Consider the following 142,500-nt stretch of genomic DNA (forward strand, 5'->3'; position numbering starts at 1 on the left):
CTTAAACTTGCGCCTTTTTTCAATGCTGAACTGAATGTTTTTTGAGAAGTCAGAAATTGTGTCATAATGTATTTTTCCCCAAACATCCTTTCTTAATATGAATTAATCCAAGAAGTAATCATCTAGTTTTTCAAAAATAATCTGTAATCTGTTTACAATATTTTTTGGTGGTAACGTTGCTGAATACGGTTTCAGTTCGATTTTTGGGTCTCAGATTACATGTAGTCAGTTACTCCCTAACCTTGTACTATACACACACACACACGCACGCACACACACACACACACACACACACACGCACACACGCATGCACGCACACGCGCACGCACGCGCATGCACGCACGCACACACGCACGCACACACACGCACGCACACACACACACACACACACACACACACCACACACACACACACACACACACACACACACACACACACACACACACGCACAAGCACACGCACACGCACACACACACACCATAGCCAGAGGCACTAACTAGCTGCTAATATAAACCCTCCTTGATCACATCCACGGCAGGAAATGAAGGTTCAGAAGCCTGCTGATTGATCTGTATACTAACTGGGTTAGAGGTTTTAGCAGTGGTGGAAAAGGTATGCAGATGTCATACTTGAGTAAAAGTAAAGATAACTTAATAGAAAATGACACAAGTCAACATGAAAGTCACGTAGTACAAAAATGACTTCAGTAAAAGTCCAAAAGTTTTTGGTTTTAAATATGCTGAAGTATCAAAGTACAAGTACAAATCATTTTACATTCCTTATATTAAGCAAACCAGATGGCGCAACCTTCTTGTTTTTTAATTTACGGATAGCCAGGGGCACCCTCCAACACTCAGACATCCATTACAAACCAAACATGTGTGTTTAGTGAGTCCGCCAGATCAGAGGAAGTAGGGATGACTAAGGGATGTTCTCTTGATAAATGTGCTGTCCTGCCTTGCAATCAAAATGTAACAATTATTTTGGGATGTCAGGGAAAATGTAAGGAGAAAAAAGTTGACTTATGTCTTTAGGAACTCAGTGAAGTGAAAGTAAAAGTTGTCAAAAGTATAAAGAGTACAGATACCCCCAAAAATAGTACTTTCAAGTATTTTTACTTAAGTAGTACTTTCAAGTATTTTTACTTAAGTACTACTTTCAAGTATTTTTACTTAAGTACTTTACACCACTGGGTTTTAGTCGGACAGAGAGACATACAGAGATCACAGAGGGACTGATGGAGCAGGATAAGGTTTAATGGTGGACATCGCAGTAGGACTGATGGAGCAGGATATTAGTTTAATGGTGGACATCGCAGAGGGACTGATGGAGCAGGATATTAGCTTAATGGTGGACATCGCAGAGGGACTGATGAAGCAGGATATTAGCTTAATGGTGGACATCGCAGAGGGACTGATGAAGCAGGATATTAGCTTAATGGTGGACATCGCAGAGGGACTGATGGAGCAGGATATTAGTTTCATGGTGGACATCGCAGTAGGACTGATGGAGCAGGATATTAGTTTAATGGTGGACATCGCAGAGGGACTGATGGAGCAGGATATTAGCTTAATGGTGGACATCGCAGAGGGACTGATGAAGCAGGATATTAGCTTAATGGTGGACATCGCAGTAGGACTGATGGAGCAGGATATTAGTTTAATGGTGGACATCGCAGAGGGACTGATGGAGCAGGATATTAGCTTAATGGTGGACATCGCAGTAGGACTGATGGAGCAGGATATTAGTTTAATGGTGGACATCGCAGTAGGACTGATGGAGCAGGATATTAGTTTAATGGTGGACATCGCAGAGGGACTGATGAAGCAGGATATTAGCTTAATGGTGGACATCGCAGTAGGACTGATGAAGCAGGATATTAGTTTAATGGTGGACATCGCAGTAGGACTGATGGAGCAGGATATTAGTTTAATGGTGGACATCGCAGAGGGACTGATGGAGCAGGATAAGGTTTAATGGTGGACATCGCAGAGGGACTGATGAAGCAGGATATTAGCTTAATGGTGGACATCGCAGAGGGACTGATGAAGCAGGATATTAGCTTAATGGTGGACATTGCAGAGGGACTGATGGAGCAGGATATTAGTTTAATTGTGGACATCGCAGTAGGACTGATGGAGCATGATATTAGTTTCATGGTGGACATCGCAGAGGGACTGATGGAGCAGGATATTAGCTTAATGGTGGACATCGCAGAGGGACTGATGGAGCAGGATATTAGCTTAATGGTGGACATCGCAGAGGGACTGATGAAGCAGGATATTAGCTTAATGGTGGACATCGCAGAGGGACTGATGGAGCAGGATATTAGTTTAATGGTGAACATCGCAGAGGGACTGATGGAGCAGGATATTAGTTTAATGGTGAACATCGCAGAGGGACTGATGGAGCAGGATATTAGTTTAATGGTGGACATCGCAGTAGGACTGATGGAGCAGGATATTAGTTTAATGGTGGACATCGCAGTAGGACTGATGGAGCAGGATATTAGTTTAATGGTGGACATCACAGTGATTTCGTCTTCTCTGGGTTTTATTGTGACTGGTGTGTTTGCTGTACGTGTCAAAAAATAAAGTCTCGTTTTCTTAGCCGTTTCTCGAGGCTGTTTGCCTTTACACCTAGGACTGCCCGAGGACAGACGATTTCCTCTGGGATCTCTCGTAGCCAAGTATAATTTTGCATGTACTGGGCAAATACATTCTAAGTGGTACTTTATGGTGTGGACTTCAGAACTGAACATAGACCTGGGTGGCGCAGCGGTCTAAGGCATTGCATCGCAATGCTAGAGGCGTCACTACAGACCAGGGTTCAATTCTGGGCTGTATCACAACCGGCCGTGATCGGGAGTCCCATAGGGCGGCGCATAATTTGCCCAGGGTCGTTAGGGTTAGGGGAGGGTTTGGCCGGTGTAGGCCGTCATTGTAAACAAGACTGATGAAGACTGTTCTTAACTGACTTGCCTAGAAGAGAGCGATGGAGAAATGACTACTTCTACTAGACTAGCAAACCACGTAGAATGAAGCATTGACTTAACAGATGTAGGATCTTAATTCGATCACACAATTGTTGCTGAGAATTTTCCAGGAAATACAGATGAGCTTCATAATTGACATAAATTCACTGAAAACCCACACTAACATACAGAGTACTGGTTATATAAGAGTACTGGTTATATAAGAGTACTGGTTATATTAACAGTGTTGGTTATATTAACAGTGCTGGTTATATTAACAGTATTGGTTATATAAGAGTACTGGTTATATAAGAGTACTGGTTATATAAGAGTACTGGTTATATTAAGAGTACTGGTTATATTAAGAGTACTGGCTATATTAAGAGTATTGGTTATATTAAGAGTACTGGTTATATTAACAGTATTGGTTATATAAGAGTATTGGTTATATAAGAGTACTGGTTATATTAACAGTGCTGGTTATATTAACAGTACTGGTTATATAAGAGTACTGGTTATATTAACAGTGCTGGTTATATTAACAGTACTGGTTATATAAGAGTACTGGTTATATAAGAGTACTGGTTATATTAAGAGTATTGGTTATATTAAGAGTATTGCACGTTTCATGTAGCCTACTTCCGGCCAGCTTATAGCCTCACCACTGATCAAGCTACATTATGGACTAAATGTTTCCGCAGGATTATTTACATCAAATGAAGATCCTACATCTGATTGCATTCTAAGAGGTGCTATAGAGTGGACATTGGAACACATCCCTTGTCAATGGATTACCTCTACATTCCAACAGCTGTGAATAATGTGGAGTGATGGATGGAGAGAGGGATGGCGAGAGGGATGGAGAGAGGGATGGAGAGCGGGATGGAGTGATGGATGGAGAGAGGGATGGCGAGAGGGATGGAGTGATGGATGGAGAGAGGGATGGCGAGAGGGATGGAGAGAGGGATGCAGAGAGGGATGGAGAGAGGGATGGAGAGAGGGATGGAGAGAGGGATGGAGAGAGGGATGGAGAGAGGAATGGCGAGAGGGATGGAGAGAGGGATGGAGAGAGGGATGGAGAGAGGAATGGTGAGAGGGATGGAGAGAGGGATGGAGAGAGGGATGGAGAGAGGGTGGAGAGAGGGATGGAGAGAGGATGGAGAGAGGGATGGAGTGATGGATGGAGAGAGGGATGGCGAGAGGGATGGAGAGAGGGATGGAGAGAGGAATGGTGAGAGGGATGGAGAGAGGGATGGAGAGAGGGATGGAGAGAGGAATGGCGAGAGGGATGGAGAGAGGGATGAGAGAGGGATGGAGAGAGGAATGGTGAGAGGGATGGAGAGAGGGATGGAGAGAGGGATGGAGAGAGGGTGGAGAGAGGGATGGAGAGAGGGTGGAGAGAGGGATGGAGAGAGGGATGGAGAGAGGATGGAGAGAGGGATGGAGTGATGGATGGAGAGAGGGATGGCGAGAGGGATGGAGAGAGGGATGGAGAGAGGGATGGCGAGAGGGATGGAGAGAGGGATGGAGAGAGGGATGGAGAGAGGGATGGAGAGAGGGATGGAGAGAAATTACTTCTCCACTTTCCAGCCCAATCCTCTTTTAAAGGAGGGATAAACTCTTTGTTTCTTCACACCAAATTAGCATGACAATTTCCCTGGCTGAGAGGATTTTGGGCTGGTTGGACCTCCTACGGGGCTCTTCTTTCCTGTGTTACTCAGAGCAAGAACAGTTAAAGCAGGAATCCACCATGACAAAGGAGTTTAGTAAGCTGGTGACATTGAAAACAATGCAGAATGATCTCCATACATACAGAAGACTCGATACATACAAAATGGTAGGAGTTCTTAGTGGTGCTTTTAGTGTTATAAATTCAGCATTTTCATAGGTTACTATATGTTGAGAGTCGTGACGTAGGCTAATCTCACATGGAACAACTGTTTATCACTCATGACAGACAAAGGGGAACTTTCCATGTGAAGGTTCAGTTCTAGAACAAGGGGCTTTACAGTGAGCCTAATCACTGTCTGTAACAGACTCCCTGTTCTGTACCTTATTAACAGACCATCTGTACCTTAACAGACTCACTGTTCTGTACCTTAACAGACTCACTATTCTATACCTTAACAGACTCACTGTTCTACACCTTAGTAGACTCACTGTTCTGTACCTTATTAACAGACTCCCTGTTCTGTACCTTAACAGACTCACTGTTCTGTACCTTATTAACAGACTCACTGTTCTACACCTTAACAGACTCACTGTTCTGTACCTTATTAACAGACTCACTGTTCTACACCTTAACAGACTCACTGTTCTCTACCTTAATAGACTCACTATTCTGTACCTTATTAACATACTCACTGTTCTGTACCTTAACAGGCTCACTGTTCTGTACCTTAACAGACTCAATGTTCTGTACCTTAACAGACTCACTTTTCTGTACCTTAACAGACTCACTGTTCTGTACCTTAATAGACTAACTGTTCTGTACCTTAACAGACTCACTGTTCTGTACCTTATTAACAGACTCACTGTTCTGTACCTTAACAGACTCACTGTTCTGTACCTTAACAGACTCACTGTTCTGTACCTTAACAGACTCACTGTTCTGTACCTTAACAGACTCACTATTCTATACCTTATTAACAGACTCACTGTTCTGTCCCTTAACAGACTCACTGTTCTGTACAGTAACAGACTCACTGTTCTCTACCTTAATAGACTCACTATTCTGTACCTTATTAACAGACTCAATGTTCTGTACCTTAATAGACTCACTGTTCTGTAACTTAATAGACTCACTGTTCTGTACCTTAACAGACTCACTGTTCTGTACCTTATTAACAGACTCACTGTTCTGTACCTTAACAGACTCACTGTTCTGTACCTTATTAACAGACTCAATGTTCTGTACCTTATTAACAGACTCACTGTACTGTACCTTATTAACAGACTCACTATTCTATACAGTAACAGACTCACTGTTCTGTACCTTATTAACAGACTCACTGTTCTGTACCTTATTAACAGACTCAATGTTCTGTACCTTATTAACAGACTCACTGTTCTGTACCTTATTAACAGACTCAATGTTCTGTACCTTATTAACAGACTCACTGTTCTGTACCTTATTAACAGACTCAATGTTCTGTACCTTATTAACAGACTCACTGTTCTGTACCTTATTAACAGACTCACTGTTCTATACAGTAACAGACTCACTGTAAATTGTTTCATGATGTGGTTCGGTTGACCGTTTTTTTTGCAAAGGCAGTTCCAGTTTGGGGCCTTAATTGATAGCAGAGTCATTGGCAGACACTCTGCCTAGTTCTGAATCCAAACACAATGGTATCTGCTGCTCTCCATATACCAAAGACTGAGACTGGGAGCTGGGCCTTATTCTTTAATGCATACCGTAGCAAAACCTTTTACAACGGAAAACTTTTTTTTTCTCCTTTATTGGACAAGTCCAGGTTGTCCCTTTGTTGTTTCAGTGCTTTTTATTCCGTTTGGTGCCTAATGAGCATGACCCTGCACTGTGCCAAGCAGCAAGACTGAGAGCTGGTGACAGGTTTCCATTCAGCATAGTATGGTGTTTTGCTGCTGAATACAAAAAGGTGAACAGTAGAGCGTTGACGGGTTTATGACCGCTGTATCTATTAGGGTTTTAAAATGACATGGTTTATGACATTTACGCGGTCGTTGAAAGGTTTCAGCAGATCAACAGTTGCTAACGAACTGAGCACAGTAGTGTTACATATGTATCATAAAATATAAAAGTGTTGTGTGGTATTGGACCATAAAGGCATATTCTTCTTCGCCAACGCCCAGCCACTGTAAGGCCTGCAGTATGACCTTCCTCAAAGCCTGCAGTATGACCTTCCTCAAAGCCTGCAGTAGTGGAACAGACAGAGACATGCTCTATGAAAACTCAGATAGATACAAGGTATGAAAGGAACGTTAGTATCCACTCACGAACAACTCCCCCTCCTCCAACCTTCTCTAGTATCCACTCACGAACAACTCCCCCTCCTCCAACCTTCTCTAGTATCCACTCACGAACAACTCCCCCTCCTCCAACCTTCTCTAGTATCCACTCACAAAGGCATCAGACATTATGCACAGTTTCCCTTTCTGTTTCACTCAAAGCCCAAAATTAGGGGGAAAGAATTGGCCAACTTTAAATGAAGGGAAACCCCACCGAGCAATCACACCTCCTCCAAGGGCTTGCTGGTCTCAGAGCTCTGGGGTCTCCAAAGACCCCTGGAACTCCCAGGGGCTGAAAGAGGGGGTCACTGACCTTTGATGTGGTGTGGGATCGAGGGGTGTGTGTGTGTTGGGGGGGGTCAGTCCAGAGCCTTAACGCCCCTGACCGATCACAAAGCACTAAGCTGGTCAGTGGTCGTGGGACTGGGATTGAGTGAGTCCAGCACTCAGACACACACACACACACGGACACACACACACACACAGACACACACACACACACACGGACACACACACACACAGACACACACACACGGACACACACACACACACACACACGGACACACACACACACACACACACACACAGACACACACACACACACACACAGACACACACACACACACACGGACACACACACACACCGGTGGAATGTTTGGGTGCAAGCATTTCAAATTCCTCTCCATTCTGCTCCTCTCATCTTATCTGGCTCCCAAACCAATGTTACTGACAGATGTTACAGACAGATGATACAGACAGATGATACAGACAGATGTTACTAACAGATGTTACTAACAGATGATGACCCTGATGTCCTTGCTGTGTCTGAATCCTGGCTCAGGAAGGCCACCAAAAATTCAGAGATTTCCATACCCAACTATAACATCTTCCGTCAAGATAGAACTGCCAAAGGGGGAGGAGTTGCAGTTTACTGCAGAGATGGCCTGCAAAGTAATGTCATACTTTCCAGGTCCATACCCAAACAGTTCGAACTACTAATTTTGAAAATTACTCTCTCCAGAAATAAGTCTCTCACGGTTGCCGCCTGCTACCGACCCCCCTCAGCTCCCAGCTGTGCCCTGGACACCATTTGTGAATTGATCGCCCCCCATCTAGCTTCAGAGTTTGTTCTGTTAGGTGACCTAAACTGGGATATGCTTAACACCCCGCCAGTCCTACAATCTAAGCTAGATGCCCTCAATCTCACACAAATCATCAAGGAACCCACCAGGTACAACCCTAACTCTGTAAACAAGGGCACCCTCATAGACGTCATCCTGACCAACTGGCCCTCCAAATACACCTCCGCTGTCTTCAACCAGGATCTCAGCGATCACTGCCTCATTGCCTGTATCCGCTACGGAGCCGCAGTCAAACGACCACCCCTCATCACTGTCAAACGCTCCCTAAAACACTTCTGTGAGCAGGCCTTTCTAATCGACCTGGCCCGGGTATCCTGGAAGGACATTGACCTCATCCCGTCAGTTGAGGATGCCTGGTCATTCTTTAAAAGTAACTTCCTCACCATTTTAGATAAGCATGCTCCGTTCAAAAAATGCAGAACTAAGAACAGATACAGCCCTTGGTTCACCCCAGACCTGACTGCCCTCGACCAGCACAAAAACATCCTGTGGCGGACTGCAATAGCATCGAATAGTCCCCGTGATATGCAACTGTTCAGGGAAGTCCGGAACCAATACACGCAGTCAGTCAGGAAAGCTAAGGCCAGCTTCTTCAGGCAGAAGTTTGCATCCTGTAGCTCCAACTCCAAAAAGTTCTGGGACACTGTGAAGTCCATGGAGAACAAGAGCACCTCCTCCCAGCTGCCCACTGCACTGAGGCTAGGTAACACGGTCACCACTGATAAATCCATGATTATCGAAAACTTCAATAAGCATTTCTCAACGGCTGGCCATGCCTTCCGCCTGGCTACTTCAACCTCGGCCAACAGCTCCGCCCCCCCCGCAGCTCCTCGCCCAAGCCTCTCCAGGTTCTCCTTTACCCAAATCCAGATAGCAGATGTTCTGAAAGAGCTGCAAAACCTGGACCCGTACAAATCAGCTGGGCTTGACAATCTGGACCCTCTATTTCTGAAACTATCTGCCACCATTGTCGCAACCCCTATTACCAGCCTGTTCAACCTCTCTTTCATCTCGTCTGAGATCCCCAAGGATTGGAAAGCTGCCGCAGTCATCCCCCTCTTCAAAGGGGGAGACACCCTGGACCCAAACTGTTACAGACCTATATCCATCCTGCCCTGCCTATCTAAGGTCTTCGAAAGCCAAGTCAACAAACAGGTCACTGACCATCTCGAATCCCACCGTACCTTCTCCGCTGTGCAATCTGGTTTCCGAGCCGGTCATGGGTGCACCTCAGCCACACTCAAGGTACTAAACGACATCATAACCGCCATCGATAAAAGACAGTACTGTGCAGCCGTCTTCATCGACCTCGCCAAGGCTTTCGACTCTGTCAATCACCATATTCTTATCGGCAGACTCAGTAGCCTCGGTTTTTCGGATGACTGCCTTGCCTGGTTCACCAATTACTTTGCAGACAGAGTTCAGTGTGTCAAATCGGAGGGCATGCTGTCCGGTCCTCTGGCAGTCTCTATGGGGGTGCCACAGGGTTCAATTCTCGGGCCGACTCTTTTCTCTGTGTATATCAATGATGTTGCTCTTGCTGCGGGCGATTCCCTGATCCACCTCTACGCAGACGACACCATTCTATATACTTTCGGCCCGTCTTTGGACACTGTGCTATCTAACCTCCAAACAAGCTTCAATGCCATACAACACTCCTTCCGTGGCCTCCAACTGCTCTTAAACGCTAGTAAAACCAAAATACATGCTTTTCAACCGGTCGCTGCCTGCACCTGCATGCCCGACTAGCATCACCACCCTGGATGGTTCCGACCTAGAATATGTGGACGTCTATAAGTACCTAGGTGTCTGGCTAGACTGCAAACTCTCCTTCCAGACTCATATCAAACATCTCCAATCGAAAATCAAATCAAGAGTCGGCTTTCTATTCCGCAACAAAGCCTCCTTCACTCAAGCCGCCAAGCTTACCCTAGTAAAACTGACTATCCTACCGATCCTCGACTTCGGCGATGTCATCTACAAAATGGCTTCCAACACTCTACTCAGCAAACTGGATGCAGTCTATCACAGTGCCATCCGTTTTGTCACTAAAGCACCTTATACTACCCACCACTGCGACTTGTATGCTCTAGTCGGCTGGCCCTCGCTACATATTCGTCGCCAGACCCACTGGCTCCAGGTCATCTACAAGTCTATGCTAGGTAAAGCTCCGCCTTATCTCAGCTCACTGGTCACGATGGCAACACCCATCCGTAGCACGCGCTCCAGCAGGTGTATCTCACTGATCATCCCTAAAGCCAACACCTCATTTGGCCGCCTTTCGTTCCAGTACTCTGCTGCCTGTGACTGGAACGAATTGCAAAAATCGCTGAAGTTGGAGACTTTTATCTCCCTCACCAACTTCAAACATCAGCTATCTGAGCAGCTAACCGATCGCTGCAGCTGTACATAGTCTATTGGTAAATAGCCCACCCTTTTCACCTACCTCATCCCCGTACTGTTTCTATTTATTTACTTTTCTGCTCTTCTGCACACCAATATCTCTACCTGTACATGACCATCTGATCTTTTATCACTCCAGTGTTAATCTGCAAAATTGTAATTATTTGCCTACCTCCTCATGCCTTTTGCACACATTGTATATAGACCCCCCCTTCGTTTTCTACTGTGTTATTGACTTGTTAATTGTTTACTCCATGTGTAACTCTTTGTTGTATGCTCACACTGCTATGCTTTATCTTGGCCAGGTCGCAGTTGCAAATGAGAACTTGTTCTCAACTAGCCTACCTGGTTAAATAAAGGTGAAATAAAAAATATAAAAAATAAAATGATACAGACAGATGTTACTAACAGATGACACAGACAGATGTTACTAACAGATGATACTGACAGATGTTACTAACAGATGACACAGACAGATGTTACTAACAGATGATACTGACAGATGTTACTAACAGATGATACTGACAGGAGGCAAAGTAGATTAGAGTCATATTGATGGCTCATATGACATTAGATTACATACCTTTGTTGGCTCCGGATCAAATGGGATTGAATGGGCCATGCCTTTCCTCATACACAGACAGACGCAGACACACACAAACGAGCAAGCACGCATGCACACACACACACGCCCGCACGCATGCACGCACGCACACACACACACACACACACACACACACACACACACACACACACACACACACACATACACACACACACACACACACACACTAACACAAACGCACACACACACACGCACGCACGCACACACACACACACACACACACACACACACACACACACACTAACACAAACGCACACACACACACGCACGCACGCACACACACACACACACACACTAACACACACACACGCACACACACACACACACGCACGCACACACACACACACACACACACACACACACACACACACACACACACACACACACACTAACACAAACACACACACACACTAACACAAACACACCTTCTCAGTCCCTCAAGCCTTTATATTACATCAGTCATTCAGTGAGTCAGCCCCTGTAGCTCTCCACTAATTGTTATTTATTTTGCTCTCCAGACTCATCAATTCATCTACATACCAAAGCAGCATGACATATCAACCATTCAAGTCACAGGCCATTCACATACAACCAATCAGAGCATTCCGCCCAGGGTTGGTTGGTATCAGTATCTACGCCCATTCACACACAGGTGACACAGCCCCATACGTGGTGTACAGCCATGAATCGGGACGAAAACAGGTCTTGTCCGTGACGTCATCTCATCTTTATTTCTGACCGTGGTCACAAATACTGTGCCAGATATCTCACCACCTCTTCGGTTCTGACTTGTGGTCTGATATCCAAAATGGAAACCTAAATGTCTTCAATCTATTAGATGTCTCTTTCTCCATAGGGATATACAGAACATAGATTGAGGAAACAAATTTCTACCAGGCTTTCTGACTCCTGAGTGCACTATTTTTGACCAGGGCCCTTAGCAGTGAACTATATATATAGTGAACAGGGTGCACTATTTTTGACCAGGGCCCTTAGCAGTGAACTATATACAGTATACTGTATATAGGGAATAGGGTGCCATTTAAGATGCAGTCCAGGTTAGCTAAAGGAACAAGCTGACCTATCAGGAGGCTGGTAGCTGTTAACATTCCAACAGGCAGGAAATTCTACTTCCTGAACCAGTTCGTTCAATGATCCAAACAATGAGCATCCCTGTGGTTTTTAACAGGACCTCATAAGTAAACCTTACTGTGTGTGTGTGTGTGTGTGCGTGCGTGTGTGTGTGTGTGCGTGCTTGCGCACGTGTTCAGGTTTCCTCTTGTGTACCACAATACCATATTAGCCTGCTGAGTTACAGCCTCACAATACCTTGGGAAACAAAACACACGTATTCAGTTCTCAGACAAGGGTTCTCGTCATGCGAGCGTTGTTCACCAAACCACCTCTCGGCTACAGTGGCGTGATATCCTTACATAACCTCTCTCAGTTGACTTAGACTCTCCTGAATCCTCATTATGTTCATAATGTCAAACGAATTCCTGCAGAAATATCATCATTTTAAATGCCATTCATGTGATGTCACCCCTCTGTCATTGTCCTACAGGCTTTGGTCTTTGTTCTAGTTTCCAGATTAAACTCGTCATGATGGGTGATTCTGTGCATAGAAATACACTCCGTTCTATTTCTACCCTTATACCTGCTGTTCCCTCCCATCTATTCTACATACTGCTTCTGTTTTGGAGGTGGATATTCAGCCTGGGGCCCAAAGGTTAACATAGGGCATAGGGATTGAAACTGGTTAAGGTTAGGGTTAATGACTGAACACTAAGTTAGGGTTAGGGTTAATGACTGAACACTAAGTTAGGGTTAATGACTGAATACTAAGTTAGAGTTAATGACTGAATACTAAGTTGGAGTTAAGGTTATAGTTAATGACTGAACACTAAGTTAGGGTTAATGACTGAATACTAAGTTGGAGTTAAGGTTATAGTTAATGACTGAACACTAAGTTAGGTTTAGGGTTAATGACTGAACACTAAGTTAGAGTTAGAGTTAATGACTGAATACTAAGTTAGGGCTAGGGTTAATGACTGAACACTAAATTAGGGCTAGGGTTAATGACTGAACACTAAGTTAAGGTTAGAGTTAATGACTGAACACTAAGTTAGGGTTAATGACTGAATACTAAGTTAGAGTTAATGACTGAATACTAAGTTGGAGTTAAGGTTATAGTTAATGACTGAACACTAAGTTAGGGTTAATGACTGAATACTAAGTTGGAGTTAAGGTTATAGTTAATGACTGAACACTAAGTTAGGGTTAGAGTTAATGACTGAACACTAAGTTAGAGTTAGAGTTAATGACTGAATACTAAGTTAAGGTTAGGTTTAGAGTTAATGACTGAACACTAAGTTAGAGTTAGAGTTAATGACTGAACACTAAGTTAGGGCTAGGGTTAATGACTGAACACTAAATTAGAGTTAGAGTTAATGACTGAACACTAAGTTAGGGTTGGGGTTAGGGTTAATGACTGAACACTAAGTTAGGGTTAGGGTTAATGACTGAACACTAAGTTAGGGTTAGAGTTAATGACTGAATACTAAGTTAGGGTTAGGGTTAATGACTGAATATTAAGTTAGGGTGAATGACTGAACACTAAGTTAGGGTTAGAGTTAATGACTGAATACTATGTTAGGGTTAGGGTTAATGACTGAATACTAAGTTAGGGTTAGAATTAATGACTGAATACTAAGTTAGGGTTAGAGTTCATGACTGAACACTAAGTTAGGGTTAGAGTTAATGACTGAACACTAAGTTAAGGTTAGGGTTTGGTTTAGGGTTAGGGTTAATTACTGAACACTAAGTTAGGGTTAATGACTGAACACTAAGTTAGAGTTAGAGTTAATGACTGAACACTAAGTTAGGGTTGGGGTTAGGGTTAATGACTGAACACTAAGTTAGGGTTAGGGTTAATGACTGAACACTAAGTTAGGGTTAGAGTTAATGACTGAATACTAAGTTAGGGTTAGGGTTAATGACTGAATACTAAGTTAGGGTTAGAGTTCATGACTGAACACTAAGTTAGTGTTAGAGTTAATGACTGAACACTAAGTTAAGGTTAGGGTTTGGTTTAGGGTTAATTACTGAACACTAAGTTAGGGTTAATGACTGAACACTAAGTTAGGGTTATAGTTAATGACTGAAAACTAAGTTAAGGTTAAGGTTAGGGTTAGAGTTAATGACTGAATACTAAGTTAGGGTTAGGGTTAATGACTGAACACTAAGTTAGGGTTAGAGTTAATGACTGAACACTAAGTTAGAGTTAATGACTGAATACTAAGTTAGAGTTAATGACTGAATACTAAGTTGGAGTTAAGGTTATAGTTAATGACTGAACACTAAGTTAGGGTTAATGACTGAATACTAAGTTGGAGTTAAGGTTATAGTTAATGACTGAACACTAAGTTAGGGTTAGAGTTAATGACTGAACACTAAGTTAGAGTTAGAGTTAATGACTGAATACTAAGTTAAGGTTAGGTTTAGAGTTAATGACTGAACACTAAGTTAGAGTTAGAGTTAATGACTGAACACTAAGTTAGGGCTAGGGTTAATGACTGAACACTAAATTAGAGTTAGAGTTAATGACTGAACACTAAGTTAGGGTTGGGGTTAGGGTTAATGACTGAACACTAAGTTAGGGTTAGGGTTAATGACTGAACACTAAGTTAGGGTTAGAGTTAATGACTGAATACTAAGTTAGGGTTAGGGTTAATGACTGAATATTAAGTTAGGGTGAATGACTGAACACTAAGTTAGGGTTAGAGTTAATGACTGAATACTATGTTAGGGTTAGGGTTAATGACTGAATACTAAGTTAGGGTTAGAATTAATGACTGAATACTAAGTTAGGGTTAGAGTTCATGACTGAACACTAAGTTAGGGTTAGAGTTAATGACTGAACACTAAGTTAAGGTTAGGGTTTGGTTTAGGGTTAGGGTTAATTACTGAACACTAAGTTAGGGTTAATGACTGAACACTAAGTTAGAGTTAGAGTTAATGACTGAACACTAAGTTAGGGTTGGGGTTAGGGTTAATGACTGAACACTAAGTTAGGGTTAGGGTTAATGACTGAACACTAAGTTAGGGTTAGAGTTAATGACTGAATACTAAGTTAGGGTTAGGGTTAATGACTGAATACTAAGTTAGGGTTAGAGTTCATGACTGAACACTAAGTTAGTGTTAGAGTTAATGACTGAACACTAAGTTAAGGTTAGGGTTTGGTTTAGGGTTAATTACTGAACACTAAGTTAGGGTTAATGACTGAACACTAAGTTAGGGTTATAGTTAATGACTGAAAACTAAGTTAAGGTTAAGGTTAGGGTTAGAGTTAATGACTGAATACTAAGTTAGGGTTAGGGTTAATGACTGAACACTAAGTTAGGGTTAGAGTTAATGACTGAACACTAAGTTAGAGTTAGAGTTAATGACTGAATACTAAGTTAGGTTTAGGGTTAATGACTGAACACTAAGTTAGGGTTAGAGTTAATGACTGAACACTAAGTTAGGGTTAATGACTGAACACTAAGTTAGGGTTAGAGTTAATGACTGGACACTAAGTTAAGGTTAGAGTTAATGACTGAATACTAAGTTAGGGTTTGGGTTAGAGTTAATGACTGAACACTAAGTTAGGGTTAGAGTTAATGACTGAACACTAAGTTAGGGTTAATGACTGAACACTAAGTTAGGGTTAGGGTTAATGACTGAATACTAAGTTAGGGTTAATGACTGAACACTAAGTTAGGTTTAGGGTTAATGACTGAACACTAAGTTAGGGTTAGGGTTAATGACTGAATACTAAGTTAGGGTTAGAGTTAATGACTGAATACTAAGTTAGGGTTAGAGTTAATGACTGAATACTAAGTTAGGGTTAATGACTGAACACTAAGTTAGGGTTAGTGTTAGAGTTAATGACTGAACACTAAGTTAGGGTTAGAGTTAATGACTGAACACTAAGTTAGGGTTAGAGTTAATGACTGAACACTAAGTTAGGGTTAGAGTTAATGACTGAACACTAAGTTAGGGTTAGGGTTAATGACTGAACACTAAGTTAGGGTTAGAGTTAATGACTGAATACTAAGTTAGGGTTAGAGTTAATGACTGAATACTAAGTTAGGGTTAATGACTGAACACTAAGTTAGGGTTAGTGTTAGAGTTAATGACTGAACACTAAGTTAGGGTTAGAGTTAATGACTGAATACTAAGTTAGGGTTTGGGTTAGAGTTAATGACTGAACACTAAGTTAGGGTTAGAGTTAATGACTGAATACTAAGTTAGGGTTAATGACTGAACACTAAGTTAGGGTTAGAGTTAATGACTGAACACTAAGTTAGGGTTAGGGTTAATGACTGAATACTAAGTTAGGGTTAGGGTTAATGACTGAATACTAAGTTAGGGTTAATGACTGAACACTAAGTTAGGGTTAGGGTTAATGACTGAATACTAAGTTAGGGTTAGGGTTAATGACTGAATACTAAGTTAGGGTTTGGGTTAGAGTTAATGACTGAATACTAAGTTAGGGTTAATGACTGAACACTAAGTTAGGGTTAATGACTGAACACTAAGTTAGGGTTAATGACTGAACACTAAGTTAGGGTTAATGACTGAACACTAAGTTAGGGTTAATGACTGAATACTAAGTTAGGGTTAGAGTTAATGACTGAATACTAAGTTAGGGTTAATGACTGAACACTAAGTTAAGATTAGGGTTAATGACTGAATACTAAGTTAGGGTTAGGGCAAATGACTGAACACTAAGTTAGAGTTAGGGTTAATGACTGAACACTAAGTTAAGGTTAGGAGGGCATCCAAAAGCATTCAGAATCTGCTGGCTGTATTGACAGCCTTGTATTTCTGCATGAGTCACACACGTGATCCATGAGGTAAAATAACTGAGCTCTAGAACAGGTAGTCAAGTCTGGAATGATGCAGCAGTTCCTGACTCTGTTTCATATTCGCAGTTGCTTTACTCTGTTCCTGCAAAGAAGGGTGGAGTGTGTGTGTGTGTGTGTGTGTGTGTGTGTGTCCATGCGTGTCTTAGCCTAACCTACAATTAAACTGGCATGTCTACCTCTTCCTGACATCTTTAGTATGTTGTGTTGTGTTATAGGAATGTGATGTTAGCGCCCATCTTCCTCCTGTCACCGTGGATTCATCCCAAAGGGCACCCTATTCCCTACATAGTGGACCACTTTTGACCAAGGCATCTGGCAGGTTACCAATTGGGACGAAACCAGCGAGTTTTAGACAGGTGAGAAACCTCAGAATGGTCTCCTTCCGTAAGCTTAACGCATAAAAACCTTTTGTGTGTTCACATGAGATTATAAAGCATTCCAACGAAAACATTTGTGAAATGATTTGAGGCCATTGGTATTTCATTTGTTTATGACTAGTAGGACTGCACCCAGAAGAAGCATTCAATAGATCATACTCACAACAGGTTAAACAACAGACGTAAGACAATGGAAAATATAATCCTACCGTGTGAAATATTGTTCCAGATACATTTACAGTAGAAGAGAAAATAAACTCTTATGTTTATTAGATATTAGCATTTCACATTATGATTTTTTAAACATATATATACATACAGTGCCTTGCGAAAGTTTAAAAAGTTTGAAATATCCAATAAATGTCGTTCCACTTCATGATTGTGTCCCACTTGTTGTTGATTCTTCACAAAAAAAAACTGTTTTATATCTTTATGTTTGAAGCCTGAAATGTGGCAAAATGTCGCAAAGTTCAAGGGGGCCGAATACCCAAGGGGGCCGAATACCCAAGGGGGCCGAATACCCAAGGGGGCCGAATACCCAACTTTTTTGTGGGGTGATGGTTGCGATGTGTTGTGTGATGGTTGCGATGTGTTGTGTGATGGTTGCGATGTGTTGGGTGATGGTTGCGATGTGTTGTGTGATGGTTGCGATGTGTTGTGTGATGTTGCGATGTGTTGTGTGATGGTTCGGATGTGTTGGGTGATGGTTGCGATGTGTTGTGTGATGGTTGCGATGTGTTGTGTGATGGTTCGGATGTGTTGTGTGATTGTTCGGATGTGTTGTGTGATGGTTGCGATGTGTTGTGTGATGGTTGCGATGTGTTGTGTGATGGTTGCGATGTGTTGTGTGATGGTTGCGATGTGTTGTGTGATGGTTGCGATGTGTTGTGTGATGGTTGTGATGTGTTGTGTGATGGTTGCAACCTACATGTACGTATTTGTGAGATGTGGAAGTGTGACATGGATTGAGATGCATCTACAGAAAAAAATTATTGGGTAGGGTGACTGGGTTATTGGGTAGGGTGACTGGGTTATTGGGTAGGGTGACTGGGTTATTGGGTAGGGTGACTGGGTTATTGGGTAGGGTGACTGGGTTATTGGGTAGGGTGACTGGGTTATTGGGTAGGGTGACTGGGTTATTGGGTAGGGTGACTGGGTTATTGGGTAGGGTGACTGGGTTATTGGGTAGGGTGACTGGGTTATTGGGTAGGGTGACTGGGTTATTGGGTAGGGTGACTGGGTTATTGGGTAGGGTAACTAACTGGGTTATTGGGTAGGGTGACTGGGTTATTGGGTAGGGTGACTGGGTTATTGGGTAGGGTGACTGGGTTATTGGGTAGGGTGACTGGGTTATTGGGTAGGGTAACTAACTGGGTTAGTGGGTAGGGTGACTGGGTTATTGGGTAGGGTAACTGGGTTAGTGGGTAGGGTAACTAACTGAGTTAGTGGGTAGGGTAACTGGGTTAGTGGGTAGGATAACTGGGTTATTGGGTAGGGTAACTAACTGGGTTAGTGGGTAGGTAACTAACTGGGTTAGTGGGTAGGGTAACTGGGTTAGTGGGTAGGGTAACTAACTGGGTTAGTGGGTAGGGTGACTGGGTTATTGGGTAGGGTAACTGGGTTATTGGGTAGGGTAACTAACTGGGTTAGTGGGTAGGTAACTAACTGGGTTAGTGGGTAGGGTAACTGGGTTAGTGGGTAGGGTAACTAACTGGGTTAGTGGGTAGGGTGACTGGGTTATTGGGTAGGGTAACTGGGTTAGTGGGTAGGGTAACTAACTGAGTTAGTGGGTAGGGTGACTGGGTTATTGGGTAGGGTAACTGGCTTAGTGGGTAGGTAACTAACTGGGTTAGTGGGTAGGGTAACTGGGTTAGTGGGTAGGGTAACTAACTGGGTTAGTGGGTAGGGTAACTGGGTTATTGGGTAGGGTAACTAACTGGGTTAGTGGGTAGGGTAACTGGGTTAGTGGGTAGGGTAACTAACTGGGTTAGTGGGTAGGTAACTAACTGGGTTAGTGGGTAGGATAACTGGGTTATTGGGTAGGGTAACTAACTGGCTTAGTGGGTAGGCTGAGATTGAGTGTCTTCAGACTTTTTGACAAGATGCAGACTGTTAGAATCTAGATTCAGGCTCATGGATTTCAATATTAAGCCATGTCAACTGCATATCAACGTGAACCCTGCCCGTAGTAGGAACGTGCTGGAGAGGGGTGTGATCACAGAAATACCAAGCTGAAACACACTGCAACACAGAGACAGTGAAACAGGACAGTGAAACAGACCAAAGCATTAGGCTCCCCAGTTAAAGATGCCCTGTGCAGTACATTTCAGGCTGAACCATTCTCCCTTGGTCACAATTTGTATTCCTAATACTTTTAACACTCAGCCTTTAGAATGATTACGATGTTATGGATACAGTAGGACATCAGAGAGTTTTTCTTTTCTCTTTTTGTGTACTTTAATAACAAGACGTGTCTTTATTATGGTGAGGTCTTAAAACATCTCATAGCCTTTATGTTCTAGAGACAGTGAGCCAACCACTGAACTGGAGAGCAACCTGCACACTGAAGACTATGGCAGCGTCTGAAATGGAGCCCTCTGCCCTATATAGTGCACTACTATAGACCAGAGCCCTATTCCCTATATAGTGGTACTACTATAGACCAGAGCCCTATTCCCTATATAGTGCACTACTATAGACCAGAGCCCTATTCCCTATATAGTGGTACTACTATAGACCAGAGCCCTATTCCCTATATAGTGCGCAACTTTTGACATAGAGCTCTGGTCAATAGTAGTGCGCTATATAGGGAATAGGGCTCTGGTCTATAGTAGTACCACTATATAGGGAATAGGGCTCTGGTCTATAGTAGTGCACTATATAGGGAATAGGGCTCTGGTCTATAGTAGTACCACTATATAGGGAATAGGGCTCTGGTCTATAGTAGTGCACTATATAGGGAATAGGGCTCTGGTCTATAGTAGTGCACTATATAGGGAATAGGGCTCTGGTCTATAGTAGTACCACTATATAGGGAATAGGGCTCTGGTCAATAGTAGTGCACTATATAGGGAATAGGGTGCCATTTGTTGCTTAGCTAAACCTACAATATCTCTTCAGGGTCTCCATTTTATTTGGCAAGCCTCCAGTTAAATGAAAAGCAGAGGCAGCTCCTCTTCTACCATGTCTACAAGGAATGGGGATACTCCCAGATCAGAGGCAGCTCCTCTTCTACCATGTCTACAAGGAATGGGGATACTCCCAGGTCAGAGGCATCTCCTCTTCTACCATGTCTACAAGGAATGGGGATACTCCCAGATCAGAGGAAGCTCCTCTTCTACCATGTCTACAAGGAATGGGGATACTCCCAGATCAGAGGCATCTCCTCTTCTACCATGTCTACAAGGAATGGGGATACTCCCCGATCAGAGGAAGCTCCTCTTCTACCATGTCTACAAGGAATGGGGATACTCCCAGATCAGAGGCAGCTCCTCTTCTACCATGTCTACAAGGAATGGGGATACTCCCAGATCAGAGGAAGCTCCTCTTCTACCATGTCTACAAGGATTGGGGATACTCCCAGATCAGAGGAAGCTCCTCTTCTACCATGTCTACAAGGAATGGGGATACTCCCAGATCAGAGGCAGCTCCTCTTCTACCATGTCTACAAGGAATGGGGATACTCCCAGATCAGAGGAAGCTCCTCTTCTACCATGTCTACAAGGAATGGGGATACTCCCAGATCAGAGGCAGCTCCTCTTCTACCATGTCTACAAGGAATGGGGATACTCCCAGATCAGAGGCAGCTCCTCTTCTACCATGTCTACAAGGAATGGGGATACTCCCAGATCAGAGGCAGCTCCTCTTCTACCATGTCTACAAGGAATGGGGATACTCCCAGATCAGAGGCAGCTCCTCTTCTACCATGTCTACAAGGAATGGGGATACTCCCAGATCAGAGGCAGCTCCTCTTCTACCATGTCTACAAGGAATGGGGATACTCCCAGATCAGAGGCAGCTCCTCTTCTACCATGTCTACAAGGAATGGGGATACTCCCAGATCAGAGGCAGCTCCTCTTCTACCATGTCTACAAGGAATGGGGATACTCCCAGATCAGAGGCAGCTCCTCTTCTACCATGTCTACAAGGAATGGGGATACTCCCAGATCAGAGGCATACATGTGCAAACAATTATTCAATCTCGAAGCAGTAAAATCACACACAAAAAAAATACCATAGAAAAAGGCAACAAAGTGACATAATTTTGTTACAGAATACATGCAGCAAAAATAAAAAACACAATAAGTTAAAAAATCATCCAGTTCAAACAATAGAATGAGTCCCTGCGTAAGGTAAATACCCCTTCCCTTATAAAGGAGAAAGAACATGTTCAGTACATTTCTCCTACATGACCTGCCAGGGATTGTGAGGTTCTTCTCTGCTTCTACTTTCCTCCTCTTTTACTGGTCTTGTCCCACAGTTGCATGTCAGTAACAACACAGTCGATTTCTGATCTCTCCACTGCCACATGTGCATTTTTGGCATGTCTCTAACCATGAGTCCTTATGGGTTATTTTGAAGTCCAAAAAACAACTGGAATTCACTTACATTTTAGCAGACGCCCTTATGCAGAGAAACTTACAGGAGCAATCAGTACCTTGCTCAAGGGCACGTCAACAGATTTTTCACCTAGTCTACCTACCTCACTTGTGAGAATCCACGTGACATCGGCTGCATTTACAGTCAGCCCAATTCTTATTCTCTTTCCATTCATTGGTATTTTGACCAAATCAGATCAGCTCTTTTGACAATAATTGCACTAAAGACCAGAATTGTGTAAACACTGTCTAAGTGGCTTGATTGCTCCAAATACACTAGGCCCACAACATATTAGGAATGATTGAGTTATTAAATAGTCTTTAAAGTCAAATAAGGAAACACAAATGAAGGAATATAAAGTAGAGATATATTATATTCATCCTTCATGTAAACACCACAGGTTTCTTTACTCCAATAAGATAGTCCACCTGCATGCAGTCCTTCATGTTAAACGGTAAAGCTTTCTTGCCCTCCTCACATTGAATATCTGGCACCTTCACAGTCTTTAATCGAATAGATAATCCAGTATAGCGACGAGGCCTAGAGAGACAAGAGAAAATAAAGGTCAGGCAAATCAAAGTGTTTTTTTTTTATAGAGTAAAGGTCATCATTTCGTTTAATTATACTTCTTCAACATAACAGTTGTAGGTGAGTTCACCTATTCACATTCCTAGCCTTCTCATTGTTTCCAAGAGGTGAGTCAATGTAAGACCAGAGGCAAACAAACCATCTACTAACCATCTATATGTCTGATTTAATTATTGTGAGAGCTTGATTAAACAGTATTCACACATAAATCACACAATGTGAGCTTGATTAAACAATACTCACACTGTATAAGAGCTTGATTAAACAATACTTACACCTAAATCACACCGTATGAGAGCTTGATTAAACAATATTCCCACCTAAATAACACCTACAGTATCTACAGTATGTTTTGCTTCCACATAGAAGGTTAAAGCAAGGATAATTAGAGAATAACAAAGGACAAGATTGAAGTCAAAAAACCTTTTCAAATTCAGGGTGTTTAATAGTCAGGGTTGTACAGGGTTGCAGGTGTGATTGCAGGATACAGTGAGAATCTTTGACTTTGAGCTCCAACATGCAGGACTAAGTGAAGTCTTAAGCTGGTGATGGAGAGACTACAGAGAGAATGAAAATGAAGATAAAAAGAACTTCAATCTGTAGTGCTGAAGATCTGCGTTGTAGCGCGATTGACATTTAAAGGCAATGTTCCTGCGACAGCGGAAAATAGCATTCTCCGTAAATGCTGCATATGTCTGCTCAATCGGAATTTACCTTCAAATTTCAATCGCACTATAACGCTGAACATCAACGCTACGGATTGAATCCAACTCTACAAAGGAAAGAAAAGGGAGAGAGAAAGAGTGAGAGAGAAAGAGTGAGAGAGAGAGATAAAGAGGGAGAGAGAGAGAAATAAGGAGGGAGAGAGAGAGAGAGAGATAAAGAGGGAGAGAGAGAGAGAGAGATAAAGAGAGAGAGAGAGATAAAGAGGGAGAGAGAGAGAGATAAGGAGGGAGAGAGAGAGAGATAAGGAGGGAGAGAGAGAGATAAAGAGGGAGAGAGAGAGATAAGGAGGGAGAGAGAGAGAGATAAGGAGGGAGAGAGAGAGAGAGAGATAAAGAGGGAGAGAGAGAGATAAGGAGGGAGAGAGAGAGAGAGAGATAAAGAGGGAGAGAGAGAGATAAAGAGGGAGAGAGAGAGATAAAGAGGGAGAGAGAGAGATAAAGAGGGAGAGAGAGATATAAAGAGGGAGAGAGAGAGAGATAAAGAGGGAGAGAGAGAGATAAAGAGGGAGAGAGAGAGAGATAAAGAGGGAGAGAGAGATATAAAGAGGGAGAGAGAGAGATAAAGAGAGAGAGATAAAGAGGGAGAGAGAGACTTTCCCTCACCACTCCACCGCTCCAACATTTACTGCCTTAGCTACCTAGGTGGGCAACATTCCACAGGCTGCACATTGCACATCATGTTGCTATGGAGTTCCCTATGAAAAAACCTGGAAAAAGGTATGGAGCACTTATGGACTTCCCACGGATGGACTCAGCTTAACAGATCTGGTTGAATGGGAGAAATATCTCCTGTAAGTTTCTCTGGATAAGGGCGTCTGCGAAAATGTACGTGAATTCCACTTGTTTTTGGACTTCAAAATAACCCATAAGGACTCATGGTTAGAGACATGCCAAAAATGCACATGTGGCAGTGGATATATCTGTTATTCTCTTCCTATTGATCATATTTTTGAACGACCTCTTGGGTATGTTATGAAATAAAATGTTGGTTCCTGTGAACTTTACTTTAAAACAGATTTAATGTCGGCAGTGGTTGATAGTGTCTAGAGTTGTATTACAACACATACCATTTACTGGAAGTAGGTTTCTTGGAAGGGAGACTTTTCATTAAACCACCTCCATCTTCCATTGTGGGAAAGGCCAGGGACAACAGTCATTAACCTGTAAGAGTGTAAGCCCTGTCTGAGCTGGGGCAAGGGGGGAGTGGACGACCTACTAAGATATATGTCATTGTTTTAAAAAAAGATGGGGGGGGTGAATAGTTATGCGCGCTCAAGTTCTGTTTTTTTTGTCTTGTTTCTTGTTTGTGTCACTATAAAAAATATTTTGCATCTTCAAAGTGGTAAGTATGTTGAGTAAATCAAATGATACAAACCCCCAAATAATCCATTTTAATTACAGGTTGTAAGACAACAAAATAGGAAAAATGCCAAGGGGGGTGAATACTTTCGCAAATCACTGTATGTGTTCATGAGAGTCTCACTTTTACACAGAGGGGTCATAATTAGTGTGTAGCCCAAACTGTTCAGACGCTACAGACAGAAGTTGGCAAATCGACTGTACTGACTTCAGACGAGTCCCAAGACGGTTGTGGAGGTCATAGAGAAAAACAGATATCTCTAGCTTAAACTAGATTAGGGCTCCCGAGTGGTGCAGCGGTTTAAGGCACTGCATCTCAGTGCATGAGGCGTCACTACAGTCCCTGGTTCGAATTCAGGCTGTATCACATCCGGCCATGATTGGGAGTTCCATAGGGCGGCACACAATTGGTCCAGGTTTGGCCGGGGTAGGCAGTCATTGTAAATAAGAATTTGTTCTTAACTGGATTACCTAGTTAAATTTAAAAAAATAGATAATAATTCAACTAACTGATTTTAATGCGGATTTTTTAAATATGTTAATTAGATTTCCATGGGGGCGTGGACATCGACCTTAGGGGGTCAGCCAATGACCACTGACAAGCATTCCAGGCCTGCGCTGCCTACCACCACCATGTCCCTTTATCCCAATTCTAATCAAACAGGTTGGACAATAGAGAGCTGTATGGTAAGAGAAAGAGAGAGAGAAAGAGAGAGAAGCATTCCTTAGAAGACAAAGACCACCACTCCACTCCCCTCTGCTTTCTATCAGACCAGAGCTATGACCCTCCCCCTCCACACACACCACAGTGCAAGCCCATGGGTTTCAGCCCACCCAGGCCTTTCAAACAGACATCAGGCTTCTACTTCAATAAACAATGTGGGCCACCACCATAGACTTCCCATCTAAACTTCTCTACCTAGTCCCACTGTACTGACCTAGCACAAATCACTGCCTCCACACGTCCCTCCCACTCTACCTGCTCTTCCCACTCATAACAACATCTGGGTAGACTAATGTTCCTGGGTCGACTCTTATAACAACATCTGGGTAAACAAATTTTCCTGGGGTCTACTCTCAAAACAACATCTGGGTAGACTAATGTTCCTGGGTCTACTCTCATAACAATATCTGGGTAGGCTAATGCTCCTGGGTCTACTCTCATAACAACATCTGGGTAGGCTAATGTTCCTGGGTCGACTCTCATAACATCTGAGTAGACTAATGTTCCTGGGTCGACTCTCATAACATCTGGGTAGACTAATGTTCCTGGGTCTACTCTCATAACAACATCTGGGTAGGCTAATGTTCCTGGGTCGACTCTCATAACATCTGAGTAGGCTAATAATACTGGGTCTACTCTCATAACAACATCTGGGTAGGCTAATGCTCCTGGGTCTACTCTCATAACAACATCTGGGTAGACTAATGTTCCTGGGTCGACTCTCATAACATCTGAGTAGACTAATGTTCCTGGGTCGACTCTCATAACATCTGGGTAGACTAATGTTCCTGGGTCTACTCTCATAACAACATCTGGGTAGACTAATGTTCCTGGGTCTACTCTCATAACAACATCTGGGTAGACTAATATTCCTGGGTCTACTCTCATAACAACATCTGGGTAGACTAATGTTCCTGGGTCTACTCTCATAACAACATCTGGGTAGACTAATGTTCCTGGGTCTACTCTCATAACAACATCTGGGTAGACTAATATTCCTGGGTCTACTCTCATAACAACATCTGGGTAGACTAATGTTCCTGGGTCTACTCTCATAACAACATCTGGGTAGACTAATATTCCTGGGTCTACTCTCATAACAACATCTGGGTAGACTAATGTTCCTGGGTCTACTCTCATAACAACATCTGGGTAGACTAATGTTCCTGGGTCGACTCTCATAACATCTGAGTAGACTAATAATACTGGGTCTACTCTCATAACAACATCTGGGTAGGCTAATGCTCCTGGGTCTACTCTCATAACAACATCTGGGTAGACTAATGTTCCTGGGTCGACTCTCATAACATCTGAGTAGACTAATGTTCCTGGGTCGACTCTCATAACATCTGGGTAGACTAATGTTCCTGGGTCTACTCTCATAACAACATCTGGGTAGACTAATGTTCCTGGGTCTACTCTCATAACAACATCTGGGTAGACTAATATTCCTGGGTCTACTCTCATAACAACATCTGGGTAGACTAATGTTCCTGGGTCTACTCTCATAACAACATCTGGGTAGACTAATGTTCCTGGGTCTACTCTCATAACAACATCTGGGTAGACTAATATTCCTGGGTCTACTCTCATAACAACATCTGGGTAGACTAATGTTCCTGGGTCTACTCTCATAACAACATCTGGGTAGACTAATATTCCTGGGTCTACTCTCATAACAACATCTGGGTAGACTAATGTTCCTGGGTCTACTCTCATAACAACATCTGGGTAGACTAATGTTCCTGGGTCGACTCTCATAACATCTGAGTAGACTAATGTTCCTGGGTCGACTCTCATAACATCTGGGTAGACTAATGTTCCTGGGTCTACTCTCATAACAACATCTGGGTAGACTAATGTTCCTGGGTCTACTCTCATAACAACATCTGGGTAGACTAATATTCCTGGGTCTACTCTCATAACAACATCTGGGTAGACTAATGTTCCTGGGTCTACTCTCATAACAACATCTGGGTAGACTAATGTTCCTGGGTCTACTCTCATAACAACATCTGGGTAGACTAATGTTCCTGGGTCTACTCTCATAACAACATCTGGGTAGACTAATGTTCCTGGGTCGACTCTCATGGCTGCAGTCTATCAACCTATTAGGAGACACCTCTGTATTCCTGCATTATCATCTAATATTATAATAATATAGGAATGAAAGGGAATTGGTTGTTTTTAAATGCGCCCAATTACTTATTAGTAGTTATTAATTTATTCATATTTGAATAGTGGATGACTATTTAGCTCTGTGCTATGATTTAGAAAGATATATGAGTTGTGAGGCAGGAGGACTGCTGTGGTGTTTCTGGCTGAATATCAGTCATCATTCCAATATTGTACTTGTCTGAGACAAACAGACAACCGGACAAACGGACAACCGTTACCGTGGAGCCAAGAATATTTATCATCCATCATTCCACTCACCGTGAGGCCGATACTCGACATTGTGTCTGAGTCCAGTCCTCAGTCTGGGAGGTGTTTCCAGGTGGAGACGAATGCTGTGGGGATGAGTGAGTAGGGTACGGTAGTGATGCTGTTCCACGCGTCCAGTGTTGGATCGTAACAGTCCAGAGTCTTACACCGCTGAGTGCCAAAGTAGCCTCCCACCACGTACAGTTTGTTACCTGATGCCACTGCCTGGCAGCTCATCCTCTTGGCTGTCACATCTGCTACTTTAGTCCATTGGTAACTGTCGCTGTTGAACTTATAGGCAGAGCACGCCGAGAACTCTGTGTCGCCGCCCATCACAAAGATCTGGTTGTTGAGGACGGCGGCGGCCGTGTATCGCCAGGGCTGTGGGCAGGAGGCAGGGACAGACCACCTATTCTCCTGCGGGTCGTAGAGCTGCACCTTGGGTAATTTGTCGTGGGTGACGCTGGTTCCTCCAAAGGCGAAGAGTTTGAGTTTGACACTGACCACCGCCGCGTTGCTCACGCCCTCCCTCAGCGGCGCCACCATGCACCACTTGTTGGAAACCGGGTCGTACTTCTCGACCTGTTTGAGTGACCCAGAGGGCGAGGCGGGGAGACAGCCTGTACCCGCTGTGTGTCCTCCAACCACGTAGAGGCAGTTTTTGAGCTCGGCTGATCCGTGGCCGAAGCGGGCGATGATCATAGGCGCCGCCTTGGACCATTCCTCGCGGGACGTATCGTAGACCCACACGTCTTTGGACACACCGTTCTCTGAGCCCCTCCCGCCGGTTACGTAGACCTTACAGCTGATGGCGCAAGCGCTGAACTCCTTCCTGGGGCTGGGGATGTCGGCCTTGGGTATGATCTCCTTGGCCTTCTGGTCTACCAGGTACAGCTTGTCACACATGAAGGTCTGTCCTCCCAAGAGGAACAGGGCGTGGCTGGTCTTCCTGGGCCTTGCCAGGGGGCTGTTGACCACACCATCGTTCTGGAGGATCCTGAGTTTATAGCGTATGGCCTCGTCCACCAGCTCCTTGCTCTTCGTCTGGGCATTGATTAGCTCCTCTGTGGACACGTTCTCCATGAGGAAGATGGTGGGGAGGAGGGCCAGGCGGACCGTCCTCAGCAGCTCGGGGAGGTGGCAGTGCCTCCTCTCCAGGTCATAGTTGACCCAGTTGAGGGCGGCCTCGTAGACCAGCCTCTCGTCCTCCGTCTCTAACTCTTCATGGGACAGCAGCGTCACCACCATGTCCTTGGGCAGCTGAAGGAAGTCCTCCGTCTTGCAGATGGTGGGGAAGTTGCTGAGGCACATTCCCCAGGAGAGCTCGGACAGCTTGGTGCACTGGTGGGCGTCGGACAGCAGCAGCATGCCCAGGCAATTGGACGTAGCCAAGTTCCGCTCCAGAAACTCAGCGCAGGCGTCCCGGATGTCCTGGAACTCCAGCATGTCTCCGGCCTCCAGGAGGGACTCTGCATTCTCCTCGTTGATCACCACCCGGGAGGTGTAGGCATAGTCTAGTAAGAGCTCCAGGACCTCTGGGTGGATTGAGTCCCTGAAGTCCACCTCGCTGGCCTGGCTCTCCCGGAGACCTCCGCTGAACATGGCCTGGAACAAAGAGAGTGGGACACCAAGAGTTAGCTTGTTAGCAGTAGCATTGTTAGCATTGGTATGGCGGCAAACGTGTCATATTTTCCTATTGGAGATGATCACAGTGATAGATAATCATGTTGCAAGGAGATTTGTACAGATGTAGTATCTTAACTTGATCATTCTGTTGTCGACGCAGGAAATTCAAATGAGACTTGTGAATAACATACATTCACTGAAAAGCCTTTCTTTCACTAGAGCTCACACCTAAACTATAGCCTACTGTAGCCTATCAAAACTAATTTCCTGTTAGAAATTACCACTTATTTGTTTTATTCATTATATCCTCCTCCTGCAGGATTATTTTACTCCTGCGATGAAATTGGTCAAATTAAGATCCTACATCTGTACATCAGCCAGTCAGCAGTCGTCTGCAAAATCACCTGCAACGTTGAACAAGCCCAGTGTCTTTACCTGGAAGTAGCGACTGCATGCAGCCAGCACAGCACGGTGGCAGGGGAAGGAGCGTCTCCCAGCGTGGAGGAGGACATCAGTGAAGAGCTGCTGCTGCCGGAGCGCGTTGAGGTGCGTAAGGACGCTGTCCGCGTACGATGACTTGTGAAACAGGAAGATGTTCATGGACGCTGAGCTGAGGCAGGATTTGCGGTTCTCATGCGTGCAGACGGACATTTTCATTGGATCCTTCGAGATGAGGGAGGGAGAAGAAGAAAGAGTCAAACATAAATGAGACTGATATCTAGTCCTTAACGACAATACTAAAAGCTGCATGAACTATCTGCACTGAAATGCCTCTATACTGTTATTTTAATCTTTGTTGCACAACTCTAATCTTGAGTGCTTAGACAGATTAAATGTTATTACCTGCTTTTAACACAGAAGACCAATAGCTCATGGTCAGTGGTTCACAACCTTTCTTGGTTACTGTACCAGCAAGTAGGTTTTTCTCTGCCCAGACTACCCTTGAAGCACCCCCCTCATGTGCATTTTACCAGTCGCATAACCCTATGGTCTTGTAAGCATTCTCAAATAGGGAAGGGGATAGATACCTAGTCAGTTGCACAACTGAATGCATTCAACCATTTAACATTTAGCATTTAACCCCTCTGAACCAGAGAGGTGCAGGAGAACAGTTGTTGTTGGGCAATAACTGCCTTGCTCAAGGGCAGAAGGGAGACATTTTTTTTCCCACCTTGCCTGTGCAGTGATTCAAACCAGCAACTTTATGGTTACTAGCACAAGAGCTTTAACAGCTAGGCTACTCGTGAATAGGCGAAGTACCCCCAGGGATGCTAGTACTGCTGGTTGAGAACCACTGCAGTAGGCTAAATGCACTCACACACAATGGAAAATCTTTATTGTCAGCTCCTGTCTTGAATGCATTAGTAAGCCTTCTCTGCCAGAGACAATGGCATCTTGACTTTGAGTGATGTCATACAAGCCAAACTCCTGACGTTTTTTTCTCAAAAAAACATACAGCCTTCCTAAATTACAAACAGCTGTGTGCCTCTGAGGCAACTCCAACTCCCCAGCTCTGTCTGTTAGCTGTTGACTGTATCCCAATGCCTTTATTGTTTTCAGACTTGATTTTGTGCTGAATTACTCCAAAATAGCTTTATAAGCAATATTAGTGGAATCAACATGTGAAGAACAAACTAGCTGTAGGGAGAGGACAAGGTTTCAGCCAAACTCTTAAAGCCATTAACAAGCAGCTAAGACTTATTTTCAATGACAGATTGATTAGAATACAAATACCCTGGGGATAGATAACTAGACAATGCATCTTCTGTATTTGCCAGTTACCACATTATGGAGAGAACTGTAATCAGCCTAATATTCACATTACTAGGACCACGGAAGTTACTAGGCTATATCAGTGTAATCCATATGCTTTCCAGGCAATGGTATGGTCTCATACAAGTTGAAGCTCAAGGCTGTTTTGACCACAGAGATCCTATGAATCAGCTCTATATGTAATGCTATGGTGTTGACAACACTGATATTAATACGATGTAGGTCTTTTAAAAAGTTATTACAACTGTTATTAAAGTGTTATTACGTGTAATCGTCTCTGAATCTCCAGTCGCAGCCTTAATGTAGCTGTGGTATGAAAGACGTGGTGTGGGAAAATATTATCCTCACACAACAACACTGAACTGTAGTAATTCGCCCTCAAAACTGGAGTGCTTTGAAATGTACAGTATATCCACAATATTACAACAACAACCAAATGAAATGCATCACACCAACAAGTGGTTGTAGCCCCCTGAATTTCTAACCATAATATCTTGTTTTCACAACAATACTGATCACTGCAGATCTTCAGATGATAATAGTAGATGAACATTTACCTCTGACTGACTAAGAGCATGACACTCCGGTCCAGTGAGAACCACGATGCTCTCGAGACCGATATTTTCCTCTCCTCTTGAAAAAGATAGAAAGTTGCACTGCTTTACACTCCAAAAAAAGCGTAATCTGACGCTTCCCTACTGTAGTCTCGATGCGCGATCTCGTTCATTGAAACGAATGAGATATTAGTTTTCTTCTGTTATAATACACATTATGAGATCTGAAAGGCAAGTTAAGAGGAATGTCGCCAGTCTTGTATTAGAATGTCTTTCGCTTTGACTCAGCGAGAGGTAAGAGCTCTGGAAAGAAAGGAGATGGTTTTAAAGCGTGATGTGGGAGGGGCAATGTTCAAGAAAGAGGGTGACGTATGCAAACTAGTAGTGCTTTTTAAATGTGGTCCCTCACTAACCCGTCCTTCCTTGCTGATCCTGAAGAGTTACAGGGTGTGCAGTCTTTGGTTCCACATCTATGCTCTAAAACACCTGATTAAAATAACCATGAAGACTTTAATTAGCTGAGTCAGCTGTTTTAGTGCTGGGTTAGAACAAGGCCTGCATGGAATAGTTTTCCAAGACAAAAGGTTGTTGCAAAGATAAAAGGCTTTGAAATAATTCACCACACATTATCTAGCTATACGACAAAAAGTATTCTAATTTACCTTAAAATACCAATTGCTGTACTGATGCCCACCATTGACACACCATTGCTGCTATGCCTACTCGTTGACTGTAGGCATAGCTTTCCGCTGTTTTGTTCAAGCACATCCATTAAAAAGTGAATAGCACCACCTGTTGTTGGAAAGTAGTCTCAATCCCGGTTTTCATTCTGTCAAGCAGTAATAAGAGATCCTTCCTGCGTCCACAGAAAACCTCTGGCAACACTTAATAATATAGTTGATGAATAATCGTTAATACAATATTTATAAATGATTAATAAATAGGTATTTCATTATTTGTGAAGATTTATAAACATGTTTAATGTCTTATTCATTTATATTTTGAGGCTATATTGAAACGTTTATCCAAGCCTCTCATGTCTTCGTATTTATGGGAATGAAAACCCTCCATGACTCGTATTCTAAACCTGTCCTTCCTTGCTGACTCTCCTTGGGTTTTCTGAAAGGGACATTAAATAAAATGTATTATTATTATTTATTGAAATTATAGCATTTTAGCATTTCAATAGTTATGTGGCAACGCAGGCATCACCAGTCTGTAAATTAATTGTCATAATTACTCTCCCAACAAAACCATTTTTGGCAAAGTCTCAAACAATACACCCCTTGATATATCTCACCTCATAACTCTTCATAAAAGATTATTATTATTCAACAACAATTTAATTGAAAACTCCTGTCTGATTCACGCAGATTGTGCCTTAAATGACACCCTATTCCAGCTACTAAATTCAGTCCCGGGACGAGTTTTTCTTGAGCGGATGGTCAGGGGGCCAGAACATAATTACACATCATTTGTAGACTGCAAATGTAGACTGCACGCCCAATTTTTCGGTTTTTGATTTGTTAAAAAAGTTTAAAATATCCAATAAATGTCGTTCCACTTCATGATTGTGTCCCACTTGCTGTTGATTCTTCACAAAAAAATACAGTTTTATATCTTTATGTTTGAAGCCTGAAATGTGGCAAAAGGTCGCAAAGTTCAAGGGGGCCGAATACTTTCGCAAGGCACTGTATATACGATCATATATATTTCATATTTATATACGTGGGAATACATTGGAACATATTTTTGTTTTTAGTATTTTATATCCAACCATTAAAAAAATATATATATATATATATATATTTTGTAATCTTTTTTTTTTTTTTGTGTAACTTGGAGGGCCACCAGTTGGGGAAACCTGCCCTATTCCCTACATTGGGGTGGCAGGTAGCCTAGTGGTTAGAGTGTTGGATTAGTAACCAGAAGGTTGTAAGGTCAAATCCCTAAGCTGACAAGGTAAAAAATATGTCATTCTGCCCCTGAACAAGGCAGTTAACCCACTGTTCCTAGGCCATCATTGAAAATAAGAATTTGTTCCTAACTGACTTGCCTAGTTTAATAAAAGAAAAGGTAAAATCCCCTCAAAAATAGTGTACTACTTTCAACCAGAGCCCTATAAGCCCTGGACACAGTGCAAGAGTACCATTTAACATTATGTTCTGATCAGTGAAGCATCCCTCTTTTGATGTGGCAACAGAGTATGTATTGTGGTGAGTATTTCTTTGCTCCCTTGGTTTTTAAAGCAAAATGTTGTTCCACTTATAGCAGATGCTTTTATCCAAAGTGAAGTACAGAGCAGGGTGCAGTGAGTGTGCATACATTATTTACATGTGATCCCTGCTGGAATTGAACCAACAACTCTTGAAAGAAGTGTTATGCAACAAACTCCACTTATGAGGGAACGTTGTTTTTTTTAAACTTCCTATTTCATTGTGAAGATGTATCCACTGCTCCTACAGTTGAGCAGCAAAGCACCTTTCCTGAGGGTTAAGGAGTAAAGGTGTATTAAGACTGCCCAAATGTGCCTAATTTGTTTATTAATAACTTTTCATATTCAAAACTGTGCACTCTCCTCAAACAATAGCATGGTATTCTTTCACTATAAAAGCTACTGTAAATTGGACAGTGCCGTTAGATTAACAAGAATTTAAGCCTTCTGCCAAAATATCAGATATGTCTACGTCCTGGGAAATGTTCTTGTTACTAACAACCTCGTGCTAATCACATTAGCCTACGTTAGCTCACCAATCCTGAAGAAGTTTTAATTCTGCAGAAATCTACCCTAAAGCAGTTTCCACACCCATCGGATGTAGGGACCATAATATGGTAGCCATATCTAGGAAAATCAAAGTTACAAAGGCTGGGCCTAATATAGTGTACAGTATAAGAGGTCATACAAGAGGTTTTGTAGTGATTCCTATGTTGAAGATATAAATAATATTTGTTGGTCCGTGGTGTGTAATGAGGAGCAACCATACGCTGCACTTGACACATTTCTGAAATTGCTTATTCCAGCTACTAATAAACACGCACCCATTAACACAATGACAATAAAAACAGTTAAATCCCTTTGGATTGGTGAGGAATTGAACAATTATATGGTTGAGAGGGATGAGGCCAAAGGAATGTTGGGCAATATTGGGCAAAAAGGTTCCGTCCTTCATTGAATCAGATGGCTCATTCATCACAAAACCCACTGATATTGCCAACTACTTTAATGTTTTTTTTTATGGCAAGGTTAGCAAAATTAGGCAGAACAACAATAAACTCTGAACCTACACATCCATTCATAACTCACCAAATTATGAAAGACAAGCATTATAATTTTGAATTCCGTAAAGTGAGTTTTGAAGAGGTGAAAAAAAAGTATTGTTGTCTAACAACAATGACAAGCCGCCTAGCTCTGAGAAAATGAATGGAAAAATATTGAGGATGATAGCGGACTATATTGCCACTCCTATTTGCCATCTCTTCAGTCTAAGCCTACAGGAAAGTGTGTGCCCTCAGGCCTGGAGGGAAGCAAAAGTCATGCCGCTACCCAAGATTAGCAAAGTACCCTTTACTGGCTCAAACTGCCAACCAATCAGCCTGCTACCATCCCTTAGTAAACATTTAGACAAAATTGTGTTTGACCAGATACAATGCTATTTCACAGTAAACAAATGAACATCTGACTTGCAGATATGGGATATACACATTTTTAAATAAATTATAATCATAGTGTATTTATTGTCCTATCACGATGGAACGGTCTTCAACCCTATACCCTAGACACCCACCTGAGTGACCCATACACTAAGGAGAAGTCCTTATCTGTTTTTATGGGCCAACTGTAAGTCGTCTTTACTCGCCAAATCAGAAAATGTAATGTGATCAGAGACTTACTAGAGCAACACCGCCCCCTCAAGGTTCTGAGCCTGCTTGGCAGGGTCTGACTGCACAGAGATGCTTGGGAATATGGTCACAATGGGGGGCCAGCGTGTGTGTGTTTCAGGGGAAGGGGGTGTAACTGATCTCCGTCACCTAGGACTTGACCATGGTTAATCAAATCTCCCATTTTTTGCCAGATTTTGCTCAATTTTGCAGGCCTTCTCAAACAGCTGTAACTGTATATGCATGAGTAAATCATGTCCTTTCTTGAGTAGGGCTCTGGGATGGAACAACTGTTGAGCAACTGAGTTTATGGTTGTTTGTGGGGGAAAGTGTTTGTGTGCGTATGTGTGTATGTATTGAATTTAATTGCTGCTAGGAGTACAACTGTTGCTAGGGAGTACAACTGTTGCTAGGGAGTAAAGATGTTAGGGACAATATAGGATGAATCACAATAATTGTTTGCAAAAATAATAATTGCTTGCCAAAAACATCATTTTTGTAATGACAATCATGGTTAGAGGTAACAATCCTGCCTACATTTTCACGAATATTATTTGTTAATTAGGGAAATTAAAATAAGCAGGATTTTTAATATATATTTATTTTTTAATACCTATATGTAATACAAATCGAGGTGAGGGCAATGGAAATGCTTTTGGCGGTTGATCTACTTATGTTCTGTGGGTGGCACTGTGTGCTCTTTTCAAAGGATGGGTCCCGGTCTCTTGGGGGCCCTGGGATACGGGGGGACAGGGTGGTCTGCTGGTCACTGGGTTGACAAACCAAATTGGGATGGGGAGAGGTTTTAGTGGGTGGAATACTGGGGTACAATTGGAGGTTTACTTAGTACCAATGCAAATATCATGGTACAGCTATATGGACACTCAGTCACTATTGTACTTTTTAATGGTGAGTTTACAAACATATGTTATGATAAATAGATTTGAAGCTTGTATCTCATTATTGTAAATGGTGAAATAAATATAGCCAGTTATAATTGTAATGGCTTAGCAGATAATAAGAAAAGACGATCAGTATTGACCTGGCTAAAAGAGAAGGAATATCTATTGTTAGCAGGAAACTGATTCAACAAAAGTTGTGTGGAAAAAGGACTGGGGGGGGGTAAATATATTTCTCCCATGGGCAAATAAACTCAAAAGGGGTGATGATATTGATTAACAGTAGTTTTGATCCGAATGTGCAAATTGTCCAGGCAGATCCTCAAGGTAGATGGATGATTTTAAATATGTTATTGGACCATAAACTGATATGGCTCATTAAAAATAATGATGATCGGCGCTTCTTTAAAGATATATATAATAATTTATCAACCTTACAAGCAATACAAGACTCACTTATTTGTCACGCCCTGGTCGAAGTATTTTGTGTTTATCTTCATTTATTTGGTCAGGCCAGGGTGTGGCATGGGGTTTTTGTATTGTGGTGTGTTTTGTCTTGGGGTTTTGTGTTGGTATTGGGATTGTAGCTTAGTGGGGTATCTAGCAAAGTCTATGGCTGTCTGGAGTGGTTCTCAATCAGAGGCAGGTGTTTATCGTTGTCTCTGATTGGGAACCATATTTAGGCAGCAATATTCTTTGAGTGTTTCGTGGGTGATTGTCCTTACTGTCCTTGTTCCTGTCGCTGTGTTAGTTTACACAAGTATAGGCTGTTTCGGTTTTCATTACGTTCTTTGTTGTGTTTGTAATTGATTCGTGTTTTACGTTTGTTTATTAAACATGGATCGCAATCTACACGCCGCATTTTGGTCCGACTCTCCTTCACCACAAGAGAACCGTTACAAGATTATAATATATAATACGGGTTTAATACCTCTATGGACCGTAAAGGACATCACACCACAAACTATCACCCTGATGCACTTAAGGAAACCACGAATGTCATGGATATATTGGAACTGTCACACCCTGATCTGTTTCACCTGTCTTTGTGCTGGTCTCCACCCCCCTCCAGGTGTCGACAGGCCTGCCCTTGACCTGTCGTTTTGCCTGCCCCCTGTTCTAGCAACAAACCTCTGTTACTTCAATACTGTCTGCATCTGGGTCTTCTCCTGAAACGTGATAGGAACTAATGAATGTATGGCGGCTTAAATATCCTGACCTAGTGATATATACATGACGGAGGCTCAATACAGCTAGTCTTCTGATTACTTTCTTATGTCATTCTCGCTGGCACCAAAAGTTTAAAAAGTGTTGATAGGGGACAGAATGCAGTCAGACCATCACATAATTGGCATATATATTAGTCTCACAGAATTTCCACGTGGGCGCATATATTGGAAATTGAATCAAAGCCGATTGGAGGATAACTTGTTTATAACTAGGACAGAAGAATTTATAACTGACTTTTCTGACAAAACTTAGGTACAGCAGATCCCTGTATTGTATGGGACACTTTTAAATGTGCCTTTAGAGGCCATGCAATTCAGTACTAATCTCTAAAGCAAAAGCAATTTAGATCAAAAGAGTCCATATTAAGAAAGGGAATGGAAGGACAGATAGATAGATAGATAGATAGATCGCAATAGAAACTGTGCCATAGAGGTTCAGAATAAGTTACAGGAAAAACAAAAGAAATGGAGGAACTTATTCAAGAAAGATCAAGTGTAATATATAATCAGATAAAGCAAACAGGATGGAATATGGGGGAAAATGCACCAAATCCTATTTTAATCTTCAACATAGAAATGCTACCTTTTTTTTTTTTACTGAAACTTGATGCAAATGACTGAGTCACTCGTGATTCACCAAACATTATGTTGAAAGAGGAAGTAAAGTACTTCATATGTTTTCATTTCAGTCTCCTCCATCTCCACTAACCAAAGCTAATTGTTTAGATTTATTTTCTATCAACAATGTCAAATGAACAGCTGTACAGATAGAACTCGTGTGAAGACCAAAATACAGAGGAGGAACTTCTTGATGCAATTAAATCCTTTAAGTCTGGGAAAACTCCAGGGCTGGATGACATACCAGTAGAGGTACAGCAAACAATTAAATCCTTTAAGTCTGGGAAAACTCCAGGGCTGGATGACATACCAGTAGAGGTACAGCAAACAATTAAATCCTTTAAGTCTGGGAAAACTCCAGGGCTGGATGACATACCAGTAGAGGTACAGCAAACAATTAAATCCTTTAAGTCTGGGAAAACTCCAGGGCTGGATGACATACCAGTAGAGGTACAGCAAACAATTAAAGCCTTTAAGTCTGGGAAAACTCCAGGGCTGGATGACATACCAGTAGAGGTACAGCAAACCTTTTTCATATACTCAGAGGACCGTTATTAGCATGTTTTCACCACTCCTATATAAACTGTAGATTATCGGACACTCAACAGTAGTTATGTTTAATAGTTGTGTGGTTGTTGTCAGTAGTTGTGTGGTTCAGTAGTTGTGTGGTCAGTAGTTGTGTGGTTGTTTTAAGTGTCTAAACTACAGTTGTTGCACGTCAAAACTGAAAGAAATGTGATGAGAAGTGATCAGGTGAAATATTAAGTGATTGAACAGAGACTGCTTTTCTCTATCCAGCCAGAGCAGCAGTATCAAAGTACAGCCACCCTTCTCTTTACAGACAGACAAACCAGCCAGTTGAGTTATTTAGAGCACGTGTCACGAACCAGAGAAGGAGGACGAAGCTAGTGATCATTAGAAGTCTTCTCTGTATCATTCCAGGTCGTCCAAACCAGGGTAGCATTAAAAAAAAAATTGGGCTCGCTGTTCGGTCCAAAACAGATTCACAAATCATGGGAATTTATTGCCCATGAAGAAGTTGTCTCCCTCTGAGGCATGTGTCGCTAGGCAACAGTTGCCTTGGCAACCTGGCTCCCTCATTGGCTAAAGCCAGTGTGAGACACATGCTAACAAACACTTGTGCCATGGAAGTAAATACTGCACATTGACCCACAAAAAGTATTTGCTAGATTCCTGATAGTGTGTTAGACAAAGCAAGGAAAGTGAACTTCAAAACGTGATCTAGTTTTATTGGAATTTGTTGGTAAGTATTGTATCTGATAGCCTCTGACATGACTTACTGCATCGATAAAGAAAGCAGTCGACAGATTGCTAAAACAGCTTTCCCATTGATTACTTATTGGAAGTGATGTCATAATGGGGCCTTTAGAATGCTGAAAAAAAGCCCATGAAAGTGAATGAAGATTGACAAAAAAAGACCAAAAAGCTAAGCTTAATAGTTTAAAACATATAAAAGATATTTAAAAAAAAAATTAAAGTTATGTAAGAGACTCAATCCACACATTTGTAAATTTGAACAGCATTTCTAGATTAAATGATGTAAGAGGAGTAGCATTCCAAATAATAACAATAAGAAGTATGTTGAATATTTAAAAGTGGGGACTCTTGCTTTGCAAGCCCCATTAATTATGAAAGTTGTTTTTTGTTGTTGGAGCACGTGCTCCCTGAAAGGTCTGTACATGGCCTTGTAACACAGCCAGAAAGGAAACATAAAAATAGGTTAAAACAGTGAAAATCTTTATTTTCTACCAAAGATCATAACAAATCACATTGTCAGAGGAGAAGTTACATAAGTCCATTCCACATATTGCAAGGAGAGGTTTGTCATAAAATACAACATTGCTAAATGAAAATGTTTGTGAGCAAGACAGGCTACTGCTGGCTATAGCTGGCTTGTGCCTTTGTGGGGCACTGAGGCATAACAAAAGCGTTGAAAGTCTGAAACAAGATATATCATATTATTATAATAACACAGACAAACGAAAACTCATAGTTTCTATCTATTTTCACATCTCTCACAGTTTAACATCATAGCTCAGTTTATAGATTTTATTATAAACTTTATTACAAACTTTGAAACTTTATTAAACTCTTTTTTAAAAACTTTTTAAACTCTTCTGTATGACCATATTTTTACTGTTTAAATTTTACTTACTGTATATCAAAACCTTAATGATAAACGTTAACATACAAGATGTGAGGATATACATACATGTATTGGTATATAAAATTATATCGCGTTAAATCCTTTTGATAGGGGGCAGCATTTTCACTTTTGGATGAATAGCGTGCCCAAACTGAACTGCCTCCTACTCTGTCCCAGATCCTAATATATGCATAATATTAATAGTATTGGATAGAAAACACTCTGAAGTTTCTAAAATTGTTTGACTGATGTCTGTGAGTATAACAGAACTCATATGGCAGGCAAAAACCTGAGAAAAAATCCAAACCGGAAGTGAGAAATCGATTTTCAAAAACAGTGCCTATAGAAATCACATTGAGATATGGGTGAGGTTTCACTTCCTAGGGCTTCCACTAGATGTCACCGTCTTTAGAAACGGGTTTGAGGATCCTACTATAAAGGAATGGTCTGGCAGAGAGCCTCGGTCTCATGACGTGCGCTCCCGACAGAGTTTGCTCCAATGCTTTTCTTCAGACAATGAAATTCTCCAGTTGGAACCTTATTGATGATTTATGTTAAAAACATCCTAAAGATTGATTGCATACATCATTTGACTTGTTTCTACGGACTGTAACGGAACTTTGAGTTTGGTCTGGAGGAAGTGCTCACGCTTCATGAAGATGGATAACTGGGCTGAACACACAAACAACAAGTGGCTAAATTATGGGCTTTATGGAACTTTATGGAACAAATCAGTCATTTATTGTTGAACTGGGATTCCTGGGAAACTGCCTTCTGATGAAGATCAAAGGTAAGTGAATATTTAGTGTTTTTTTCTAGCTTCTGTTGACGCCATAATGGCGGCTATTTCTTTGGCTGGATTGGGCTCTGAGTGATGTTCTCAGATTATGCTTTTTCCGTAAAGTTTTTAAAAAATCTGACACAGCGGTTGCATAGAGGATAAGTCTATCTTTAATTCTGTGAATAACACTTGCATCTTTTATCTATGTTTATTATGAGTATTTCTGCATAATCACCGGATGTTTTGGAATCAAAACATTACTGCACGTAAGGCGCCAATGTAAACTGAGATTTTTGGATATAAATATGCACATTATCGAAGAAAACATACATGTATTGTATAACATGAAGTCCTATGAGTGTCATCTGATGAAGAGCATCAAAGGTTAGTGATTAATTTGATCTATATTTCTGCTTTTTGTGACTCCTATCTTTGGCTGGAAAAATTTCTGTTTTTTTGACATGGCTATGAGCTAACATAATCATATGTTGTGCTTTCACTGTAAATCATTTTTGAAATCGGACACCATGGGTGTGGGATAAACAAGATGTTTATCTTTCATTTGCTGTATTGGACTTGTTATTGTGTGAAAGTGACATATTTCCCCAAAAAATATTTTTGAATTTCGCGCGTTGCCTTTTCAGAGGAATGTTGTCGTGGGTAAAGGTTAATACAGGAAACACATCCTTTTCAAATGACAAACTGAAATGGTTTGAACCTCGTCGGCTCAGTGAGGTAATATTTTAGTGCGTATTTAGTAGTTTTTTTACACTAAATATGTTCAAAGTGTACCAAATTGTTCAATACACACAAAATGTAACACAATGACACAAAGTGTTGACATTAGATATTTCAAATGAAGAATTGTGCTAAATAAAATGTGATTTTATATCCTGAGTTCTGTTGAAAACATTTGTATAGATGGGTAAAAATGTAAGCATTCCAAATTTCCACAAGAACTGTTACTGACGTGTAGAAAAAAAATGTAAATAAACATAGTTTGCTTAAAAAACTATGAATAATCTTTTCTAACAAAGGGGAGCTGTTATATTGTTTCTGTGCATGTCTGAGCCATGTCCTTTCGATTGACGTTTAAAAAAATATGTTTTCATATGTATCTGCACTATTGTAGATATCAATATTTCATATTTTCTAAAATATTCCAGATTGAGCATGGAGCCTGGTGGCCCAAAATATTTTCTTGATGACGATTAGTGCTGGTGTGTCCCAATGTAACTACATTTGTTTTTAAAAATATATATATTTATTTACAGGCTTCTTGATTCTTATTCGAGGAGACACCGTTTGGCATAAATGTTGTTTTAGCAGATCATGGGATGCAGTATTTTGAGTGAATAAATGTTGTTTTAGACGATTGTGTCCAAACCAAAGCTGAAACGCATTGTGTTACCAGCCATTAAGGTCAACAAAAAACTGTTCACAGACTTGTGGTTAAATGCAAAATATATATACAATATGAAAAGATATCAAATAAACTATATTGACTTTCAGAAAAATTACATAAAAATTTTAAGTGATGTATGTTTTTTTTCTAATTTCCTATTTATAGAAACGTACAAATAGATAGAAGAAAACAATCTGGTCTAATATGAAATCTTCACTAAATAGATGCATTTTTTAAAACTGAACCAAAAAAACGTTCTCCACAGTCTAAGTTCTGCTGCGGCGCATGGATCTGCGAACAGGTGTTGGTTCCATGCTTTTTCTCTTCCGGAGGTTTCTCTTTTCCACAGGGCTCTCTTCCTGCCCTTCATCTGATGAAAGCATGCCCACCTCAGGCTCGACCTTCTCAGGTGTAACTATTTTGCTGCGTTTTGTGGATGTACGCTGCTGTGGTGTGGGTGTGGCTATGGGCGTGGCAGTTAACCTCACTCTCAGAACTCTTGATACCACAGGCTGCTTCTCCGTCTCCTTGACAACAGCAACCTCAGGCACCGGGACCCCTTCCTCCTCTTTTTTCTCCTCCTCTACTACGCTCGCCTCTTCTGCCACTACATTATCCTCCCCTTCTTCCACTGTGGGTTCATTTCCTGTTTCCTCCTCCTCTGCATCCTGTTCCTTATAATCTACAGAAGACTTGCTTCGTAAGGACTTTCGTTTGGGTGTGGCTGCTGTGACTGTCTTTGTCCTGCTCCTCATTGCTCTAGTTTCCACAACTGGAGGAACTTCCACAACTTCCTCAAGGCTCTCTGCTACCTCTTCCTCTTGGCTTGTTGTTGTTGTGGCCTCTCCCTCAACAGCTTTGTTCTGTAATTTGTCTTCTACTTCCTCTGTCATTTCATCTGTTTTCTCTACCTCTTCCACCGCCAGAGTTTCTCCCTCCTCGTCCTCTGAAGCTTTACCAGATACTTCATCTTGAGTAGCAGAAGTTACTCTTGTCTTATCAGTATTTTTTCCCACATTGGTGGTGTCTCCTTCTTCCTTCTCTACTGCTTGATCTGTTTCTTCATCAGCTACCTTTTCTTCTTCTGTTTCAGCAGTGTTCTTTACTTCTTCCTTCCGCTCTGTTTGCTCTGCCACCTCCTCTGGCTGCTGTGCGATGGCTTCTGCCTCTTTCGTCTCTGAAGCAGCACTCTCTGCTGGCTCTTCCACCTTTTCTTCTTCCTCCTCCATCTTATTCTCCTCAACCACCATTTTCTCCTCCACTGCCTTTTCCTCCTCTACATTTTCCTCCTCATTTTCCTCTTCTTCAGGTTCTTTGCGGGCTCGTTTGGATTTGCGTCTTGGTGTGGCAGGGGCAGATCTCCTTCCTCTCCACAGAACATTGGCTTCCACTAATGGTGCCTCATCTTCCTCAGCTGCCAGCTCCTTTTCCTCCACAGCTTCCGGCACATGCTCAGCCACCTCCTCTACTTTTTCTTCCTCCTTCTTCTCATTTTCCTCAGCTTGCTTGCCTTTTGGTGTGAACCTACGTTTTGGAGGATTAACAGGAGTGCTTTTTTTCCCTCGCCTTAGGACCCTTATTTCTACAACAGGAGTCTCTGCTTCTTCCTCAGGTTGTGAGGTCTTCTCTTCCTCAACTGGCTTTTCGACTGCAACACTTTTCATCACTGTTGCCACCTCCTCCACTTTTTCAGCCTCCTCTACCACAGCCCCCGCAGTTGTTGCTTCTTCTACCTTTTTTCCTCCCTCAGTTGTTGCTTCTTCCACCTTTTCTTCTTCCTCAGTTCTTGCTTCTTCCACAGCTTTTGTTTCCTTTTCAACCTTTTCTTCTGCCTCCAGTTCATTCACTTCCTCCACCTTTTCTTCCTCCACACTCTTCACTGTTGCAGCCGCAGCTTCCTCCACCTTTTCTTCATCCACACTCTCCACTGTTGCAGCCGCATCGTCTACCTTTTCCTCTTCATTCTCCTCTTTCTCTTCGTCAGGTTCTATGCGGGCTCGTTTGGATTTGCATCTAGGTGTGGCAGGAGCAAGGACAGATTTCCTTCCTTTCCTCGTAACTCTGGTTTCCACTACTGGTGCTTCTTCATCCTCTGGCTCCTCCATGCTTTCCTCTTCCTGGACTTGTTTGCCTCTTTTTGTGGACTTAAGTTTTGGAGGAGAAACTGGAACACTTTTTCTTCCTCTCCTCAGAACTCTTGTTTCTACAACTGGAGCCTCCTCTTCTACCTCAGGTAGTGAGGTCTTCTCTTCTTCCTCAGCAGGTTCCTCAACTGGATTTTCTACCACTTCATCTGCAACACTTTCCACTGCTGTTACCACCTCCACTTTTTCTGCCTCTTCAACAACCTCTGCTAGTTTTTCTACAGCCATTTCAACAATTGTTTCCTTTTCTGCATTCATCTCTTTCTTCTCTTCCTCAACTTTCTCCTCTTCCTCAGTTGTTTCTTCTTCCACCTTTTCTTCCTCTATGCTTTTTAATTCCTCTTCCACCTTTTCTTCTGCAACATTATCCTGTTCAACTGGTTCAGTTTCAGCTGCAGCTTTAGCTTCTTGAACCTTCTCTTTTAACACAATCTGCAGTTCCTTCTCGTCCTCCACATTTTCGTCATCCACAATTTCTCCTTCCTCCTCAACTGCTTTTACTTCCTCCACCTTTTCTTCTGCAACACTCTCCTCTTCCACTGGTGCTGTTTCAGCTGCAGCTTCCTTTTCCTCCTCCATAGCTTTTTCTTCCTCCACCTTTTCCTCCATCGCTTCTGGTGCAGGTTCAGCAACTGCCTCCACATCCTCCTCAGGATGCTTGCTGACTCGTGTGGATTTGCGTCTAGATGAAGCAGGGGCAGTTGTAGGGGCAGATCTCCTTCCTCTCCTGAGAACTCTGGCTTCAACTATGGGTGCCTCTTCTTCCTCCTCAGCTGCCTCTTCCTCCTCCAGCTTCTCGTCTTTCTCAGGCTGTTGACCTTTTCCTCTCAACTTGCGTTTTGGGGGAGAAACTGAAACACTTTTTCTTCCTCTCCTCAGAACTCTTACTTCCACAACTGGAGCTTGTTCTTCCTCATCTACCTCTTCTTCCTCAGGGGGTGAGGTCTTCTCTTCTTCCTCAGGGGGTGAGGTCTTCTCTTCTTCCTCAGGGGGTGGGGTCTTCTCTTCTTCCTCAGGGGGTGAGGTCTTCTCTTCTTCCTCAGCAGGTTCCTCAACTGGCTTTAATAGCACTTCATCTGCAACACTTTCAACTGCTGTTGACTCCTCCACTTGTTCTGCCTCTTCACCTACATCTGCTAGTTTTTCTACACCCATTTCAACCATTTCTTCCTCTTCTGCTTCCACCTCTTTCTTATCTTCCTCAACTCTTTCCTCTTCCTCAGTTGTTGATTTTTCCACCTTTTCTTCCTCTGTGGGTTTTGCTTCTTCCTCCACTTTTTCTTCTGCAACTCTCTCCTCTTCTACTGGTGCAGTTTCAGCTTCAGCTTTCTTGTCCTCTTCAACCTTTTCCTCTTTTTCAGGTATTTTGCCTTCCACCTTTTCTTCCACAGTAGCAGTTCTCTCTTCCTGAGTCGTTTGTCCCTCCACCACCTTTTGTTCAGCAACACTCTCCTCTTCCAACGGTGCAGTTTCAGCTTCTGCTTCGTCCACTGCTTTTTCTTCCTCCAATTTGTCCTCCACAGCATCCTGAACAGGTGCAACCACCTCTGCCATCTTTTGCTCATTTACCAATTCTGCCTCCACAGCATCCTGAACAGGTGCAACCACCTCTGCCATCTTTTGCTCATTTACCAATTCTGCCTCCACCTCCTCATCCTTCTCCTCAGGCTGTTTGCGGGATCGTGTGGATTTGCGTCCGTGTGTGGCAGGGACAGGAGCAGAACATCTTCCTCTGCCTCCTCTCCTCAGAGCTTTGGTTTCCACTACTGGTTCCTTTTCTTCCACAGCTGGGTCTTTCTCCTCCGCTTGCTTGTCTCTTCTTGTGGACTTGCGCTTTGGAGTCGGAGTAGCTGGAATACTTTTTCTTCCTCTCCTCAAAACTCTTGTTTCTACAACTGGAGCATCCTCTTCCTCCTCTACTGGAGCATCCTCTTCCTCCTCTACTGGAGCATCCTCTTCCTCCTCTACTGGAGCATCCTCTTCCTCCTCTACTGGAGCATCCTCTTCCTCCTCTACTGGAGCATCCTCTTCCTCCTCTACTGGAGCATCCTCTTCCTCCTCGGGTGGTGAAGTCTTCTTCTCTTCCTCAACTGGCTTTGCTTCCTCTTTCTCCTCCACTTTTTCTGCCTCTTCTATCCCAGAAACTTCTTCAGCTAGTTTTTCTACAGCTAGTTCAATAACTGTTTCCTCTTTCTTCTCTTCCACTTTTTCCTCTTCCTTTTTCTCCTCTGTGGTTGCTACTTCCTCCGCCATCTTTTCATCCACACCAATAGTTTCAGCTGCAGCTTCCTCAATATTTTCTTGTTCCACTCTCTCTGCTTCCTTCTCTTCCTCCACTTTTTCCTCAGTTGTTGCTTCTTCATCCACATTTACTTCTGCAACACTCTCCTCCTCCACTTTTGCAGCTTCAGCTTCCTCTTCCTTCTCTTCCTCTACCTTTCCATCTTCCTCAGTTATGGCTTCCACTGCCACTCTTTCTTTCTCAACACTCTCCACTGTTGCAGCTTCCTCCACCATGTCCTCTTCATCCATTAGTGTGGCTTTCTCCTCTGCCCTTACCTGCTCCACTGGTTTACCTTCCTCTTTTTTATCCACAGATTTCCGAACAGATTCAGCCAACTCCTCCTCTTCAGGTTCTTTAGTGGCATGTGGGGATTTGCGTCTAGGTGTGGCAGAAGCAGATTTCCTTCCTCTCCTCAGAACTCTGGCTTCCCCTACGGGAGCCCGTTCTTCGTCTTCCTCAGCTGCCTCTTTTTCCTCTGGCTCCTCCACATTCTCCTCTTCCTCATGCTGTTTGCCTCTTCTTTTGGACTTGCGTTTTGGAGTCGGAGTAAATGGAACACTTTTTCTTCCTCTCCTCAAGACTCTTGTTTCTACAACTGGAGCCTCCTCTTCATCCTCAGGTGGCGAGATCTCCACTTCCACAGCAGGTTCCTCAACTTCGTCTTCATCAGTTCCTGCCACATCCTTTGGAGCCTCCTCCTTCACCTCCTCTATCTCTGAGGCCACATTTTCAATCCCCACTTGTGGTTGCAAGATTTGTTTCAAGTCCACCAGCACTGCAGTGTCTTTCTGAAGCTTGAGTGTCTGTGTTGTCATAGTTTCTGTAATCTCCTTTTCTTCCTCTACCTTTTCCTCTTCCTGAATTGTTTCTCCCTCCACCACCTTTTCTTCTGCAACACTCTCCTCTTCCACTGGTACAGTTTCAGCTGCAGCTTCAGTTTCCGCTTCCTTCTCTTCCTCCACCTTTCCCTCCTCCTCAGTTCTTAGTTCCTCTGCCGCCCTTTCTTCCCCCACACTCTCCACTGTTGCAGCTGCTGCTTCATCCACTACTTCCAAAGCTTCCTGAATGGGTTCAGCCACCGCCTCCATCTTTTCCTCCTCTACCTTTTCTACCTCCAACTCTTCTTCCTTCTTCTCCTCTTCCTCAGGTTTTATGCAGGCGTGTGTGGATTTGCATGTGGGCGTGGCAGAAGGAGGGGCAAGAGCAGAAAATCTGCCTCCGTTATCGCTCTTCAGAACTATGGTTTCCACTACTGGTGCATCTTCCTCCTCAGCTGGCTCTTCCTCCGCATCTTTCTCTTCTTCAGGTTGTTTGCCTTTTCGTGTGGACTTGCGTTTTGGAGGCGTTACTGGAATGCTTTTTCTTCCTCTCCTCAGGACTCTTGTTTCTACCACTGGAGTCTCTTCTCCATCCTCAGGTAGTGAGGTCTTCCCTTCCTCAGCAGGTTCCTCAACAGGCTTTATCACTTCATCCACAACACTTCCCACTGCTGTTACCAACTCCACGTTTTCTGCCTTTTCAACTGCCTCTGCTAGTTTCTCTACAGCCGTTTCCTTTTCTGCTTCAACCTCTTTCTTCTCTTCCTCAACATCTTCCTTTTCCTCAGTTGTTGCTTCCTCCTCCACATTTTCATTCACTGGTGCAGTTTCTGCTGCAGCTTCCTTAACATCTTCATTTTCCTCAGTTGTTGCTTCAGCCTCCACATTTTCTTTCACTGGTGCAGTTTCTGCTGCAGCTTCCTCAACGTCTTCTTCCACTATTTCCGTTTCCTTCTCTTCCCCAACCTTTTCCTCTTCCAGAGTTGTTCCTTCTCCCTCCACTGCTTTCACTTCATCCACCTTTTCTTCTGCAACACTCGCCTCTTCCACTATCTCCACTTTCTTCTCTTCCTCCATCTTTTCCTCCATCGCTTCTGGTGCAGGTTCAACCGTTGCCTCCACATCTTCCTCTTCCTCAGTTTGTTGGCAGGCTCTTGTGGATTTGCGTCCGTGTGTGGCAGGGGCAGGAGCAGAACATCTTCCTCTGCCTCCTCTCCTCAGAACTCTGGCAATCACTACAGGTTCCTTTTCTTCCACAGCTGGGTCTTTCTCCTCCGCTTGTTTGTCTCTTCTTGTGTACTTGCGCTTCGCAGTCGGAGTAGCTGGAATACTTTTTCTTCCTCTCCTCAAAACTCTTGTTTCTACAACTGGAGCATCCTCTTCCTCCTCTACTGGAGCATCCTCTTCCTCCTCTACTGGAGCATCCTCTTCCTCCTCGAGTGAAGTCTTCTCTTCCTCAACTGGCTTTGCTCCCTCTTTCTCCTCCACTTTATCTACCTCTTCTATCCCAGAAACTTCCTCAGCTAGTTTTTCTACAGCTAGTTCAATAACCGTTTCCTCTTTCTTCTCTTCCACTTTCTCCTCTTCCTCCTCTGTGGTTGTTGCTTCCTCCTCCATATTTTCTTCCACACTAATAGTTTCTGCTGCAGCTTCCTCAATATTTTCTTCTTCCACTCTCTCCGCTTCCTGCTCTTCCTCGTCCTTAGCTGTTGCTTCTTCATCCACATTTTCTTTTGCGACACTCTCCTCCTCCACTGTTGCAGTTTCAGGTGGAGCTCCAGCTTCCTCTTCCTTCTCTTCCTCTACCTTTCCAACTTCCTCAGTTATGGCTTCTACTGCCACCCTTTCTTCCTCCACACTCTCCACTGTTGCAGCTTCCTCCACCATGTCCTCTTCAGCCATTAGTGTGGCTTTCTCCTCTGCCCTTACCTCCTCCACTGGTTTTACTTTCTCCTTTTCTTCCACAGCTTCCCGAACAGATTCAGCCACCTCCTCCTCTTTAGGTGCTTTAGTGGCATGTGTGGATTGGCGTCTAGGTGTGGCAGGAGCAGAAGCCGATTTCCTTCCTCTCCTCAGAACTCTGGCTTCCACTACTGGTGCTTCTTCTTCTGCTGGCTCCTCCACATTCTCCTCTTCCTCATGCTGTTTGCCTCTTCTTTTGGACTTGCGTTTTGGAGTCGGAGTAAATGGAACACTTTTTCTTCCTCTACTCAGGACTCTAGGTTCTACAACCGGAGCCTCCTCTTCATCCTCAGGTGGCGAGATCTCCACTTCCACAGCAGGTTCTTCAACTATTGGCTGCTCCTCTTCCACTGTCTCCTCAGCCTCAACAGGTTTTGTGATACGAGTGGATCTTGGTCTGCCTGTTTCTTCGTTGTTCTCTCCTTTGTCTTCATTGGTTCCTGCCACCTCCTTTGGAGCCTCCTCCTCCACCTCCTCTATCTCTGAGGCCACATTTTCTACCTCCACTTGTGGTTGCAAGGTTTTCTTCAGGTCCACCAGCAACACAGTGTCTTTCTGAAGGTTGAGTGTCTGTTTTGCAACAGTCTCTCCAATCTCCTCTCCAAGCTCAGCCTCTACTGCTGTGTCCGCCGTGGCTGTCTGAACAACATCCTGTCAATTATTGAAAAAAGAAAAGAGTGTGTCACTTAAGACTCTTTACTCCTGGACACTTGAAAAACAAAGATGAATAGTTTACCAATAGTATGAATCACATACATTAGGGTTGTGACAAATGAGCAATTTTGTTTTTACGTTTAAGATCCATGTGTATTCACAAAACAGATGGTCTACATCGCGCTTTCCGTGGATAGATTACATTTGTGACCCGATTCAGTATGTCGCAAGTCACGACTTCACAGGAGAGCTGTTTGAAAGTGATTTTTATTTTATTCATATCAAAATGTGTTTTTTAGGAGAAATTCCTTCTCGAACATGTGAACTTCCATGTGCCTTAATATCAAACTTGTATGCCATCTGTAAGTACAAATAAAATCATTAAATTATGAGCCTAGTTGGCCACAGAAAAAGGGAGCAACCTTCCGGCTAGCCATGATTGGCTGAGATAATGAGTGGGCTGGCCATGCTGAGAGATGAGTTGGGATTGGTCTACCATATAGCAAGCATCTGTCTATTGGAGCTGGTCAGTATGTTTAGGTACTCATGTTGAACACAGCTTTAAAAAAAACTGCATAAGTTAAAGTGTACTGTTAGCTAACTAACGTTAGCTGGATGGCTCACTAGCTAACGTTGTGTGTATGCTCTTCACTTTCTGGAGGACCTAGTTTTGAAATCAGTGGAATTTGAGTATGATAGCTAAGGAGATTAAGAAAACACCAGTCTGGATTACATCGTCAAACTAAGGCAACCATGTATGGCATCAGACAGGAGACGTGTCCAACCATGATGTATACTGGTAAGATTACACGTTTCTAATTTTGACAGAAAGTGGCTTCATTTCAAGTGTACTGTTAGCTAGCTAAAGTTAGCTGGCTGGGTCGCTAGCTAACGTTGTGTGTATGATCTTATTATTTGTATCTCAGACACATTTGCTTGACTAGTTATAGCCATATAACCTGGTTGGTTAGCTACTTGCAGATTCATGCAGGGTATGAGTTGTGATTATGGTCCATTGTTTAACTAGCTAGCTAGCTACATGTCTTTAAACAAGAGACAACTGAACACTGGAACAAAATAATAATCGTGAAGAAACGAAACAGTCCCGTGTGGCGACAAACACTGACACGGAAGACAAACACCCACAATCCAAAACTGAAACCCAGGCTACCTAAGTATGATTCTCAATCAGGGACAGCAATTGACAGCTGCCTCTGATTGAGAACCATACTAGGCCAAACTCAAAAACCAACATAGAAAAACCAACAGACTGCCCACCCAACTCATGCCCTGACCATACTAAAACAAAGATAAAATAACAGAACGTGACAAATTTTAACGATTCAGTAGGTTCTTCCTATAAAAGTTGTCGTACTGCAGCACACCTTGTGGGGTGCCGCAGAATTCTATGGCGCGTTATTTAAGTGTCAGCCATTGTTGCCATTAATGCTAGTTAGTGCTAGTTTGACCACCAAAGGGCATCTTTGAGAAGCATTTAACTTTTTTTTAATATTGGCTGGTCGAGAGAATTTAAAACATTTTTTTTGTAAGAAAATAGTATACGGGATTGATTTTAAGAAGTGTAGCTTAATTCATTTGATTAATATTATGATGTTTCTATTCCAAGAAAAACAAAACCCCCATAGTATCCGCTAAGAAAATATGGCACTGTACAACGTGACCGGTCGGGAGTAGGCTACTGTACTAAGAGCAAAATAATCCTAACATTTACACACCCTCATTTTTTAATTTTACCTTTATTTAACTAGGCAAGTCAGTTATTTTCAATGATGGCCTAGGAACAGTGGGTTAACTGCCTTGTTCAGGGGTAGAATGACAGATTTGTATTTTGTCAGTTCGGGGATTTGAACTTGCAACCTACCGGTTACTAATCCAACGCTCTAACCACTAGGCTACCCTGTAGTCTATCCAATACCCAAACGGAGATTCCGTGGAAATAAAATCAATACCAGTCCACATTTTTACCTCGGTGCTGAAACAGTTGACCACATTCCCATAGTAATTCGTTATGAATCCATAACGAAATAAACATCTGCATTACAATTATAATGCAGGGTTAATAATACATTTATATATTTGTAGGGGTTGATGCATTTTTTTGTTGGGGCAAATCTGGTTTTAGAGTACTTAAAACAGTGCATTTGGTGGACTCACTAAGATGGACTCACTGATGGTTGAAGATGATGAGCGATCGGCAAAGGCAATCAACATCACTCTAATCACAGTCAGAAGACAGTTGAAGACCGGTCGGGAGTAGGCCTAGGCTACTATCAACTGCGAGTGAAGAGCAAAATAAAAACCAAACCAAATAAAAATCTGATTGATTTATCAAGACCAGTCCCCATTCAGTGATATTTATTCCCCATTGTCCTGCTGATAGTTGAAATAAACATCTGCATTTTGAAAGAGTATTTTTACCATTATTTTATTGAGGAAAGCATAAATACTGTACAGTATGTGCTTTATCTGACATTTTGCAGTTGCATGAGGTTTGGAGATATAAATGTAGAGTACTTAATAATGTACATTGCAAGTTGGGGGGGGTTTCACACCTACAGTAGCCGAGCTATTAGACTATTCTTTGTAAAGGTTGAAGAGTCTATTGTCCTGCTAATAGCCCATTCGAGAAATGTTGTTTGCAGAATTCACAGCCTGCTACGTTTGTTTTCTCTACCTATTTTTACCATAAGCCTACCGCACCGAAACCATAAGCCCACCGCCCGCCCCTGTGCGGCGTCTCATGGGTCTCCCGGTCGCGGCTGGCACGGTATCGAACCAACATCTGTAGCAACGCAGTTTGCACTGCGATGCAGTGTCTTAGAACGCTGCGCCGCTCGGGAGGCCCCATCCACAAAGATTTTAATGCTGATTAATTGCCTTGGATAAAGTATCAAAATACTAAAATACTACCAACAGGACTCTTAAAGAATTTAATTTAAATGTTCATTAGATTTTTTGATCACAGAAACATTGAGAAAATATGGAAAAATAATGAAATGTTAATTATATATCATCTGCCAGAGAGTAGCCACAATCGGCCCGAGCCCCAAGTGATACATTTGTGCCAGATAACTCGGCCCGAGCCCAATCATCATCAAGAGACAAGCTGGACCCTTTGTCAGAGGGGTGTTTTTGGAACCACATCATGTCTACTGTCCTGCTAATAGCCCTTGTGAAAACATGTTTTCCAGAGCCGACAGAGAAGTTCCTTACTCCCCCCCCCCCTTCACTGCCTCTTCCATTCATTCCCATAGTAATTTATTATGGTTTGCATTGGAAATGAGGGCATAAACTGGGTATAGACGCCAGCAAAGTAAGTAGACCTTTACGTGAAGGTTAAATAAAAACAAGACCTACAACACTTTTAACAGCACATTACTCACCACTAGTGAGACTCATGTCGCCTACGGTAGGCCTACAGTATATCTAAAAAAGATTTGTTTCATCTCTACACGTAGGTGTCCTTATTTGAACCCGATCGAACTTGTTGCAACTAAAATGTAGTTGAAATAATCATCTGCACGTTTGCCTGGCATGGATTGTGACTCCATTTCGTTCCTCACCCTCTTCAACTCTGCCAATGCCGCCTGACTTTCCAATGAAGTGGCTCTTCGCCAATAATTACATTTAGAGGATTGGAGGATTCTAAATTAATATCTAAGGGGCATTTTTTGTTATGGAAAATCTGATCTCTGAGAATATCTAAGAGGCTTTTATATAATTATAATGCAGAGTTAATAATAATAATAAATCGCTTTGTTTAAAAAAAAAATAATGATATTGGAGATGATTTAATTTCAAATAACCGAAAGTGAGCGATTGTAATCTGAATAAAGGGAAAAAATACATTTTGGAACATGTGGTGAGTCATTCTTACTCATTTACTGTAAATAAAGCCAGTTTGTTATTGAGAATGATTTATTTATTTATGTGTTTTTAAAGGGAGAGAAACCAAAAGTCCACCGTGCCATTTTTTTTTTTAAATTGTCAATCCACATGTCAAGTGATATTCCCCCATTGTATAACACAAGTTCTCGCTTAACTCCAGGACCACCAACAGTTTTTGTTGTTCTTGCCTGATGAGAGACTCTCAGACTGAAAACGCATCCATTAATTGCCAGAGTTTAGACTACCGATACATCAGCATTCTAACTCCCCCTTGTGATAGTGTGATGCAATGACAGAATGCCACCATCTACCAGAAACAGTCGCAGCATAAAACTCGTAACTTTTAAAGGAAGAACCGCTGTACCTGTTCCCTGACACCCAAAAGTACTTGTTACAGTTTGAATGCTGGACTGGAAATGGTCCAATTCACACACATATCAACAGAACATCCCTGGTCATCCCTACTGCCTCTGATCTGGCAGACTCACTAAGCACAAATGCTTAATTTGTAAATGATGTGTGAGTGTTGCGTTAGGTATTTGTTTTAATTGAAATGTTCACTTCATGATGATGTCATTCATGATGATGATGATCGGGACAAGTTAGTTGTTGTTTTGTGATAACTGCACTGTGATTCAAATTTTGTGAGGAAAAATATTATATTGTTTATCGGTTAGGGATTTTGTCTTATTAACTAAGGAAACCCAATTTCGTTGAAATGTTTGAATGTTTAAACGTTCACACCCATAGTATACATACCTCAGCTAACTCCTCTTTGTCGGATTCAGCAACAGCAGCATCTTCTTCTTTATTCTGTTGCTGATGCTCTGCCACTGCCTTCTCTTTAGGAGTCTCCCCCTCGATCCTATACCACATTGAAAAGAGACTTTTACCCTCACCAACTTTAAACATCTGCTATCTGAGCAGCTAACCAATCGCTGCAGCTGTACATAGTCGATCTGTAAATAGCCCACCCAATTTACCTACCTCATCCCCATACTGTTTTTATTTATTTACTTTTCTGTTCTTTTGCACACCAATATCTCTACTTGCACATGATCATCTGATCATTTATCACTCCAGTGTTAATCTGCTAAATTGTAATTATTCACCTACATCCTCATGCCTTTTGCACACAATGTATATAGACTCTTTTTTTCTACTGTGTTATTGACTTGTTAATTGTTTACTCCATGTGTAACTCTGTGTTATTGTCTGTTCACACTGCTATGCTTTATCTTGGCCAGGTCGCAGTTGTAAATGAGGACTTGTTCTCAACTAGCCTACCTGGTTAAATAAAGGTGAAATCAAATAAAAAAATACAAATATATATCCTCAATCCTAAACCACCCAGACATGCCAAAGTGAATTACCTTAAATTAGACAATAGCTATTTAACTGAAATAGCTATGAACACAAAAAAAGCAATATTCCCATTCTCTGTTACCTGATGACTTTCTCTGATTTGTGTTCCTCAGGCTGCTTCTCTGACTCCTCGACAACAGCAACCTCAGCCACAGGGAACCCTTCTTCCTCCTCTACTACGCTCACCTCTTCTGCCACTACATTATCCTCCCCTTCTTCCACTGTGGGTTCATTTCCTGTTTCTTCCTCCTCTGCATCTTGTTCCTTATAATCCACAGAGGACTTGCTTCGTAAGGACTTTCGTTTGGGTGTGGCTGCTGTGACTGTTTTTGTCCTGCTCCTCTTAGCTCTAGTTTCCACAACTGGAGGAACTTCCACAACCTCCTCAAAGCTTTCTGCTTCCACTTCCTCTTCCTCTTGGCTTGTTGTTGTTGTTGTAGCCTTCTCTTCCTCAACAGCATTTTCCTGGACTTCGTCGTCTACTTCCTCCTCTGTTGTTTCATCTGGTTTTTCTTCCTCTTCCGCCTCAACAACAGTTGGTGTGGATTTGCGTCTAGGTGTGGCAGGGGCAGGAGGAGAGGCAGATGTCCTTTCTCTCCTCAGAACTTTGGCTTCCACTACTGGTGCCAGTTCTTCTTCCTCACCTGCCTCTTCCTCTTCAGGTGGTGAGATCTTCTCCTTTTCCTCAGCAGGTTTCTCAACTGCTGGCTGCTCCTCGTTCACCATCTCCTCCTCAGCCTCAACAGGTTTTGTGAGATGAGTGGATCTTGGGCGTCCTCTTCTTTTCTTTTCCTCCTTAGAGGGTTCTTTGGCTGTTTCTTCTTCGGCTTCATCGGTTCCTGACACCTTCTTTGGAGCCTCCTCCTCGATCTCTGAGGCCACAGTTTGTTTCAAGTCCACCAGCACTGCAGTGTCTTTCTGAAGCTTGAGTGTCTGTGTTGTCATAGTTTCTGTAATCTCCTTTTCTTCCTCTACCTTTTCCTCTTCCTGAATTGTTTCTCCCTCCACCACCTTTTCTTCTGCAACACTCTCCTCTTCCACTGGTACAGTTTCAGCTGCAGCTTCAGTTTCCGCTTCCTTCTCTTCCTCCACCATTCCCTCCTCCTCAGTTCTTGCTTCCTCTGCCCCCTTTTCTTCCCCCACACTCTCCACTGTTGCAGCTGCTGCTTCATCCACTGCTTTCTCTACCTTTTCTTCCCAAGCTTCCTGAACAGGTTTAGCCAACTCCCCTTCCTTCTCCTCCTCTTCCTCGGGTTCTTTGCAGCCTTGTGTGGATTTGTGTCTGGGATGAGCAAGAGCAGAAAATCTGCCTCCCTCGCTCAGAACTATGGTTTCCACTACCGGAGCATCATCATCTTCCTCAGCTGGCTCTTCCTTCCCCTCCTTCTCTTCTTTAGGTTGTTTGCCTCTCTGTGTGTACTTGCGTGTCAGAGTCAGTGTAGCTGGAACACTTTTTCTTCCTCTCCTGAGGACTCTTGTTTCTACCACTGGAGCCTTTTCTTCCACAGCTGGCTCTTTGTCTTCCTCCTCTTCCTCATGCTGTTTGTCTCTTCTTGTGTACTTGCGTTTTGGGGTCGGGGTAGCTGGAACACTTATTCTTCCTCTCCTCAGGACTCTTGTTTCTACCACTGGACCTGCATCTTCCTCGTCAGGTGGTGAGATCTTCTCCTTTCCCTCAGCAGGTTTCTCAACCGCTGGCTGCTCCTCTTTCACTGTCTCCTCCTCAACAGGTTTTGTGAGATGAGTGGATCTTGGTCGTCCTCTTCTTTTCTTTTCCTCCTTAGAGGGTTCTTTGGCTGTTTCTTTTTCGACTTCATCGGTTCCTGACACCTTCTTTGGAGCCTCTTCTTCCACCTCTATCTCCGGTGCCACATTTTCTACCTCCACTTGCAAGGTTTTCTTCAGGTCCACTAGTACCACAATGGCCTTCTGAAGCTTAAGTGTCTGTGTTGTAACAGTCTCTCCAATCTCCTCTCTAACCTCAGGCTCTACTGCTGTGTCCTCTGTGGCTGTGTGAACAACATCCTGTCAATTATTGAAAAAAGAAAAGTGTGTCACTTAAGACTCCTTACTCCTGGACACTTGTTTACGAATCGTATGAATCGTATTTGTACCTCAGCCAACTCCTTTTTGTCGGATTCAGCAACAACGTCTTTATTCTGATGCTCTGCCACTGGCTTCTCTTTGGGAGTCTCCACCTCTGCTTCAATATCCTCAATCCTAAACATCACAGACATGCCAAAGTGAAAGACCTTAGTTTAGGCAATAGTTACAATACCTTCAGAAAGTATTCACACCCCATGACTTTTCCAACATTTTGATGTGTTAGACTCTATTTAAATTTGGTAACACTAACCTAACTGACTGTCACACCCTGATCCGTTTCACCTGTCTTTGTGATTGTCTTCACACCCCTCCAGGTTTCTCCCATCTTCTCCATTATCCCCTGTGTATTCATACCTGTGTTCTCTGTTTGTCTGTTGCCAGTTCTTCTTGTTTGTCAACCCAATCAATGTTTTTGTGTCAGCTCTTGCTTTTCCCCAGTCTCTCTTTTCTCGTCCTCCTGGTTTTTGACCATTGCCTGTCCTGACCCTGTACCCGCCCACTCTGCCTGCCCTGACCCTGAGCCTGCCTGCCGTCCTGTATCTTTGACCCACCTCTGGATTACCGACCGTTGCCTGACCTGACCCTGAGCCTGCCTGCCGTCCTGTATCTTTGCCCCACCTCTGGATTACCGACCGCTGCCTGACCTGACCTTGAGCCTGCCTGCCGTCCTGTATCTTTGCCCCACTACTCTGGATTACCGACCGCTGCCTGACCTGACCTTGAGCCTGCCTGCCGTCCTGTATCTTTGCCCCACTACTCTGGATTACCGACCGCTGCCTGACCTGACCTTGAGCCTGCCTGCCGTCCTGTATCTTTGCCCCACCTCTGGATTACCGACCGCTGCCTGCCCTGACCCTGAGCCTGCCTGCCATCCTGTATCTTTGCCCCACTACTCTGGATTACCGACCGCTGCCTGCCCTGACCCTGAGCCTGCCTGCCATCCTGTATCTTTGCCCCACTACTCTGGATTACCGACCGCTGCCTGACCTGACCTTGAGCCTGCCTGCCGTCCTGTATCTTTGCCCCACTACTCTGGATTACCGACCGCTGCCTGACCTGACCTTGAGCCTGCCTGCCGTCCTGTATCTTTGCCCCACCTCTGGATTACCGACCGCTGCCTGCCCTGACCCTGAGCCTGCCTGCCATCCTGTATCTTTGCCCCACTACTCTGGATTACCGACCGCTGCCTGACCTGACCTTGAGCCTGCCTGCCGTCCTGTATCTTTGCCCCACTACTCTGGATTACCGACCGCTGCCTGACCTGACCTTGAGCCTGCCTGCCGTCCTGTATCTTTGCCCCACTACTCTGGATTACCGACCGCTGCCTGACCTGACCTTGAGCCTGCCTGCCGTCCTGTATCTTTGCCCCACTACTCTGGATTACCGACCGCTGCCTGACCTGACCTTGAGCCTGCCTGCCGTCCTGTATCTTTGCCCCACTACTCTGGATTACCGACCGCTGCCTGACCTGACCCTGAGCCTGCCTGCCGTCCTGTATCTTTGCCCCACTACTCTGGATTACCGACCGCTGCCTGACCTGACCCTGAGCCTGCCTGCCGTCCTGTATCTTTGCCCCACTACTCTGGATTACCGACCGCTGCCTGACCTGACCCTGAGCCTGCCTGCCGTCCTGTTCCTTTGCCCGTGTTGCTGTAATAAACATTGTTACTTCGACACGGTCTGCCTCTGGGTCTTACCTTGATTCCTGATACTGACAGAGTGAAAAGAAGAAAGCAGGTACAGAATAAAAAATATTCTGTTTGCAACAAGGCACTAAAGTAACACTTAAAATAATGTGGCAAAGCAATTCACTTTTTGTCTTCAACACAAAGTGTTGTGTTTGGGGCAAATCAAATACAACATATTACTACCACTCTGCATATTTTCAAGCATAGTGGTGGCTGAATCATGTTATGGGTATAGTTATAATTGTTAAAGAACTGGGGAGTTTTTCAGGCAAAAAAAAATGAATGGGGCTAAGCACAGGCAAAATCCTAGAGGAAAACCTGGTTTAGTCTACTTTCCACCATATATTGGGAAATTAATTCACCTTTCAGCAGGACAATAACCTAAAACACAAGGCCAAATCTACAATGGAGTTGCTTACTAAGAAAAAAAGTGTATGTTCTTGAGTGGCCGAGTTACAGTTTTGACTTAAATCTGCTTGAAAATATATGGCAAGAATTGAAAATGGTTGTCTAGCAATGATCAATAACCAATTTGACAAAGCTTGAAGAATTTTTAAAACCACAATGGGCAAATATTGTACATCCAGGTGTGCAAACTTCTCAGAGACTTACCCAGAAAAAGACTCACAGCTGTCATCACTGCCAAAGGTGATTCCAACATGTATTGACTCAGGGGTGTAAATACTTATATAAATGAGATATTTCTGTATTTCACTTTCAATAAATGTGCTAAAATATCTAAAAACATGTATTCACTTTGTCATTATAGGGTATTATGTGTAGATGGGTGAATATATACATTTAATCCATTTTGAACACAGGCCGTAACATAAGAACATGTGGAACAAGTCAGCAGGTACGAATACTTTCTGAAACCACTGCAATTAACTTTTCATATGTTGTACTGTATTCCATAAACACTTGAAACAAATCAATATTCCCATTCTCTGTTACCTGATGACTTTCTCTGATTTGTGTTCCTCAGGCTGCTTCTCCGTCTCCTCAACAACAGCAACCTCAGCCACAGGGAACCCTTCTTCCTCCTCTACTACGCTCACCTCTTCTGCCACTACATTATCCTCCCCTTCTTCCACTGTGGATTCATTTCCTGTTTCCTCCTCCTCTGCATCTTGTTCCTTATAATCCACAGACGACTTGCTTCGTAAGGACTTTCGTTTGGGTGTGGCTGCTGTGAGTGTTTTTGTCCTGCTCCTCTTAGCTCTAGTTTCCACAACTGGAGGAACTTCCACAACCTCCTCAAAGCTTTCCACTTCCTCTTCCTCTTGGCTTGTTGTTGTAGCCTTCTCTTCCTCAACAGCTTTTTCCTGGACTTTGTCGTCTACTTCCTCCTCTGTCATTTCATCCGTTTTTTCTGCCTCTTCCGCTTCAACAACAGTTGGGGTGGATTTGCATTTAGGTGTGGCATGGGCAGGAGGAGGGGCAGATCTCCTTCCTCTTCTCAGAACTTTGGCTTCCACTACAGCTGCCTCTACTTCTTCCTCAGCCACCTCTTCCTCATTCTCCTCTTCCACAGGTTGTTTGACTCTTCTTGTGTACTTGCGTTTTGGAGTCGGGGTAGCTGGTACACTTTTTATTCCTCTCCGAAGGACTCTTGTTTCTACCACTGGAGCTACCACTTCCTTTTCAGGTGGTGAGATCTTCTCCTTTACCTCAGCAGGTTTCTCAACTGCTGGCTGCTCCTCATTCACTGTCTTCTCCTTTACCTCAGCAGGTTTCTCAACTGCTGGCTGCTCTTCTTTCACTGTCTTCTCCTTTACCTCAGCAGGTTTCTCAACTGCTGGCTGCTCCTCGTTCACTGTCTTCTCCTTTACCTCAGCAGGTTTCTCAACTGCTGGCTGCTCCTCGTTCACTGTCTTCTCCTTTACCTCAACAGGTTTTGTGAGGCTTCTTTTCTTTTCCTCCTTAGAGGGTTCTTCGGCTGTTTCTTCATCGGTTTCTGCCACCTCCTTTGGAGCCTCCTCCTCCTCCACCTCTATCTCTGAGGCCACATTTTCTACCTCCACTTGTGGTTGCAAGGTTTCTTTCAGGTCCACCAGCAACACAGCGGCTTTCTGAATCTGAAGTGTCCGTCTTGTAACAGTCTCTCCAATCTCCTCTCCAAGCTCAGGCTCTACTGCTGTGTCCTCCATGGCCGTGTCAATGACATCCTGTCAAAAACATTTTTAAAAGAGAGTGTGTCACTTAAGACTCCTTACTCCTGGACACTTGAAAAACAAAGACGAATTGTATTTGTACCTCAGCCAACTCCTCTTTGTCAGATTCAGCAACAACGTCTTTATTCTCTTGCTGATGCTCTGCCACTGGCTTCTCTTTGGGAGTCTCCCCCTCTGCTTCAATATCCTCAATCCTAAACAACACAGACATGCCAAAGTGAGTTGCCTTCATTTAGGCAATATCTATTTAACTGTTCATGTGTTTTACTGTATTCCATGAACATTTGAAACCAAGCAATATTCACATTCTCTGCTACCTGAGGACTTTCTCTGATTTGCTTTCCTCTAAGATCTTCTTGCGTTTGAGGCCGCTGCTCCTTCCTCTGGTTGTAACCGGCATTTCTTCATTCTCTGAAAACATTCACCACAAATTGGCAATTAGGAAGAGAAGTCTATTGTTAGATTTTGTATGTTATCGCGAAGATCCAGAAAATGAATCAACCAATACTTGCCTTTTGGCACCCTGACCAGTGTAACTTCCTCCTATGAACAGAGAAATGTGATTGTAGACCATGTGTTAAGAGTGAATAAGGTATCATTTTATGAAAGAAAAACATAATTCCATTGTACACATTGATGTAGTGGTACAACAAAATATATATGTGGGTTACCTCGGATCGCCGGACGCAGGGGAAAATGTATACTCCCTATAACTTTCAATGCACTTTTTCCCCAAAAGGTGGGTAAACTGTCTTGTAAAAAAAAAACTGGGTAAACTGAGTTTACCATGCGTTTACCTTCCACTACACTAATTGATTGTACATAAGTAAATAATACAATACAAAAACTTTTTTTTTTTGTCGTCCCATCTCGAGATTTAATTACCGAAATTTGGTTGCTTCATCAGAAACAACAACTGTATTATCTCTCAATGCTTTTTGATAGACTAGTATAGACATATCTATTGTCTGTCTTGGAACATATGAGTATTGGTTCCAATTTCATTAGTATGATTAGAATTCTATATATGCCAATCCCTCAGCCATGGTTATAACAAACTATATCTGCTCTGCTCTGTTCAGAACCACTGGAAGCAGCAGAGAAGGCGATCCAATTTCACCTTTGCTATTCTTATTATCCCCATGCCCAGGCAATTCCTCAATCAAAGGAAATAACACCAATGTACAGATCACTTCATCTCATTATACGCAGACAATATTTGACTATATCTCTACTGGTGCAGGATGCTATACGGTAATTGACTATATCTCTACTGGTGCAGGGTGCTATACCATATTTTACTATATCTCTACTAGTGCAGGGTGCTACACCGTATTTGACTATATGCCAGTGTTGAGGTATAGAACTGTTGTTTTTACTCTACCTTCTATAACGGTATTTGAATGTTTGGTTTGTTAAATGTGATACACAACTATGACGCGTATAATGTCATGTTTTTATACTTTACTCCATTTGCTACTTGAGTCTTCTCTCTCCCTCTTGCTGCTGCATGCCTACTACAAACCACAGCAAGCCCTGCCTCCTGTCACTCAAGGGGAGAGAAGTTGTTCGACCACAGAGTCACGAGTACCTTCTTGCCGTTCACTCTGCATGGTCAGATGGATGCAACGATGCTGTCACGCCTGCTCCCACTCTTCCCCCCCAGCGCTCAAGGGCACCAGGCTGCCCTGCATTACACACTCCTGCCACCATCATTACGCACACCTGCCTTCCCTCGTCATGCCCATCAGCAAATTATTGGACTCACCTGGACTCAATCACCTGTTTATTACCTCCCCTATATGTGTCAGTTCCCCAGCTCTGTTCTCCACTGCTGTACTGATTGTCTTACGTCTGTGTTTGACCCAGTTATGACGCTGTTCCTGTTTTCATGTCTGTTCCGATTAAACGTTGACTCCCTGTACCTGCTTCTCTTCTCCAGCGTCATTCCTTACAGATGCCAGATTTTCTTTCTTTTCGTTGTCCTGTCAAACAACAATGTATTCTATGTGCTTCTATAGAATTAGAACAATCATTCTATTTTCATGATTCCAACAGTAAAATACTGTGATATATGATCTGTCCATATCGCCCAGCCCTAATCTCTTTCTTCAAATCAATTGAATCCGACCTCAGTAGATGGAGTAATATCCCAGTTTCTTTAACCGGCAGAATATCTATTGTCAAAATGAATATATTGCCACGACTGAATTTCTGTAGTTCAATGCTTCCCATTGCTCCCCCTTCTGGCTATTGGGATAAAATTCATAGTGCGGTTTAACAAATGTACATGACAAGGTAAACGATCCCGGATAAAATGAACAAATTTACAAAGAGGGAAAGATGTACAGTAGGAGGACTATCGTCCACCAAACTTTTAATTGTATTTCCAGTCACACTTTTGGATCCCCCCCCAATGGTCCTTTACCAATATCATGGACAATAACTATTTGAGAGCATTCCAAGATTTGAAAGATACACATTACCAGGCAACTTATTTCCTTCTATATTTACAACTTAGGTCAGCTATGTTGTCTCTTTGGAAACCCAACTACCAAACCATCCAAAGATGGGCTTTACAAATAAACCCTCTGGACTGATCACTATAATATATAAACAACTTTTGTATTTGCTCATATTCTGAGATAGCCATTAAAACAATATGGTCAACATATCTAATTGAATCTGAATAACCCTTCAACTGGAACAGAATCTGGAAAACATGACCTTGGCATCCCGTAATCCAAACCATCAACATTTACATTTTAAATTTGCTCACAGGCTGTAATTAACACCAAGGAAATGTTTTATGATGAAATTGGCCCCAACTCCCACTGGTCACTGTGTCCCCTACATCAGGTAGGCACATTCATTCATATGATGAGATAGTACACTGCAGTTAAATGCTTCTGGGGCAAAGGTACAAAATTCATTTAGAAATGCATTGATTTGGGCCTCCCGAGTGGCGCAGCGATCTAAGGCACTGCATTGCAGTGCTTGAGGCGTCACTACAGACTGGGGTTTGATCCCTGGTCTGTAGTGAGCAGTTCATGATCCTAGGGTAGCAACACATACATTATGTGATTTCAATCTGGCTTTCTCCTTTCTGTTTTGTTTTATTCCTTTCAATCCAACTTAAAAAAAAAAAAAGCATTTTCATGAATTTCTGCACTTCATGCACTTTTGTTATCATTTCCACACTGTGCTACACAGGGCTGCATGATATAGGCAAGCACATAGGTAATTGTGAACTGTTGGAATCATGGAAATAGAGTGATTATTCTAATTCTATAGTGGAATATAGTGGGCAGCACCTTGAATACATTGTTGTTTGACATGACAATGAATGAATTAGCCAATTATTGACATGGTAGGAACCAAATTGTTGGTCTGTGTTTCCACATGACCGTAATTAGATGTTGCTTTACATGTTTTCTTACCTCATGTAGCTAGCTAACATTTTCATGCTTTGCCTATTTCTCTTTGACTTAGAAGACACCGTTGTATAAACAAAATGCTTATCTATGCCTACACCAGCGTTGGTACAAGGCTGTATTAGATAGCTGTGTTTGCTCTGACTCTAAGTACATTTAGCAAGCCAGCTAATTAGCATTAGGCTAACAATATTTATTTTAGACACAACTTGCAAATAAAAGACAAACTAGCAGTAAAAAAAACTAAGTAATAGTGTAATTATAGAACACATGTCACCAACATCTTGCTGCATATATCCGACCATGCATACTGACTACGCTGCAGAGTGAACTGCAAGGAGGTGCTTGTGACTCCATGGTTGAGCAACTGTTCTCTCCTTGAGTGACAGGGGGCAGGGCTTGGTGTGGGAAGTGGCGTGCAGCAGGAGAAGAGGGAGAAAGACGACTCAAGTAGCAAAACGGAGTAAACTATAAAAACTGACATTACACATGCTGTAGTTGCATATCACATTTAACAAACTAAACATTGAAATAACATTATAGGAGTTCAAATGAAAACCCAAAATGCTCCGTGCATCAATACCGATATAAAGTAAAACGGTATACCGCCCATCCCTACTTATTTACTTTAAATCTATTGTTAGATTTATAAAACATACCACAATTTCAACGGTGTACTCCATGGCTTCCTGTTCCTGTAAGTGTGAAGTCACTTCCTCCATAACCACTTCGTTTTCAACCACGTCACGGTTCACTACAGAGTGCTCCGTAAAAGACAGGTTCTTGGATAAGGCTGAGGGAAGAAAATCCATTGTTTTGTTGAGAATTGTCTATGTTTAAGGCATATAATGAGGAGTCAATCTAGCCACCTAAATACAGAAATCAAGACACTTAGGGGACGTCCATTTGAAATCTGTGATAAACGTACTGCTCATGGCCATGGCCTGGATCTTGTTGGCTATGTTGGTCCTCTGGCTGGGTCCTCCAACACTCTCCACTTCCCACAGTAGGTCTCTGTGGGCTGGGTACAGGCTCAGATACTTCCCACACACTGGAGAACAATACAGAGCAGTTGTTAGGAAAGTGGACTTGTATTGTAGGCTGATGGCCGCAAGTTAGGGAAGTCTGGGATGTTAGGGAAGTCTGGGAAGTCTGGGAAGTTAGGGAAGTCTGGGACGTTAGGGAAGTCTGGGACGTTAGGGAAGTCTGGGACGTTAGGGACGTTAGGGAAGTCTGGGACGTTAGGGACGTTAGGGAAGTCTGGGACGTTAGGGACGTTAGGGAAGTCTGAGACGTTAGGGAAGTCTGGGAAGTTAGGGAAGTCTGGGACGTTAGGGAAGTCTGGGACGTTAGGGAAGTCTGGGACGTTAGGGACGTTAGGGAAGTCTGGGACGTTAGGGAAGTCTGGGACGTTAGGGAAGTCTGGGAAGTTAGGGAAGTCTGGGACGTTTTGAGATCTCTCAAAAACCCTTGTATTTCTCTGTGTGAACAACTAGTAGAAAAGGTTGATGATTACCTCTGTACATAGCTTTTGAAAGGGGGTATCTCAACCCAAGGTATTCCTCTTTGAAACTGTCAACAAAGTTCTCCAGCATCTGAAGACCCAGACCGTTGCCACGGTGACACTTCCTGACGAATATGGAATCCATGACAGGAATGTGATAGCATTGGGTTAAGAAGGAACTGCACAAGCTGCCTATAGGGAAAACAAATGGAGATGACATGTCAAGATAGCCAGACATACAGTATGTATAGAAGTACAGACAGCATTCATACAGTCAGTGGTATTGTTACAGTTATCCTGTGTGTGTACTTCTTTTCTCTCCTTACCCCCTCCTCACAGGTGGCAATCATCATTCCCTAATCAGTCACCAATCAGTCGCTAATCAGAAGACACACCTCCTATTTCATTACCCTATCACATTCCCTTTCCCTTAGTTTAAAAACCCCTGTCAGTTGTTTTCTCTAAAGCCCAACCTCTCTGTCATGCAATTGCTCTGTAAATTTCACTTTTCTTTTAGCACCTGCATATCACTTTGTCACCACCTGTGAGTATTGTTATGTTGTTTTGGTGTTTGTTTGATGGTGGGAAAAGTGGGAACCAAGACAAGTTGAACATGGGGATACACTACCTGTAGGACTACTTTGTCTAAGAAAACTAGGTAGAACTGGGCGGACCACCCACTATTTTTGGTTAGTTAGCTGTAGGCTAGTCTAGCTTAAGGGTGTTTTTGGATATTTTGTTTGTTTCCTTGGGTCCAGCTCTGCACCTTCCTGCCCCCCCCCCCCCCCTTACCACGTGTTTTCAAATAATTAAGTTGTCTGTGGGGCTTTTGTTCTCGCTGTTACTTTGTCACTATTACACTTGCATGAGTTATGTTACAGGTCTCGTTACCATTCCCCCCCCCCCCCCCTCCTAGACTGCTGGGCCAAAGGGATTCATAACGGGTATAGTGTTTTTTTTAGGGGGTTGGGCCCTTTTAATTAAATTGTCAGCCATCAAAGGTTGTACTGACAGATGTAACCTATTGAATATCATTCTAGAATAGGTCTATGCATAAAATGCATCTTCCAATTGCAACCGCTTTCTATTCCCACACTGATTGCCAAGTTAGGCATTCCTCATTTCAAAATAGGCTGTCATCACTGTCAATTGTGAATGCTAATTCTTCATGTTTTACCGGTGAAAATTATTCACTTTTCTTGTAGGCCTATGTAGTTTCAATCAAAACAGGCCACACAGGCCTGACTAGTGTTGCACGCTATTGAGGTTTGGCCACATGAGAGTTACGTGGTTCTGTTATTGAAAATAGGCCAACTAATGAATCATTGATCTTGTGAGATATTGATTTGGCTTTGAACTTTACTAAAGGAGCACCATTGTGCGAAGTGGTATCTTCGATTTGTAATAATACTGAAGTTATGAGTATGACTAAATGTAGGCAGCAGATCTTGTTGAGGGTTATTTTAAGCGATTTGTGCGCCCTTTAAATGGTGGTTAAAGGACAACACCATTAACCAAGTGTCCTGTCCCAGAATGCAGTGTGGGTCACATTGTTCTGGGTTCCACTGCACAAGAGGTGGTCCATGGAGTTTTATAAACATCAAGGCAGACACATGGTGAATTTGGATCCTAGATCTCGTTGGTGTGATAAGGTTCATGCAGGGAATCAGTTTGTCTGCATACGCTATAGAGTGGGGTACGTTTCTGTAAGCCAAGCACTCGGAGAGTAAGGCAAGTGATCTAAGTCCATAACAAATTGTTTTTGAAGACAGACATTCTAGCATAGATATTTACAGTATTTAGTAGGCCATTCTATCGTTTTGATTGAATTTGAGTGGTAATGAAATGTAATTTATTTAGAATTTGATCAGAGCGCATTTTCCAGAAATATCTCTACCAGCTCCATGTATGTAGCGCCGTTCCCGCGGCAATAGCAGCACTACAGCCCTGCATGCAGTACGTACGTATCCAGTGTTCACTTCTCATAGATATTTCTATGTATAACACAGATAATGCTTAACTCACAACGAACACACACAATGCTTCTACACCTGCATTGCTTGCCGTTTGGGGTTTTAGGCTGGGTTTCTGTACAGCACTTTGAGATATCAGCTGATGTACGAAGGGCTATATAAATAAAATTGATTTGATCTTCAGTATCTGAAAAATGTATTATTAACGGTCAACCATAGTTATGGTGCTGTTAAATAAACTAACTAACCTCAGTGCCACCATGTAATATCGCATAAGTGATGAGGATTCTAGCCTAAGATGGGTGTCATGCATCACCCAAAAAGGTGCTACTTAGTGGAGGATGGTTTGTTACTCACAACAATAAAAGCTGTTTCGTACCTGGAGGTTTGACTGAGTAGAAGCCGACAGCCTGTCCGTCTTTCCAAAGGATCTTGGCGTAGTCGTTCTCTCCGTGGCAGAGGAAAGGTAGTTCGCCTGAACTAAGCTCCTTGGCTCTGTACACCACACGGTTCAAAACGTACAGAACTATCCGCTCCCCGATGGTCTCCACCTGAAGATAAACACAACCATGTCAGCACCACTAAGTGTCTCTTAATTCACTGACTCATACTGTCACATTCTCCAATAAGATATGATCAAATAAACTCACAATTTTATTTGAGTTATCTTGGATGCATCTTATTTTCAAACTTTTTAACTTTTATAATTGTGTAACTTTTACAACAATAGTGAAAACTGATGCACGTGCTATTTTGTATATCTCTACAAGGGTTGTCTAATTCCAACAAACAACAGTTATTTTGTTTTCAAAGGAGAGGCAACTAATCATACCTCCACAGCTCCATCTTTGGCAGAGTTTGCTGTTTTTAAGATATTCTCCAGTGACCACCATTGATCCAACAGGTACAGCCCCACCGCTAAGAGAAAATACACAAACAGTAGATAAATACAACATATCAACTATATATAAACTCCTTTTAAACGTTTGGGGAGGCAGGTAGCCTAGTGGTTAGAGCGTTGGGCCTGTAACCGAAAGGTTGCTAGTTCAAATCCCGGAGCTAACAAGCTAAAAATCTGTTCTGCCCCTAGGCTGTCAAAGAAAATAAGAATTTGTTCTTAACTGACTTGCCTAGTTAAATAAATATATATAGAATAGATATTTATTCAATTTGGTAAATAGTTAGGTCCACAATTATTTCCACCCTTGATAAAGATGTGTGTAAATTGTAAAAATTGAGAAGAAAAAAAATCATTCTTTGTCCTAACGCAATTGCTCAGAAAAAGAGCTTTGTTTCAACAAGTTCATTGGCACCACTGTTTTCAATACCTCACCTTGCAAGGAGCCTTATTCTAAAATGTTTTGAGGTTGGAGAACACATTGGGAGGGATCTTATACCTTGATATCCTTTGTCTGTGCTTATGGACTGCCCTCTTCAATTCAAACCACAGGTTTTCAATGAGGTTCAAGTCCGGAGACTGAGATGGCCAAATGTTGATTTTTGTGGTCAATTAACCATTTATTTGTGGATTTTGATGTGTTGCTTAGGATTATTGTATTGCTGGACGATCCACTTGCTGCCAAGTTTCAGCCTCCTGGCAGAGCCAACCAGGTTTTTGGATAAAATGTCCTGGTACTGGGTAAAGTTCAACAAGGGCCCCAGGACCAGTGGAAGCCCCATAACATCAAAGATCCACCACCATATTAAACGGTAGGTATGGGGGGGGGGGTTTATTTTCTGCCTACGCATCCTTCTTTCAACATGAAACCCATCACTGGTGTGCATTACCAAAGAGCTCTATTTTCATGTCATCTGACCATAGCGATGGTTCCAATCCCATTGCCATTTAGCAAACACCCAAGGCGTTTACATTTTGTTGCATGATAGCACTATTTTCCTATTTGGCCACACACACCAGTGGTGGGTTTGGCGTTGAAAGAAGAATGTGATAAGCATAATGTGTTTACCTACTGTTTAATATGGTGGTGGATCTTTGCTGTTATGGGGCTATTTTACTCTATCTATTGCTGTTATGGGGATATTTTACTCAGTATCTATTGCTGTTATGGGGATATTTTACTCAGTATCTATTGCTGTTATGGGGATATTTTACTCAGTATCTATTGCTGTTATGGGGATATTTTACTCAGTATCTATTGCTGTTATGGGGATATTTTACCCAGTATCTATTGCTGTTATGGGGATATTTTACCCAGTATCTATTGCTGTTATGGGGATATTTTACTCAGTATTTTTGCTCATTTGTCAAGGGTGCCAATAATTTGGGATGTGTGTATATATATCATGTTGTTCCTGAAGACACACAACATAGATTGGGTCATTACACAATTATTTGTTAGGAGAGAAGATTTGAACAAACCATGTTTCAAACTAAACTAGCCCAGTTTAACCATGAGCATTTTGTGTCAACACCAGCAACACTTTCCCCATAAAACAGTGTGAGTAATTCAGTCACCTGTAAACTGGTCCTGTTGGGAGAACAGGGCGAGGACTTTCTGTCTCATGTTGTCTCCATATAGAGGAACGAAACCCACATTGGAAAGACCAATGGGCACCTGGGAGAGGACATGAGCACAAGGTCAAAGTTCAACCATTAGCTTATAGTATCAACGTGACAGAATATTTCAAATTACATGAATTATATCATATTATATTTGCCAGACCAAAGAGAAACTCTTGTCCCTGAATGTCTACAGCTGGTTTCCCCTGGTTTCAAGACAACATACCCTTCTGTTGAATCTGACAATTAACCTGGATGGTTGTACAGTCTCAAATAAAACTGAAGGATCTCGGCGTTACTCTGGATCCTGATCTCTCTTTTCACGAACATATCAAGACTGTTTCAAGGACAGCTTTTTTTTCCATCTACGTAACATTGCAAAAATCTGAAACTTTCTGTCCAAAAATGATGCAGAATCTAAATACGGCTGCTAGAATCTTGACTAGAACCCAAAAAATTGATCATATTACTCCAATGCTAGCCTCCCTACACTGGCTTCCTGTTAAGGCAAGGGCTGACTAAGGTTTTACTGCTAACCTACAAAGCATTAAATGGGCTTGCTCCTACCCATCTCTCTGATTTGGTCCTGCCGTACTTACCTACACAAGAAGCAGGCCTCTTTTATTGTTCCTAGAATTTCTAAGCAAACAGCTGGAGGCAGGGCTTTCTCCTATAGAGCTACATTTGTATAGAATGGTCTGCCTACCCATGTGAGAGATGCAGACTCGGTCTCAACCTTTAAGTTATTATTGAAGACTCATCACTTCAGTAGGTCATATGATTGAGTGGAGTCGGGCCCAGGAGTGTGAAGGTGAACAGAAAGGCACTGGAGTGACAAACCGCCCTTGCCGTCTCTTCCTGGCCGGTTCCCCTACACTGGGGTTCTCTGCCTCTGACCCTATTATGGGGGCTGAGTCACTGGCTTACTGGTGCTCTTCCATGCCGTCCCTAGGAGGGGTGCATCACTTAAGTGGGTTGAGTCACTAACGTGATCTTCCTGTCCGGGTTGGTGCCCCCCTTGGGTTCGTGCTGTGGGGGAGATCTTCGTGGGCTATACTCAGCCTTGTCTCAGAAGTAAGTTGGTGTTTTGAAGATATCCCTCTGGTGGTGTGGGAGCTGTGCCTTGGCAAAGTGGGTGGGGTTATATCCTGCCTGGTTGGCCCTGTCCGAGGGTATCGTCGGAAGGGGCCACAGTGTCCCCCGACCCCTCCTGTCTCAGCCTCCAGTATTTATGCTGCAATAGTTTGTCTTGGGGGCTAGGGTCAGTCTGTTATATTTGGAGTATTTCTCCTGTCTTATCAAGTGTCCTTTGTGAATTTTAGTATGCTCCCTCTATCTGTCTCTTTCTCTCTCTCTGAGGACCTGAGCCCTAGGACCACGCCTCAGGACTACCTGGCCTGATGACTCCTTGTTGTCCCCAATCCACCTGGTCGTGCTGCTGCTCCAGTTTCAACTGTTCGGCCTGCGGCTATGGAATCCTGACCTGTTCCCCGGACGTGCTACCTGTCCCAGACCTGTTGTTTTCGACTCTCTCTCTACTGCACCTGCTGTCTGATCAGCTAAGAAAAGTCAACTGACATTTACTCCTGAGGTGCTGACCTATTGCTCCCTCTACAACCACTGTGATTATTATTATTTAACCCTGCTGGTCATCTATGCACGTTATCTATGTATGTTATAATCTCCACCCGGCACAGCCAGATGAGGACTGGCCCCCCTTCAGAGCCTGGTTCCTCTTCCTAGGTTCCTCTTCCTAGGTTCCTGCCTTTCTAGGGAGTTTTTCCTAGCCACTGTGTTTTTAGATCTGCATTGCTTGCTATTTGGGGTTTTAAGCTGGGTTTCTGTTTAGAACTTTGTGACATGGGCTGATGTGAAAAAAAAGGCTTTATAAATACATTTGATTCGATGTTGTGCAGCACTGGATCCAAGCTTCTCACCCACAGCTCATTACTTTGTTGTGGCTATGGAATTGTTAGCTAGCTAACTTTAACTGTAACACATGGCAAACACTGCACAGTTATTTTATCTGTTTCATCTGGTTTAGTTACCTGTGTTAGAGTGTGACAGAGTGAGGATAGAAGCTGTTCTTCAGTCTTTATCTCAAGGCCATCAGACTGCTTAACAGCCATCACTAACTCAGAGGCTGCTGCCTACATGGAGACCCAATCACTGGCCACTTTAACAAATGGGTCACTTTAAACAATGCCACTTTAATAATGTTTACATATCTTACATTATTCTTATCATATGTATATACTGTATTTTATACCATCTACTGCACCTTGCCTATGCCGCTCGGCCATCGCTCATCCATATATTAATATGTACATATTCTCATTCACCCTTTAGATATATGTGTATACGGTAGTTGTTGGGGAATTGTTAGCTCACTTGTGAGATATTACTGCTGTGTCGGAACCAGAAGCACAAGCATTTCGCTACACTCGCATTAACATCTGCTAACCATGTCTGTGACCAATCAAATTTGACTTGATTTGATATTTACCAGTGTGGCAGAGTGAGGGTCTATTTACCTGTGTGTTGTTTGCGAGGGTGAGGTGTTGGGGTGAGTCAAGGGGGCTGTGGAGAAGGCTGTTCATGTAGTCCTGGGCTGATCTCTCCAGGATCTCTTGGCTCACGCTGACCAGGCCGTCCACAGGGAACTCCATCCCTACAGGAACACAGAGCCCTCCGTTCACAGACAAGCAGTGTGTAGACACATATTTTTGTCCTTTTATATAATCCTACATTTCACATGTGACGTGTCGTTGTCATGGGACTGGGGGACTTTGAAAAAGGCAGTGACACAGGCATGATGCTTATTTTGGGAGTACACTAGTTCAACTGTTTGGAACTGAGCAATAAGCCCTTTTCACATATGCAAGTTGCAGATTGACATGCAGCTCTAATGGTATCAGGCAGTACAGAGAATCATTGACATGACCTGCCTCCATCCCTGCAGACATAAACTGTGTGCCAGTGTGCAAAACATGCTCTTTCCATGACATAGCCTGACCAGATGAGTCCAAGTGAAAGCTATGATCCCTTATTGATGTCACTTGTTAAATCCACTTCAAATTAGTGTAGATAAAGGGGAGGAGACAGGTTAAAGAAGGATTTTTTGCAACACTGCTGGGTTAAAGAAGGAACTGCAACGCTGCTGGGTTTTTCAAGCTCAACAGTTTCCCTGTGTGTATCGAATGGTCCACAACCTAAAGGACATCCAGTCAACTTGACACAACTGTGGGAAGCTTTCGACACCTTGTAGTCCCCAAAGCACACGCATCCCTGGGTCGCTCCTCTTTTCAGTTCGCTGCAGCTAGCGACTGGAACGAGCTGCAACAAACACTCAAACTGGACAGTTTTATCTCAATCTCTCCATTCAAAGACTCAATCATGGACACTTACTGACAGTTGTGGCTGCTTTGTGTGATGTATTGTTGTCTGTGCACAATAATGTTTGTACCATGTTGTGCTGCTACCCTGTAGTTGTCATGTTATGTTGCTACCCTGTTGTGCTGCTACCCTGTTATGCTGCTACCCTGTTGTCATGTTGTGCTGCTACCATGTTGTGCTGCTACCCTGTTGTGCTGCTACCCTGTTGTGCTGCTACCCTGTAGTTGTCATGTTATGCTACCATGCTGTGTTGTTATGTGTTGCTGCCTTGCTATGTTGTCTTAGGTCTCTCTTTATGTAGTGTTATCTCTCTTGTCGTGATGTGTGTTTTGTCATATATATATATTTTTTTTATCCCAGCCCCCGTGGTGGCCTTTTGGTAGGCCGTCATTGTAAATAATTATTTGTTCTTAACTGACTTGCCAAGTTAAATAAAGGTTACATTTAAAAAATTAAAAAATAGTCCATGCCCCGACAAATTGAGGCTGTTCTGAAAAATGGAGTGCAACTAAATATTAGGAAATAGTTCCTAATGTTTTGTACACTTAAAGACAACAGAGCAGTGGTTCTAAAAACAATATCTCCCAAAGTGCAAGAGAATCAAGTAGGCCTTCGGTGGATGAGCTGATGAAGCTCCAACAAGCTGATCGTTTAATTCTTACTACTTGTTGACTAGCAGTTCGCAGACAAGACTGTGACAGATCTTCAGAAAGTGACTGCAGATTTGGGCCTTTCACAACAAAAGGAATGCAGTCATCTGTGTATCTTCTAACATTTGTATTATAACATTCTATTTTGTAATTAAATGATGTGCTGTTATCTTTTTTATTTTATTACATTAGTCTATTGAAGTCTATAATAATTACATTAGTCTATTGAAGTCTATTATAATAATTATATTAGTCTATTGAAGTCTATTATAATAATTATATTAGTCTAATGAATTTCTCATGACCATCTGAACAGCCCAAAGTAGATTACGTTATTAGGACAATAGCATTTTGGAACAAAGAAAACATATCTCTACCACCAGCCTTGGTCATTCAGTTTGTATATTGTATATACAGTACATTCAAACAATAGTCTAGACTAGCGTGGTTTCATCTACGCAGGGAAGTAGCGGATTACTCTTCTACTGAGCTGTCATTGTCATCGAATCTAATCCACTTGTCACAACAAATACCAATAATCCTGCTTTGATCTTTCATGCTTACGTGTGTGTCCAACTAACGGGTGGTCAAGGTCATTTCAGCTTCATATAGACAACAGAAGAGGAAGTAAATAGACAGTAGATACTAGAGTCACATTGACTTGGACTTGAGTCTGACTCAAGTCACACATTTGATGATTTGAGACTAGATATAAAATAACTTGAGACTTGACATGGACTTGAGACTGATGACTTTAACTGATCTGGCCAGGTTTTGTAATGTTTTACTTGAACATTGTTTATTCATACTATGTAATGTATTCTCAGTGAATTACGTGAGGTTTTTCCCCTCCTGCTCAGAGATATTAGCCCATTGATGTAGCTTACATTTCCCCCATAAATTAGTCTTAAGGCCAGGCAAAACTGAAATTACATTTTTACCGATTAGAATTTTAACAAATACATTTAAAAAACGTTATGAAAATGTATATTTTCTTTAGTTTGTCATACTAACGTCATCAACATTTTCATGAATTTGAACCACCATCAAATACAGCAATAATTTCAAAGCTAATAACATTAAATCACACATAATTTAGAAGACCAGTTCATAGAGAATGTTAAAACTGGACTATGTTTATATGTTTAGTAACTATATTTGAAGAGAATGGGTCTAGATATCTAATTTACATACTTTCATTTGCCATTATGTAAATATACTGTATGTGAACCCTTTGGAATTTCTGCATAAATTAGTCATACATTTTGATCTTCATCTTAGTCACAACAATAGACAAACACAGTGTGTTTTAAACTAATAACACACAAATAATTGTATTTTTCTTGTCTATATTGAATACCTAATTTAAACATTCACAGTGTAGGTTGGAAAAAGTATGTAAAACCCTTGCATTTAATAACTGTACGTGTTGGATACAGAGAAGATGTAGTCATTCAGAAATTATATTAAACACTATTATTGCACACAAAGTGAGTCCATGCAACTTATTATGTGACTTGTTAAGCACATTTTTACTTCTGAAATGATTTAGGCTTGAATACTTATTGACTCAAGACATTTCAGCTTTCCATTTTTAATTAGTTAGTAAAAACATAATTCCACTTTGACATTACGGGGGATTGTGATGTCATGATGGGGTATTGTGATGTCACGATGGGGTATTGTGAAGTCACGAAGGGGGATTGTGATGTCACGATGGGGTATTGTGATGTCACGATGGGGTATTGTGTGTAGGCCAGTGACAAATAATCTCTATTTAATCCATTTTAAATTGAGGCTGTAACACAACAAAATGTGGAAAAATTCAAGGGTCTGAATGCTTTCTGAAGGCTCTGTAGATAACATTTTATTTGGGGAAAAAAATATTTATTATTTTACAGATAGAAAGATTTGAAAAAGTATTTATCCACAATCTGCTCTGGACAAAATGCTGGACTTCATCCAGTGTCCAGAAAAATGGATTTGTGCGATATGCAAATATGTGCATATTTAATTAGCTATTGCCTCATTTGCATGTTGTAATAAAATATTTCATCAAATGTTTAACCCCAAAAATTATTATATTTTGGTCTACATTCAACTGGTAAAATGTGATTATTATTTGATTAAGGGGACAAATTGCCCTATGAGTGTGTGTTGCCTGGCCTTAAAGTACTAGGTTTTGCCCACTAGATGCTGCTGTTTTTGCTACTGCCACACCCTTTTATCAATGTTGCTTGTCTCATGAGCACAACATTTTCTTTACAACTTTGAGTAAAAAAACAATTGCTTTAGCTCATGTTGAAAATAATAATAATAATGTCATCCTCAATTCAAGCCAGTCCTCCATGAAACCAAAGCAGTTTGTCCTTCTCTTAGGTTTAATCTAGGTCCAGGAAATGGCCCCTGTGTTTGTGATTTATTCCCTTTAAAAAAAGGTCTGGATTAGACCATCCCTGGTGAACAAGCAAATCATTAGGCTACAGCAAATATAATGGCTTCAATGTTATGGTCTCTAAAGGACTTCAATGGTAAAAGTCCAAAGCACATACTGTATAGTGTTTTACAATGGTAATGGTCTGGGTTTGGGTTTGATGGTAAATTACACTAATCGCACAACATATAAAGAGGTGTTTTAATACTTTTATTGACAAACAGAAAACTGCCATGCAACAGTCACTAGTCCATTTCTCAATAGATTTGTTTGGGGTTGTAGGAAAAGTCTTCATATGAGAATTTCACCATAGGCAAAGCCTTCTCAGAGAGCTGCCATTTGTTGGACTCTTCAAGGTGAGTTGGGTTGAAGCATTAGCTGCTAAGAGAAGGAAGAACTCAATTGCTTTCATGGAGGACTGGCTTGACTTGAGGATAACCACACAATTTATTTGGATTAAAAGCAAAAGCTATTGGTATTCTACCCAAAGTTGTAAATGTTGTGATCCATTGAATAAATGCAAGAGACCAGCAAAATTGATAAAAGGGTATGGCAGTAGCAGAAACAGTAACATCTAGTGGGCAAAACCTGGTACTTTAACATTCATTCATAGGGGAAAATGCTAATTTGGCTAATTTATCTGAACAGAGAGAAAAAAACATAATCAAATTCACTAAGAATACATTACATAGTATGAATAAACAATACTCCAAGCCGCAGCTTCATACTACTTGTCAAACATAAATCACTGATGATGTATACTGGATGTTGGGGTCCTTGGATGGCTTTTGACCATTCATTTAGATTCCTTAATCACTGTTTAGAAGAGGTTTGGTCCAAATCAGATATTGGGTACTATATTTATTTAATATTATATGAATCCTATAAATTGAAATGGCCAAATTGGGTGCAATAAATTTGCTTAATTTCTCAGTGTTCAAATTATCTTTCAACAAAATAATGTTTCAGGAATGTTAATCTTCTGTTTCTAACGATATAAATAGTTTCAGAACAATCTGAGATGGTGGGTGTTGAAGTCCTCTTTCTGATGCTTTTTGAGGTGGAATTACTCTGTGGACTAAAAACACACAGTCACACACTGTCACACACACGCTCCAATGTCATGGCACGCAAAACATGTCAGTCATACAAACATAATAATTAGCAAAAATGTAACCGGTCATATGCATCTATTAACCATTACCATACTAATACTACAAACCAACTGAACACGTTTGTCTGACTTAGAGGCACACCAAACTGCCCCCGAAGCTAACATTGTAGGCTAACATCTCAAATCACTTTACATTACCATTTTTTTTTTTTAAACAGTTTTGTCATTTAGCAGATTCTCTCATCCAGAGCGACTTACAGTTAGTGCATTCATCTTAAGCTAGCTAGTTGAGACAACCACATATCACAGTTGTAGTCAGTACATTTTTCCTCAATAAAGACGTTATCAGCAAGCAAAGTCAGTGCTATTAGGAAAATACGTTTAAAAAGGATAAGACTGAGATGTTTTATTTAAGATAATCTTTGAAGAGGTAATCACGCCCTGATGAGGAGCACTATGCTAATGTTAACACTATGCTAATGTTAACACTATGCTAATGTTAACACTATGCTAATGTTAACACTAAGCTAATGTTAACACTATGCTAATGTTAACACTATGCTAATGTTAACACTATGCTAATGTTCCAAACTGCTCTGAGAGAAGAACTGCCAAGGGAATAACAACAGGCCACCACATGCTGAGAGAGAGAGAGAACACTAAATCTGTTTTCAGTTATAACAGCAGAATGGATCTACTGTCAGAGTTCCAAACCTCACGGCCAAGAGACAGTGACTTCTTAAAGATGTAATTAACTGAAGATGTTATAACGCCAGTTGGATCATTTGATAACGGGTTCTTCTCAATCTGTTTTTGCTTCCTCAACACTTGTTGAGAACCAGAAAGAACACTACGTTCTAGCTAGCATTTCTCCAACAGGAAACACAAGTTCTGCAAGTTGATTATCCTGTTATGACATAAGACCAGCCTATGTTTAAATCTACCTGTAGACTGTCTAAGACAAGTCAACTAAACTATGATGCAAAATGTACATACTGAACCGAAGTAACAATGGACAATAACTGGTTAGGATCTCCGTTTGTGACCTTCAGTACAATTAAATCAACAATATACTGAGTTTGTCAACAAAGCAGGCATTTATCTATAAAAATATAAACGCAACATGTAAAGTGTTGGTTCCATGTTTCATGAGCTGAAATAAAAGAACCCAGAAATGTTCTATATGCACAGAAAGCTTATTTCAATCAAATTTTGTGCCGACACCGGTGCTTAAATCCCTGTTAGTGAGCATTTCTCCTTTGCCAAGATAATCCATCCACCTGATTAAACAGCATGAGCATTACGCAGGGGCACCTTGTGCTGGGGACAATAAAAGGCCACTCTAAAATGTGCAGTTTTGTCACAAAGCCACAGAGGTCTCAAGATTTCAGGGAGTGTGCTATTGGAATGCTGATGCAGGAATGTCCACCAGAGCTTTTGCCAGATAATTAAATGTTCATTTCTCAACCATAAGCCACCTCCAATGAGAATTTGGCAGTATGTCCAACCGGCCTCACAACCGCAGACAATGTGTAACCACACCAGCCCAGGACCTCTACATCTCCCCTATGCACTCAGGGTGAATTGTGGAGTGGTAACGTGCTTAACTATGCTGCTGCTATAAACTCTGGGTTTAAAATGGTGCAGTTCACACATATTTAAGTGTTGAGAAATAAATAAAGTAGGAATGGAAATCTGGGATCCCCCTCTTTTAACAAAGACCATAAAAACTACTATTTTGCCCACGATTGCAGGAATTGTTGTGCATTGACCGCTTGTCAGAATGCATGTTTCTCTTCCTGTGGCACTCGTAACTTGCATGCGCCTCAAGATAAATATTTATCTTGAGATAAATATTTATCTTGAATAAAACACACAACAACGAGCCAACTAGGTAATTAAATAAACTATTCTACTGTGGGGTTGTCAGATTGTTGTAGTCATCACTCGTTTTGTTTGCAGAGGACTGTTCTACCATCTTCAACCTGCTCCTCAACGCAGCACCACAGCTACACGACAGCAGCGGAACCCCTGGTGCACAGATATCTACATACACAACGGGGGAGGACGGCTCATAATAATGGAATGTAGCAAATGGAATGGCATCAAACACCTGGAAACCATGGAAACCATGTGTTTGATGTATTTGTTACATTCCACTGAATCCGCACCAGTCGTTACCACGACCGCATCCTCCCCAATTAAGGTGCCACCAACCTCCTGTGATACACACAGGAAGACACATGAAGAAATAAACACTCTATATGCATGCACACACACACACACTATTGTGCACACACACATATGCACCAGTGAACATATGCAAATAAACATGCACACACAAGGCCATATAAAAACACTCAATGCATGTATAGATTCAAAACATAAACAACAAACAAACACAAACAACAAACAAACATAAACAACAAACACAAACAAACAGAAAACAACAAACAACAAACAACAAAGCCTAACAACAAACATAAACATAAATCACAAACATAAACAACAACACAAACAACATACATAAACAACAAACAAAAACATGTATGGACACCTGAATAAATATAAACACACAATAATGGACCACAATTTACACATATATAAACATTAACACTTTCCATGTGGTTTGTTCCAGTCCCTGTTGCAGTGCATACCCCCCTCTCTCTCTCCTCAGTCCGTTCCAGTGCATACCCCTCACTCTCTCCTCAGTCCCTGTTCCAGTGCATACCCCTCTCTCTCTCCTCAGTCCCTGTTGCAGTGCATACCCCTCTCTCTCTCCACAGTCCCTGTTCCAGTGCATACCCCTCTCTCTCTCCTCAGTCCCTGTTCCAGTGCATACCCCTGTCTCTCTCCTCAGTCCCTGTTGCAGTGCATACCCCTCTCTCTCTCTCCTCTGTCCCTGTTCCAGTGCATACCCCTCTCTCTCTCTCCTCAGTCCCTGTTGCAGTGCATACCCCTCTCTCTCTCTCCTCAGTCCCTGTTCCAGTGCATACCCCTCTCTCTCTCCTCAGTCCCTGTTGCAGTGCATACCCCTCTCTCTCTCTCTCCACAGTCCCTGTTCCAGTGCATACCCCTCTCTCTCTCCTCAGTCCCTGTTCCAGTGCATACCCCTGTCTCTCTCCTCAGTCCCTGTTGCAGTGCATACCCCTCTCTCTCTCTCCTCAGTCCCTGTTCCAGTGCATACCCCTCTCTCTCTCTCCTCAGTCCCTGTTGCAGTGCATACCCCTCTCTCTCTCTCCTCAGTCCCTGTTCCAGTGCATACCCCTCTCTCTCTCTCCTCAGTCCCTGTTCCAGTGCCTACCCCTCTCTCTCCACTCAGTCCCTGTTCCAGTGTATACCCCTGTCTCTCTCTCCTCAGTCCGTTCCAGTGCATACCCCTCTCTCTCTCCTCAGTCCCTGTTGCAGTGCATACCCCTCTCTCTCTCTCCTCAGTCCCTGTTCCAGTGCATACCCCTCTCTCTCTCTCCTCAGTCCCTGTTCCAGTGCAGACCCCTCTCTCTCTCTCCTCAGTCCCTGTTCCAGTGAATACCCCTCTCTCTCTCTCCTCAGTCCCTGTTCCTATTCCACTCTCTCGCCCCTCAGTCCCTGTTCCAGTCCCTGTTCCACTCTCTCGCCCCTCAGTCCCTGTTCCAGTCCCTGTTCCTGTTCCACTCTTTCGCCCCTCAATCCCTTCAGACATGAAGTTCAGCAGCGGACGCACCATAAAGTTTCCTGTACTTGCACAACGGGTTTCCTCAATCTCTACCCTTCTTTATTGACAGAATGTGCACTTTCACATGGTGTCTGTCAATGAGTTCATACTATATGTTTGACTACAATAGTCAAATAAATTCACGTGACAAATCTCACTCAATATATTCCTCCTCACGTCTCACACTATGAAACAGGCCTGTAAGAAGAGACGCAGGAGACGAAAAGCAGGTACAGGGAGTGAAGGTTTAATAGCTGACGGACATGAAACGGAACAGGAACAGTGTCTGGACATGAACACTTAACAACAATTAATGGGGACACAGGGAACACCACAGAGGAACAGACAGATATACAGGGGGTTATCAACCACGGAAGGAATCCATGTGAGTCCAATGAGCGTTGCTGCGCATAATGATGGTGACAGGTGCGTGTAGATAAGAGTAGCCTGGTGCCCTCAAGCGCCAGGGAGGGGGGGGGGGAGCAGGCATGACAAGTAAACATTCACAGGATCAGACAGATTACCAGGACATGTACTAAATGACTTCTATGCTCGCTTCGAGGCAAGCAACACTGAAGCATGCACGAGAGCATCAGCTGTTCCAGACGACTGTGTGATCACGCTCTCCGTAGCCGATGTGAGTAAGACCTTAAAACAGGTCAACATTCACAAGGCCGCAGGACCAGACGGATTACCAGGATGTGTACTCCGAGCATGCTCTGACCAACTGGAAAGTGTCTTCCCTGACATTTTTAACCTGTCCCTGACCGAGTCTGTAATAACTACATGTTTGAATCAGACCACCATTGTCCCTGTGGCCAAGAACGCCAAAGTAACCTGCCTAAATGACTACCGACCCGTAGCACTCACATCTGTAGCCATGAAGTGCTTTGAAAGGCTGGTCACACCATTATCCCAGAACCCCTAGACCCACTCCAATTAATATACCGCCCAAACAGATCCACAGATAACACAATTGCTATTGCACTCCACACTGCCCTTTCCCACCGTGACAAAAGGAACACCAATGTGAGAATTATTTTCATTGACTACAGCTCAGCATTCAACACCATAGTGTCCTCAAAGCTCATCACTAAGATAAGGACTAAACACCTCCCTCTGCAACTGGGTCCTGGACTTCCTGACGGACCGCCCCCAGGTGGTAAGGGTAGACTGCGTGGCCAAGCACGACTCCAACACTATCATTAAGTTTGCTGACGACACAACAGTGTTAGGCCTGATCACCGACAACGATGAGACAGTCTATAGGGTGGAGGTCAGAGACCTGGCAGTGTGGTGCTAGGACAACAAACTTTCCCTCAATGTGAGCAAGACAAAGGAGTTGATTGTGTACTACAAGAAAAGGTGGGCTGAACGTTAACATTGACGGGGCAGTAATGGAGAGGATCGAGAGTTTCAAGTTCCTTGGTGTCCACATCACCAACAAACTATCATGGTCCAAACACACCAGGACAGTCATGAAGAGGACACAACAACACCTTTCACCCCCCAGGAGAGAGAGAAGATTAGTCATGGGTTGTCATACTGTTATAAATGATTCGGGAGACAGGTGCAGGAATGTGTAATAGTTATTTTTTTATTCAGACCATTCAGATTACGGCGTGCCGTGTAAAGGCACGGGGACGAAGACCAAACAAACACATAACAAAACACAGGGTAGTAACCCCAAACAAAAGAGCGAGGAGTACCTCGAATAAATAACACAAGCGCACAATGATTATCATACGGGACGAGACCCGTAATCATCTGCACAATCCACAAGGGCATGAAAGGCCAAAACACGCAGCACAGGTACTCACACACACCAACGGATATAGTAACAATAATCGACAAGACCATGGTGAACAAAGGACACCTATATACAAATACAATCAGTGGGAATACGGGCCATGTGTGCACAATGAAAGTTCCAGAGGGATCCGTGACATGGGTCCCCAGATCCTAAAAAAGTTCTACAGCTGCACCATTGAGAGCATTCCGACTGGATGCATCACCGCCTGGTATGTGCTTGGAGCAAGTGCTTGGAATCTGACCGTAAGGCGCTACAGGTGGGTAGTGTGTACAGCCCATTACATCACTGGGGTCAAGCTTCCTGACATCCAGGACCTACAGTTGAAGTAGGACGTTTACATACACCTTAGCCAAATACATTTAAACTCAGTTTTTCACAATTCCTGACATTTAAAGAAATCCCTATCTTAGGTCAGTTAGGATCACCACTTCATTTTAAGAATGTGAAATGTCAGAATAATAGGAGAGAGAATTATTTATTTCGGCTTCTATTTCATCACATTCGCAGTGGGTCAGAAGTTTACATACACTCAATTAGTATTTGCTAGCATTGCCTTTAAATGATTTAACTTGGGTCAAACATTTCAGGTAGCCTTCCACAAGCTTCCCACAATAAGTTGGGTGAATTTTGTCCCATTCCTCCTGACAGAGCTGGTATAACTGAGCCAAGATTGTAGGCCTCCTTGCTCGCACACACTTTTTCAGTTCTTCACACAGATTTTCTATAGGATTGAGGTCAGGGCTTTGTGATGGCCACTCCAATACCTTGACTTTGTTGTCCTGAAGCCATTTTGCCACAACATTGGAAGTATGCTTGAGGTCATTGTCCATTTGGAAGACCCATTTGCGACCAAGCTTTAACTTCCTGACTGATGTCTTGAGATGTTGCTTCAATATAGCCACATAATTTTCCACCCCATCTATTTTGTGAAGTGCACCAATCCCTCCTGCAGCAAAGTACCCCCAAAACATGACGCTGCCACCCCTGTGCTTCACGGTTGGGATGGTGTTCTTCGGCTTGCAAGCCTCCCCATTTTTCCTCCAAACATAACGATGGTCATTATGGCCAAACAGTTCTATTTTTGTTTCATCAGACCAGAGGACATTTCTCCAAAAAGTACGATCTTCGTCCCCATGTGCAGTTGCAAACTGTAGTCTGGCTTTTTTATGGCGGTTTTGGAGCAGTGGCTTCTTCCTTGCTGAGCGGCCTTTCAGGTTATGTCGATATAGGGCTTGTTTTACTGTGGATATAGATACTTTTTTTAGATACTTAGCTAGTAGTCAGCTAGTCACTGCTAGTGGGGTCATCAGCTACCTCTAGCATGGAAACTTTCGCCAGTCTGCACAGCGCGACTCAAACCAGAACATATGACTTATTTTTCTCCATATCTCCGAATTCCTACCACAAGCTCTGAACCTTTTTCTTTTTTCTTCACCTGGATCACCGCAGCTAGCTATCCGAGTGCCCACTCCTGGCTAACGTCCCTGTCTCGAAGCAAGAACCAATTAGCCTGGAGCTATCCTTGCCAGGCCAATCTGCTAAGCCAATCTCACCAGCTAGCCAATAGAGGTCCATCAGTCACTCCCTGGGCTACAATACCTACTTTGCCAACCGGCCCCAACCCATCACGACTGGACCACCGACGTGATCTGCCCGAGGGGTTTTCTAAACTAGCTCCGCCATTTCATCGTCCCCCTGAATGCCCATCTGTTAGCCTGTTAGCCGCGGCCTGCTAGCTGTCCAGATCACGTCGGACTGTTAGCTTAAGAGGCTCATCGGACAATTTCTTTGGCCACCAAACCTATTTTGCCAATTGGCCTGGTTTACCACACGGAGCTCTGCTGATACGTCTGCCGACGTAATAGCACGAGTGGGCCACAACGGACTTTCTTCCGTCGCAACGTCCCTCCAAGGCCCTTTTTCTGCTAGCTTGCTTGCCCTGGCCCGCTAACTGCCTGAAGCCATTCACTGGACTCCTATGAATCACTAGGCTACGCATGCCTCTCGCTAACATCAATATGCCTTGTCCATTGCTGTTTTGGTTAGTAATTATTGCCTTATTTCACTGTAGAGCATCTAGCCCTGCCCAATACGCCTTATCTAACACTTTGATTCCACCTACCACACATGCGATGACATCACCTGGTTTAAATGATATTTCTAGAGACAATATCTCCTTCATCGTCACTCTATGCACAGGTTTACCCCCACTGTATTCACATCCTACCATACCTTTATCTGTTCATTATGCCTTTAATCTACTCTACCATGCCAAGAAATCTGCTCCTTTTACTCTCTTTTCTGAAAGTATTTGGCAACCAGTTCTTTTAGACTTTAGCCATACCCTTATCCTACTCCTCCTCTGTTCCTCTGGTGATGTGGAGGTTAATCCAGGCCCTGCAGTGACTAGCTCCACTCCCATTCCCCAGGCGCTATCATTTGTTGACTAAAAGCCTTGGTTTCATGCATGTTAACATTAGAAGCCTCCTCTCTAAGTTTGTTTTATTCACTGCCCTAGCACACTCTGCCAACCCGGATGTCCTAGCCGTGTCTGAATCCTGGCTCAGGAAGACCACCAAAAAGCCTGAAATTTCCATCCCTAACTATAACATTTTCCGACAAGATAGAACTGCCAAAGGGGGCGGTGTTGCAATCTACTGCAGAGACAGCCTGCAGAGTTCTGTCTTACTATCCAGGTCTGCACCCAAACAATTTGAACTTCTACTTTTAAAAATCCACCTTTCCAGGAACAAGTCTCTCACCGTTAGCGCCTGCTATAGACCACCCTCTGCCCCCAGCTGTGCCCTGGACACCATATGTGAACTGATTGCTCCCCATCTATCTTCAGAGCTAGTGCTGCTCGGTGACCTAAACTGGGATATGCTTAACACCCCGGCCATCCTACAATCTAAGCTTGATGCCCTCAATCTCACACAAATAATCAATGAAGCCACCAGGTACAACCCCAAATCCGTAAACACATGCACCCTCATAGATATCGTCCTAACCAACTTGCCCTCCAAATACACCTCTGCTGTTTTCAACCAAGATCTCAGCGATCACTGCCTCATTGCCTGCATCCGAAATGGGTCCGTGGTCAAACGAACACTCCTCATCACTGTCAAACGCTCCCTAAAACACTTCAGCGAGCAGGCCTTTCTAATTGACCTGGCCTGGGTATCCTGGAAGGATATAGACCTGATCCCGTCAGTAGAAGATGCCTGGTCTTTCTTTAAAAGTGCCTTCCTCACCATCTTAAATAAGCATGCCCCTTTCAAAAAATGTAGAACCAGGAACAGATATAGCCCTTGGTTCTCTCCAGACCTGACTGCCCTTGACCAGCACAAAAACATGCTGTGGCTTTCTACATTAGCATCAAATAGCCCCCGTGATATGCAACTTTTCAGGGAAGTTAGGAACCAATATACACAGGCAGTTAGGAAAGCTAAGGCTAGCTTTTTCAAGCAGAAATTTGCATCCTGTAGCACAAACTCCAAAACGTTCTGGGACACTGTAAAGTCCATGGAGAATAAGAGCACCTCCTCCCAGCTGCCCACTGCACTGAGGCTAGGAAACACTGTCACCACCGATAAATCCACTATAATTGAGAATTTCAATAAGCATTTTTCTACAGCTGGCCATGCTTTGCACCTGGCTACCCCTACCCTGGTCAACAGCCATGCACTCCCCACAGCAACTCGCCCAAGCCTCCCCCATTTCTCCTTCAACCAAATCCAGATAGCTGATGTTCTGAAAGAGCTACAAAATCTGGACCCCTACAAATCAGCTGGGCTAGACAATCTGGACCCTTTCTTTCTAAAATTATCTGCCAAAATTGTTGCAACCCCTATCACAAGCCTGGTCAACCTCTCTTTCATATCGTCTGAGATTCCCAAAGATTGGAAAGCTGCCGTGGTCATCACCCTCTTCAAAGGGGGAGACACTCTAGACCCAAACTGCTACAGACCTATATCTATCCTACAATGCCTTTCTAAGGTCTTCGAAAGCCAAGTTAACAAACAGATTACCGACCATTTAGAATCCCACCGTACCTTCTCCGCTATCTGGTTTCAGAGCTGGTCATGGGTGCAGCTCAGCCACGCTCAAGGTCCTAAATGATATCATAACAGCCATCGAAAAAGAGACATTACTGTGCATTCATCGCCGTATTCATCGACCTGGCTAAGGCTTTCGACTCTGTCAATCACCACATTCTTATTGGCAGACTCAACAGCCTTGGTTTTTCAAATGATTGCATCGCCTGGTTCACCAACTACTTATCTGATAGAGTTCAGTGTGTCAAATCGGAGGGCCTGTTGTCCGGACCTCTGGCAGTCTCTATGGGGGTGCCACAGGGTTCAATTCTCGGGCCGACTCTTTTCTCTGTATACATCAATGATGACGCTCTTGCTGCTGGTGATTCTCTGATCCACCTCTACGCGGACGACACCATTCTGTATACTTCTGGCCCTTCTTTGGACACTGTGTTAACAAACCTCCAGAGTTTCAATGCCATACAACTCTCCTTCCATGGCCTCCAACTGCTCTTAAATACAAGTAGAACTAAATGCATGCTCTTCAACCGATCACTGCCCGCACCTGCCCACCCGTCCAGCATCACTACTCTGGACTGTTCTGACATAGAATACATGGACAACTACAAATACCTAGGTGTCTGGTAAGACTGTAAACTCTCCTTCCAGACTCAAATTAAGCATCTCCAATCCAAAATGTAATCTAGAATCGGCTTACTATTTCACAACAAAGCATCCTTCACTCATGCTGCCAAACATACCCTCGTAAAACTGACCATCCTACCGATCCTCGACTTTGGCGATGTCATCTATAAAATTGCCTCCAACACTCTACTCCCCCAAGCCATAAGATGGCTGATCTACCCCCAAGCCATAAGACTGCTGATCTACCCCCAAGCCATAAGACTGCTGAACAATTCATCAAATGGCCACTGGACTATTGACATTCACACTCCCCTCCCTCCATTTGTTTTTTACGCTGCTGCTATGCTGTTTATTATCTATGCATTGTCACTTCACCCCTACCTAAATCTATAAATTACCACGACTAACCTTTACCCCTGCACACTGACTGAGTACTGGTACCCCCTGTATATAGCCTTGTTTTTGTTATTTTATTGTGTTACTTTTTATTATTTTTTACTTTAGTTTACTTGGTAAATAGTTCTTGAACTGCACTGTCGGCGCATGTGACAAATAAAGTTTGATATGATTTGAACTTCCATTCTCTCAGGCACAGGGTACAATGTATGAATTTATGATTGGATCAGAATCCCTGTTATAATTATTGGCCATTACAGAGAATTAAGTATATGTCACGAACCTTGCCGAAGACGGTGCCTCTTCCTGTTCGGGCGGTGCTCGGCGGTCGTCGTCGCCGGCCTATTAGCTGCCATCGATTTCCTTTCCGTTTGTTTTTGGTTATTGGGTAATTGGGTACACCTGTTTTGTATTAGGGTTTTGTTTGTATGGTATTTAAGGGCACTAGGCCTGCTGGGTATTTGTGCGGGCTTGTTTTGTGTTACTCTGTGTTTGATGGTGTGAGTAATTGTACATTTCTTCTCCGGACTATTTTGTCCTGTTGTTTGGACCGGCAACCTATTATACGCCCTGTGTGTTGGCGTGACTGTTTTTGTTGCACTGGAGATTAAATTTGAAGGAAAGACTGAACCCTGCTCTCTGCGCCTGATTCCACCCACCACCACTCCTATTAATCGTAACAGAAGCCCGCACCACCCCTCTCCCCACTATGGAGGAGCGCGTTCACCACCACACAGCGGTCCTCCATCGGATTGGTACCGCGATGGACCAGATGATGGAGAGGATGGAACAATGGGAGAGGAGTGGCCTACCGACGTCTACCCCAGCTCCCCCACTGCCGACATCACCTACTCCACCTACGTCATCCTCTGGGTCCGGCGCACTGCGTCTCTCCCCCCCGAGGGAGTACGATGGAGCGGCGGCTGGGTGCCAGGGATTTTTGCTCCAGCTAGAGCTCTACCTGGCTACCGTGCGTCCGGCTCCCTCGGGTGAGGAGAGTGTGAGCCTCCTCGTCTCCTGTTTAACGGGCAGGGCCCTGGACTGGGCTAACGTGGTCTGGAACAGTCCAGACTCGGCTCGGGACAACTACCTGGAGTTCACCCGCCGTTTCCGAGCTGTGTTCGATCATCCACCAGAGGGTAAAGCGGCGGGTGAGCGACTGTTCCACCTCAGACAGGAGACGAGGAGCGCACAGGAATTCGCGTTGGAGTTTAGGACCCTAGCTGCTGGTGCTGGGTGGAATGACAGGGCCCTGATGGACCATTACCGGTGTAGTCTCCGGGAGGACGTCCGCCGGGAGCTAGCTTGCAGGGACACAACTCTCTCCCTGGATGAACTAATAGACATGTCTATTCGATTGGACAACCTGCTAGCTGCCCGCGGGCGTTCAGAAGGGGTCCTGTTAATTCCACCTTCCAGCTCTCCCACTCCTACTCCGATGGAGTTGGGAGGAGCTGCATCTAGGGGGATCAGAGGGGGCTCCTCCTGCTCCTATTGTGGACGGAGAGGACACTCTTCGGACCGGTGTTGGAGGAGTCCCTCTGGGAGTCGAGAGGGTCGGCGGAACACTCCTCGGCCACCCCAGGTGAGTAAGCACCAAACTCACCCAGAGCTCCCTGTTGGTCATATGTTTTTGTTAATTTTTTTTCATGCGTTTTTCCCCTCTCTTCAGCATAAGGCGCTAGTCGATTCAGGCGCAGCTGGGAGTTTTATGGATCGTGGACTCGCCCGTAAATTGGGTATTCCGTTAGTACAGATAGACCCACCTGTCCCCGTGCACTCCTTAGATAGCCGACCGTTAGGGTCAGGGTTGGTCAGGGAGGCCACGATTCCGCTGGACATGGTAACGCAGGGGAATCATAGGGAGAGGATCAGTTTCTACCTTATTGATTCACCTGGGTTTCCGGTGGTGTTGGGGGTTCCCTGGCTGGCTATTCACAAACCCCTTATTTCCTGGAAACAGGGGGCTCTTAAGGGGTGGTCAGACGAGTGTTCAGAGAGGTGTATAGGAGTTTCCATCGGTGCCACGACGGTGGAGAATCCAGACCAGGTTTCCACCGTGCGCATTCCCCCAGAATATGCCGATTTGGCTATCGCTTTTAGTAAGGAGAGGGCGACCAAATTACCACCTCATCGACGGTGGGATTGCGTGATAAACCTCCAGGAGAACGCTGCACTTCCCCGGAGTCATGTGTACCCGCTGTCACAGGAGGAGACGGTGGCTATGGAAACATATATCACGGAAGCTCTGAGACAGGGGTACATTCGGCCCTCCATGTCACCCGTCTCCTCGAGTTTCTTTTTTGTGAGGAAAAAGGAGGGAGGTCTGCGTCCGTGCATTGATTATCGAGGTCTCAATTCGATCACAGTGGGTTTTAGTTATCCGCTACCTCTCATCGCTACGGCGGTGGAATCATTCCACGGAGCGCGTTTCTACACAAAACTGGACCTCAGGAGCGCGTATAATCTGGTGCGTATTCGGGGAGGAGACGAGTGGAAAACAGCGTTTAGTACCACATCAGGCCACTATGAGTACCTCGTCATGCCGTATGGGTTGATGAATGCTCCAGCCGTCTTCCAATCCTTTGTAGATGAGATTCTCAGGGACTTGCACGGGCAGGGTGTGGTAGTGTATATTGATGACATCTTGATTTATTCTGCCACACGCGCCGCGCATGTTTCCTTGGTGCACAGGGTTCTTGGGCGACTGCTGGAGCATGACCTATACGTCAAGGCTGAGAAATGTGTGTTCTCCAAACCAGCCGTTCTTCCTGGGTTATCGCATTTCCAGCTCGGGGATGATGATGGAGTGTGACCGCGTTAACGCCGTGCGTAATTGGCCGACTCCGACCACGGTAAAGGAGGTGCAGCGATTTTTAGGGTTTGCCAATTACTACCGGAGGTTTATCCGGGGTTTTGGCCAAGTAGCGGCGCCCATTACCTCACTGCTAAAGGGGGGGCCGGTGCGTCTGCAGTGGTCAGCAGAGGCTGATGGAGCCTTCAACCAGTTGAAGGCACTGTTCACTGGGGCTCCCGTGTTGGCGCATCCGGACCCTTCGTTAGCATTCATAGTGGAGGTGGATGCGTCCGAGGCTGGGGTTGGAGCCGTGCTGTCTCAGCGTTCGGGCACGCCACCGAAGCTCCGTCCCTGCGCTTTCTTTTCTAAGAAGCTGGGTCCGGCGGAGCGGAACTATGATGTGGGGGACCGGGAGTTACTAGCTATGGTAAAAGCCCTGAAGGTGTGGAGACACTGGCTAGAGGGGGCTAAACACCCTTTTCTCATCTGGACTGACCACCGTAATCTGGAGTATATTCGGGCAGCGAGGAGACTGAATCCGCGTCAGGCTAGGTGGGCCATGTTCTTTACACGTTTTAGATTTACGATCTCTTACAGACCAGGTTCCCTCAACACTAAGGCCGACGCGCTGTCCCGTCTCTATGACACCGAGGACCGGGCCATCGAACCCACTCCCATCCTTCCAGCCTCTCGGCTGGTGGCCCCAGTGGTATGGGAGGTGGACGCGGACATCGAGCGAGCGTTGAGGGTTGAACCTGCGCCTACACAGTGTCCGACTGGTAGAAGTTACGTACCGCTTGGTGTCCGTGATAAGTTGATTCGATGGGCCCACACATGTGCAGCACCCACTTGTACACAACTTGACTCATCACAATGCTACTTGTGTCTGGGTTATCAAGAACAAGTTAGAAGCTATATGTTTGTGCTACTTCCTCCACAACCAAGAAAACAGACTCAGAATGCAGTGTGTAGGTATCTATGTTTTGTGTCACTGCCTCACAAACATCCGTGTAACATCACATATTATGAACGGAGAAAACAGGGCTGTTATATAAAACTGGTCGTTATACAGGGTCGAGTGTATAGAGCTCCAGCTGTGTGTGTGTTTTCATTTGAACTGAATGGTGACAGTCTCAATTCCCTTATTTCTATCTGTCAGTCTGTCTCATCCACGGCCATCACTGTTTCTGCTGGCTCACCCTGTAATGTCAGAGGCCATTAACAGCCAAGCATAAAGTCTGTGATGTGTGTTGTGTGTGTTTGAGAGAGAAAGTATGACAGCGAGGCAGACCAACATGTCTGTAAGTGAGAGAAAGAAAGTATGACGGCGAGGCAGACCAACATGTCTGTAAGTGAGAGAAAGAAAGTATGACGGCGAGGCAGACCAACATGTCTGTAAGTGAGAGAAAGCCAAAGTAAGTGCGGGCCCGATTCAGACTTTATGCCTTTCTGACGCACTTCTCAGTAGTTGGTGTTCAGACTTACCTTATGAAGGTGCGTAACAGGCTTCGCAGGCGTGGTTCCTTGGAAATGCTGAATAAATAAATTCAAATAAATTAAATCGCTTAAAAACTTCTCACTTGCTGGCCAACAGATTTTCTAGTGGAGTTTTCATTCAATAGGGTTTTCAGTACATTTATCTTAAGCCATCCCTTTAAATATGGTGTACCTTTAAGTTAGAATTTTGTCCACAGACTCAATAGAATACATGGAGAGAACAGCTTGAGAATATTAGGGACCAATGAATGAAAGCCATCTTAATATATGCATATTAGTCTCTGTTTCAGAACCAACTGATAGATTTTTTTTTTTAAATACTCTGATCTTGTAGATTAGTTAGGGTTATGAAAGTATTTATGAGTCATAAACAACTGGTTTGAAGAGCCTTTATACACAACAACAACACAGCTAAGTATTGCACCATGCGTAGGGTTCCAACTGTTATGGCTTGGTCTGCGCTCCGCTCCACAACCATTTAATTAGCCTACATGTCTTTTTTTATATCATCACCTGTTACTAATGATCCTCAGCAACAACCATATGACACACTATGCTCATGCTTAAGCTCAAGGTCAGAATATGCATAGAAAGAAAAGAGCATAAAAAGGGAATTTACGTTCCATTTAAGCGAGTTTAACTCGGGTCGGAATCAGGCCCATAGTGTGTAATTCCATTGAAACCCAGATGTGCTCCACTCCTCCCTCCCTACACACCCCCAGGACAGGGTGTTAGTAGTGAATACTGTACTGTACTCAGTCTCTCAGTTTCTCTCTCTCCCCACCCCACAGGGTGTTAGCAGTGAATACTCCACTTCTCTCTCTCCCCCCACCCCACAGGACAGGGTGTTAGCAGTGAATACTCCACTTCTCTCTGTCTCTGTCTCTGTCTCTGTCTCTGTCTCTGTCTCTGTCTCTCTCTCTCTCTCTCTCTCTCTCTCTCTCTCTCTCTCTCTCTCTCTCTCTCTCTCTCTCTCTCTCTCTCTCTCTCTCTCTCTCTCTCTCTCTCTCTCTCTCTCTCTCTCTCTCTCTCTCTCTCTCTCTCTCTCTCTCTCTCTCTCTCTCTCTCTCTCTCTCTCTCTCTCTCTCTCTCTCTCTCTCTCTCTCTCTCTCTCTCTCTCTCTCTCTCTCTCTCTCTCTCTCTCTCTCTCTCTCTCTCTCTCTCTCTCTCTCTCTCTCTCTCTCTCTCTCTCTCTCTCTACGCCCCCAGGACAGGGTGTTTTTAGTGAATAGTAGAGTGATCTATCCTCCTTCCGTTGGTTGGGGGTCCTGCACACTCTGGGCATTGCTGACTCAAATTAACTAAATTAGTTGAAAGATTTTACTCTTTTGACTGAATGAGTGGAATAGATCAGAGTCAGCAAAAAGAGCCGAACTTCCCATCACTAGTACCCAAATAAAATATTAAGTCAATTTAGGAGAGAAAGTGATATCTTGAAGACAACATAACTAAAGTACATAATAGTTGGGCAACAGGCTCTATATCACTTTTACGTAACATCAAACCAAATATGGAGTTGTTTTCAAGTGATTTTTCTCCCCACCCCCTTCACATCCATAGAGTTTTAGCTAGCGGTGCCTAAAATCAGCTAAATTTGTAGTGGTTGTTTAAAAAAAACATTTTAAAAAAGAACACTGGATTACAATTTCTCATGGCCCATAGACTACTTTTATGGTAGGAAAAATCTAACATCATGTTGTAAAATAGTGAACTACCCCTTTAGCCATTGCCATTGCATTGGGTACAAATAGGGTGGAGTGGGGCATTGCACATGCAAGTTCAATGTAACAAGTACAGTGAAATGCAGATAACATTTGAAATACCCTCCTTGTCTCTTTTTTTCCCTACTTCACATAACATTTCACATATATTGTGCATTTTGGGACCTAAACCGTTTTAATCACAATAAAACATCAAATGCTTCTTCAAAATAGGCTACACATTTGAACTGCCGTCGAGCTAAATCCAAAAGTAACCAAGTCAACATGAAAATCAAACCGAAGAGTATTCCTAGAATACTAAATGTTTCCAACGCAAAAAAAAACAGAACTGCATAAAATGCTGACTACGCAGTTATCACGCACACGTTTGCATAGGTGGCGCGCAGGAATATTGCAATCCTGTTCTTTCACGATATGAAGGCATAACATTTGCAATGATTATTCACAACTTTCTTAATATACCAGCATTACTAGGCTATCCCTCATGTTTGGAACAAAAAAGTTAAACAACACAGAATGGGGAAACCAAGAAAGAGAGAGTGAGAAGAAAGAAGGGGGGGGGGGGTATTTTTTTGCGAACACAAAAGAGTGGGTGTGTACTCTACTCTGCCTTGTAGCCATGCTGTACGACTAGAATCCAAGGATTGCAACCACGAGCCACCAACACACACACACACACACACCCACACACACACATACATACTACTCGAAAAAGAAGTTATGAAATAATGATCCAAATAAAGCCAAGCAAAGACCATTGTGAAGCAAGTGGTCGGTCTACTTCATTCGAACCTGTCAACCAGCTGATCACACAGAAATCAAGTAGTGCAAATTGAAAGGCTTGTTGTATTTACTGTATTTCGCACGACAATACATTCGATCTTTAAACGAATTCACAAGGAAAACATAGGTCTACTGCCCCATTAATAAACCAATACATTGGCAGAATATAGGCTTTATCTAAACATAACAATCTAACGAATTTACATTTAGCCTATGGAACCGACTTGGCGGGAGAGCGAAATGCATTTTACCTTTGCTAGACCTGGGTTGCGAAATGACCGTCGTTTTCCATAGCATTAACAACTGAACTCTATTACCTAAATGCCCTCCGTTCCGTACCACTTACATAACGTATTGTGCAACATTTTCCCATGGGTTCGGGATGAAATCACGGTCTGATGGACATTTAACAAAGTCTACGTCCTGAGATTGGAACATTTTGTTCTCGACCTATTGAGGTCATATATTCTCTCTGCAAATTGAGTAAAAAGCTTTGATCTAAGATACATTCAGCTGTTTATAAAATCTAGTGGGGGTTCCGTTTGTTTTGAAAAAGCTTTCTGGAGTGACTGGGTTCAAACAATCCCTAATCCAACCAGTGCGTCCGAGATGCTGATCAAACTTGCTCAATAAACGCACAATAAAAATACCGAATTATTCACCCATACAAAACGAGTGCGGCGCGTAAAAGAGCCGTAAAATAACAATATAACTCACGTTCGTTCTGTTGAAGAATGTTTTCTCCGCGAATAAGTATTTTATTTATTTAAATTCCGTACGTAAACATCAGTGATGGTATTATTATGTGTTGGGCCTACGTAAGTCTGTGCTTGCTTTAGCGCATGCTCGGCTCACATTGCCCAGTGCAGTTACCCATAATTGCGTGCCCAAGCGGCCAACTGGAGATGAGTGCGCACGCACAATCTCGTTACATAATCGACTTTGCCTGCAGTCAAAATACATTTTAAAACATTTAAATGACCCCAAAAGACAATACTTATTTTACTTATCTTCTGTTTGATGAATTATCAGACTAATAGCCTATTGAATTAGAAAATATTAAATTAAAAATATTTATATAGGCTGTTAATGTCACAACATATAAACTATTCCGCGAAATATTTGTAAATTGATACATTGTTAAACCTCTCTAGCCAATCAGCATCGCCTATTACTGGGCGATAGCCTGCCTCTTTGGTCGGGGTAATATCTGCTGTGTCAAAATAATGATTTCTGATTATGTCATTACAATGTAATTAAATGTCAATGAATTCAGTCATCTCTTCAATGAAGGTATTTTTTTTTTTAAAGGCTAAAATAGCCGAGAAAATAATCCAATAAAAGCGTACATAGCAAGACATTTGACCTGAGTCTGACGATTCCTGAAAAGAGAAACAGGAGAGACAACACAACAGCGAAAAGGGGTTTTAAAAAAATGACAAGAAGAATTGATCAACACATGTTTCCATGTCAGATGTTATTGATGGGTTTTCTCTAAATCAGTTAAACTGTGTTGGTGCGGCAAATACTAGTTGTTAAGAGCGTTGTGCCAGTAACCCGAAACGTCGCTGGTTCACAGCTCTTGTAATCGCTCTGGATTAGAGCGTCTGCTAAATTACTCAAATGTAAATGAATGCAACTATAACTTCCTGTCAACACACATTTATTCTATTTAAATGGAATTGATCAACGATCAATCACACAAACTTCTAATTTTCATGTTTGAGAATATTTCAATGTCATTATTCCTTCATCACCAAACTTTACAGTTGGCACTATGTATGGTATACCCACACAGACAGTGTGGTGAAGAAGGCGCATCAGCGCCTCTTCAACCTCAGGAGGCTGAAGAAATTTGGCTTGTCACCAAAAACACTCACAAACTTTTACAGATGCACAATCGAGAGCATCCTGTCGGGCTGTATCACAGCCTGGTACGGCAACTGGTCCTCCCACAACCGTAAGGCTCTCCAGAGGGTAGTGAGGTCTGCACAACGCATCACCGGGGGCAAACTACCTGCCCTCCAGGACACCTACACCACCCGATATCACAGGAAGGCCATAAAGATCATCAAGGACAACAACCACCCGAGCCACTGCCTGTTCACCCCGCTATCATCCAGAAGGCGAGGTCAGTACAGGTACATCAAAGCAGGGACCGTGAGACTGAAAAACAGCTTCTATCTCAAGGCCATCAGACTGTTAAACAGCCATCACTAACATTGAGTGGCTGCTGCCAACATACTGACTCAACTCCAGCTACTTTAATCATGGAAAAATGTATGTAATAAATATATCACTAGCCACTTTCAAATGGCACTTCATATAATGTTTACATACCCTACATTACTCATCTCATATGTATATACTGTACTCTATACCATCTACTGCATCTTGATGTAATGTATCACTAGCCACATTAAACAATGCCACTTTTATGTGTTTACATACCCTACATTACAGGTAGCGTTCTCCTGGTATCCGCCAAACCCATATTTGTCCATCAGACTGCCAGATGGTGAAACGTGAGTCATCACTCCAGAGATTTCAGGAAGCTCTCGACGAACAGTTCTTGTGCTGACATTGCTTCCAGAGGCAGTTTGGAACTCGTTAGTGAGGGTTGCAACCGAGGTCAGACGATTTTTACACTCTACACGCTTCAGCACTCGGCGGCCCCGTTCTGTGAGCTTGTGTGGTCTACCACTTCGAGGCTGAGCCGTTGTTGCTCCTAGACGTTTCCACTTCACAAGAACAGCACTTACTGTTGACCGGGGCAGCTCTGGCAGGGCAGAAATTTGATGTACTGACTTGTTGGAAAGGTGGAATCCTATGACGGTGCCACGTTGAAAGTCATTGAGCTCTTCAGTAAGCCCATTCTACTGTCAATGTTTGTCTATGGAGATTGCATGGATGTGTGCTCGATTTTATATACCCGTCACCAACGGGTGTGGCTGAAATAGCTGAATCCACTCATTTGAAAGGGTGTCCACATACTGCTGTAAATATAGTGTATCACATGATTACAACAGTATGTAATTGGTATACAAAGAACCATTGCATACCACTTCAACATAAACTAATACATTTGAGTGATGAGGGTTGCGAGGGAAATGAAACCCATCTCAAATTCACGGACAGCGCTCCAGATACAAGACTGTAAAGAATTTAAATAAGCGTTGAACAGATTCCCAAGTCCCAGACTGTAGCTTTAATAATTTGTAACGGTCTGTTAGTTTCTCTCTGTTTGATCCCGAAGACTGTATAAAAAAGGCTACCACAAGATGGCAGCACTAACACGTAGCTGGCCCGTTTGCAGGTGAAGAACGACCAACAGACCAGCCGCCTCTCTGCCAACAGGTGGGGATGTCGATCCAACAGTTGAAAGGCTACAGAACGTTAACTCAGGATTGGCGTTGTTCAGACTGTCAGTCTCTGCTCGAGTCTCAGTACGTCTCCCTTCACCTCGTCCCCACAAAAGGAAACATATTCCGTGAATATAAACCTTGAAAATCACATCTCTCTGGTGTCCCATTACTTAAATCTTTAGGGTTGTGTGTGTGTGTGCGTGCGTGCGCGTGTGTGGAGACACAGAGAACGACATTCAATGGAATTCTGAAGACCTTTTTCTAATTCCTGGATTAAATGACCTGCATTTCATGGAATAACATTTGGGTACCAGTACCTTTATGCCACAGTTACCATAATGTAGTTGACTAGGGCAAAGCACAACATTTCATTTGTGAAATACAAATAACTGAGAATAAATTGAGAGTGGATCCAACCACCTCATGTTGGTACAGTAGACCTGTCCATAGCAACATCATTAGACCTGTCCATAGCAACATCATTAGACCTGTCCATAGCAACATCATTAGACCTGTCCATAGCAACATCATTAGACCTGTCCATAGTAACATCATTAGACCTGTCTATAGCAACATCAATAGACCTGTCCATAGCAACATCATTAGACCTGTCCATAGCAACATCATTAGACCTGTCCATAGCAACATCATTAGACATGTCCATAGCAACATCATTAGACCTGTCTATAGCAACATCAATAGACCTGTCCATAGCAACATCATTAGACCTGTCCATAGCAACATCATTAGACCTGTCCATAGCAACATCATTAGACCTGTCCATAGCAACATCATTAGACCTGTCCATAGCAACATCATTAGACCTGTCCATAGCAACATCATTAGACCTGTCTATAGCAACATCATAGACCTGTCCATAGCAACATCATTAGACCTGTCCATAGCAACATCATTAGACCTGTCCATAGCAACATCATTAGACATGTCCATAGCAACATCATTAGACCTGTCTATAGCAACATCAATAGACCTGTCCATAGCAACATCATTAGACCTGTCCATAGCAACATCATTAGACCTGTCCATAGCAACATCATTAGACCTGTCCATAGCAACATCATTAGACCTGTCCATAGCAACATCATTAGACCTGTCCATAGCAACATCATTAGACCTGTCCATAGCAACATCATTAGACCTGTCCATAGCAACATCATTAGACCTGTCCATAGCAACATCATTAGACCTGTCCATAGCAACATCATTAGACCTGTCCATAGCAACATCATTAGACCTGTCCATAGCAACATCATTAGACCTGTCCATAGCAACATCATTAGACCTGTCTATAGCAACATCATTAGACCTGTCCATAGCAACATCATTAGACCTGTCCATAGCAACATCATTAGACCTGTCCATAGCAACATCATTAGACCTGTCCATAGCAACATCATTAGACCTGTCCATAGCAACATCATTAGACCTGTCCATAGCAACATCAATAGACCTGTCCATAGCAACATCATTAGACCTGTCCATAGCAACATCATTAGACCTGTCCATAGCAACATCATTAGACCTGTCCATAGCAACATCATTAGACCTGTCCATAGCAACATCAATAGACCTGTCCATAGCAACATCATTAGACCTGTCCATAGCAACATCATGAGACCTGTCCATAGCAACATCATTAGACCTGTCCATAGCAACATCAATAGACCTGTCCATAGCAACATCATTAGACCTGTCTATAACAACATCATTAGACCTGTCTATAACAACATCATTAGACCTGTTTATAACAACATCATTAGACCTGTTTATAACAACATCATTAGACCTGTTTATAACAACATCATTAGACCTGTCCATAGCAACATCATTAGACATGTCCATAGCAACATCATTAGACCTGTTTATAACAACATCATTAGACCTGTTTATAACAACATCATTAGACCTGTCCATAGCAACATCATCAGACATGTCCATAGCAACATCATTAGACCTGTTTATAACAACATCATTAGACCTGTTTATAACAACATCATTAGACCTGTCCATAGCAACATCATTAGACCTGTCCATAGCAACATCATTAGACCTGTCTATAACACCATCATTAGACCTGTTTATAACAACATCATTAGACCTGTTTATAACAACATCATTAGACCTGTTTATAACAACATCATTAGACCTGTCCATAGCAACATCATTAGACCTGTCTATAACACCATCATTAGACCTGTTTATAACAACATCATTAGACCTGTTTATAACAACATCATTAGACCTGTTTATAACAACATCATTAGACCTGTTTATACCAACATCATTAGACCCGCCTATAACACCATCATTAGACCTGTTTATAACAACATCATTAGACCTGTCTATAACAACGTCATTAGACCTGTTTATAACAACATCATTAGACCTGTTTATAACAACATCATTAGACCTGTTTATAACAACATCATTAGACCTGTCCATAGCAACATCATTAGACCTGTCTATAACACCATCATTAGACCTGTTTATAACAACATCATTAGACCTGTTTATAACAACATCATTAGACCTGTTTATAACAACATCATTAGACCTGTTTATAACAACATCATTAGACCTGTCCATAGCAACATCATTAGACCTGTCTATAACACCATCATTAGACCTGTTTATAACAACATCATTAGACCTGTTTATAACAACATCATTAGACCTGTTTATAACAACATCATTAGACCTGTTTATAACAACATCATTAGACCCGCCTATAACACCATCATTAGACCTGTCTATAACACCACCATTAGCCCTGTTTATAACAACATCATTAGACCTGTCTATAACAACATCATTAGACCTGTTTATAACAACATCATTATACCTGTCTATAACAACATCATTAGATGGGTCTATAGCAACATCATTAGACCTGTCCATAGCAACATCATTAGACCTGTCCATAGCAACATCATTAGACCTGTCCATAGCAACATCATTAGACCTGTCCATAGCAACATCATTAGACCTGTCCATAGCAACATCATTAGACCTGTCCATAGCAACATCAATAGACCTGTCCATAGCAACATCATTAGACCTGTCCATAGCAACATTATTAGACCTGTCAATAGCAACATCATTAGACATGTCCATAGCAACATCATTAGACCTGTCTATAACAACATCATTAGACCTGTCTATAACACCATCATTAGCCCTGTTTATAACAACATCATTAGACCTGTCTATAACAACATCCTTAGATGGGTCTATAACAACATCATTAGACCTGTTCATAACACCATCATTAGCCCTGTTTATAACAACATCATTAGACATGTCTATAACAACATCATTAGACCTGTTTATAACAACATCATTAGACCTGTTTATAACAACATCATTAGACCCGTCTATAACACCATCATTAGACCTGTCTATAACAACATCATTAGACCTGTCTATAACAACATCATTAGACCTGTCTATAACAACATCATTAGCCCCTGTCTATAGCAACATCGTTAGCCCTGTCTATAGCAACATCATTAGACCTGTTTATAACAACATCATTAGACCTGTTTATAACAACATCATTAGACTTGTAGATACTACACCGCCAGAGGGAGTATCTAATACTACACCGCCAGAGGGAGTATCTAATACTACACCTCCAGAGGGAGTATCTAATACTACACCTCCAGAGGGAGTATCTAATACTACACCACAAGAGGGAGTATCTAATACTACACCGCCAGAGGGAGTATCTAATACTACACCGCCAGAGGGAGTATCTAATACTACACCGCCAGAGGGAGTATCTAATACTACACCGCCAGAGGGAGTATCTAATACTACACCACCAGAGGGAGTATCTAATACTACACCACCAGAGGGAGTATCTAATACTACACCGCCAGAGGGAGTATCTAATACTACACCACTAGAGGGAGTATCTAATACTACAACGCCAGAGGGAGTATCTAATACTACACCGCCAGAGGGAGTATCTAATACTACACCGCCAGAGGGAGTATCTAATACTACACCACCAGAGGGAGTATCTAATACTACACCGCCAGAGGGAGTATCTAATACTACACCACCAGAGGGAGTATCTAATACTACACCACCAGAGGGAGTATCTAATACTACACCACCACCACAGGGAGTATCTAACACTACACCGCCAGAGGGAGTTGACATGAGGGGCCATTTCTGGTCCCATGTGGTTGTCATCATGTCATCAATGCTGAATATCCTGTCAGGCTTTGTGTGTGTGTGTGTCTGGTGCTGCTGCTGACTGAGGCTGGAGGGGTAACTGGAGCTTTGCCTACCTCATGACACCCACACCACATCCCATATGGTATATGGTATTCCCCTGTTAGGCTACTGTCTCTTAGGCTACTGTCTGTTAGGCTACTGTCTCTTACTGTCTGTTAGGCAACTGTCTTTTAGGCTACTGTCTCTTACTGTCTGTTAGGTAACTGTCTTTTAGGCTACTGTCTCTTTCTGTCTGTTAGGCAACTGTATTTTAGGCTACTGTCTCTTACTGCCTGTTAGGCAACTGTCTTTTAGGCTACTGTCTCTTACTGTCTGTTAGGCAACTGTCTTTTAGGCTACTGTCTCTTACTGTCTGTTAGGCAACTGTCTTTTAGGCTACTGTCTCTTACTGTCTGTTAGGCAACTGTCTTTTAGGCTACTGTCTCTTACTGTCTGTTAGGCTACTGTCTCTTACTGTCTGTTAGGCAACTGTCTGTGCTCACGCCTCTCAACACACACCGCCAGAGACATACAAATAAAACAGACAGACAGACAGAGAGACAGACAGACAGCATTTGAACGGATCCCCACATGAACATTCATAATTGGGTGATGAGTGAGGGAGAGCGATAGATAGATAGAGAAAGAAAGCAAGAGAAAGAGAGAGACAGAGAGAGAGAGAGAGAGAGAGAGAGAGAGAGAGAGAGAGAGAGAGAGAGAGACAGAGAGAGAGAGAGAGACAGAGAGAGAGAGAGAGAGAGAGAGACAGAGAGAGAGAGAGAGAGAGAGAGAGACAGAGAGAGAGAGAGAGAGAGAGAGAGAGAGACAGAGAGAGAGAGAGAGAGAGAGAGAGAGAGAGAGCGTGTGTGGGGACAGGACACACAAGACTTACAATCAATTATTAAACTGAAACCCTGCCAGCCTGTTAAATAAATTAATAAAGTAAGTCAGCAGACAATATCCTGTAATTACCCACTAGACTGACTAAACAGAGAGACTTGGGATGCATCTCCAGTGGTACCCTGTTCCGTATAATGCCCTAAGTAGGGAAAAGTGTGCTATTTGGGACGCAAGCAATGATCAAAATAGAGACTATGACATTTTGAGCCAAACAATCGCTGCAGTGTGTTAGGGAGAGGAATACAGGGTGTTGGGTTACCTTCGGCAGCTCCTCAACGGTGGTATCAAGATAAATGGAGTTATTGCTTTGAAATAGTAATATATTGGCTCTCTTGAAACACAATGCCTTTACTCAAAGTGTGTTTACCAACCATGACATGAGTGAATGGGATCCTTTACTACCCTGGGCTTCTGGTGTGTTACCACAATCCAGACATTCCAGACCGTCCGACGGCCTTCTCTGCGTTGGCTTTGCAAAGGTTTTATCATAAAGAATGTCTCTCACTAGCCATCAGTGTGTCATGTTCATAATGCCACACTGCAGTAGTCGCAACACAAGTACAACACAGTGTAGATTTAAGCAATAAGGCTCCTCGGGGGTTTGTGGTATATGGCCAATATACCACGACTAAGGGCTGTTTTTAGGCAAGACGCAGTGTCTGGATATAGCCGTTAGCCATGGTATATTGGCCATATACCACAAACCCCCGAGGTGCCTAATTGCTATTAAAAATGGGTTACCAATGTAATTAGAGCAGTAAAAATAAACGTTTTGTCATACCCGTGGTATAGGGTCTGATATACCACGGCTGTCAGCCAATCAGCATTCAGGGCTCGAACCACCTAGTTTATAATAGAGTATAACACAGTGTAGACTATATTGTAACGATCGTCGTATGAAGGAGTGGACCAAGAGTGAGTGTTCATTATCAATTTAATACTTAAAACACTCCAACAAACTAACAAAGAGGGAAAACCGAAACAGTCCTGTCAGGTGCAGACACTAAACAGAAAACAAGTACCCACAAAACCTAAAACAAAAAAGGAGAACTTATATGATCCCCAATCAGAGACAACGATAGACAGCTGCCTCTGATTGGGAACCACACCAACAAAGAAATAGAGAAACTAGAATGCCCAACCTAGTCACACCCTGGCCTGACCAAAATAGAGAATAAAAACCTCTCTATGGCAAGGGCGTGACATATATAGTATAATACAGTGTAGACTACATAGTATAATATAGTGTAGACTATATAGTATAATATAGTGTAGACTATATAGTATAATATAGTGTAGACTATATAGTATAATACACTGTAGACTATATAGTATAACACAGTGTAGACTATACAGTATAACAGTTTAGACTATATACAGTAGTATAACACAGTTTAGACTATATAGTATATCACAGTGTAGATTATATAGTATAACACAGTGTAGACTATATAGTATAATATAGTGTAGACTATATAGTATTAAAAAAAAATGCAGAACTAAGAACAGATACAGCCCTTGGTTCACCCCAGACCTGACTGCCCTCGACCAGCACAAAAACATCCTGTGGCGGACTGCAATAGCATCGAATAGTCCCCGTGATATGCAACTGTTCAGGGAAGTCCGGAACCAATACACGCAGTCAGTCAGGAAAGCTAAGGCCAGCTTCTTCAGGCAGAAGTTTGCATCCTGTAGCTCCAACTCCAAAAAGTTCTGGGACACTGTGAAGTCCATGGAGAACAAGAGCACCTCCTCCCAGCTGCCCACTGCACTGAGGCTAGGTAACACGGTCACCACTGATAAATCCATGATTATCGAAAACTTCAATAAGCATTTCTCAACGGCTGGCCATGCCTTCCGCCTGGCTACTTCAACCTCGGCCAACAGCTCCGCCCCCCCCGCAGCTCCTCGCCCAAGCCTCTCCAGGTTCTCCTTTACCCAAATCCAGATAGCAGATGTTCTGAAAGAGCTGCAAAACCTGGACCCGTACAAATCAGCTGGGCTTGACAATCTGGACCCTCTATTTCTGAAACTATCTGCCACCATTGTCGCAACCCCTATTACCAGCCTGTTCAACCTCTCTTTCATCTCGTCTGAGATCCCCAAGGATTGGAAAGCTGCCGCAGTCATCCCCCTCTTCAAAGGGGGAGACACCCTGGACCCAAACTGTTACAGACCTATATCCATCCTGCCCTGCCTATCTAAGGTCTTCGAAAGCCAAGTCAACAAACAGGTCACTGACCATCTCGAATCCCACCGTACCTTCTCCGCTGTGCAATCTGGTTTCCGAGCCGGTCATGGGTGCACCTCAGCCACACTCAAGGTACTAAACGACATCATAACCGCCATCGATAAAAGACAGTACTGTGCAGCCGTCTTCATCGACCTCGCCAAGGCTTTCGACTCTGTCAATCACCATATTCTTATCGGCAGACTCAGTAGCCTCGGTTTTTCGGATGACTGCCTTGCCTGGTTCACCAATTACTTTGCAGACAGAGTTCAGTGTGTCAAATCGGAGGGCATGCTGTCCGGTCCTCTGGCAGTCCCTATGGGGGTGCCACAGGGTTCAATTCTCGGGCCGACTCTTTTCTCTGTGTATATCAATGATGTTGCTCTTGCTGCGGGCGATTCCCTGATCCACCTCTACGCAGACGACACCATTCTATATACTTTCGGCCCGTCTTTGGACACTGTGCTATCTAACCTCCAAACAAGCTTCAATGCCATACAACACTCCTTCCGTGGCCTCCAACTGCTCTTAAACGCTAGTAAGACCAAATGCATGCTTTTCAACCGGTCGCTGCCTGCACCTGCATGCCCGACTAGCATCACCACCCTGGATGGTTCCGACCTAGAATATGTGGACGTCTATAAGTACCTAGGTGTCTGGCTAGACTGCAAACTCTCCTTCCAGACTCATATCAAACATCTCCAATCGAAAATCAAATCAAGAGTCGGCTTTCTATTCCGCAACAAAGCCTCCTTCACTCAAGCCGCCAAGCTTACCCTAGTAAAACTGACTATCCTACCGATCCTCGACTTCGGCGATGTCATCTACAAAATGGCTTCCAACACTCTACTCAGCAAACTGGATGCAGTCTATCACAGTGCCATCCGTTTTGTCACTAAAGCACCTTATACTACCCACCACTGCGACTTGTATGCTCTAGTCGGCTGGCCCTCGCTACATATTCGTCGCCAGACCCACTGGCTCCAGGTCATCTACAAGTCTATGCTAGGTAAAGCTCCGCCTTATCTCAGCTCACTGGTCACGATGGCAACACCCATCCGTAGCACGCGCTCCAGCAGGTGTATCTCACTGATCATCCCTAAAGCCAACACCTCATTTGGCCGCCTTTCGTTCCAGTACTCTGCTGCCTGTGACTGGAACGAATTGCAAAAATCGCTGAAGTTGGAGACTTTTATCTCCCTCACCAACTTCAAACATCAGCTATCTGAGCAGCTAACCGATCGCTGCAGCTGTACATAGTCTATTGGTAAATAGCCCACCCTTTTCACCTACCTCATCCCCGTACTGTTTCTATTTATTTACTTTTCTGCTCTTCTGCACACCAATATCTCTACCTGTACATGACCATCTGATCTTTTATCACTCCAGTGTTAATCTGCAAAATTGTAATTATTTGCCTACCTCCTCATGCCTTTTGCACACATTGTATATAGACCCCCCCTTCGTTTTCTACTGTGTTATTGACTTGTTAATTGTTTACTCCATGTGTAACTCTTTGTTGTATGCTCACACTGCTATGCTTTATCTTGGCCAGGTCGCAGTTGCAAATGAGAACTTGTTCTCAACTAGCCTACCTGGTTAAATAAAGGTGTTCTCAACTAGCCTACCTGGTTAAATAAAGGTGTTCTCAACTAGCCTACCTGGTTAAATAAAGGTGTTCTCAACTAGCCTACCTGGTTAAATAAAGGTGTTCTCAACTAGCCTACCTGGTTAAATAAAGGTGTTCTCAACTAGCCTACCTGGTTAAATAAAGGTGTTCTCAACTAGCCTACCTGGTTAAATAAAGGTGAAATAAAAATAAATAAAAAAAGACTATATAGTATAACACAGTGTAGACTATACAGTATAACAGTTTAGACTATATACAGTAGTATAACACAGTGTAGACTATATAGTATAACACAGTGTAGACTATATAGTATAATATAGTGTAGACTATATAGTATAATATAGTGTAGACTATATAGTATAACACAGTGTAGACTATATAGTATAATATAGTGTAGACTATATAGTATAATATAGTGTAGACTATATAGTATAACACAGTGTAGACTATATAGTATAATACAGTTTAGACTATATAGTATAATATAGTGTAGACTATATACAGTAGTATAACACAGTGTAGACTATATAATATAATACAGTTTAGACTATATACAGTAGTATAACACAGTGTAGACTATATAGAATAACACCGTGTAGACTATATAGTATAATATAGTGCAGACTATATAGTATACTATAGTGTAGACTATATAGTATAATATAGTGCAGACTATATACAGTAGTATAACACAGTGTAGACTATAGTATAACACAGTGTAGACTATAGTATTACACAGTGTAGACTATATAGTATAATATAGTGTAGACTATATAGTATAATATAGTGTAGACTATATAGTATAATATAGTGTAGACTATATAGTATAATATAGTGTAGACTATATAGTATAATATAGTGTAGACTATATAGTATAATATAGTGTAGACTATATAGTATAATATAGTGTAGACTATATAGTATAACACAGTGTAGACTATATAGTATAATATAGTGTAGACTATATAGTATAATATAGTGTAGACTATATAGTATAACACAGTGTAGACTATAGTATAATATAGTGTAGACTATATAGTATAATATAGTGTAGACTATATAGTATAATACAGTGTAGACTATATAGTATAATATAGTGTAGACTATATAGTATAATATAGTGTAGACTATATAGTATAACAGTTTAGACTATATACAGTAGTATAACACAGTGTAGACTATATAGTATAATATAGTGTAGACTATATAGTATAACAGTTTAGACTATATACAGTAGTATAACACAGTGTAGACTATATGGTATAATATAGTGTAGACTATATAGTATAATACAGTGTAGACTATATAGTATAATATAGTGCAGACTATATAGTATAACACAGTGTAGACTATAGTACAACACAATGTAGACTATATAGTATAATACAGTGTAGACTATATAGTATAATACAGTGTAGACTATATAGTATAATACAGTGTAGACTATATAGTATAATATAGTGTAGACTATATAGTATAACACAGTGTAGACTATATAGTATAATATAGTGTAGACTATATAGTATAATATAGTGTAGACTATATAGTATAACACAGTGTAGACTATATAGTATAATATAGTGTAGACTATATAGTATAATATAGTGTAGACTATATAGTATAATATAGTGTAGACTATATAGTATAATATAGTGTAGACTATATAGTATAATATAGTGTAGACTATATAGTATAATATAGTGTAGACTATATAGTATAACACAGTGTAGACTATAGTATAATATAGTGTAGACTATATAGTATAATATAGTGTAGACTATATAGTATAATATAGTGTAGACTATATAGTATAACACAGTGTAGACTATATAGTATAACACAGTGTAGACTATACAGTATAACAGTTTAGACTATATACAGTAGTATAACACAGTGTAGACTATATAGTATAACACAGTGTAGACTATATAGTATAACACAGTGTAGACTATATAGTATAATATAGTGTAGACTATATAGTATAACACAGTGTAGACTATATAGTATAATATAGTGTAGACTATATAGTATAATATAGTGTAGACTATATAGTATAATATAGTGTAGACTATATAGTATAATATAGTGTAGACTATATAGTATAACACAGTGTAGACTATAGTATAATATAGTGTAGACTATATAGTATAATATAGTGTAGACTATATAGTATAATATAGTGTAGACTATATAGTATAATATAGTGTAGACTATATAGTATAACAGTTTAGACTATATACAGTAGTATAACACAGTGTAGACTATATAGTATAATATAGTGTAGACTATATAGTATAACAGTTTAGACTATATACAGTAGTATAACACAGTGTAGACTATATAGTATAATATAGTGTAGACTATTTAGTATAACAGTTTAGACTATATACAGTAGTATAACACAGTGTAGACTATATCGTATAATATAGTGTAGACTATATAGTATAACACAGTGTAGACTATATAGTATAATACAGTTTAGACTATATAGTATAATATAGTGTAGACTATATACAGTAGTATAACACAGTGTAGACTATATAGTATAATACAGTTTAGACTATATACAGTAGTATAACACAGTGTAGACTATATAGTATAACACAGTGTAGACTATATAATATAATATAGTGCAGACTATATAGTATACTATAGTGTAGACTATATAGTATAATATAGTGCAGACTATATACAGTAGTATAACACAGTGTAGACTATAGTATAACACAGTGTAGACTATAGTATTACACAGTGTAGACTATATAGTATAATATAGTGTAGACTATATAGTATTACACAGTGTAGACTATATAGTATAATATAGTGTAGACTATATAGTATAATATAGTGTAGACTATATAGTATAATATAGTGTAGACTATATAGTATAACACAGTGTAGACTATATAGTATAATATAGTGTAGACTATATAGTATAATATAGTGTAGACTATATAGTATAATATAGTGTAGACTATATAGTATAACAGTTTAGACTATATAGTATAATATAGTGTAGACTATATAGTATAACAGTTTAGACTATATACAGTAGTATAATACAGTGTAGACTATATAGTATAATATAGTGTAGACTATATAGTATAATATAGTGTAGACTATATAGTATAACAGTTTAGACTATATAGTATAATATAGTGTAGACTATATAGTATAACAGTTTAGACTATATACAGTAGTATAACACAGTGTAGACTATATAGTATAATATAGTGTAGACTATATAGTATAACAGTTTAGACTATATACAGTAGTATAACACAGTGTAGACTATAACAGCGTCTTAATGAACACAGAGCTATCAGGATAAATTAGAGAGGCATTACTATAGCAGGATTACTATAGCTAAGGCTGAGAGTAAACAGACACACACACACTGAGAGAAGACAGATCCAGTCTCCTTCCCCACAGTCTTAAAGAAGAGTAGCGTAAGGCCCTCAGAGTGGAGGAGTGTATTTGATGAGTGTATATTTAGATCTGGATGTACGCCCAGGCATTAATGCCAAAGACACTAAGACAGGTTATTGAGGCCAGACAGTGTGGGAAACCAGAAAAGAGGATAGCTTCTCTGTGATTAGAGCTAGATCACACGTGGGAAAGGGAATGAAGTTGCTGATTGGCTGCATGAGAACCAATCAGATGACAACTATTTTCTCCTGTACTTCCAACCCATGTGATCTAGCACTCTAACCCTTTCCTTTCCCATGGACTTATGAATGGGGAAATGGACTAGCGAGGGGGGGGGGGGGGGGTCATAATTCATAATAGACGGGGGAGGGTCATAATCTTTTGGACTGTGTCGTTGAAATCCATTTGGGAAGATATGATATCACTAATACACCTTCTGTCATATCCACCATTGCTCCATTGAAAACACAACATCTGTTTCTGATCTGGATAGTGCTGTGTTGTGTTTATTTGGTGAGGTGTGTGTGTGTGTGTGTGTGTGTGTGTGTGTGTGTGTGTGGCTGGTTATATGGTCGATTGAGCACGATCCTTCCTGTGTCTGTGTTGCACCTTGAACCATCAAGTTAAGTACACCTCAGCCAAAGACATCACTCAGATTTATTCTCTAATCTTTTCTAACCTTCATGTTGGATAGAAATTAAGGCAAATCACTGAGAAACACAGCAGCTTTTCAAACGTACTAAGCTGAACTGAGCCAAGCCAAAAGACCTGAGCCAGCACAGTTTGGTTCAGGTTGGCCGAATAGTGTAAAATAGGTATGAATGTCCTTCTGTCTCTGTCCCTCCATTTCTCTGTCTCTCTCTCATTCTGTCTCTCTCTCACTCTGTGTGTCTCTCTCACTGTGTGTCTCTCTCACTCTCTCTCCATCTCTCATTCTGTCTCTCTCCCACTCTGTCTCTCTCACTCTGTGTCTCTCTCCCACTCTGTCTCTCTCCCACTCTGTGTCTCTCTCCCACTCTGTGTCTCGCTCCCACTCTGTGTCTCGCTCCCACTCTGTGTCTCTCCCACTGTGTCTTTCTCATTCTGTCTCTCTCCCACTCTGTGTCTCTCTCACTCTCTCTCCATCTTTCTCTCCATCTCTCATTCTGTCTCTCTCCCACTCTGTGTCTCTCTCACTCTGTCTCTCTCACTCTGTGTCTCTCTGACTCTGTGTCTCTCACACTGTGTGTCCCTCTCACTCTCTCTCCATCTCTCTCTCTCCATCTGTCTGTCTGAGTTCTGATTGGTCTGCCATGTAGCACACTTCTGTCTATAATATGAGCTGCTCAGTATGTGTAGGTAATCCTTACTAACAGGGCTTTTTTTGAAAGATGTCACAAAGAACTGCAAAAGTGTTGCTAAGTCTCTCCACTTTCTGGAAGACCGAGTTTTGAAATCAGTGGACTACCCGGTGGAAGCTGAGTATGATAGCTAAGCAGATGGAGAAAATGCAGGCGTTTGATTGCAAATATGCACAGAAGGCTGTTGTGTGAAATACCCGTCTCCAGATTACATCTTCAATCTAAGGGCAACCCATGGCATTAATTTTGTCAGACAGTTAGCGAGCTAGCTAACATTAGCTGACTGAATGACTAGCTAACATTACGTGTATGATCTGTGTAGTGGTATTCCTTGTATCTCAGAGCAGGTTATAGCCTAATGTTAGCTAGCTAGCTAACAATGAACCTAGTTGTTTAGCTTTAGCTATCTGTAGATTCTTGCAGGGTAGTATCATTATGAGTTGGGATTTTGGTTCATTATTTAGCTAGCTAGATAGCTAGCTACATGTCTAAACAAAAGACTGCTCTACGCAAGTAACAATTTCACTGTGACATTTACACCTTTGTATCCTGTGCACGTGACAAATACACTTTGATTTTATTTGGTAAACCAGCTTTTAGTCTTGGTTGTTTAGTACACTACCGTACTCACTCTGTTTAGCACATGGCCTCACACGTGAATCCTTAAAGAGATGGGTGTGGACGATGTTGAATGGGTGTGGACAAAGAAGAGCTCTCTAGTAGGTGTATCAAAGCATTCAAGGGCTATTTTCTCAAAAGTGGGTTTACACGTTTATCAACTTTCCAAGCATAATTACTTTCACATTGTTCCTCAACTGTAGTGTATGATATATCATTTTCTAGCTCTGAGTCGCTACTTTTATCCAATGTAAAAAATAAAAAAAAATCAAATTCTGCTACATCAGACCGGATTGAGCCGGTTGGTCACAATGTATCTCTAATGCGGTCCTACATTTGTCAGGAAGTGAGGAAGTGCAGCTCAGTTTCCACCTGTGCACACAGCCTGTCTTCTGCCTACGGCTGCCTCTCTTAATAACAAGGCTATGTTTAATGAGTTGTTACATAGACAAGAGTTTATTCATGTTGGGTCATTCACAGGGGTCAGGTATTCTGCCACTGTGTACTCTCTGTTTAGGGTCATTCACAGGGGTCAGGTATTCTGCCACTGTGTACTCTCTGTTTAGGGTCATTCACAGGGGTCAGGTATTCTGCCACTGTGTACTCTCTGTTTAGGGCCAGTCACAGGGGTCAGGTATTCTGCCACTGTGTACTCTCTGTTTAGGGCCAGTCACAGGGGTCAGGTATTCTGCCACTGTGTACTCTCTGTTTAGGGCCATTCACAGGGGTCAGGTATTCTGCCACTGTGTACTCTCTGTTTAGGGTCATTCACAGGGGTCAGGTATTCTGCCACTGTGTACTCTCTGTTTAGGGCCAGTCACAGGGGTCAGGTATTCTGCCACTGTGTACTCTCTGTTTAGGGTCATTCACAGGGGTCAGGTATTCTGCCACTGTGTACTCTCTGTTTAGGGCCAGTCACAGGGGTCAGGTATTCTGCCACTATGTACTCTCTGTTTAGGGCCAGTCACAGTGGTCAGGTATTCTGCCACTGTGTACTCTCTGTTTAGGGCCAGTCACAGGGGTCAGGTATTCTGCCACTGTGTACTCTCTGTTTAGGGCCAGTCATAGTGGTCAGGTATTCTGCCACTGTGTACTCTCTGTTTAGGGCCAGTCACAGTGGTCAGGTATTCTGCCACTGTGTACTCTCTGTTTAGGGTCAGTCACAGTGGTCAGGTATTCTGCCACTGTGTACTCTCTGTTTAGGGCCAGTCACAGTGGTCAGGTATTCTGCCACTGTGTACTCTCTGTTTAGGGCCAGTCACAGGGGTCAGGTATTCTGCCACTGTGTACTCTCTGTTTAGGGCCAGTCACAGTGGTCAGGTATTCTGCCACTGTGTACTCTCTGTTTAGGGCCAGTCACAGGGGTCAGGTATTCTGCCACTGTGTACTCTCTGTTTAGGGTCAGTCACAGTGGTCAGGTATTCTGCCACTGTGTACTCTCTGTTTAGGGCCAGTCACAGTGGTCAGGTATTCTGCCACTGTGTACTCTCTGTTTAGGGCCAGTCACAGGGGTCAGGTATTCTGCCACTGTGTACTCTCTGTTTAGGGCCAGTCACAGTGGTCAGGTATTCTGCCACTGTGTACTCTCTGTTTAGGGCCAGTCACAGGGGTCAGGTATTCTGCCACTGTGTACTCTCTGTTTAGGGTCAGTCACAGTGGTCAGGTATTCTGCCACTGTGTACTCTCTGTTTAGGGCCAGTCACAGTGGTCAGGTATTCTGCCACTGTGTACTCTCTGTTTAGGGCCAGTCACAGGGGTCAGGTATTCTGCCACTGTGTACTCTCTGTTTAGGGCCAGTCACAGTGGTCAGGTATTCTGCCACTGTGTACTCTCTGTTTAGGGCCAGATAGCGTTCTAATTGCTCCGTTTTTTGGTTGATAAAAAAAAAAAAAGTTCCTAGGCAAGTCAGTTAACAAATTCTTATTTCCAATAACAACCTACACCGGCCAAACCCAGAAGCCTGGGCCAATTGTGCATTGTCCTATGGGATTCCCAATCACGGCTGGATGTGATACAACATGTATTTGAACCAGGGACTGTAGTGACACCTCTTGCACTGAGATGTAGTGCCTTAGACCGCTGCACCACACGGGAGCTTGAGTGACACACTTTCCAGTGTATCAAATAGTTATATTTTTACTTTCTCATCGTTTGGTTAGATCTTTCTTTGTCTCGCTCTCTCTCAGTCTCTCTCTCGCTCCGTCTCTCTCTCTCTCAGTCTCTCTCTCTCTCTCTGTCTCTCTCTCTGTCTCTCTCTCTCTGTCTCTCTCTCTCTGTCTCTCTCTCGCTCCGTCTCTCTCTCGCTCCGTCTCTCTCTCTCTCCGTCTCTCTCTCTCTCCGTCTCTCTCTCGCTCCGTCTCTCTCTCTCTCTCAGTCTCTCTCTCGCTCCGTCTCTCTCTCGCTCCGTCTCTCTCTCGCTCCGTCTCTCATTCAGTCTCTCTCTCGCTCCGTCTCTCTCTCGCTCCGTCTCTCTCTCAGTCTCTCTCGCTCCGTCTCTCTCTCAGTCTCTCTCTCGCTCCATCTCTCTCTCGCTCCGTCTCTCTCTCAGTCTCTCTCTCGCTCCGTCTCTCTCTGTGTTAGTTTTCATGCGGGAGGCTCAGATTCCTGGTAGAGGCGGCAGGTTTAGGAATAACTGTTCTCTCCGTCACACCACTTTTAACTTTTACACACGCTCAGGAATAACTGATCTGGCACCACTGTGAACTTTTACACGAGCCCACTCTCCAAATGACCACCTCCACTAGACAAACCTCACTCCAGTCCAGAGATGAACTGACTGTAGATATGAGGTGGGGTGGCAACTCAGAGATTGGGCTTCAGATGACTGGCTGTTCTCATGGGGCCCGATTCAGATTTAGGAAATTACACCTCTCTTACCCAATGCCTTTCCTATGCATGTCTCAGTAGTCAGTATTCAGACTTACCGTATGAAGGCGTAACAGGCAGATGTGGGTCCCTTGCACGCACTGAATAAATGTAATTCAACTGATGAAAACCCACCCACTTGCCTTGCTGGCCAACAGATTTTCTAGTGGAGTTTTCATTCAATAGGGTTTTCAGTACATTTATCTTAAGCCATCCCTTTAAATATGGTGTACCTTTAAGTTAGAATTTTGTCCACAGACTCACACAGAATACATGGAGAGAACAGCTTGAGAATATTATGGACCAATGAAAGAAAGCCATCTTAATATATGCATATTAGTCTCTGTTTCAGCACCAACTGGTAGATAAAAAAATACTCTGATCTTGTAGATTAGTTAGGGTTATGAAAGTGAGTCATAAAAAACTGGTTTGGAGAGCCGTTATGCAAAATTGCCACATTCAGTTCATTAATCCATGGTAATGTTGGAAGATTAGTGTACATAGAATTATATTAGGGAGAATAGTGTACAATAGTAGACTATACCTTCATCTATTGCCTGTGCTAAGCATTGAACTGTGTGATGACACAGCTAAGTATTGCACCATGCGTTGGGTTCCAACTGTTATGGCTTGGTCTGCGCTCCGCTCCACAACCATTTAATTAGCCTACATGTCTTTTTTTATATCATCACCTGTTACTAATGATCCTCAGCAACAACCACATGGCTGTGACAGTGTTTACAGAGGAAGGTAATGAAGGTAAACGAAACAATGTATTTATATGGAATGATAATGTAGGCAGTGGTGTAAAGGACTTAAGTAAAAAATAATTTAAAGTACTACTTAAGTAGTTTTTTGGGGTACCTGTACTTTACTACTTATAATTATGACTACTTTTACTTTTACTTCATTTACATTCCTTAAGAAAATATTGTACTTTTTGCTCAAGCAGGTTCCATTTACATGCACTTAACTCAGGTCAGAATCAGGCCCATACAGTCAAGTCAGAATCAGGCCCATACAGTCAAGTCAGAACTGGGCCAATACAGTCAAGTCAGAATCGGGCCAATACAGTCAAGTCAGAATCAGGCCCATACAGTCAAGTCAGAATCAGGCCCATACAGTCAAGTCAGAATCAGGCCCATACAGTCAAGTCGGAATCAGGCCCATACAGTCAAGTCAGAACCGGGCCCATACAGTCAAGTCAGAATCGAGCCCATACAGTCAAGTCGGAATCAGGCCTATACAGTCAAGTCAGAATCGGGCCCATACAGTCAAGTCAGAATCGGGCCCATACAGTCAAGTCAGAATCAGGCCAATACAGTCAAGTCAGAATCGAGCCAATACAGTCAAGTCAGAATCGAGCCAATACAGTCAAGTCAGTATCAGGCCCATAAGGTCAAGTCAGAATCAGGCCCATACAGTCAAGTCAGAATCAGGCCCATACAGTCAAGTCAGAATCGGGCCAATACAGTCAAGTCAGAATCGAGCCCATACAGTCAAGTCAGAATCAGGCCCATACAGTCAAGTCAGAATCAGGCCCATACAGTCAGAATCGGGCCCATACAGTCAAGTCAGAATCGGGCCCATACAGTCAAGTCAGAATCAGGCCCATACAGTCAAGTCAGAATCGGGCCCATACAGTCAAGTCAGAACCGGGCCAATACAGTCAAGTCAGAATCGGGCCCATACAGTCAAGTCGGAATCAGGCCCATACAGTCAAGTCAGAACCGGGCCCATACAGTCAAGTCAGAATCGGGCCAATACAGTCAAGTCAGAATCGAGCCCATACAGTCAAGTCGGAATCAGGCCTATACAGTCAAGTCAGAATCGGGCCCATACAGTCAAGTCAGAATCGGGCCCATACAGTCAAGTCAGAATCAGGCCCATACAGTCAAGTCAGAATCAGGCCCATACAGTCAAGTCAGAATCAGGCCCATACAGTCAAGTCAGAATCAGGCCCGTACAGTCAAGTCAGAATCGGGCCAATACAGTCAAGTCAGAATCAGGCCCATACAGTCAAGTCAGAATCAGGCCCTCTTTTTAGACAAGTTGAACAGCTACAGAAATGACTAAATGTAAATGGGTAATGACATTGTTGTAATGTAGAATTTACAAAAGCATAACTATCCATAATGTACAAAAATACGTCATTTTTTCTCACAGGTTCTCTGAGAGATTTTTGGACTTTGAATTGAATCAGATAACTATTAGAAGAACAGTGACAGTTCAGTTGGTTTGTAACGTCTCTCCTTATAAACAGTTCACATTCTGAGGTGTTGGTTTGTAACGTCTCTCCTTATAAACAGTTCACATTCTGAGGTGTTGGTTTGTAACGTCTCTCCTTATAAACAGTTCCTTCACATTCTGAGGTGTTGGTTTGTAACGTCTCTCCTTATAAACAGTTCCTTCACATTCTGAGGTGTTGGTTTGTAACGTCTCTCCTTATAAACAGTTCCTTCACATTCTGAGGTGTTGGTTTGTAACGTCTCTCCTTATAAACAGTTCCTTCACATTCTGAGGTGTTAGTTTGTAACGTCTCTCCTTATAAACAGTTCCTTCACATTCTGAGGTGTTGGTTTGTAACGTCTCTCCTTATAAACAGTTCCTTCACATTCTGAGGTGTTGGTTTGTAACGTCTCTCCTTATAAACAGTTCCTTCACATTCTGAGGTGTTGGTTTGTAACGTCTCTCCTTATAAACAGTTCCTTCACATTCTGAGGTGTTGGTTTGTAACGTCTCTCCTTATAAACAGTTCCTTCACATTCTGAGGTGTTGGTTTGAACGAGAGGTTGTCTGCTCACTCCGCTGCTCGGACAAGGCTCCCATTGTGCACAGAGAGAGGCTCGACTGCCAGCTTCTGAAAAGTGAGCAGTAATAAAACTGGCTTTTCAGCGAAGATGAAAACATGACGTTTACCCCAGTCTGAGTAGGAGCAGGAACTTTAAAAAGAGACTTCAGTCTGAGTAGGAGCAGGAACTTTTAAAAGAGACTTCCGTCTGAGTAGGAGCAGGAACTTTTAAAAGAGACTTCAGTCTGAGTAGGAGCAGGAACTTTTAAAAGAGACTTCAGTCTGAGTAGGAGCAGTAACTTTTAAAAGATACTTCAGTCTGAGTAGGAGCAGGAACTTTTAAAAGAGACTTCAGTCTGAGTAGGAGCAGTAACTTTTAAAAGAGACTTCAGTCTGAGTAGGAGCAGGAACTTTTAAAAGAGACTTCAGTCTGAGTAGGAACAGTAACTGTGAAAAGAGACTGAGTAATGCACAATCACAGGCAAGAAGTGAACAAACAGTTGTCTGTGCCTTGGCGTGTATCTCTTAATATAACATTTAGTGAGGTCTGGGTTCCGCTCACCAACCAAGAATTCACAGAATGGGACAAACACCAAATTGAAAGTGCATGTAGAATTCTGTAAAAAATATTTTACCTTTATTTAACTAGGCAAGTCAGTTAAGAACTAATTCTTATTTTCAATGATGGCCTAGGAACAGTGGGTTAACTACCTTGTTCAGGGTGCAGAACAACAGATGTTTACCTTGTCAGACTCTGGGATTCCATCTGGTAACCTTTCGGTTACCAGTCCAACGCTCTAACCACTAAACTACCTGCCGCCCCAAAATAAAATATCCTCCGTGTACAACGTAAAACACCAAATAACGCATACAGAGCAGAATTAGGACGATACCCGCTAATGATCAAAATCCAGAAAAGAGACGTTATATTCTACAACCATCTAAAAATAAGTGATTCCCAAACCTTCCATAACAAAGCCATCACCTACAGAGAGATTAACCTGGAGAAGAGTCCCCTAACCAAGCTGGTCCTGGGGCTCTGTTCACAAACACAAACAGAGCCCCAGGACAGCAACACAATTAGACCCAACCAAATCATGAGAAAACAAAAAGAGAATTACTTGACACAAGGGAAAGATTTTTTTTAAACGGAACCAACTAGAATGCTATTTGGCACTAAACAGAGAGTACACAGTGGCAGAATACCTGACCACTGTGACTGACCCCAAATGAAGGAAAGCTTTGACTCTGTAGAGACTCAGTGAGCATAGCCTTGCTATTGACAATGCCCTTCTTGCCTTGTCTCTCAGCTTTGGTGGAAGTTACCTGTTTAGGCTAAGGTATGTATAGTTTTTTGTGTGCTCTAGGGCAACAGTGTCTAGATGGAATTTGTATTTGTGTTCCTGGCGACTGGACCTTCTTTGGAACACCATTATTTTGGTCTTACTGAGACTTACTGTCAGGGCCCAGGTCTGTCAGGGCCCAGGTCTGGCAAAATCTGTGCAGACCATCTAGGTGCTGCTGTAGGCCCTCTTTTTGGTTGGTGACAGAAGCACCAGATCATCAGCTAACAGTAGACATTTGACTTCAGATTCTAGTAGGGTGAGGCCAGGTGCTGCAGACTTTTCTAGTGCCTGCGCCAATTCGTTGATGTATATGTTGAAGAGGGTGGGACTTAAGCTGCATCCCTGTCTCACCCCACAGCCCTGTGGGAAGAAATGTGTGTGTTTTTTGACAATTTTAACCGCACACTTGTTGTTTGTGTACATGGATTTTATAATGTCGTATGTTTTACACCCAACACCACTTTCCATCAATTTGAATAGCAGACCCTCATGCCAAATTGAAATTGGCATGAGAACAAATTGTTTGGTTGTCAATTAGGGCATGCAGGGTGAATACATGGTCTGTTGTACGGTAATTTGTTAAAAAGCCAATTTGACATTTACTCAGTACATTGTTTTCAATGGAAATGTACGAGTCTGCTGTTAATGATAATGCAGAGGATTTTCCCAAGGTTGCTGTTGACGCATATCCCACGGTAGTTATTGGGGTCAAATTTGTCTCCACTTTTGTGGATTGGGGTGATAAGTCCTTGGTTCCAAATATTGGGGAAGATGCCAAAGCTAAGGATGATGTTAAAGAGTTTTAGTATAGCCAATTGGAATTTGTTGTCTGTATATTTGATCATTTCATTAAGGATACCATCAACACCACATGCCTTTTTGGGTTGGAGGGTTTTTATTCTCTCGCTCTATCTAGCTCTCTCTCTCTCTCTCTCTCTCTATCCCTGATTCACTCTCTCTATCTCGCTCTCTATCTATATCTAGCTCTCTCTATCCCTGATTCACTCTCTCTCTATCCCTGATTCACTCTCTCTATCTAGCTCTCTCTCTCTCTATCCCTGATTCACTCTCTCTATCTATATCTAGCTCTCTCTATCCCTGATTCACTCTCTCTATCTTGCTCTCTCTCTCGCTTTTAGGGTGTTTTCAAACTGCATTCCTTCCATCTATAGTATTTCTTAATGTTACTTAGTTCCTTTGGCTTTGATGCCTCATGATTGAGTATCGCTCTGTTCAAGTAGACTGTGATTTTGCTGTGGTCTGATGGGGGTGTCAGTGGGCTGACTGTGAACGCTCTGAGAGACTCTGGGTTGAGGTCAGTGATAAAGTAGTCTACAGTACTACTGCCAAGAGATGAGCTATAGGTGTACCTACCATAGGAGTCCCCTCGAAGCCTACCATTGACTATGTACATACCCAGCGTGCGACAGAGCTGCAGGAGTTGTGACCCGTTTTTGTTGGTTATGTTGTCATAGTTGTGCCTAGGGGGGCATATGTGGGAGGGAATGCTGTCACCTCCAGGCAGGTGTTTGTCCCCCTGTGTGCTGAGATTGTCAGGTTCTTGTCCAGTTCTGGCATTTAGGTCACCAAAGACTAGTACATGTCCCTGGGCCTGGAAATGATTGATTTCCCCCTCCAGGATGGAGAAGCTGTCTTCATTAAAGTATGGGGATTCTAGTGGGGGGATATAGGTAGCACACAGGAGGACATTTTTCTCTGTTAAGATAATTTCCTTTTGAATTTCTAGCCAAATGTAGAATGTTCCTGTTTTGATTAATTTAATGGAGTGAGTTAGGTCTGCTCTAGACCAAATTAGCATACCCCCTGAGTCCCTTCCCTGTTTCACACCTGGTAGTTTGGTGGATGGGACTACCAGCTCTCTGTAACCTAGAGGGCAACCAGTGGGTCCGTCTCCTCTATACCAGGTTTCTTGCAGGATGACAATGTCTGTATTACCAATTTCTTTGGTGAAGTCCGGGTTCCTGCTCTTTAGGCCAAAGGCAGATGACCTTAGGCCTCGGATATTCCATGATGAATGCTCTGTGTTCCATAGAGTGTCCAATGTTGTTGGTCATGGTTTGGCCTCAGGCCAGTAAGTGTGAGCAGAGCCTGCTGAGCATCTGGTACATGCCATTGGCTTGGGCGAGTGTAAGAGTGGGGGTTGGGCCTGTTTGCCCGCTCACTGCCTGGGCGTATGTGTGACTTCCATGTTGAGGCCCTCTTTGCAGGGGTGGGGTGCATGGGGTGGGCAGGAGGGGCATAGGTCTGATCTGAGGGAGCCTAAATGGGGTGTGGGCATGGTGTGGGCATGGTTGACGTGGGGGGTTATTGATTGGTTGGGGTGGGGATGTGGCTGGGGGTGCTGTGGTCTGGATGTAAGTCCTCTTGGCGGGGGTCCTCTACGTGTAGGTCCAGGGGGGGGGTCCCGCAGGTCTGGGAGGGTGTCTCGCTGGTCTGGGCGGGGTGTCTATTGATCTGTTGCTCCTGTGTGAAGTGTTGGGGATACGTTTGAGAGCGATGTCTTTTAGAGTCCGGGCGAAGGTGGGCACTGCTGCCTTGTAGAGGTGGACCTGGTCATGGAGGCTGTTCAAGTCCAGGATGGAGTGGTGGGCCAGGAAAACGTTTGGTTTTGAGGCACAGTCACGGGAAATACTTGCGTTTACCCGCTGTATTGTGGTAGGGTGGAAGTCTTTTCGTGGTAGCAGGGTGGAGATAACCACTTGTGCGTTGGGGAAAGTAGAAGAAGCTTTTTCAATCACTCCCTTCAGTGCTGTGGCCACCCTTTCCTGCTGTGCTCTCAGGTCATTTGTGCCTGTGTGTATTATGTGGCTAGGTGAACCTAGTTGGTCCTCAGACAGAAGGTCTAGGGCGCGCTGGGTGAACCTAGTTGGTCCTCAGACAGAAGATCTAGGGCGCGCTGGGTGGACCTAGTTGGTCCTCAGACAGAAGATCTAGGGCACGCTGGGTGTTTGGACACCAGAGTTTAGACACACTGTGTTTGGGGAAAAAGTTTTTTCCCTTGTATATATTTCCCATTTGAGTCCATAAGGAGAACAATCTGTGTCTTGTGTATGTCCTCAGTGGGTGTGGGGCGGTTGTCAGAAGGGCTATCAGGGTGGCTGCTCAGAGGGGGTGAGAGCCGCTGGGCTTCGGCTTCTTCATTTGTCTCTCCCTGCCCTCTTCTCTGTCTCCACTACCCTCCCTGCCCTCTTCTCTGTCTCCACTACCCTCCCTGCCCTCTTCTCTGTCTCCACTACCCTCCCTGCCCTCTTCTCTCTGTCTCCACTACCCTCCCTGCCCTCTTCTCTGTCTCCACTACCCTCCCTGCCCTCTTCTCTGTCTCCACTACCCTCCCTGCCCTCTTCTCTGTCTCCACTACCCTCCCTGCCCTCTTCTCTCTGTCTCCACTACCCTCCCTGCCCTCTTCTCTCTGTCCCCACTACCCCTCTCCCTGTCTCCATTACCCAGCTCCTTGTCTCCAACACCCCTGCCTTCTTCTCTCTGTCCCCACTACCCTCCCTGCCCTCTTCCCTCTGTTCCCACTACCCCTCTCCCTGTCCATACTACCCCTCTCCCTGTCCACACTACCCCTCTCCCTGTCCACACTACCCCTCTCCCTGTCCACACTACCCCTCTCCCTGTCCACACTACCCCTCTCCCTGTCCATACTACCCCTCTCCCCACTACCCCTCTCCCTGTCCACACTACCCCTCTCCCTGTCCACACTACCCCTCTCCCTGTCCATACTACCCCTCTCCCTGTCCATACTACGCCTCACCCAGGCACCCACTACCCCTCTCCCCACTACCCCTCTCCCTGTCCACACTACCACTGTCCCTCTCCCAGGCACCCACTACCCCTCTCCACACTACCCCTCTCCCTCTCCCCACTACCCCTCTCCCTGTCCCCACTACCCCTCTCCCTCTCCACACTACCCCTCTCCCTGTCCCCACTACCCCTCTCCCTGTCCACACTACCCCTCTCCCTGTCCATACTACACCTCTCCCTGTCCACACTACCCCTCTCCCCACTACCCCTCTCCCTGTCCACACTACCCCTCTCCCCACTAACCCTCTCCCTCTCCACACTACCCCTCTCCCTCTCCCCACTACCCCTCTCCCTGTCCCCACTACCCCTCTCCCTGTCCACACTACCCCTCTCCACACTACCCCTCTCCCTGTCCACACTACCCCTCTCCCTGTCCCCACTACCCCTCTCCCTGTCCACACTACCCCTCTCCCTGTCCACACTACCCCTCTCCACACTACCCCTCTCCCAGGTACCCACTACCCCTCTCCACACTACCCCTCTCCCTGCCCACACTACCCCTCTTCCTGCCCACACTACCCCTCTCCCTGTCCACACTACCCCTCTCCCTGTCCATACTACCCCTCTCCCTGCCCACACTACCCCTCTCCCTGCCCACACTACCCCTCTCCCTGTCCACACTACCCCTCTCCCTGTCCATACTACCCCTCTCCCTGTCCACACTACCCCTCTCCCTGTCCACACTACCCCTCTCCCCCTCTCCCTGTCCACACTACCCCTCCCCCTGTCCATACTACCCCTCTCACTGTCCACACTACCCCTATCCTCCTTTCCTTGTCCTCACTAGCCCTGCCCTCCTCTCCCCATCCACACTACCCTTCTCCCTACTACCCCTATCCTCCTCTCCTTGTCCTCGCTACCCCTAGTGGGCGGTAGAGATGGAGAGGGCGGAAGGGACGGAGAGGGCGGAAGGGACAGACAGGGCGGAAGGGACAGAGAGGGCGGAAGGGACAGAGAGGGCGGAAGGGACAGAGAGGGCGGAAGGGACAGAGAGGGTGGAAGGGGTGGAGGGACAGAGAGGGTGGAGGGACAGAGGGCGGAAGGGACAGAGAGGGCGGAAGGGACAGAGAGGGCGGAAGGGGTGGAGGGACAGAGAGGGTGGAGGGACAGAGGGCGGAAGGGACAGAGGGCGGAAGGGACAGAGAGGGCGGAAGGGACAGAGAGGGCGGAAGGGGTGGAGGGACAGAGAGGGTGGAGGGACGGAGAGGGTGGAAGGGACAGAGAGGGCGGAAGGGACACAGAGGGCGGAAGGGGTGGAGGGACAGAGAGGGTGGAGGGACAGAGAGGGCGGAGGGACAGAGAGGGCGGAGGGACAGAGAGGGTGGAGGGACAGAGAGGGTGGAGGGACAGAGACGGCGGAGGGACAGAGAGGGCGGAGGGACAGAGAGGGCGGAGGGACAGAGAGGGTGGAGGGACGGAGAGGGACGGAGAGGGCGGAGGGACGGAGAGGGCGGAGGGACAGAGAGGGCGGAGGGACAGAGAGGGCGGAGGGACAGAGAGGGCGGAAGGGACAGAGAGGGCGGAAGGGGTGGAGGGACAGAGAGGGGGGAGGGACGGAGAGGGTGGAGGGACAGAGAGGGCGGAAGGGGTGGAGGGACAGAGAGGGTGGAGGGACGGAGAGGGTGGAAGGGACAGAGAGGGTGGAAGGGACAGAGAGGGCGGAAGGCGTGGAGGGACAGAGAGGGGGGAGGGACGGAGAGGGTGGAGGGACAGAGAGGGCGGAGGGACAGAGAGGGTGGAGGGTGCGAAGAGTGTGTTGGAGTGGAGGGACGGCAGGAAGAAAGGCTCTTTGTTGTCTCCGTGGCGAGGTGCTCCCGGGTCGCCATGGCGCTGCTCGTCTGTCAAGGGCCTCAGGACGAACCTTCGTCACCGCGGTAACCCAGTAGGGACGAAGATGATGGCAGCGATGACAACACCACTCAACCAGGTCTGACCAAGCTGAGTCTGGCAGCGCAAGTGGCTCTGGGACCATGTTAACAAAGACTCTCAGAGTAGAAGTGCTGATCTTGGATCAGTTTCACTTTTTTAGATCCTATTGAATACGACTTTATGGACAGAAGGGATCAGATCCTAGATCAACTATTTTTTATTACGGGCTCTGGCCATGACTTGGCTTAACTCTTTCAGTGGAAATAACTATTCTGAGCTTGAATGTTCCCTGGTCAGTTTATTGGAAGTTTATTGGTTGGTGTATGTTGTGATAGTGATTAAATAAGGGAGTGGTCAAGAGGTAGAACATTTCGGCTCCAAGGATTGGTTTCCCACGTACAGATTAAATCAGGCCTGAGAGCACTTTTATATCCAAGACTGGGCTTACTTTGTGTCTGGGGAAACTGGCCCTAAGATGTCATAACAAGCTACTAAAATGAGGTCTAGGGTGACATGTTCACCTTGCCATGGAGCGTGAAACGGACTGTGGTGTAAATTAGATTCGCTGTCAATGACAGTCCATCTTTGAGACAGAAGTACATGAAAGTTCAACTCTGAAGAAGAGAGCATCGTTACTAGAGTTAACATAAGACCAATCACCACAATGGTACTTCTTAATAATGTCCTCAGGAGTCTCTCCTCTCCATTCCCCATGACTGGCTCTCAGCCCTAACCTCAAGCCTTCTGTAACTTGGGTGTGATTCCCCCAAGACGTTACACTGGCCTGTCTCCTCCACCCTTTGCTGTGTGTCTCATCATAGCTCGTGGTCTAACACACTGACAACTTTATTACAACATGGACAGGCCAATGTCTATGGAACAGACCCTTCAGATCTCACACCTACCTTCTGGACACATCTGAAATGACGCACTACTAGGGACTATGGGGTTCCATTTTGGATGGAGCCTCTTGTCTTCTTATAGGGTCATATTGAGACAGTACAAACAAGTCAGCAGAATGTGAACAAAATGTCCTGTCCTCCTCAAGGACCAGATGTAATGCCGCCCAGACTAGTGACATCATGACATTCAGACAGGAACTTGTGTTTAATCTCATTGTTGATTGTCTTGGCAACTCCTAGGGTTATTGTCATACGGTTGTCAAAAAAAGTCTGTCTCCTACTTAGTCATGTACAGTACACGTTACTCTTCAGCTGCTACAGTTTAGTGAAATGAGAATTGACGGATTAATGACCACTGTCGTCTGTCTACTGGTTATATTTTGACTTGGTTACAGAACTTGGTTTTCCCTCTCAAGCCCTGCATTCCAAATGGCACCCTATTCCCTATATAGTGCACTACTTTAGACCAGAGCACTATTCCCTATATAGTGCACTACTATAGACCAGAGCCCTATTCCCTATATAGTGCACTACTTTAGACCAGAGCCCTATTCCCTATATAGTGCACTACTGTTGACCAGAGCCCTATTCCCTATATAGTGCACTACTGTTGACCAGAGCCCTATTCCCTATATAGTGCACTAATTTGGACCCTGAGCTCTATGGACCCCGGTTAAAAGTAGTGCAATATATAGGGAATAGGGTGTCATTTGGGAGGCAAGCCCACGGCTCCTCAGCTCACGCTGCCCCTATTAAAGTCAGTATAATGGCTCTCATATGACCAGCAGCATCCCCTGGCTCCAGATTCAATTAACATACTGATTACATTAACACACTGATTGGATCAAACTGAAAGAAGACGCATCACAGGGATGATCTATCTCCACCTATTATGGACCAGAGAGAGTCCATCCACCTACTATGGACCAGAGAGAGTCATATCACCTATTATAGACTGGAGAGAGTCATATCACCTATTATAGACTGGAGTCATATCACCTATTATAGACTGGAGAGTCATATCACCCATTATAGACTGGAGAGTCATATCACCTATTATAGACTGGAGAGTCATATCACCTATTATAGACTGGAGAGAGTCATGTCACCTATTATAGACTGGAGAGTCATATCACCTATTATAGACTGGAGAGAGTCATGTCACCTATTATAGACTGGAGTCATATGAGAGAGTCCATTCACCTACTACGGACCGGAGAGAGTCCATTCACCTACTACGGACCAGAGAGAGTCCATTCACCTACTACGGACCAGAGAGAGTCCATTCACCTACTACGGACCGGAGAGAGTCCATTCACATACTACGGACCGGAGAGAGTCCATTCACCTACTACGGACCAGAGAGAGTCCATTCGGCCCTCAAGCACAGAGGTTGAAACATACTTCAGCCAAACAAAAGGGATGGATCTTGAAGAGGTTTTAACCAATGCCGTGGTAAACATACTATGACTTTCAACAGTGATCTTCACTCGTTGGAGAGCAACAGAAAGTGACAGGGTTTTTACTGTGGATCCTCTTCTCACAGTACTGCTACTGGGGCGGCAGGGTAGCCTAGTGGTTAGAGTGTTGGGCTAGTAACCACAAGGTTGCAAGATCGAATCCCCGAGCTGACACGGTACAAATCTGTCGTTCTGCCCCTGAACAGGCAGTTAAACCCACTGTTCCTAGGCCGTCATTGAAAATAAGAATTTGTTCTTAACTGACTTGCCTAGTTAAATAAAGGTAAATAAAATAATAAATGTCAGTGGGTCTTCCAGGTCCCTGAATGCATGACAAATAAGTTTGGAGTCCACTCATTGAAACGGTGTTCAGACCGACCTCATCTTAACATGTGGCCCAGCCCTATGACTGGATCAGATGCTAATTCTACATCACATCAGTTCATATTTTGTTATAAAATGTGTTCCAACTTCAGATTAAATATATTAAATATAAAACCAGCAGCAGACTGGTCAGACCAGGTCCTCTGGAAGGGCTTCTGTCTGGACAGAACAGGTCCTCTGGAAGGGCTTCTGTCTGGACAGAACAGGTCCTCTGGAAGGGCTTCTGTCTGGACAGAACAGAACCTCTGGAAGGGCTTCTGTCTGGACAGGACAGGTCCTCTGGAAGGGCTTCTGTCTGGACAGAACAGACCAGGTCCTCTGGAAGGGCGTCTGTCTGGACAGAACAGACCAGGTCCTCTGGAAGGGCTTCTGTCTGGACAGAACAGACCAGGTCCTCTGGAAGGGCTTCTGTCTGGACAGAACAGACCAGGTCCTCTGGAAGGGCTTCTGTCTGGACAGAACAGACCAGGTCCTCTGGAAGGGCTTCTGTCTGGACAGAACAGACCAGGTCCTCTGGAAGGGCTTCTGTCTGGACAGAACAGACCAGGTCCTCTGGAAGGGCTTCTGTCTGGACAGGACAGAACAGGTCCTCTGGAAGGGCTTCTGTCTGGACAGAACAGAACTTTTGGAAGGGCTTCTGTCTGGACAGAACAGAACTTTTGGAAGGGCTTCTGTCTGGACAGAACAGATCCTCTGGAAGGGCTTCTGTCTGGACAGAACAGATCCTCTGGAAGGGCTTCTGTCTGGACAGAACAGATCCTCTGGAAGGGCTTCTGTCTGGACAGAACAGATCCTCTGGAAGGGCTTCTGACTGGACAGAACAGATCCTCTGGAAGGGCTTCTGTCTGGACAGAACAGATCCTCTGGAAGGGCTTCTGTCTGGACAGAACAGGTCCTCTGGAAGGGCTTCTGTCTGGACAGGACAGAACAGGTCCTCTGGAAGGGCTTCTGTCTGGACAGGATATTTTTCATCCCTCTTTTTGTGACAAACAATCTTGGAACTGTGAGTCACAGTCTTATGTATTAAGTCAGGGAAGTAATTACTGAATGGGTTGAGGGAGGTCATTCTCCTGCCTTTAATTTGTAGCGCACAAACAGACAAAACCACCCTGAAGGCTCAGCCTCTGATGATCAAAAAGTAGTCAAGATGACAGTACCACAGTAGTTGGAGAGCCAGTCTGTCATAAGGAGAGCCAGTCTGTCATAAGGAGAGCCAGTCTGTCAAGAAGAGAGCCAGTCTGTTATAAGGAGAGCCAGTCTGTCAGGAAGAGAGCCAGTCTGTCAGGAAGAGAGCCATTCTGTCAGGAAGAGAGCCAGTCTGCCAGGAAGAGAGCCAGTCTGTCAGGAAGAGAGCCAGTCTGTCAGGAAGAGAGCCAGTCTGTCAGGAAGAGAGCCAGTCTGTCATAAGGAGAGCCAGTCTGTCATAAGGAGAGCCAGTCTGTCAGGTAGAGAGCCAGTCTGTCAGGAAGAGAGCCAGTCTGTCAGGAAGAGAGCCAGTCTGTCAGGAAGAGAGCCAGTCTGTCAGGAAGAGAGCCAGTCTGTCATAAGGAGAGCCAGTCTGTCAGGAAGAGAGCCAGTCTGTCAGGAAGAGAGCCAGTCTGTCAGGAAGAGAGCCAGTCTGCCAGGAAGAGAGCCAGTCTGTCAGGAAGAGAGCCAGTCTGTCAGGAAGAGAGCCAGTCAGTCAGGAAGAGAGCCAGTCTGCCAGGAAGAGAGCCAGTCTGTCAGGAAGAGAGCCAGTCTGCCAGGAAGAGAGCCAGTCTGCCAGGAAGAGAGCCAGTCTGTCAGGAAGAGAGCCAGTCTGTCAGGAAGAGAGCCAGTCTGTCAGGAAGAGAGCCAGTCTGTCATAAGGAGAGCCAGTCTGTCAGGAAGAGAGCCAGTCTGTCAGGAAGAGAGCCAGTCTGCCAGGAAGAGAGCCAGTCTGTCAGGAAGAGAGCCAGTCTGTCAGGAAGAGAGCCAGTCTGTCAGGAAGAGAGCCAGTCTGCCAGGAAGAGAGCCAGTCTGTCAGGAAGAGAGCCAGTCTGCCAGGAAGAGAGCCAGTCTGCCAGGAAGAGAGCCAGTCTGTCAGGAAGAGAGCCAGTCTGTCAGGAAGAGAGCCAGTCTGTCAGGAAGAGAGCCAGTCTGCCAGGAAGAGAGCCAGTCTGTCAGGAAGAGAGCCAGTTTGTCAGGAAGAGAGCCAGTCTGCCAGGAAGAGAGCCAGTCTGTCAGGAAGAGAGCCAGTCTGCCAGGAAGAGAGCCAGTCTGTCAGGAAGAGAGCCAGTCTGTCAGGAAGAGAGCCAGTCTGTCAGGAAGAGAGCCAGTCTGCCAGGAAGAGAGCCAGTCTGCCAGGAAGAGAGCCAGTCTGTCAGGAAGAGCGAAGAGGAAAAAACCCATCTCATCTTGGGCCAAGTCCAACATACCAGCAGAGGGGAAAGATAATGACGCTTATTGTTCATTGTGTGTGTGTACCTGGAGACAGAGAGCAGAGGAGGTTTCATGTTCTCATTTCACCTGTCCTCTACCACCCTAAACGCTGTACAACAAGGATGAATTGAGGTCATTGTCAGGAGCTGATGCTCAATGAACAAAACACCTGTCTTAGATGGGCTGATGCCACCTCTCCTCTCTCTCCCTCTGCATGACACCTCTCCCTCTCTCTTCCTATGCATGACACCTCTCCCTCTCTCTTCCTATGCATGACACCTCTCCCTCTCTCTTCCTATGCATGACACCTCTCCTCTCTCTGCCTATGCATGACACCTCTCCTCTCTCTGCCTATGCATGACACCTCTCCCTCTCTCTTCCTATGCATGACACCTCTCCTCTCTCTTCCTATGCATGACACCTCTCCTCTCTCTGCCTATGCATGACACCTCTCCTCTCTCTTCCTATGCATGACACCTCTCCTCTCTCTTCCTATGCATGACACCTCTCCTCTCTCTGCCTATGCATGACACCTCTCCTCTCTCCCTCCCTCTGCATGACACCTCTCCTCTCTCTTCCTATGCATGACACCTCTCCTCTCTCTTCCTATGCATGACACCTCTCCTCTCTCCCTCCCTCTGCATGACACCTCTCCTCTCTCTCCCTCTGCATGACACCTCTCCTCTCTCTTCCTATGCATGACACCTCTCCTCTCTCTTCCTATGCATGACACCTCTCCTCTCTTCCTATGCATGACACCTCTCCTCTCTCTCCCTCTGCATGACACCACTCCTCTCTCTTCCTATGCATGACACCTCTCCTCTCTCTTCCTATGCATGACACCTCTCCTCTCTCTGCCTATGCATGACACCTCTCCTCTCTCTTCCTATGCATGACACCTCTCCTCTCTCTTCCTATGCATGACACCTCTCCTCTCTCCCCCTCTCTCCCTATGCATGACACCTCTCCTCTCTCTTCCTATGCATGACACCTCTCCCCTCTCTTCCTATGCATGACACCTCTCCCCTCTCTTCCTATGCATGACACCTCTCCCCTCTCTTCCTATGCATGACACCTCTCCTCTCTTCCTATGCATGACACCTCTCCTCTCTTCCTATGCATGACACCTCTCCTCTCTTCCTATGCATGACACCTCTCCTCTCTTCCTATGCATGACCACTCCTCTCTCCCCCTCTCTTCCTATGCATGACACCTCTCCTCTCTCCCTCTTCCTATGCATGACACCTCTCCTCTCTCCCTCTTCCTATGCATGACACCTCTCCTCTCTCCCTCTCTTCCTATGCATGACACCTCTCCTCTCTCTTCCTATGCATGACACCTCTCCTCTCTCCTGTCTCTTCCTATGCATGACGCCTCTCCTCTCTCCTGTCTCTTCCTATGCATGACACCTCTCCTCTCTTCCTATGCATGACACCTCTCCTCTCTTCCTATGCATGACACCTCTCCTCTCTCTTCCTATGCATGAGACTCCTGCTGCAGCTTAAAGGTGGTGTGCAGTACATCGGTCTCTGTTGTTAAAGGCAACCGTTCTTTAGTGCTGGTTCTACTGTCACCTTGGTAAACTAGCTATATCTCTAGTCTTTTAGTGATAGCCTGGTCGCAGATTTGTTTGTGCTGTTTTGCCAACTCCTATGGTCAGCACAAATAAGTCTGTGACCAGGATGTTTTTATGGATCAGGAACCTTTACATTAGAGAAATATGGGGGAATCCCCTCCATTACCAGACCAATCAGTGAGCTTCACACCAGCTGTTTCCTGTCTGGTGATCACCTGGGGGCCAATTAGAGACCTTTTAACGACCTTTGTCTCCTCATGAATCAATACTCTAATGTACGGTTTATCTGGGAACCTGTGGGTGTGTGCGTGCGCCTGTATGTGTGTGTGTGTGTGTGCGTACATTAATCAATTCTCTACTGTAATGTTAATGTTCAGTTTAACAACTGCCAGACACAGATACTGCAGGGAGATTAAGAATACAGATACTGCAGGGAGATTACAGATACTACAGGGAGATCACAGAGACTGCAGGGAGATTACAGATACTGCAGGGAGATCACAGAGACTGCAAGGAGATCACAGAGACTGCAGGGAGATCACAGAGACTGCAAGGAGATTACGATTACAGACACTGCAGGGAGATTACAGGTACTGCAGGGAGATCACAGATACTGCAGGGAGATTAAGATTACAGACACTGCAGGGAGATTACAGGTACTGCAGGGAGATTAAGATTACAGACACTGCAGGGAGATTACAGGTACTGCAGGGAGATCACAGAGACTGCAGTGAGATCAGAGATACTACAGGGAGATTAAGAATACAGATACTGCAGGGAGATCACAGACTGCAGGGAGATTAAGAATACAGATACTGCAGGAAGATCAGCAAGACTGCAGGGAGATCACAGATACTGCAGGGAGATCACAGAGACTGCAGGGAGATTACAGAGACTGCAGGGAGATCACAGACACTGCAGGGAGATTACAGGTACTGCAGGGAGATCACAGATACTGCAGGGAGATTAAGATTACAGACACTGCAGGGAGATTACAGGTACTGCAGGGAGATTAAGATTACAGACACTGCAGGGAGATTACAGGTACTGCAGGGAGATCACAGAGACTGCAGTGAGATCAGAGATACTACAGGGAGATTAAGAATACAGATACTGCAGGGAGATCACAGACTGCAGGGAGATTAAGAATACAGATACTGCAGGAAGATCAGCAAGACTGCAGGGAGATCACAGATACTGCAGGGAGATCACAGAGACTGCAGGGAGATTACAGAGACTGCAGGGAGATCACAGAGACTGCAGGGAGATCACAGAGACTGCAGGGAGATCACAGATACTGCAGGGAGATCAGATACTGCATGACACCTCTCCTCTCTCTCCTATGCATGACACCTCTCCTCTCTCCTGTCTCTCCCTCTGCATGACACCTCTCCCCTCTCTTCCTATGCATGACACCTCTCCCCTCTCTTCCTATAATCATACTGCAGGGAGATCACAGAGACTGCAGGGAGATTACAGATACTGCCGGGAGATTACAGATACTGCCGGGAGATTACAGATACTGCAGGAAGATCAGCAAGACTGCAGGGAGATCACAGATACTGCAGGGAGATCACAGAGACTGCAGGGAGATTAAGATTACAGACACTGTAGGGAGATTACAGATACTGCAGCGAGATCACAGAGACTGCAGGGAGATTACAGAGATATCGCAGTGAGATCAGAGATACTACAGGGAGATTAAGAATACAGATACTGCAGGGAGATCACAGACTGCAGGGAGATTAAGAATACAGATACTGCAGGGAGATCACAGATACTGCAGGTAGATCACAGAGACTGCAGGGAGATCACAGAGACTGCAGGGAGATCAGATACTGCATGACACCTCTCCTCTCTCTTCCTATGCATGACACCTCTCCTCTCTCTCCCTATGCATGACACCTCTCCTCTCTCTTCCTATGCATGACACCTCTCCTCTCTCCCTCTCTTCCTATGCATGACACCTCTCCTCTCTCTTCCTATGCAAGACACCTCTCCTCTCTCCTCTCTCTTCCTATGCATGACACCTCTCCTCTCTCCTGTCTCTTCCTATGCATGACTCCTCTCCTCTCTCCCCCTCTCTCCCTATGCATGACACCTCTCCTCTCTCCTCTCTCTTCCTATGCATGACACCTCTCCTCTCTCCTGTCTCTTCCTATGCATGACTCCTCTCCTCTCTCCCCCTCTCTCCCTATGCATGACACCTCTCCTCTCTCTTCCTATGCATGACACCTCTCCTCTCTCCTGTCTCTTCCTATGCTTGACTCCTCTCCTCTCTTCCTATGCATGACACCTCTCCCCTCTCTTCCTATGCATGACACCTCTCCTCTCTCCTGTCTCTTCCTATGCATGACACCTCTCCTCTCTCTTCCTATGCATGACACCTCTCCTCTCTCCTCTCTCTTCCTATGCATGACACCTCTCCTCTCTCCTGTCTCTTCCTATGCATGACTCCTCTCCTCTCTACCCCTCTCTCCCTATGCATGACACCTCTACTCTCTCTTCCTATGCATGACACCTCTCCTCTCTCCTGTCTCTCCCTCTGCATGACACCTCTCCCCTCTCTTCCTATGCATGACACCTCTCCCCTCTCTTCCTATAATCATACTGCAGGGAGATCACAGAGACTGCAGGGAGATTACAGATACTGCCGGGAGATTACAGATACTGCCGGGAGATTACAGATACTGCAGGGAGATTAAGAATACAGATACTGCAGGGAGATTACAGGTACTGCAGGAAGATCAGCAAGACTGCAGGGAGATCACAGATACTGCAGGGAGATCACAGAGACTGCAGGGAGATTAAGATTACAGACACTGTAGGGAGATTACAGATACTGCAGGGAGATCACAGAGACTGCAGGGAGATTACAGAGATATCGCAGTGAGATCAGAGATACTACAGGGAGATTAAGAATACAGATACTGCAGGGAGATCACAGACTGCAGGGAGATTAAGAATACAGATACTGCAGGGAGATCACAGATACTGCAGGTAGATCACAGAGACTGCAGGGAGATCACAGAGACTGCAGGGAGATCAGATACTGCATGACACCTCTCCTCTCTCTTCCTATGCATGACACCTCTCCTCTCTCTCCCTATGCATGACACCTCTCCTCTCTCTTCCTATGCATGACACCTCTCCTCTCTCCCTCTCTTCCTATGCATGACACCTCTCCTCTCTCTTCCTATGCATGACACCTCTCCTCTCTCCTGTCTCTTCCTATGCATGACTCCTCTCCTCTCTCCCCCTCTCTCCCTATGCATGACACCTCTCCTCTCTCTTCCTATGCATGACACCTCTCCTCTCTCCTGTCTCTTCCTATGCATGACTCCTCTCCTCTCTTCCTATGCATGACACCTCTCCCCTCTCTTCCTATGCATGACACCTCTCCTCTCTCCTGTCTCTTCCTATGCATGACACCTCTCCCCTCTCTTCCTATGATGACACCTCTCCCCTCTCTTCCTATGCATGACACCTCTCCCCTCTCTTCCTATGCATGACACCTCTCCCCTCTCTTCCTATAATCATACTGCAGGGAGATCACAGAGACTGCAGGGAGATTACAGATACTGCCGGGAGATTACAGATACTGCAGGGAGATTACAGATACTGCAGGGAGATTACAGATACTGCAGGGAGATTAAGATTATAGAGACTGCAGGGAGATCACAGACACTGCAGGGAGATCACAGATACTGCAGGGAGATCACAGATACTGCAGGGAGATCACAGAGACTGCAGGGAGATCAGATACTGCACGACACCTCTCCTTTCTCTTCCTATGCATAACACCTCTCCTCTCTCTCCCTATGCATGACACCTCTCCTCTCTTCCTATGCATGACACCTCTCCTCTCTCCCTCTCTTCCTATGCATGACACCTCTCCTCTCTCTTCCTATGCATGACACCTCTCCTCTCTCCTCTCTCTTCCTATGCATGACACCTCTCCTCTCTCCTGTCTCTTCCTATGCATGACTCCTCTCCTCTCTACCCCTCTCTCCCTATGCATGACACCTCTCCTCTCTCTTCCTATGCATGACACCTCTCCTCTCTCCTGTCTCTTCCTATGCATGACTCCTCTCCTCTCTACCTCTGCATGACACCTCTCCCCTCTCTTCCTATGCATGACACCTCTCCCCTCTCTTCCTATAATCATACTGCAGGGAGATCACAGATACTGCCGGGAGATTACAGATACTGCCGGGAGATTACAGATAATGCCGGGAGATTACAGATACTGCCGGGAGATTACAGATACTGCCGGGAGATTACAGATACTGCAGGGAGATTAAGAATATAGAGACTGCAGGGAGATCACAGAGACTGCAGGGAGATCACAGAGACTGCAGGGAGATCACAGAGACTGCAGGGAGATTACAGATACTGCAGGGAGATTAAGAATACAGATACTGCAGGGAGATCACAGACTGCAGGGAGATTAAGAATACAGATACTGCAGGGAGATTACAGGTACTGCAGGAAGATCAGCAAGACTGCAGGGAGATCACAGATACTGCAGGGAGATCACAGAGACTGCAAGGAGATCACAGAGACTGCAGGGAGATCACAGAGACTGCAGGGAGATTAAGATTACAGACACTGCAGGGAGATCACAGAGACTGCAGGGAGATTACAGAGATATCGCAGTGAGATCAGAGATACTACAGGGAGATTAAGAATACAGATACTGCAGGGAGATCACAGACTGCAGGGAGATTAAGAATACAGATACTGCAGGGAGATCACAGATACTGCAGGGAGATCACAGATACTGCAGGGAGATCACAGAGACTGCAGGGAGATCACAGAGACTGCAGGGAGATCACAGAGACTGAAGGGAGATTAAGATTACAGACACTGCAGGGAGATTACAGATACTGCAGGGAGATCACAGATACTGCAGGGAGATTAAGATTACAGACACTGCAGGGAGATCACAGAGACTGCAGGGAGATTACAGAGATATCGCAGTGAGATCAGAGATACTACAGGGAGATTAAGAATACAGATACTGCAGGGAGATCACAGACTGCAGGGAGATTAAGAATACAGATACTGCAGGGAGATCACAGATACTGCAGGGAGATCACAGATACTGCAGGGAGATCACAGATACTGCAGGGAGATCACAGAGACTGCAGGGAGATCACAGAGACTGAAGGGAGATTAAGATTACAGACACTGCAGGGAGATTACAGATACTGCAGGGAGATCAGATACTGCATGACACCTTTCCTCTCTCCCTCTCTTCCTATGCATGACACCTCTCCTCTCTCCCTCTCTTCCTATGCATGACACCTCTCCTCTCTCTTCCTATGCAAGACACCTCTCCTCTCTCTTCCTATGCAAGACACCTCTCCTCTCTCTTCCTATGCAAGACACCTCTCCTCTCTCCTGTCTCTTCCTATGCATGACTCCTCTCCTCTCTTCCTATGCATGACTCCTCTCCTCTCTTCCTATGCATGACACCTCTCCCCTCTCTTCCTATGCAAGACACCTCTCCTCTCTCTTCCTATGCAAGACACCTCTCCTCTCTCTTCCTATGCAAGACACCTCTCCTCTCTCCTGTCTCTTCCTATGCATGACTCCTCTCCTCTCTTCCTATGCATGACTCCTCTCCTCTCTTCCTATGCATGACACCTCTCCCCTCTCTTCCTATGCATGACACCTCTCCCCTCTCTTCCTATGCATGACACCTCTCTCCCTCTCTTCCTATGCATGACACCTCTCCTCTCCCTCTCTTCCTATGCATGACACCTCTCCTCTCTCTTCCTATGCAAGACACCTCTCCTCTCTCCTGTCTCTTCCTATGCATGACTCCTCTCCTCTCTTCCTATGCATGACACCTCTCCCCTCTTCCTATGCATGACACCTCTCCCCTCTCTTCCTATGCATGACACCTCTCCCCTCTCTTCCTATGCATGACACCTCTCCCCTCTCTTCCTATGCATGACACCTCTCCCCTCTCTTCCTATAATCATACTGCAGGGAGATCACAGAGACTGCAGGGAGATTACAGATACTGCAGGGAGATTAAGATTACAGATACTGCAGGGAGATCACAGAGACTGCATGGAGATTACAGACACTGCAGGGAGATTACAGATACTGCCGGGAGATTACAGATACTGCAGGGAGATCACAGAGACTGCATGGAGATTACAGACACTGCAGGGAGATTACAGATACTGCCGGGAGATTACAGAGACTGCCGGGAGATTACAGAGACTGCAGGGAGATCACAGAGACTGCAGGGAGATTACAGAGACTGCATGGAGATTACAGACACTGCAGGGAGATTACAGATACTGCATGGAGATCACAGACTATTGGGAGATTAAGAATACCGATACTGCAGGGAGATTACAGGTACTGCAGGAAGATCAGCAAGACTGCAGGGAGATTACAGATACTGCAGGGAGATCTGAGAGTGCAGGGAGATCATAGAGACTGCGGGTAGATCAGAGAGACTGTGGGGAGATCAGAGAGACTGGGGAGATCATAGAGACTGTGGGGAGATCATAGAGACGGCAGGGAGATCGTAGAGACTACAGGCTGATCTGGGAGACTACAGGGTATCTGAGAGAGTGCAGGGAGATTAAGATTACAGACACTGTAGGGAGATTACAGATACTGCAGGGAGATCACAGATACTGCAGGGAGATTAAGATTACAGACACTGCAGGGAGATCACAGAGACTGCAGGGAGATTACAGAGATATCGCAGTGAGATCAGAGATACTACAGGGAGATTAAGAATACAGATACTGCAGGGAGATCACAGACTGCAGGGAGATTAAGAATACAGATACTGCAGTGAGATCACAGATACTGCAGGGAGATCACAGATACTGCAGGGAGATCACAGATACTGCAGGGAGATCACAGAGACTGCAGGGAGATCACAGAGACTGAAGGGAGATTAAGATTACAGACACTGCAGGGAGATTACAGATACTGCAGGGAGATCAGATACTGCATGACACCTCTCCTCTCTCCCTCTCTTCCTATGCATGACACCTCTCCTCTCTCCCTCTCTTCCTATGCATGACACCTCTCCTCTCTCTTCCTATGCAAGACACCTCTCCTCTCTCTTCCTATGCAAGACACCTCTCCTCTCTCCTGTCTCTTCCTATGCATGACTCCTCTCCTCTCTTCCTATGCATGACTCCTCTCCTCTCTTCCTATGCATGACACCTCTCCCCTCTCTTCCTATGCAAGACACCTCTCCTCTCTCTTCCTATGCAAGACACCTCTCCTCTCTCTTCCTATGCAAGACACCTCTCCTCTCTCCTGTCTCTTCCTATGCATGACTCCTCTCCTCTCTTCCTATGCATGACACCTCTCCCCTCTCTTCCTATGCATGACACCTCTCCCCTCTCTTCCTATGCATGACACCTCTCTCCCTCTCTTCCTATGCATGACACCTCTCCTCTCCCTCTCTTCCTATGCATGACACCTCTCCTCTCTCTTCCTATGCAAGACACCTCTCCTCTCTCCTGTCTCTTCCTATGCATGACTCCTCTCCTCTCTTCCTATGCATGACACCTCTCCCCTCTCTTCCTATGCATGACACCTCTCCCCTCTCTTCCTATGCATGACACCTCTCCCCTCTCTTCCTATGCATGACACCTCTCCCCTCTCTTCCTATAATCATACTGCAGGGAGATCACAGAGACTGCAGGGAGATTACAGATACTGCAGGGAGATTAAGATTACAGATACTGCAGGGAGATCACAGAGACTGCATGGAGATTACAGACACTGCAGGGAGATTACAGATACTGCCGGGAGATTACAGATACTGCAGGGAGATCACAGAGACTGCATGGAGATTACAGACACTGCAGGGAGATTACAGATACTGCCGGGAGATTACAGAGACTGCCGGGAGATTACAGAGACTGCAGGGAGATCACAGAGACTGCAGGGAGATTACAGAGACTGCATGGAGATTACAGACACTGCAGGGAGATTACAGATACTGCATGGAGATCACAGACTATTGGGAGATTAAGAATACCGATACTGCAGGGAGATTACAGGTACTGCAGGAAGATCAGCAAGACTGCAGGGAGATTACAGATACTGCAGGGAGATCTGAGAGTGCAGGGAGATCATAGAGACTGCGGGTAGATCAGAGAGACTGTGGGGAGATCAGAGAGACTGGGGAGATCATAGAGACTGTGGGGAGATCATAGAGACGGCAGGGAGATCGTAGAGACTACAGGCTGATCTGGGAGACTACAGGGTATCTGAGAGAGTGCAGGGAGATCATAGAGACTACAGGGTGATCTGAGAGAGTGCAGGGTGATCTGAGAGACTGCAGGGAGATCATAGAGACTACAGGGTGATCTGAGAGAGTGCAGGGTGATCTGAGAGAGTGCAGGGTGATCTGAGAGACTGCAGGGAGATCATAGAGACCACAGGGTGATCTGAGAGACTGCAGGGAGATCATAGAGTCCACAGGGTGATCTGAGAGAGTGCAGGGTGATCTGAGAGAGTGCAGGGTGATCTGAGAGAGTGCTGGGTGATCAGAGCTACTGCACTATCGTACGATCGTTTAGAAGCAGATACATCACAGGAGGTTGGTGGCACCTTAATTGGGGAGGACGGGCTCATTGTAATGGCTGGAACGGAATAAATGGAATATCGAACTCATCAAACACATGGTTTTCATGTGTTTTATACCATTCCTCCCCTCAGCAGTCTCCTGTGATTAGTAGTAATACCAGTAATATTCAGCTGTCACACACAACAAATAATGTTGCAGTGAGGTAGCTAGCAGCTACTATTGCAGTCCATAAATAACATGGCTGGTTCAACATCACCTGAAATACTACATGTTCAAATGACTGGAAGTCCAATTTGGTCCATTATTAAAAAATAATTTCTATAACCAGGAAAAACCAAATGGCCTTAAGAAGCTCTATCAAATGCGCAGATACATGTTGTGTAAGGTACTGTAAAACCTAAAAACGAATTATTGGCCCGTCGTCTCAGCGAATGCTTGAAATAGCTGATAAG

General features: G+C 43.8%; 2 protein-coding genes across 5 annotated transcripts; both read right to left on the reverse strand.

The window, feature by feature from the left end:
* Positions 1–20,412: 20,412 nt before the first annotated feature.
* On the reverse strand, positions 20,413–32,092 carry LOC109896215 (ectoderm-neural cortex protein 1). Its single transcript, XM_020490517.2, has 4 exons — positions 31,799–32,092; positions 29,904–30,131; positions 27,855–29,447; positions 20,413–22,562 (listed from the first exon to the last, which is right to left on the reverse strand). Exons 2-3 carry the CDS (start codon positions 30,123–30,125, stop codon positions 27,894–27,896), a joined length of 1,776 nt encoding a protein of 591 aa, XP_020346106.1. The 5' UTR covers positions 30,126–30,131; positions 31,799–32,092; the 3' UTR covers positions 20,413–22,562; positions 27,855–27,893.
* Positions 32,093–40,157: 8,065 nt separating this feature from the next.
* Positions 40,158–97,117, reverse strand: LOC109894964 (titin). Of its 4 annotated transcripts, XM_031829651.1 has the most exons (17): positions 96,535–97,077; positions 73,844–73,980; positions 71,265–71,364; positions 69,621–69,706; positions 69,168–69,339; positions 66,828–67,007; positions 66,240–66,362; positions 65,971–66,104; positions 62,390–62,420; positions 62,195–62,288; positions 61,960–62,071; positions 61,590–61,871; positions 60,658–61,535; positions 58,024–58,129; positions 55,992–57,934; positions 55,304–55,409; positions 40,158–50,632 (listed from the first exon to the last, which is right to left on the reverse strand). In XM_031829651.1, exons 1-17 carry the CDS (start codon positions 96,578–96,580, stop codon positions 43,040–43,042), a joined length of 12,123 nt encoding a protein of 4,040 aa, XP_031685511.1. In that variant the 5' UTR covers positions 96,581–97,077; the 3' UTR covers positions 40,158–43,039. The 4 variants fall into 4 exon arrangements, with proteins under 4 accessions (XP_031685511.1, XP_031685510.1, XP_031685509.1 ...); XM_031829650.1 differs by having other exon boundaries at positions 60,658–61,871; positions 97,001–97,117; XM_031829649.1 differs by having other exon boundaries at positions 60,658–61,871.
* Between the last annotated feature and the right edge of the window lie 45,383 nt (positions 97,118–142,500).

The sequence above is a fragment of the Oncorhynchus kisutch genome, linkage group LG8, assembly GCF_002021735.2.
Source record: "Oncorhynchus kisutch isolate 150728-3 linkage group LG8, Okis_V2, whole genome shotgun sequence".
In the NCBI taxonomy this organism is placed as follows: domain Eukaryota; kingdom Metazoa; phylum Chordata; class Actinopteri; order Salmoniformes; family Salmonidae; genus Oncorhynchus; species Oncorhynchus kisutch.

Bases quoted from the DNA above. Each gene is read 5' to 3' on its own strand.
- LOC109896215 (XM_020490517.2), bottom strand. From the start codon at position 30,125: ATGAAAATGTCCGTCTGCACGCATGAGAACCGCAAATCCTGCCTCAGC. The intron at 29,448-29,903 runs GTAAAGACACTG...TCTTTGTTCCAG, and splicing joins CATGCAGTCGCTACTTCCAG to GCCATGTTCAGCGGAGGTCT.
- LOC109894964 (XM_031829649.1), bottom strand. From the start codon at position 96,580: ATGCTATGGAAAACGACGGTCATTTCGCAACCCAGGTCTAGCAAAG. The intron at 55,410-55,991 runs GTAACAGAGAAT...AATGTGGTATAG, and splicing joins AAATCAGAGAAAGTCATCAG to GATCGAGGGGGAGACTCCTA. The intron at 50,633-55,303 runs GTATGTATACTA...AATAATTGACAG, and splicing joins ACAAAGAGGAGTTAGCTGAG to GATGTTGTTCAGACAGCCAC.